The sequence below is a fragment of the Pongo abelii genome, chromosome 20 (assembly GCF_028885655.2).
Source record: "Pongo abelii isolate AG06213 chromosome 20, NHGRI_mPonAbe1-v2.0_pri, whole genome shotgun sequence".
In the NCBI taxonomy this organism is placed as follows: domain Eukaryota; kingdom Metazoa; phylum Chordata; class Mammalia; order Primates; family Hominidae; genus Pongo; species Pongo abelii.
Genome location: NC_072005.2, coordinates 64,324,451 through 64,431,981, shown reverse-complemented (window position 1 = coordinate 64,431,981; position 107,531 = coordinate 64,324,451). Strand labels below are relative to the sequence as shown.

Genomic DNA, 107,531 nt, shown 5'->3' with positions numbered 1-107,531 from the left:
CACCCGGCGTAGCTGTAATTAAAGGCGTGCGCCACCACGCCCGGCTAACTTTTGTATTTTAGTAGAGACGGGGTTTCACCATGTTGGCCACGATAGTCTCAAACTCCTGATCTCAGGTGATCCGCCCACTTCAGCCTCACCAAGTGCTGGGATTGCAGGCGTAAGCCACCACACCTGGCGACTTTATTTTCTTTCTTTTTTTTTTTTTTGAGAAAAAATATTTAGTCAATTTATTTATTATTTATTTATTTTTGGTTGTTGCACCTACTTTAATAACAACTTCAAAAAAGGAACAACATTCATCCGGTTCTAAATGTCTTTATGAACGCAAAGACTGGGGTCCCCTGCCAGCTTCCGAGGCAGCCCTGCACGTCCCGTAGGTGGCCGCACTTGGACCGCACCACTCCATTAGCTTAAAGCTACAACAGTCGTAAAGAGAAGGAAAGAACTGGGGAGCCAGCACGCGAAGCTTCCAATGCTTCCAGTCATACAAGCAAGCTGCAGGATCTCAGGGAGGTGCGTGGATCACCCCGTGGAAATTCTCCAGGGCGCATCGAAGCTTAGCATGTTTAGTGGAGACTTGGACAAAGCCCCGAGTCTGTGCGGGACATGTAGGAACCATGGCAGGCATCGGCTGCTTCATGAGGATCTGACATGGTTCCTGTTTAAAAAGTGCATTCTTCAGAAGGCAAACTACCCAACTCCGTTTTAAATATGAATACGATACAACTTATAATACATACACTTGTCAAAATTGTGTGCAAAGAACTGCCAAAGTGACTTTCTCAAATTAAAAAATTGTCCTAAGATGATTTTCTGTAAACCTACTTGGGCCTCGCAAAGATACTTTAAGTATCAGTATTATTATTGAGACGGAGTTTCACTCTTGTTGCCCAGGCTGGAGTGCAGTGGCACGATCTCGGCTTACCACAACCTCCACCTCCCGGGTTCAAGCAATTCTCCTGCCTCAGCCTCCGGAGTAGCTGGGATTACTGGCGTGGGCCGCCCAGCTTATTTTGTATTTTTAGTAGAGATGGGGTTTCTCCATTTTGGTCAGGCTGGTCTCGAACTCCTGATCTCGTGATCCACCCGCCTCAGCCTCCCAAAATGTTGGGATTACAGGCGTGAGCCACCGCGCCCGGCCTTGGATTAATTTTAGAAAAAGGGTGACTTAGGTCAAACACACATTTACAAAAGAACAATGATTCACCCAGGAGCTGACAAGTGCTGACTGATGTCAGTGAACCTTGTCTGCTGGCTGCTTTTTTATGAGCTTTAAAAAAAAAGTATTAAAATTTAAAATGCAAAATTTGACACCAAGTGTAAACATATTTGTGTCTGCAGACACTGGAGATACCAGGTGCCTCCCTGTATTTAGCAGCCTACACAAATGGTAAGGGGTGTGCTGCGGGATTTAGCATGCTGGAGTGGCTGGGGTGGGAAGAACCGCTAGAAGCCAAGTAGATACACTCCAGGAAAAAAACATCAGAACTGAAGTTACAAAAAATGGAATCCTAGCAGCACAGTGGCAGCTAGATTCTTTTTGCTTTTGTCTGTAGCTTGCATTAGCAGAGTGCAATATCCAATTACTATCCACTTTACTATTCTAATCGTGCAGAGATCCCAAAAGGTAAAAGACCCATATGCTTCCAGCCAGCAGCGGCTTTGCATGAGGACTGCCAGGCTCTCAGACCCCACATCCCTTGGCCTTCTTAGTGGGGAGAGCTCCCAGAATGCCGCTGGCCAAAAGCCTATTTTGCCCCTGGTCAGTCACGGAATAGCCCAGTTTAGCCTCATTGTTAATGAAGGGCATCAATCCCAGGCCGGTCTCCATGAGGAGGGGGCGCTCCACGACCAGCACGCGTGCGCTTGTCCTGGAAAAGGACTTTCCTTTTTGGTGTTTTTGACCTTGGATTCACAGAGCCTTGAAACTTTCCATCAGGCACAGAGTTGCTGTGTTCTCATCCGCAGCAGCCATAGCGTGTTGTATGAAATTGGCACAGGGTACGTTTATGGACCAGGGATTCCATCTGTTTAAGAAGCAAAGGCGACTTCGCTTGCCCCACTGAATTCGAATCCCAAAACCTTCTCGCTTGTTGAGCGATTTAGGGGGAAATCGGAATTCTCCGCAGGAGACGGCATGCCATCCGGGCCGCCTGCCAGCCCTGGAGTCAGATGAAGCCGTCTTTACCGCTGAGCGCTCCCTGCCCCGTGACCAGCTCCCGCCGCTGCTTCTCACTGTCCCAGAGGCTCCACGGCCGGCAGCCGCAGCCCCCGGGTCTCGCTGTCCTCCACGGCCGCACCACCGCGCCGACTCCTCCCCCGCCCCGGGTGCTGCGGGGCGGGAACACCAAGGATTCCCTGACCGGTGCGGCTCTGGGTCCCAGAAGCTGAGCGGCCAGAGGGCCTAGAGCCGCGCCCCCGCGCCCCAGCTCCTCGCCCGCCGCCGGCAGCGCCCTGGGGCTCTTGCCCGCCGAGTCCACTGAGCCCCGCAGCTGCGGCATCGCCGCGCCCGACCCCGACCCCAACGCCGACCCCGACCCCCGACCCCGACCCCCGACCCCTCACTTTCATCTGCCCAGGAATTTCTTTTCCTTCCCTCCCTCCCTCCCTCCCTCCCTCCCTCCCTCCCTTCTTTCCTTCCTTCCTTCCTTCCTCTTTTTCTTTTCTCTTCGTTTTCTTTTTTGACGGAGACTCTCTCTGTCGCCCAGGCTGGAGTGCAGTGGCACGATCTCGGCTCACTGCAACCTCCGCCTCCCGGGTTCAAGCCATTCTCCTGCCTCAGCCTCCTGAGTAGCTGGGACTACAGGTGACTTAAGCACGCCCGGCTAATTGTTTTTTGGTATTTTTAGTAGGGACGGGGTTTCACCATGTTGGTCAGGCTGGTTTCGAACTCTTGACGTCAGGTGATCCGCCCGTCTCGGCCTCCCACAGTGGTGGGATTACAGGCGTGAGCCACAGCGCCTGGGCTTCTCTAGTAATTTCAAAATCGTTTTATTAAAATTCAATAAAATTTAAACATATCTATAAAATTTAAAGCATGCAATGAAGAGGATTTGTTCAATAAAAATAAATTCAATTACCAATAGCTTTTTTTTTTTTTTGAGTCAGGTTGTCACTGTCACCCAGGCTGCAGTACAGTAGTGGGATCTGGGCTCACTGCAACCTTGGCCTCCCAGGCTCAAGAAATCCTCCTACCTCAGCCTCCCGAGTAGCTGAAAGTAGCTGGGATTACAGGCTCATGATACCACACCCAGCTAATTTTTTTTTTTTTTTTAGAGACATGGTTTTACCACGTTGTCCAGGCTGGCCTCGAACTCCTAGGCTCAAGTGATCCTCCCGCCTTGGCCTCCCAAAATGCTGGGATTACAGGCGTGAGCCACTCGCGCCCAGCCTATAGCATTTTCCTGACATAAAGGCCTACCATTATCTTAATGGTATAGAAAGGAAATGTGTGTGTATATGTACATAAATATAAATATTGGGACTTATTACCTAGTAATAAAATAGTATTAGTTGAAATATAGAAGTGATTTTTTTTTTTTTGCCTCAGGTCTTAGCTTTAAAAAACATGTGGGATTCAAAGTGAAGAATAACAATCCCGGGTGCAGTGGCTCACGCCTGTAATCCCAGCACTGTGGGAGGCCGAGGCGGGTGAATCACTTGAGTTCAGGGGCCTGTAATCCCAGCACTGTGGGAGGCCAAGGCAGGCAGATCACTTGAGTTCAGGGGCCTGTAATCCCAGCGCTGTGGAAGGCCGAGGCGGGCGGATCACTTGAGTTCAGGGGCCTATAATCCCAGCACTTCGGGAGGCTGAGGCGGGCGGATCACTTGAGTTCAGGAGTTGGAGACAGCCTGGGAAACATGATGAAATCCAGTCTCTACAAAAAGTACAAAAATTAGCTGGGAGTGGTGGTACGCCTGTAGTTCCAGCTATTGGGGTTGGGGGGTGGGGGGCAGAAAAGGGGCTGAGGCAGGAGGATCTCTTGAACCCAGGAGGTTGAGGCTGCAGTGAGCTGAGATCGTGCCACTGTACTCCAGCCTGGGTGACAAATGAGAGCCTGTTAAACAACAACAACAACAAAAAACCCAAAGTAAAGAATAATCTTAGGCAGGGTGTAGTGACTCACGCCTGTAATCTCAACACTTTGGGAAGCCAAGGCAGGTGGATCACTTGAGGTCAGTAGTTCAAGACCAGCATGGCCAACATGGTGAAATCCATCTCTATTAAAAATACAAAAATTAGCTGGGCGTGGTGGCTTAAGCCTGTAGTCCCAGTTACATGGGAGGCTGAGGCAGGAGAATCACTTGAACCAGGAGGAGGAGGCTGCAGAGCTGAGATTGTGCCACTGCATCCAGTCTGGGCTATAGAGTGAGACTCCCTCTCAAAAAACAAAAACAGACAAACAAAAAACCAAATCTCTCAGTGGTAAAAATATTTGTATATTTTTACAATCTTGGATAGGTAAGCCATTAATATGTAAACACTGAAAAAAGGCAATTTTTAATAAAATGAAATATTAATGAAAAATAATTGCAAATTAAAATAATCTAAATAAGATATTTAAATACATAGAATGTAAAAGAGAAAGTTATCAATCACTTTACTATTGTTAATAGCCAGATAAAGAAAAAAATGCAACATATAAAAAGATATAATCCTGAGGAAAAAATAAAAACATAAAATGTTTGGCTCACATTCAAATGAAATTGAGATGACTTATTTTAATTGTAGCTTATATTACTTTGCTCAAATTTTGTTATGGGTTAAATTCTTCTGGAAGAAATTTTATGTTTCTTTTATTTTCTATCATAAACCATAATTAAACATGATTTACAAATTTACAATTGGCAGTTCTTTTTTTCTTTTCCTTTTTTTTTTTTTGAGACAGAGTCTTGCTCTGTTGGCCAGGCTGGAGTGTAGTGGTGCAATCTCAGCTCACTGCAGCCTCTGCCTTCCAGGTTCAAGCGATTCTCCTGCCTCAGCCACCTGAGTAGCTGGGACTACAGGCGTGCACCACCACATCCAGCTAATTTTTTTATTTTTAGTAGAGACGGGTTTTATCATGTTGGCCAGGCTGGTCTTGAACTCCTGACCTCAGATTTTCTGCCCACCTCAGCCTCCCAAAGTGCTGGGATTACAGGCATGAGCCATCGCGCCCAGCATGGTAGTTCTTTAAAGTAAGCTAAAACACTTAAAGATGTCAAAATTCTGAGTACAGAATATTCACAGACTTGTATTTATACAGGTCTAGTTTTATCATTCACTTTTACCTCAATAGGATTTTTAAAGAATTTCTAATTTTTGTTTCTGGCACATTTTATTTAGGCTTTATAAAAATAAAAAGTTTTCCTTTTTGTGATTATAGTTTAGTAGTTTTTATTACAGTAAACCACTTATGCCATTGAATAAATAGAGCAAATGGCATTAATTTTGGGAGGAGAAAACTCCCTGTTGATAAATATATACATCAACCTGTGGAGACAGACATGTTGGAGTTGAAAGCATTGATTCTACCAGTAACAATCATGTATGATTTATGGTCACTGATTAGCATGTTACATGAAGGGAATATGGAGAAAGAATTTACTCAGCAGTAAGTCAAGCAGAGGTGAGTTAAGGGAGATCTTGCAAAATTTATGTAAATTAATGGAAATCTATCTGGAAGGATACTCACCACTTGTAGACAGTGTTCCTTCCTTAGGTTGAGGATGTGGAAGAAGGAGGGGGATAGTGTGTCCCAGTGAGTATTCACCATAGACACATCATACGTTTATTCCAAATATTCATTAAAATATTTTAATATAAAAATAAAATAAAATATTTTAATATTAAGAAAAGTTATGAAATTACTGGTAAAATAAAAATATAGGGGATCAATGAGTCAAAAGAGAAGGAGAATAACTGGAAAACTTTTGGAAGAGAAATCTTAAAATGAATTTAAGTAACAAAATGTAGGTCAATAGACATAGTGTGGGCATTAATAAAGTTTCTCTAAAGTCCAAACACTGTTGCTGTGGTTATCAATCACACCAATTCTTCAAAAACGTAGTAACTAGTAATGAAGGCTCAATTTTATCCTGATCTGAAGGATTCTGTGGAGACAGAAGAGGAATCTACACCGGGGGCCAGGGGAGGTAAAAATGCCCTTCACTCACAGCCTCTGGTCAACACTTTTGTTTGCTAAAAATCCACTTAAACTAGGCAAGGAAGGGAGGAGGGAGGCAGAATAATAGAGGAGACAGGAACAGAGAAGCAATTCAGAAACTTTGAGGATAGAGAAAAGTACTGTGAGTGTATGAGAATGAGACTGTCAAGACACTTTTAGAAATATAATTATCTGTTTGCAGGGTGACATACTTAGGGATTTTTAAGCTCCATGAATTTTTCATGGCTGAAACTCACAACCCTCCTCTACTCCCCCATATTTATCTGTAAGTAAAATTTGCATTATTATAAATGGGATAATTGAGACTCATTTAAACGTTAGAAAAATGTTCAGAGTCTTCTGCTGATGACAGAATGTGGAGACATTACAGATTCCAGTTTGCACAACCTGCTCTTTCACAGAAGAAATGCACATATCAGCATCTGTCTCACAGACACCAGGTATCTGCACAGTGCCAAGAGCTCACCATTGTCATCCAACTGTTCTTAACATGTCTGTAGCATCAAGCCTTTATCTGTGGCATATAGACAGGATGCAATGTGTGTCTAGTTTTCTCAGCAAATGACTTTTCTACTATATAAACTCTTTTGTGTTCCAAACCCAGAAATGTTTTACAGAGAATAATTAATACTGAATTTTCTGAGATAGTTTCCATCTAAGGACCTGAAACTTACTTGAAAAGCATGAATTACTCACTTGGCATCTGGTGTCAGAATGATGGATTGACAGCATCCGTACACATGTGGAAAGAACATCTGAACCTGAGATAAAGATTTGGAACTCCCTGATCTCACCTTTTTGCTGGGAAGTGGTTATCACTTCACCTGTAATTGCAGCGACCATCTGTAAGGAGAATGGAGGTTATTTGCGAAGAACATTTGAGTATTGTGTATATTACTGAAACTATTAATGGTGAATCATAAAGATATCTAATAGGAATGACAGAAGTAGCTGAGGAACACCCTATGTAGGAAAAAATGAAAAAGTAAAAATAAAATTGATCTGTAGGATAGGTAAGCAGAGGACAGCAAGATCTAAGGAGAAAGAGAATGAAGGTGAGAATATGGCTCTGCTGGATTCCTGGCCGCTTTGAAGGTTTTGGTAGCAGAATATAGAGCTGTGTGTGTGTTTTTTTAATCATCTCAGAACAAAGGTAACTTGAAGGTAGAGACAGTGAATGAATTAGACAGAATTTCTGGAGAGGTAAAAATGAATAAGAAATTGGTATGTCATATTTCTTCAGTGTTTCAAAAACTATTTATTGAGACCAGGTGCAGCGGCTCCCACTTGCAATACCAGCACTTTGGGAGGCAGAAGCAGGAGGATCCTTTGAGCCCAAGAGTTTGAGAGTTCGAGGCTGCTGTTAGCTGTGATCATGCCACTGAACTCCAGCCTGGACAACATAGCAAGGCTCTGCCCCTCAAAAAAAATTATTGCATATTTTTTGTGGGTCAGGTCCTTTTTTCATTATATGGGGTATAGCAACACACAAAATTAAAAAGAAAATTGCCTACGTGGAACTTAGACTTAGTTGATAGAAACATACAGTAAGCAGTAAGCAAAGCACCCATGTTATTAGGCTAATAGTGTATTAGAGTATGATGGGTCCTATGGAAAAGGGAAAAGAGCAGGATACAGCTGAGAAGTAAAGTTGGTAAGATGGGGTGAAACAGTAAATCAGGTGTTCATAGTAGGACTTACAGTGAAAATGACATTTAAGAAATATTTTAAGGGGGTGAGGAACTTAGCTTTGTTTCTTCTTTACAGATTATATATTTCTTGTCTCACCTGATTGCGTGAAATAGGACTTGCAGTATAATTGACTATATGTGCAGACAGTGACCATCCTCCTTTGGTTTCTGGTCTCAGGAAAATATTTTAATAATGGACCATGAGTTATTGTATTTACTCTAGGATTTTGCAGATGTTCTTTATAAGATTAAGGAAGAGTATTTTTGAGAGCAATTTGGGAATATATTACTTTTTTTTTTTTTTTTTTTTTGAGACACAGTCTCACTGTGTTGCTCAGGCTGGAGTGCAATGGCATGATATTGACACACTGCAACCTCTGTCTTCTGGGTTCAAGTGATTCTCCTGCCTCAACCTCCCAAGAAGCTGGGATTACAGGCACGTGCCACCATGCCTAGCTAATTTTTGCCTTTTTAGTAGGGACGGGGTTTTGCCATGTTGGCCAAGCTAGTCTTGAACTCCTGATCTCAGGTGATCTACCTGCCTCGGCCTCCCAAAGTGCTGGGATTACAGGCCTGAACCACTGCACCCGGCCAGAAGTATATTACTTCTTGAGCAGTGAATATTTTTGGTGTGTATTATTATTTTCCTTAAACAAATTTAGTGCAGTATAATACAAATAGGATGGTCCCCAATTTCCAGTGTATAATTTGACGAGTGCTGACAAATATAAACAGCATGTAACCACTACCACAATCATGATAGAGAAGGTTCTCATCACCCTACATACTCTTCTGCCCTTTGCAGTCAGCCCCTTCCACCCAGGCCCAGATCTGAGGATCATTCATTTGCATTTTGCCACTTGAGTTTTGCCATTTCTAGATTTTTATCTGAAAGAAATTTTACTGTATATAGACTTCTGAGTTTGGTTCCTTCACTTATGCTTTTGAGATTCAGATTAATGTTTTTTTCCCTTATGTCAGTAGTTCATTCCTTGACATTGATGAGGAATATTCTATTTATAAATGTAATACAATTACCCATTCAGATGTGCATAGACATTTGTTTTTGTTTTCCAGTCTTTAGCTTTGAAGAAAATTGTTGATAACACACAAAATCAGTTGGCTTTCTGTATCCATGGGTTCTGCATCTATAGGTTCAACCCACTGCAAATTAAATATTTGGAAGAAAAACTGCATCTGTACTGAACATGTACAGACCTTTTTTGGGTCATTACTCCCTAAGCAATACAACTATTGTGTAGCAGCTATTTAAACAGCATTTACACTATATTAGGTGACAATGTATAGCAACTATTTAAACAGCATTTGCATTGTATTAGGTATTATAAGTAATTTAAATTATAATTTAAATTATGTGGGAGGATATACACAGGTTATATGCAAATACCACATCATATTATATAAGAGACTAGAACATCTTCAGATTTTGGTATACTTGGGGGTCCTGGAATCAATCCCCCATGGATACTGAGGAATGATTATACAAGTATTTCTATGGACACGTTTCCATCTCTTGAGGTTATACTTAGGAATAAGATTAATTTATCAAATGATAAGTGGACAACTAACTTTAATATCGGCCACAGTGTTTTCCAAATTTATTTTACTATTTTGCATTTCCACCAGAAATGTATGAGAGCTCCAGTTTATTTCATATCTTCAACAGCTAGGTATGATCATTCTGTTAATGTTACTCATCAAAATGAGTATGTAGTGGTATCTCATTGTGGCTTTCATTTGTAGTTCCTTAAATAGTAATAATTCTGAACTTATTTTCATGCATTTATATACCATTAATATATCATCTTTAGTGAAAAATGTGTTCAAATATTTTGCCTTCTTTTTTTTTTGACATGGAGTCTAGCTCTGTTGCAGACAGACGGAGGGCAGACGGAGTTTCACTCTTGTTGTCCAGGCTGGAGTACAGTGGTGCGATCTCGGCTCACTGCAACCTCTGCCTCCCGGGTTCAAGCAATTCTCCTGCCTCAGCCTCCCGAGTAGCTGGGATTACAGGTGCCCGCCACCACTCCTGGACACTCCCGGATAATTTTTGTATTTTTACTAGAGACGAGGTTTCACCATGTTGGCCAGGCTGATGTTGAACTCCTGGCCTCAAGTGATCTGCCTGCCTCAGCCCCCCAAAGCGTTGGAATTACATCTATGATGTCCCACCTTCTTTTTTTTTTTTTTGTCTGAGACAGGATCTCACCCTGTTGCCCAGGCTGGAGTGCAGTGATTTGATCATAGCTCACTGAAGCTTCGCTCTCCCTGGAATCAGTGATCCTTCCATCTCAGCCTCCCAAGTAGCTGGGGCCACAGGCACACACCACCATGCCCAGCTTATTAGCTAATTTTTGTAGAAACAGTGTTTTGCCATGTTGCCCAGGCTGGTCTTGTACTTTTGCCTATTTTTAAATTGTGTTGTTTATCCTATTTGTAGGGATGTTTTACGCATTCTGAATACTCACCATTTATTAGATAGAGGTTTCACAAATATTTTTCCCAGGCTGTAGTTGGCCCTTTCCTTTTTTTTACAGGGGGTATATGGATGAAGTCAACTTGCCAGTCCTGTTTTGGCAAATGGCCTCATGCCTGATGAGTGGAGAAAGGAGGTAATTTAAGAGCCCCTTCGGGGAAGTCTGACCACAAACTGGGCAGACTGGTTAAACATTCAAGGTTGGTTGTCATGGTGGTGGAGTGTGTGTAAGTTTTTAAAAACTGGGGTATGTGGTAATAACCAGCATGGAAGTGGTTGTGGATGTGGGAGGGAACAGAGAGTTCTTGAGATTTGGGCAAGATGAGTTTGTTGTCAAGATAACATCAGCCTTCCCTTTGGGTAGCCCCAAAGGGACTATCCCATACCACCTCCTAACAGGCAGAATTAGTCGACCTAACTAGTGTTGACTAGGTTGCATAATAGGGGGCCAGTCTGTTTATGTTTAAAGGGTATTCCATCAACTCCTAAAATAGTGATGGAAGAACTGAGGAGAGGTCCAGAATATTCTGGTAGAACTGAGTATGTTGCCCCAGTATCCAATAGGAAAGACATGAGCTTACCAGAACTGACAGTGTTACCCTGGGTTCTAAGGTGGTGATGGTGGTGGAGGGTCCTGTCAGTCTTCAGTGGCCAGGCCAAGAATGATTGCCAGACTGGGATCTGGAATGTGGGATCTGTTTGAGTTAGAGGTGGTCAAGCAGGATGAAGCATCTTGCTGAGCACAGTCTGACTTCCAGTGTCCCTTGATACCACAGATGGGGCAGGGTTTTGAGGGCAGCCTGGGATTAGGGCAGGCTTTTGCCCAATGACCCTGTTGGCTGCACTTAAAACAGGCTCCTGCTGAGGGCTGTCCTGAGGTTGAGGATTTTTGTATGCATTGGGAACCCTGTTGTAAGGCATCTGCCAGCATCTGGTATTTAGCCTAGTCCCTTTTGAACTTTTGGGTTTTCAGTTCTTCCTCCCTATTGTTAAAGAGTTTGAAGGCCACTTTGATTAAGTCTCTCTGGAGATTTTGAGGGCCATCTTCCAGTCTTTGGAGTTTTTTTCTGAATATCAGGGGTTGACTGGGAAATGAAGTGTAAGTGGAGATAGATTCTGCCCTTGTTGGCCTCAGGGCTTAAGGTGGTGTATTTAATCATGGCTTCTGAAAGGCAAGAGAGAAAAAGAGCAGGATTTTCTTTCTTTCTTTCTTTTTTTTTCTTTGAGACGGAGTCTCGCTCTGTCACCCAGGCTGGATTGCAGTGGAGTGATCTCAGCTCACTGCAACCTCCACCTCCTGGGTTCAAGTGATTCTCCTGCCTCAGCCTCCTGAGTGACTGGGATTACAGAGGCGCACCACCATGCCTGGCTAATTTTTTAGTAGAGGCAGGGTTTCACCATGTTGATCAGGCTGGTTAAGAGCAGGATTTTCATCAAGGCCTTGAATAATTTTCTTTATCTTTTCATAGTTGACTACCTTAAGGGTGGCTTTATTCATGCCTGCCAGGAGGCATGTTATCTTATGATCTTGCCTTTACCTGTCTGGGGAAGTTGGCTGATAATCCCACTGGGATCAGTTCTGGGGACAACAAAGGCCCCAACTGGGTTATAAGCTGCATCTTGGTGGTGGAGAGCATCAGTGTGAGCCTGAGCAGCTGTCCAGACATGTTCCCTGTCCTCAGGGGTAAGAGAGGAGGAGAGGATGACATAAAGGTCATGCCAGATTAGGTCATAAGATTGAGTGATGTACAAAAATTTCTTACAGAAGGAGGCAGGGTCTGTGGAAAAAGAGCTGAGTCTCTTTTCAATTTGGAAGAGGTCAGCTAGGGAAAATGGAACATGGATTCAGACCATGCCTTCAGCCCCTGCCATCTCCCACAAGGGAAGGGCTCTGGAAGGGTTTTGGATGTGGGCATGGCCTTCAGTGGGAGGGTGTTAGGCACAGGACTGTGTATGCAGTGGAGAAAGAAGAGGGGATGGAGGATGATGGTAAGGGGATGGAGGAGCCAGAGGAGGAGATGGAGCCAAAGGAGAAGGAGATGGAGCCAAATGGTGGTGAGGAGGGGTTCAAGGGCAGGGGTTCATCCACTGGGTCAAAATCAGAGGAGGAAGGCTTGTCCGAAAGAGGAGGTGTTTTCGTGGGTCTTTCGTTGAAGAGGAGGATTTGAAAAGGTGAACAGGATTGACAGAGAAAGGACCACAAACAGAGATAAACAAAGGCCTGAATGTAGGGCACCTTGGACCATTTACCATTGCATTGGAGAAAATTTTTTAGATTATGTTGAATTTGGAAGTTCAATGTCCTGTTTTCTGGTCATCAACTATCATCGTCCAGTTTATATTGGGGCCAAGCCACATTACAAAGGAAAATAAGGCATTTGGTTTTAATGGAGTCCACCAAGCCCAGGGTTTTGAGGTTCTGGATGAGATATCTGAGAGGGGTGTCTTGAGGGGGTTTTTAGGAGCCCTACCCCATATTGGTGGCCAGGAGGGTGAGTGTGGGGTGGTGAGTTTCCTGATTCCAATCATGAGGAGGGATGGAGAAGAGCTGGGCATCCCTGAAGCTTTTCACAGTCCCTTGGGAGTTGGAGCAGTGAGCATTCTGAGGACATCCCCTGAGAAGGCAGGTCAGGGTTACCCAGTGGTGACTGGGTAGTTCTCTCACCTGGCAGTGGGCTTTTCTGGAAATATGAGAGGAATCCAGAGGGGGAAAGGGGAACTAACCCAGAAATCGGAGACTGGTGTTGGATACGATGTCCAGTAATTGGAGTGATCCTTGCTGGAGCCTCCAAGTGGAAGAAGGAGAGAAAAGGGAAAGTGGTAGGAAGACGGGGCTGGGAGTGAAGGATCTAATTAGGATCTGGGAATTCACCTGGGATGAGCTGCCGCTGCTCACTGCTTCCCAGGTTGCAAGAATGGATTCCTCCAAGTGAACCCAAGCCTCGTCCCAGGTTTCAGAACCGAGAGCAGGGAAGGGAGAAGGAACAGAATGGAGATGGCTCTATGGCAACACAGATTTATTGAACAAAGACCTGTAAAGGGGGACATCAGCTAGCGCTGGAGCCCACCCCTGCTTACAGATTGGGGTAATTATAGGTCTAGGCGGGAGAGGTCTGGGCTTGTTGCAGACTGGGGTGGGGCATTGTGGTTAGCTGCTGATAAGGGAGGGATTTCCTGCAGTCAGGTGGTTAGGCTTGGGACTTGTCTGGCAGGATGTTTCTCACAGCCAAAGACCTAGTGGAATTTTCCACTCTGTCCAGAGTTTATGAAATGGGAGGGGTTTACAAAATGGCACCGTTTGGGCTAACATTATCTTTATTTATTTATTTATTTATTTATTTATTTATTTATTGAGATGGAGTCTCACTCTGTCCCCCAGGCTGGAGTACAGTGGTGTGATCTCTGCTCACTGCAACCTCCACCTCCCAGGTTCAAGTGATTCTCCCATCTCAGCCTCACAGGTAGCTGGAATTACAGGTGCCACCATGCCTGGCTAATTTTTGTATTTTTAGTAGAGACAGGGTTTCACCATGTTGGCCAGGCTGGGCTTAAGTGATCCACTCGCCTCCGCCTCTCAAAGTAGTGGGATTACAGGTGTGAGCCCCTGAGGCTGGTGGAAACTCATGTTAAAACTTAATTTCTAATGCAATGATATTATGAGATTAAGAGGTGGGGCCTTTAGGAGGTGATTAGGTTGTTATGACAGCTCCTCCCTTAAGAGTATGTTTAAGGCCCTTATAAAAAAAGAGGCTTTGGCTGGGCATGGTGGCTCATGCTTGTAATCCCAGCACTTTGGGAGACCGAGGGGGGCAGATCACCTGAGGCCAGGAGTTCGAGACCAGTCTGGCCAACATGGCAAAACCTTGTCTCTACTAAAAGTATAAAAATTAACCAGGGGTGGTGGCAGGTGCCTGTAATCCCAGTTACTCAGAAGGCTGAGGCAGGAGAATCACTTGAACCCAGAAGGCAGAGGTTGCAGTGAGTCAAGATCACACCATTGCATTCAGCCTGGGCAACAAGAGCAAGACTCCATCTCAGAAAAAAGAAAAAAAAAAGAGGCTTCATCCTCATTAGTATAGTAGTGACTAAACTAACCCTCCTGAGTAGCTGGGATTACAGGCGCCCGCCACCACACCCAGCTAATTTTTGTATTTTTAGTAGAGAGGGGGTTTCACCATGTTGGTCAGGCTGGTCTCGAACTCCTGACCTCAGGTGATCCACCCACCTCAGCCTCCCAAAGTGCTGGGATTACAGGCGTGAACCACCACACCCGGCCGAAAATTACACATTCTGATGTGGAAATATACAGAACAATGAACTATACACACTGTGGAAATATACAGAACAGTTAAAAATTTTTAAGAATTTATTTTGAAATACAGATATGCAGGACGTTGCAAATGTAGTTGTGGGATCAGGAGCAAGAGTGAAGTTGGAGGTGCTCCACACTTTCAAACAACCAGATCTCATGAGAACTCACTATCGTGAGGACAGCACCAAAAGGGTGGTGCTAAACCATTCAAGGGAAACCACCCTCATGAGCCAATCACCTCCTGCCAGGCCCCACCTCCAACACTGGAGATTACATTTCAACATGAGGTTTGGGCAGGACAGATATCCAAACCATATCAATAGTGCAGAGTACCTTTCACCTACTGTTCCCAATAGTAACATCTTATATAACCTTACTACATTACCAAAACCAGGAATGCGACATTGGTTCAATCCTCAGACCTCTTTCAGAGCTCACCATTTTACACACTCGTTGTGTGTGTGTAGTTCTATGCTTTTTTTTTTTTTTTTTTTTTTTGAGACGCAGTCTTGCTCTGTCACCCAGGCTGGAGTGCCATGGGGCGATCTCGGCTCACTGCAACCTGCATATCCTGGGTTCAAGCAATTCTCCTGCCTCAGCCTCCTGAGTAGCTGGGACTACAAGTGCGTGCCATCATGCCTGGCTAATTTTCTTTGTTTGTTTTTGAGACAGAGTGTCGCTCTGTCACCCAGGCTGGAGTGCAGTGGCATCATCTTGGCTTACCGCAAGCTCCACCTCCCAGGTTCACGCCATTCTCCTGCCTCAGCCTCCTGAGTAGCTGGGACTACAGGCGCCCACCACCATGCCCGACTAATTTTTTGTATTTTTAGTAGAGACGGAGTTTCACCGTGTTAGCCAGGATGGTCTCGATCTCCTGACCTCGTGATCCGCCCGCCTCAGCCTCCCAAAGTACTGGGATTACAGGCGTGAGCCACTGCGCCCAGCCATGCCTGGCTAATTTTTGTATTTTTAGTAGAGACGGGATTTCACTGTGTTAACCAGGCTGGTCTCAAACTCCTGACTTCGTGATCTGCCAGCCTTGGCCTCCCAAAGTGCTGGGATTACAGGCGTGAGCCACCACTTCTGGCCAGTTCTATGCAATTTTATCACATGTGGAGATACATGTAATCACCATCACAATCAAAATACAGAACTTTTTTTGGCAGGATAAAAAAAGGTTATATTTGGCCCCAAAATGCACATAGTGCAAGTCAAATTAAGAGAAGTCTGAGATTAAGGACTCAATAACTTCAGAAGTGAGGGGTATTTTGGGAAATAAAACCAATAAGTTCTCAGGGGCTAAAGTCTTGGACTTAGTATTTGGTATGAATTATTGCCAGTGAACATTTTGGTCAGACATAATAGTGGGTCATCTGGAGTAACTGGAGTTGGCATTTTTAAGAGAAGTCCAGGAGAACAAGTTTAGGTTTGAGGTGTGACCAGCCAAATAGATTGATAGTGTGTGGAGAGTGCCATGGTAAGGCTTACAGTCAGCTGAATAAGCTGTGACATGGTGAGGCAGTTGAGGGGGAGCCTACGGCATACACACACACAGGTGTATAAAACTTTGCCAATGAGGGAGGGGGAGCCTGCATTCCTTAGTGGAGGATGCTGTTAGACAAATTCAGTTTTGGTCTTTGCTGGCCTGTTATTGACACGGTGTGGTTGTGGGTCTTGGAGCCGTGATTTCCGTTTCCTGAGTGAGATCATTATGGGCATTTGTAATTAAGTATCCTTTATAACCAAGAATATTTGGCAAAACTCCTGGCTTAGGCCACTCAACGTTAGCAGGGTGCCAGATGGCTCTGGCAGGAAGCCAAACGGCCATTCATTCATGAGGATCATAACTCACAATCCACCCTCAGTCTGTCTTTCTTTCCGGTCAGGATGGGGACTGAAAAGTGATAGCAGAAAGAGGAAGAACAGGAGGAATGCCTAGTTCAATCTGATCTTTGTAAGCTCTGTTATGTGAAGTGTCACTGCAGAGGGCAATGAAATCTAATGGAGATGTTTTCAGTGCATTTTGGTATGGAATAGAGCCGGGAATTTAGTATAATAAGGTCTAATGGCAGGAAAAAGACCCATCTATAAGACCATATGCTATTTCATAATTTCTATTAAGTTTTAAGTAAGACATTGTGGCATTCTATAAAACCAGCAGCCTGGGACTGATTGGAAAGTTGAAAGTTCTCTCGAATGCTTTGTCTAAAATGAGAGCTTTGTTCACCGCTGTTGTTGGGAACTCCAAAGGGAACAGGAGCGTTTTGTGGTACTGTATGGTAGCTTCAGCAGTGCTGTGTCTAGTGGGGTAGACAAGTAAGATGTCAGCGGTAGGCATGAACCACACTCAAAGCATAACAAGTGGCACTGGTAGACAGAGGCAGTGGCCTGGTAAAATCTACCTGCCACATGACTAAAAGTGGGATCCAGAATAGCACACCTCAGTTGTCTTGCCAATGACAGGTATTCCCACAGAGTGCACTGACCTGTCATCATGTTGGCCATGGTAGAGGGGTGGGGAGACACTTTGTGTTCAGCCCCAATGTTCAAGAGTAGAGATTCCTCTATGACTGTTGTTTCATGGGCCTAGTGGGCCAAAAATAAAGGAATGGGCCTGGAAGGTCATCCAATAAAGTTTTGGTCCTAGTTTTTGAAAATTGTTGTAATCTACCAGCTTGGGAATTAAGTTAGGCTTCAGCAGTCTGAGCCTTGGTGTGGACAGAGACATACATGATCTTAATTTATATCTTTGATCAATCTGAAAGGCAAGAAATTCCTAAAGTTGTTTACCGCAAGAATATGGTCTTGAATGAGAAATTGTTGCCATTGGTTGCACCAAAGGGCTAGAAGTGTAATTGGGGTAACTTGTTGGCCAGGGTATCCTCCAGCGCTAAAACGACTGCCTGCAGTTCCCATCCTTCAGCAGGGTGTCTTGTTTAGAAGAAAAGCAGCAGACCTCCAGAGAACTCCAGCTCATGTAGTGGTGGCATTACTGTCAATAAAGTATGTGATCTCCCTTTGTTGTTTACTTACTTGATTCCAGGGCTGCCAAAGGCCCAGGAGAGAGGAGACTTCCTTCACCATGGCATCTGGCAACAGACTGAGGACAGAGGCGGCCACCTCTTTTTCCAAGTGAGATACACCAGGGGGCCCAGGTTTGGCTCCATCCTGTATCAAGGCCTTGGTGATCATGCTGAGCTCGTAGGTGTTGCTTTCATGACCCAGGTAATAATGTGTAACTGGGTGCAGTGTGTCATGGTTCAGGTCCCGTGAGAGCTTCTGTTTCTAAGAGGTCCCAGTATGTAGCTGGCAGTTGTTGCTCTAATTGCATGTTACATGAGGACAAAACAGGCAGCTTTTTGCACCAGAAGCCTATGGGCAGCTTATGGCCAGATGTGTGGTCCAGAGTCTGAGAAGAGAGTCTAGTGGGTAGTCCACCAGAGCTTCTACCATGAAGGAATCTCCAGGAGGCACTAAAGGAAGTATCTGTTGTATGGTCATCTGAACTGACTCTAGGGCCTTCTGTTGTAAAGTTCTCCAAAAGTGGGCTGTTTTGTGGATGGGTGCATAAATAGGCCTGAGTGGTATTTGTAAATGGAGACTATGTTGCCTCCGGGAGAGAAAGAGACCCAATAGATGCTTGGCCAGCTTGGGATTGATTGGAGCTGACAAAGTTAGAAGTTGCCTTCTAACAGTATCAGAAATGGAGTAATGCTAAGCACACCAGATGATGTGCACCTCAGGTGATCCGCCCACCTCGGCCTCCCAAAGTGCTGGGATTACAGGTGTGAGCCTCTGCGCCCGGCCGAGAACTGTTGAAATCACCTTCGAAGGTGAATGTGTACGAGAGGCTGTTGGAATAGGTAATGAATGGAACATATATAACAGCAAAGTATTTGCCAGTGGAATAATGAATGGCTTTGTTCATGTCAACTATGTGAGGTACAGAGGATTTAATGGGTGAGACCAAAGTAGCAGTAATCTACAGTGAAATACCATTTAATTACATTCTCTTATTTTGTGTACTAAAACTTTTCTAGAATGTTCCTTCAGTTTTTACTTCATGCTTAAATTTTTCCTACAAATACATATAAATTTAACATACTTTTTGCTCTACCTGTGTAACACTAGAAGTAAACACTTATCTATGATTGAGGATCCTTCTGGAGACATCCTGATTTACTTGAAAACAAACAGTAGCATCTCTTCTGATTCTCCTCCACCTGATCTCCTGGTTGTTTGATTCCTCCCACCGTGCTCTTCCTGGCCAAATGTCTACGGACAGCTGTGTGATCAGTTAGTGAGATGTGCTCCTCATTATCTAGCCCTGGTTCTGTGGGAAGGAGGCAACAAGTAGCTATTTTCTTCCCCAAAACATTAGTGCTATTTGTACTTTCCGTTATTACAGAATGTACCAAATATATAACATGGACAACTAAAATGTGACTGAGAGTTCTTTATCAGTAAATCCTAATAAATCCCAAAGTATTTGCACTAGAAAACTTTATAAATTTTACAAAATCCCAAAGGATTCATAATGAAAATAGACTTTGATTCCAAAATAAATGTTGGCAAATTTCATCTCAATTGTTAACTTCCATTCTTTCTCCTATTTTGTCAAGGCATCTTCAGTTCATGAAGATGAATACAGCAAGAACTGCCTGTATTTCAAATATGTTGCCTGCTTTGTTTTTTGGATAATTGTATGTAACAGAATAACTTAACTGTTAACTGTTAACAGTATTACAGATTGTCTTTTCACTTGTTTTCAATGAAATTTTTTATTTTAAGGGTATAAGCATGTATCAAAATATCAGAATGTACATTAAAAAATATGTGCAGTTTGCATTGTCAATTACACCTGCTTTATATTTTTTAAAAAACAAATATTCAAAATTTGTCGCTTCCTAATCATTTTACTATGTTTTATTGTCTACATTCTAGAGGCTATTTGCAGGTAGTAAACTTGCAAATAAAATTACTTAGAAGTAAATTTAAATATGGATCACTATTGTGGAAATGGTATGTTTCTGATGGCTCTTCCCAACCCCAAATTCAGTGACATGATGACAGTTTGAAATTGGCCACAATGGGAAGTTTTACACCACTGGCATCACTATAAACCATAGCTTGATTTACTGTATTACTAAGTGTCTAGAATTAAGAATGTGATAGAGAATATGTGAATAACACAGATTAAATTTAAAAGTGTGTGGTGTATGTGGTAATCACACTGTGCATAGCATGAAAATAATTGTGGAACAAAAACTAGTTATTTGTTAATGAAAAGCAAAACAGACACAATTGCTAACAAACAGATAAAATACATGAACAGACATTTTATCAAAGAAGATATACAGTTGGCAGGCCGGGTGCAGTGGCTCACGCCTGTAATCCCAGCACTTTGGGAGGCCGAGGTGGGTGGATCACAAGGTCAGGAGATTGAGACCATCCTGGCTAACACGGTGAAGCCCCGTCTCTACTAAAAAAAAAAAAAAAAAAAAAAAAAAAAATTAGCCAGGCGTGGTGGCAGGCACCTGTAGTCCCAGCTACTCAGGAGGCTGAGGCAGGAGAATGGCGTGAACCCAGGAGGCAGAGTTTGCAGTGAGCTGAGATCATGCCACTGCACTCCAGCCTGGGCAACAGAGCAAGACTCTGTCTCAAAAAAAAAAAATGTAAAAAGAAGATACACATTTGGCAAATAAACATATGAAAAAATGTTCAACATCATGAATCCTTAGGGAAATGCAATTAAAACTACTGCACACTTATTAAAAGGGTACATTCTAAAAGACCATGCCAAGTATTGGCAAGGATGTGGAAAACCTGGAATTCTCATACATTCCCAGTAGGTAAGCAAGAGCAAACAGCCATTTTAGATCAATTTGGCCATTTCTTTTTTTTTTTTGAGATAGAGTCTCACTTTGTTGCCAGGCTGGAGTGCGGTGGCGCGATCTCAGCTCACTGCAACCTCTGCCTTCTGGGTTCAAGTGACTCCCTGCCTCAGCCCCCTAAGTAGCTGGGACTACAGGCATGTGCCACCACACCCAGGTAATTTTTGTATTTTTAATACAGATGGGGTTTCGCCATGCTGGCCAGGATGGTTTAGATCTGTTGACCTCATGATCTGCCTGCCTCGGCCTCCCAAAGTACTGGGAGTACAGGCGTGAGCCACCACACCCAGCCCATTTTTGGCCATTTCTTAATAAGTTAAACATTCACTTATCCTGTGTCTCAGGCATACACAAGAGAAGTGAAAAAAATGCACATATGAAGAATTGTACATTTGTAGCAGCTTTATTTGCAATAGCCAAAACTAGATATAACCTAAATGCTCATAAACAAATGGATAAAGAATAGTATATCCATAAAAAATATACCATTCAGCAATAAAAAGAATGAACGACACATATAAGCTCCATTGAAGAATCTCAAAATAATTATGCATCATGAATGAAACTGGAAAAAGAAGATTTTATTAATAAAATCATATAATATTATAGAAAATACAAACAAACCTATTATAAATGAAGGTATAAATCAATGGTTGCCTTCAGGGCCAGAGAGGGGAGGGAGAGCTTAGAAAAAGGCCTGAGGTAAATCAGAGGTGACGGATATGTTCATTGTAATAATTATAATGATGGTATAATGTGTTTTTGACTAGGTTTGGTAACCCTACATTAACTCTCTTTCCTGATGACCTTGGAGGGGCACCTTGCCTCAGTGGGCAGCAAATATTGGTAATCAATGAAACTGATTTGAATTCATTTAAACACAGGATGATGGTAGGTTACAAAGTCACATACCTGGAAGGACATCCCCCGCCCCTTTTTTCTATGCTTGTTTTCCTGGCCTATGCAGCAATGTCCTTGAGGTGCACATCCCAGAAAGGCTACTGGAATACACAAAATCTTTAGGTTGTTTTATTATTTTTTGACAGTCACCTCAGCTACAAAAAATACACATGCCTGGAAATTCTAAGAATGTCTGTACACACTGATCCTGCACAATTACTAGAACATATTACAAGGAGCACATTCCATCTAGTTTGCTGCAGTCTCCTTCACTCCCTAGTAACCCAGTGTTTCCACACCAATTATGGTTCCCCCATCATTTTACAGTGACAGTAGCCTACTAAATTGTATTGGGGCACTTGGTTCCTTGGCAGGACCTGGGGTAGACTGCCTCAACCGTGCTGGGCGGTATGTAATAACCCCCGAGGATAACAAAATTCATCTTGTTCCCAGAAGCAACGGAGTTTGTCACAATTTCCCACTTCCTCGGGTTGTCCTTTGAGCCCACAAAAAATCCTGGCATCCAGTCCACAAATTAAGACCATAAAATCCTGCAGTAATTCCTAGAAGGCCTTGGGCAATAATTCAAATTCGGATTAGGCCAAAACTGGAAAGACAGTTGTATTTTTCCATTATACTGTTGTCTCTGAGGCATACAAATAATATGACACCTCCCTCTCCCTCCAAAGGTATTTACTCTGTAAAGCTGGCAGGGCCCAATTCTGTTTTTGAACCACCTCAAAGAGTGAATCAAACGCCAAAATAAAGGTAGCTTAAATAATAATGGCTTTATTATTGTAAAAAACAAAGCAATGTGAGGCAAGCAGTTCCCAAGTTGGTGACTTAGAGGCTGGAAAAAATCCATGGAGGTGTCACATGAAACCAACATGTCTTGAAAAAGATAGTCCTTCTTGGCAAGCTGCCAACAACACTCATATTGGGTTCTCTGGCACAAAGCTGGGTCAAGTCCATGCCCTAATTTGTCAGAGAGGAAGACTCAAGACTATTCATGATTTCTTCGAGCAAATGGGGAGAAACAGAGGTCTGCTTCCTTGAGCAGGTTCAGGAGGTAAATGATGCACACTGTGTGGACCTCACAGGTGGTAGACATGCTATGGCTTCTGCCTCAGAAACTGTCAGTGACATAAATGGCAAGGGCCATAAATGGCAGGTGAGAAAGTCTAACCCTTTCTAAATGGCACATTAGAAAGTGTAACACACACCTGGAACTTAAGGGGAATCCGCCCATTGTATATCCTTAGATGTTGGAGCTTCCAAATCAGGTACTTGTCTCTCTCACAGGTGTACTCCTTCAGTATAATTACACTAAAAGGAAATTGCATATTCTCAGTACAGCTAAGGCTTTTCTCCAATGTGAACTCTCTGGTGTTGAATGAGGACAGATTTGCAGCCAAAGGATTTCCCACACTGATGGCACTGATAAGGCCTTTTTCCAGTGTGAACTCTCCAGTGTTGAATGAGGCTAGAACTTTGGCTAAAGGATTTCCCACACTCACTGCACTCATAAGGCCTTTCTCCGGTGTGAACTCTCAGGTGTTTAATGAGGTTAGATTTACAGCTAAAGGATTTGCTACATTCACTGCACTCAACAGGCCTTTCTCCAGTGTGAACTCTCTGGTGGTTCTTAAGGTTGGAGCTATGGCTAAAGGATTTCCCACATTCCCCACACACATAAGGCCTTTCCCCTGTGTGGACTTTCCGATGTGAACTGAAGCTGGAGCTTTGCTTAAATGATTTCCCACATTTACTGCACTCATAGGGTCTTTCTCCAGTGTGAAGTCTCCGGTGGTGAATGAGGCTGGAGCTTCGGCTAAAGGATTTTCCACATTCATTGCACTCATGAGGTCTTTCTCCAGTGTGAACTCTCTGGTGGTAAATCAGGCTGAAGTTTTGGCTAAAAGATTTCCCACATTCGCTGCATTCATAAGGCCTTTCTCCAGTGTGAACTCTGCGATGCTGCATGAGGTTGGACCTTTGGCTAAAAGATTTCCCACATTCCCCACATTCATAAGGCCTTTCTCCAGTGTGAACTTTCCTATGGCTATTGAGGCTGTATATCTGACTAAAGGATTTCCCACATTCAGGGCACTCATAAGGCCTTTCTCCAGTATGAACTCTCTGATGTATAATGAAACTGGAGTAGTAGGTAAAGAATTTTCCACATTCATTGCATTCATAAGGCCTTTCTTCACTGTGGACTTTCTGGTGCTGAATGAGGTTACATCTTCGCGTACATGCTTTCCCACATTTACTGCACTCAAAGAGCCCTTCTCTAGTGAGGATTCTCTGGTCCTGAACAATTGTGTCTGTGTGGCTAAAGGCTTTACTGCATTTTCCCCAGTTGTGATGACTTTTTCCACTGTCAAAGGCCACCGCACACTTGTTACTGTTATTTGGCTTCTCCCCTGTTTGAGCGGCCTCTTGATGGAGAAACCTCATGTTGGCCAGGAAGTCTTTCCTGATCTCCCTGCAGGTAAAGGGTTTCTCCGACACATGGACTATGCAGCTCTGTGTAAATGAGGCTGTGTCCACATAACTTCTGAAAGGTGCCTCTTTAATGTGCTGCCTCTGGTGCTGTTGAAGATTTGCACTGATGTAGAATTGTTTTCCACATGTGTGTAGTTTCTGCCCACAGTTTGTTCCTTGGTGTTCAGCCAAGTGCAAAATATCTCTCAAGACCAGGCCACATATTTCACAGGAGTCAGCATTCTGGGAAGATGAACCTTCTTTGGAAGTCCTGAACTGTGGCACTCTTTCTACAGAAATTCTCTGTTCAGAAGGTGTTTCCTCATGTTCCACTCCACGCCAACAACCTAAAGTAAAGAGGTCATGGTAAAGTACTTGTTACCTTTATTAGGAGGAGGCAATGCAATTGCAAATGCACATCAGTTACAGCGAAGAACCAGTATATGAGCCTGTTTTTAGGAAAAGTGAGTTGGGGGTCAGGTTGAGGAAGCAGCTGTTGTGCATTACTGGTCCCTAAGGTTACGGAATAGAGTAGGCCCTCCCAGGTACAGTCCACAAGGCTAAGGTATGGCCCAGGACTAAGAGGCATGTTCTACAATTAATTCCTCTGATAATAGCTTTTAGCAGGATCATATCTGCTGCTGACAAGTGATGCTGTGAAGTGTATGCCCAGGCCCAGGAAAATCTCACTGGAACAGTAACTGGTGTTCAGGGACTATTAAGGGAGATATGCACACTTCAGGACAAAATAATATTAAAGAACGCTACAGAGGGAACAGTGAAAAAAACAGGTAGGATAAGGAGTCCAGAGAGGTGAGGATTAGCGTTAGCTAGAAGTCAAAATAAAAATGACAAGTAGTAGAAATAACAAGTTTGTAAACTGTTAAGAATGAAGAGGGGAAGGTCAAAGTGAAGTGTCTCTGGCAATGGCATCAAGACAAGTCAAATAGGACAGGTTCCTGGTGCAATTTAAACACAGACCTGATGACATGCCTTTTCCCAAGTGCCATTCATGTAGGCCAGGCCCTCTCTGATCCCAACTTGCTGAGGCTGGAGTCATGAACATCCTGTGAAGAACAGAGGGCACTTCCCCTAGCCCTAGTTGAGCAACTACATGAGACCAGGATGATGTAAGTCCTAAGGGAAAGACAGGACATGTGAGCAACTAACACTGGCCCAGAACAACAGGGCACAAAAAAGAACAAGGAAAGTTAAAGAAGTTAAGTTTGTATAAATTCAAGTTACAGTGTTGTAACTTTAGGATGTTAAATGTAATCCCCATGGTAACTATTTTAAAAAAAGAGCTACATAAAGTATACGAAGAACTGGGCGTGGTGGCTCACACCTGTAATCTTAGCACTTTGGGAGGCTGAGGTGAGTGGATCAACTGAGGCCAGGAGTTTGGGACCAGCATGGCCAACATGGTGAAACCCTGTCTCTACTAAAAATACAAAAATTATCTGGGTGTGGTGGTGTGCGTTTGTAATCCTAGGAGGGATTACTCAGGAGGCTGAGGCAGGAGAATCGCTTGAATATGGGAGGCAGAGGTCGCAGTGAGCCGAGATTGCCCCACTGCACTCCAGCCTGGGCGACAGAGCGAGACTCCATTAAAAAAAAAAAAAAAAAAAAAAGTACACAAAGGAAATGACAAGGAATTAAGAAGTTTCACTAAAAAAAAAAAAAAAAAAAAGTGAGCCAAACACAAAAGAAGCAGTAATGCAGGAAATTAGGATCAAAAAAGCTATAAGGCTATAAGACACGGGGAAAACAAAGAGCAAAATGATAGAAGTCAGCCCTTCCTTATCAGTGATTACCTTAAACGTAAATGCCTTAAACGCTTCCAACTTTTAGCTTAAACTCTGCCAAAAGACAAAGATTGGCAGAATGGGTTAAAATAAAAACAACCCATGATCCAACTTTATGATGTCTACAAGAGATTCGCTTTAGATCCAAAGATATAAATGAGGTGAAAGTGACAGCCTACAAAAAGATATTCCATGCAAATAGCAGGCAAAAAAGAGTAAGAATGGCTACATTAATATCATACAATAGAGATTTTAAATCAAAAAGGGTAACAAGAGATATAAAAGAATATTATATACTGATAAAAGGTTCAGTAGAGCAAGAAGATATAACATTTATAAACACTTATGCACCTAATAATAGACCATCAAAACACATGAGGCAAAAATGGACAGAATTGAAGGGAGAAATGGATAGTTCTACAATAACAGTTAGAGACATCAATATCTGACTCTCAGCAGTGGATAGAACAATCAGAGAGAAGTGAGAAAACAGAGGACCTAAACAACCAACTAGCTCTAACAAATATATAAAGAGCATTCTACCCAACAACAACAGAATATACATTCCCCTCATGTGCACATAGAACATTCTCCAGGACAGACCATAAATTAAGCCTCATTTGATTTAGACACACGTCATACAAAAGTATCTTCTCCAACCACAGTGGGATGAGGTTGGGAACTCTTAATAGAAGGAAACTAAACAATTTACAAATCTGTAGAAATTAATACAATATTGAACAACCAATGGGGCCATGAAGAAATCAGAAGGGAAACAAATTGGAGATGCAGTAAAAGCAGTACTAAACGGGAAATTTATAGCTATAAACATTAAAAAGAAGAAAGATCTCAACTCAACAATCTATTTTTACAACTTAAGGGATTATAAAAAGAGGAACAAACTAAAACCAAAGCTGGCAGGAAAAAAACAATAAACACTAAAGCCTAGATAAATAAAATAGAGAAGAGAAAAACAATATAAAAAAAATCAACAAAACCAAAAGGTGTTTCTTTGAAAAGGTTATCAAAATTGACAAACCTGGCCGGGTGCAGTGGCTCATGCCTGTAATTCCAGCACTTTGGGAAGCTGAGGCGGGTGGATCACCTGAGGTCAGGAGTTCAAGACCAGCCTGGCCAACATGGTGAAACCCTGTCTCTATTAAAAATACAAAAATTAGCCAGGTGTGGTGACACGTGCCTGTAACCCCAGCTACTCGGAAGGCCAAGGCAAGAGAATTGCTTGAATCCAGGAAGTGGAGGTTGCAGTGAGCCAAGATCACACCACTGCACTCTAGCCTGGGTGTCAGAGCAATACTCTGTCTCAAAAAAAAAAAAAAAAGACAAACCTTAAAGAAAAGCCCTTGACTTGATGGCTTCACAGATGATTTCTATCAACCATTTAACTAAGAACTAATACTTATCCTTTTCAAATTCTCTCAAAAAACTGTAGCATATACACATCTAAACTCATTCTGTATGGCCAGCATTACCCTGATTCCAAATGACACAAAGATTGTCTAAGAAAATAAAACTACAGACCAATATCCTTGATGATTATTAATGCAAAAACCATCAACCAAACATTAGCAAACTGAATTCAACAGCATATTAAAAGGATTATGCACTACGACCAGATAGAATTTATTCCTGGAATGCAAGTTTTGTTCAACAAACAAAAACTGATCAAAGTGGTGGCTTGCACCTGTAATCCCAGCTACTTGGGAGGCAGGAGGATTCTTGAGGCCAGGAGCTTAAGACCAGCCTGTGTAATATAGCAAGACCTCATCTCTAAAAAAATTAAAACGATCATCTCAGCTGATGCACTGAAAGCATCAGACAATATGCAACACTTTTTCGTGGGGAAAACACTCAGGAAACCAGGAATACAGGGAAATTACCTAAACATAATAAAATCCATATGCAAGAAAAAAAAAAAAAACCCACAGCTAAAATTATACTCAACAATGAAAGACTGAAAGATTTTCCTCTAAGATTAAGGACAAGATAAGGATGCCTACTTTTAGCAATTCTGTTCAACATAGCAATTAGGCAAGAAAAAGAAAGAAAAGGGACCAAAATGGGAAAGGAGGAGTAAAATTATCCCTGCTCACAGATGATATACATGGAATACCATAAAGATTCCACTGAAAAACTGTTACAACTAATAAGGAAATTCAGCAAATAAAAGAATATAAATACAACACGCAAAAATCAGTTACGTTTCTATACACTAATGGTAAACAATTTGAAAAGTAAACAATTCCACTTATATCAAAAAGAATAAAACATTAAAGATTAACTTAACTAAATAAGTAAAAGCCTTGTACACTAGAAACTACAAAATATTGCTAAAATGAATTAAATAAAACATTAATAAAAGAAAATAGATCACATGCCTGCTCATAGACTAGAGGGCTCAATATTGTTAAGATGTCTATACTAGCCAAAGTAATCTATAGAAAGTGCGATACCTATCAAAATCCAAATGACGTTATTTTGCAGAAATAAAAAAATCTATCCAAAATTCATCTGAAATATCGAGAGACACAGAATAGCTAAAACAATCTTGAAAAGGATGAAAGTTGGAAGACTCACAGTTCGTAATTTCAAAACTTACTGCAAGGCTATAGAAATTAAAACAGTGTGGTATTCCCATAAAGAAAGACATATAGATCAATGGACTAGAAGAGACCCCAGAAATAAACCCTCAAATATCTGGCCAAATGATTTTTGACTAGGAGAAAGAAGACAGATTTTTCAACACATGATGCTAGGAAAACTGGATATCTACACGTGAAAGAATGAAGTTGGTCCCTTACCTGACACCACATATAAAAATTAATTCAAAACAGATCAAAGATCTGAATGTAAGCACTAAAACTATAAAAGTCTTAAAACAAGGAAAAAGCTTCACGACATGGGACTTGTTAATGATTCCTTGGATATGATATAAAAAGCATAGACAATAAAAGTAAAACTGAATTCATCAAAATGAGAAACTTGTACATCAAAGGATCCTATCAACACACTAAAAGTGTAACCCACAAAATAAGAGAAAACATTTGCAAGTCACATATCTGATAAGGGAATATCTAGAACACACAGATAACTCTTAAAGCTCAATAAAAAATTATATTTAATACTTCTAATTATAATTAATAAAACCTAATTTAAAAATAGACAAAGGACTTGAATAAGCAATATCATTTGAAGATATACAAATAGCCAATCAGCACATGAATCGATGCTCAATATCAGTAATCTGCAAATCACAACCACAATGAGATATCACCTCACACCAATTTGGATGACTTATCAAAAAAATCAGAAAATAACAAGTGATGGTGAGGGTGTGAAGAAACTGGAACCTTTGTCAGCTGCTTGTGGGAATGTAAAACGGTGCAGCTGCTATGAAAAACAATTTTAGTGGTTCCTTAAAAATTAAAAATAATTACCTTATGATCCAGAAATTCTACTTTTGGGCCAATACCCAAAAGAATTGAAAGCAAGGACACAAATACGTATCTGTACACCCATGTTCACGTAATATTCACAACAGCCAGAAGGTGAAAACAACCTGTGTCCACTGATGAAGGAATGGATAAACAAACTGTAATACATACAAAAGAATATTATTCAGCCTTAAAAAGAAGCAATTCTGATATATATTACAACATGGATGAACCTTGAAAATATTATGCTAAGTGAAGTAAGCCAGATAGAAAAGAACAAATATTTTGTGATCCCACTCATATGAAGTACTTACAGTAGACAAATTCATACAGACCAAAAGTAAAATGGTGGTTGCCAGGGGATGGGAAGAGTTATTATTTAATAAGTACAAAGTTTCAGTTTTATAAGATGAAAAAGTACTATAGAAGGACGGCGGTGATGGTTGCACAACAATGTGAATGTACTAAATGCTGCTGAACTATATACTTGAAAATGATTAAAATGGTAAATTTTGTTATATATATTTTACAACTAAAAACAAAGAAAAACACCTTGAAGGAGATTTCTATAAGAACAGTCTGTGTAGTGTCTCTGTGGCGCAATTCGTTAGAGCGTTCTGCTGTTAATGGAAAGGTTGGTGGTTGAAGAACAGTCTGTGTAAATAGTGACAATGTCAGTGACTACATTTCATGTTACAGTCAAGCACAAATAAATGTTAGGTACATGAAGGGAGGGAAAACTGGGTGCCATAGATCTAGAAAGTCACCAGACAGGGAAAAGGCAAGTCAGGTGGGATCTATTAGGCTTACTGTAAGACTACTGATCCCAAATCCTTACCCAAGATGCTTTTGGGCTGGGACGATAAGGGAAGTAGGCTTGCACTCAGTCCACAACATCTACCCAGGGAACTGGGGAAGGAGGCAGTGCCTATGGTCCAGATATGAGGAAAGAGCTGCTCCTGAGGAAAAGGAGAAACAGAGAGCCTAGTCCAGGGCACAAGGGTGAGTATGAGGGCCTTACCCAGGGAGGATGTAAGTGCAAAGTTCTCCAGCATCACATTGAAGTACAGGTGTTTCTGAGTCTCATCAAGGAGATCCCATTCCTCCCAGGAGAAGTACACGGCCACATCTTCAAAGGTCACACTTCCCTAGCATAATAGGGATTGATGAAACCATGAACAGTCTCACTTTGGAAGACTCAAAATCCATGTCCCCATACATTCTCCTCCCAAGATCCCCAAGTCAGAAGAGACACCAGACCTTGGTGTCATTGATCCCTGCTGTCTCTTCACATTCCCATTAGTCACTGTGTTCATTCTGTTTTCCACTCTGTATCCTGTCAACACTTGGATTAGATAAATCTCCCTCCTCTGATCCCAAACTCCAACTTCCTCACAACAGATGCCAAACTTCAAAGAAATAAAGGAAACCTGCAGTTCCCTGAACCAGCTCAGCCTCACCTCCAAGGAGTTCCAAAAGCTGGTACCTACCTGTTCCTATCAAATTTTCACCCCTCTTTCCATTGGCTGCTCCAAATGGAAACGTTGGCCTGGACTCAGGATCCTGAGCTCAGGGATTCTCCCGGGTTCCCAAACCAAAGGCTGAGAGAATGGTAGGTGAGTCCCATGACACCACAAATCTAAACAAAATATCTGTCTGGGGAGGGAGGAGGGACATTCCAGACCAGTGAGGGGCTGAGATACCTCCACTTACCTGTGTAAGTCTGAAAAGCACCTCTGTAGCTATGGGAACCTGTGGAAAGACGCAGGCCTCAGAGGAATGTGATCATGGCAGTGCTCCATGGGCACAGGCCTTCTCTGTACCCTTGCCCCGGCCCAGAGCCACGTAACTTTGGGTCGACTGTCTAACCTGTGCGCCTCGGTCCTTAGTGCTGCCTCTCACCAGTTGTGTGGCCTTGGAAAAATATTCAGCCTCCCTCTGCCTCAACGTCCTCATTCATCTCTAAAGTCTTTTCTTCCACTGAACAGCCTGCAGAGGATTTTTCAAATTCTAACTCAGATGGTGTCTCTCGTTTGCGAAAGCTCTCTATGGCTCCCACGGCCCTAAGAATAAAGGTAGATCTCTCTCAAACTTTGTTCCCTGCAGTAACAATGTGGAGCCCAGGTTCCTGAATGCCCCCTTCTCGGTCGCCCGTCCAAGCTCTGCACGCGCCGGTCCTGTCCCTTGTACCCCTGCCCACCACATCGGATGTCAGAAATAGGGGCCCCACCCACGAGCCTCAGTGTCCCCGACCCTGTGCTACAGAGACGTGAGCTGGTGCCCCTCACTGGGGACTTAAGAATCTCGGCCGGGGGAGGCCCGGAGATAGCAGCGCTCACCGAAGCCGGGTCCCTCAGTACGGTCGCCATCCGAGTCTGTGGGCGGAGCTGGACCGGGAGCTGCGGGAGACCCGGGGAGAACCCGAGCACCGCTATCCCCAGGCCGGCCTCGCGGGCGGCTCTGCCCCCGACCCTCAGACCTGATTCTCGCGGCTTCACGGTCCGTCACTTCGATCCGGATGCAGCACACCAAAGCGGCTGACGGATAGAACAGACCGCAGGGCAGCCAAAATGACCGCTGCGAAGACGCCAGATGTCCCGCCCTGAGGGGGCGGGGTACACCCACACGGAAATGCCCCTGTCTTGAATTTTCATTGGATCAAAGTACTGCCGCTCGACGCAAGGCTTTCTGGGTAATGTAGTCTCCCCAAGGCTGCGACGGAGGGCGCCTTGTGTGCAGACAGCTGGGAGCGCTAGGAAGCTGCGTCTGCCGCACTCCAGGGCGACTGAGTGGCTTCGGTGTTTGAGGTCTTAAGTAGGTTGACACTTGAACAACACAGGTTTGAGCTGTGCGGGTCCATTTACACGTAGGTGTTTTTTTTTTTTTTCCAATAAACGTTACTTTGAGTGTGCTCCTTTTCTTACCTCTTCCAGCTCCCCGACCTCTTGCCCCAGAGAGAGCAAGACCAGCCCCTCTTCATTCTCTTGCCCAGCATGAAGAACACAAGGATGAAGACCTTTATGATGATCCACTTCCATTTAATGATTAGTAAATGTATTTTCCCTTCCGTATTCTTTTATTTTCCTTTTTTCAATTGGGTGGAATATCAACGAGCCTCTTATACTTTTCCTGATACCCTTTCTCTAGTCTGTTTTAGTATAAGTATAGTTCTTATACGAAAATATATATAATGCATATATCATACAAAATGCATATATCATATATGTTATGCATATATCATGCATATATCATACAAAATGTGTTAATCAACTGGGAGTTTATGTAATTCATAAGGCTTCTGGGCAACTTCATAAGGCTTCCGGGCAACAGTTGGCTATTAGTAGTAAAGGTCTAGGGGAGTCAAAAGTAATACAAGCATTTTCAATTCCGCGGGGGTCGGTATCCCTGACCCCTGCGTCGTTTAAGGGTCAGCTGTATATCAGTCTCTAGTGTAGAGGTTCACTTCAGTATTTAGACATCATTTCAGATTCCATGCAGCCCACCTCAGCAGATCTCCACTGGTAGCGGGAAGCGAAAAAACGTTATCTTATTGCTCTTCAAATGCATGCAGCCTGAAGTGTTAAAGTCACTTTTCGTAGGTTTTGTCAGGGACAAAAGACACCAGACAGGGCTATGATGGGAAGATAGAGGAGGGATAGTGGGCAGCCCTGAAGCCAACAGACAAGGAAAGTTCCCTGCTTCTGGTGCCCCCAGAAAACGCTCTCCTGCCTGCAAAGTCAGTTTTGTTCATAAAACATGAAGCTTTAATACATAAATGTTCATTTTCCTTGTATAATCAAAACATTTAATTTTTTTTTTGAGACAGGGTCTCACTCTGTTGTCCAGGCTGGAGTACAGTGGAACAATCATAGCTCATTACAGCCTCCACCTCCTGGGCTCAAGTGATCCTCCCACCTCAGCCTCTTGAGTAGCTGGGACTACAAGCACACCACCACACCTGGCTAGTTAAAAAAAAAAAATTATTGTAGGAATGGGGTCTCCCTATAGGGCCCAGGCTAGTCTCAAACTCCTAGGGCCATGCAATCTTCTTGCCTCAGCCTCCCAAACTGCTGAGATTACAAGCATGAGTCACCATGCCCAGCCAAAAGTTTTTAATGCATAAAATATCAAATTATTATCATTATTTTAAACAGGGCCTCACTCCGTCGCCCAGAAAGTTTATATGATTTTAAGGTACATATATGCACATTGTTAAATGTACACATATACATTTTATATATATTAGATAGATCAAATTTTACATTTCACAATAAAAATGATCCTTTAGGACAAATTAATACCAGTAAAATAAAATAAAATTAAAAGTTGCAAAATGATTTTATCAAATATATAATGTATTTGTTTACACATTTACTACAAAAATTTATAAGTGGAATGACTACTATTGTACATCTGGTTAGATCTCACAATGGGCTTGTCATTGTTTTTAGGAAAAAGGTTAGAGTTCTTGGCTGGGCCTATATTACAGAACCAACCATTACATATTGCTTCACCTCCTACCATATATCTCCTCTACATCCCACACATGCTGGATTTCCTCAGATCCCTGAAAGCTGTGTGTGCATTCACATGCAGGGATCTTTCCAGGTTGCCTTTTTCCTACCTGAGACTGCTGAATCCTATTATGCTTTGAAAATTCATACTTTCAGGTAATCAACTGAAAAACTAGTGAAAAATGACATAACTGGCTGGGCACAGTGGCTCACACCTGTAATCCCAGCACTTTGGGAGGCCGAGGTGGGTGAATCACCTAAGGTCAGGAGTTCAAGACCAGCCTGGCCAACATGGGGAAACCCGGTCTCCACTAAAAATTCCAAAATTAGTCGGGCGTGGTGGTGGCACCTGTAATCCCAGTTACTCGGGAGGCTGAGGCAGGAGAATCAGAATCACTTGAACCTGGGAAGTGAAGGTTGCAGTGAGTCGAGATCCCACCACTGCACTCCAGCCTGGGTAACAGAGCGAGACTCTGTCTCCAAAAAAAAAAGGACACAACTCTTTATGTCCAAATTCAATGTTTCCATCCATTGCACGTACTCAAAACTTCCCAGTACTCCTCATGAGGTAATGAAGCATAGGTTAAGTAAGTTTTGTATAATTGTGTAAATTTTTCAGGGCTGGGTTTGGTGGCTTATGCCTGTAATCCCAGCACTTTGGAAGGCTGAGGCAGGTGGATCACAAGGTCAAGAGATCAAGACCATCCTGGCAAACATGGTGAAACTCTGTCTCTACTAAAAAATACAAAAATTACCTGGGCGTGGTGGCGCACGCCTGTAGTCCCAGCTTGGGAGGCTGAGGCAGGAGAATCGCTTGAATCCAGGAGGTGGAGGTTGCAGTGAGCTGAGATCATGCCACGACACTCCAGCCTAGTGACAGTGCGAGACTCCGTTTCAAAAAGAAAAAAGAAAAAAAAGAAACATCTTGATTAAAAAACGAAATGGGCAAAGACTTTAGGTTTAGACACCTCACCAGAGAAGATACACAGATGGCAAATAAGTGTATGAAAAGATAATCCCCATCATATGTCATCAGGGAAGTGAAAATTAAAACAGCACTGAGATACCACTACACATCTATTAGAATGAACAACCTCTGTAACACTGACAACTGCAAATGGTTGAGAAAATGTACAGCAACAGGAGCTCTCATTGCTGATGGGAATGCAAAGTTGTACAGCCACTTTGAAATGGAGTTTGGTGGTTTCTTACAAAACTAAACACATTTTTACCATACAATGCGGTAACCATATTTTTCAGAATTTATCCATATGAGTGGAAAATTTATGTCCACACAAAAACCTGTACATGTATGTGTATAGCAGTTTTATCCAAAATTGGCATACCTTGGAAGCAACAAAAATGTCCTTCAGTAAGTGAATGGATTAGAAACTGTAGTATATTGCCGGGCGCGGTGGCTCACGCCTGTAATCCCAGCACTTTGGGAGACCGAGGTGGGCGGATCATGAGGTCAGGAGATCGAGACCATCCTGGCTAACATGGTGAAACCCCATCTCTACTAAAAATACAAAAAAAAAAAATTAGCCGGGCATGGTGATGGGCACCTGTAGTCCCAGCTATTCGAGAGGCTGAGGTAGGAGAGTGGCGTGAACCCGGGAGGTGGAGGTTGCAGTGAGCCGAGATCATGTCACTGCACTCCAGCCTGGGCGACAGAGCAAGACTCCGTCTCAAAAAAAAAAAAAAAAAAAGAAAGAAAGAAACAAAAGAAACTGTAGTATATCTAGACAATGGAACACTACTCAATGCTGAAGGTAAATGAATCTTCAAGACGTGAAAAAACATGGAGGTACCTTGTATGCATACCACTAAATGAAAGAGGCCAATCTGAAAAGGCAATATGCTGTATGATTCCAATTAATGACATTTGAGAAAAGGTAAAAGTATGAAAGAGTAAAAAGATCAGTGGTTGCTGGGGGTTTAGAAGGGTAGGAGGGATGAATTTGTGGAGCACAGAGGATTAGTAACTATTTTATATGACACTCTAATAGTGGACATGTGTCATTGTACCTTTGTCCAAACACATAGAATGTGCAACACTAAGAGTGAACCCTAATGTAAAGTAGGGACTTTGGATGATAATGATGTGTCAGTGTAGGTTTATAATTGTTACAAATGTGCCACTCCGGTTGGGGTGGGGGGGTGCTATGCATATGTAGGTACAGGGAGTATATGGAATATCTCTTTACCTTCCCCTTAATTTTACTGCAAACCTAAAAGTGCTCTTAAAAACCTAGTAATAAAAAAGATTGTGTCAGCACCATAAGGCAGGGTGGGAAAAAAAGATAAATTTCAAAAAAAAAAAATTGTGGCTGCCTCAGAGCCATATTCTGCATCCTCTTGAAAGATAGTTGGGGATCAAAATTTTCCCCATAGGTGAAGTCACAAGTGACATACCTTGTAAACCTTTTTATGGGGAGGAATAAGTATCCAAAGAACAAGTATTTCACAAGACAGCACTCCATGACCTGGCAATGTGATCAAGGGCAAGGAAGAATATGTTTGAGAAGACAGTTGACAAGGAGGTCTGAGATAATGGCATGTGAATGGATACATGGGTAATTGTGCACATTGGGGAGATTTTTGATGGTATAAAAACCATCACCAGTCACTCTTGAATTGCGCTTTGACCACATGATTTGTTTCACTTCCAGGCAAGCTCCTGCTTTTTGGACACTGTACTGGCTATTTCTTTTCCATAGCACATTTTCCCTGTGTTTACAAATCACTCTCTCTGCTCTGCTTTAAATATATGCTCAAATATTATCTCCACTATAAGGACAACCCTGACTATAGAAATTTACTATAGAAATTCTACCTACTTCACGTTTATTACTTGGTGCTGGTATTCTGATATTTTCCATAGAATCTGTCTCTTTATAACTTAGTGTATATTTTCCAATATTTTCTTTATTATTTCCAGACCACATCTCTTAATTTGAATAAAGCCTACTTGAGAATACGTTTCTTTGTAGGTTGTTCACTGCTGTAAATACAAATCTAGATGAGCCTCTGAACCAGATAAGATGTTGAGTAATGCTTTCCCTCAACTGTTTCACCTTTGTACTCTCACTCTCTTTTTACTATTTCTTTCCTTCCAAGTTTGTTATTCCTCACCATTCATATGAATGAAAAAATGTCACACTCTGTAGAAATAAGAATTTTGGCTGGGCGCGGTGGCTCACGACTGTAATCCCAGAACGTTGGGAGGCCGAGGCGGGCGGATCACCTGAGGTCAGGAGTCAAAACCAGCCTGGCCAACATGGCAAAACCCCGTTGCTACTAAAAATACAAAAATTAGCCGGGCGCGGTGGTGGGCGCCTGTAATCCCAGCTACTTGGGAGGCTGAGGCAGAAGAATTGTTTGAACCTGGGAGGCGGAGGTTGCAGTGAGCAGAGATCGCGCCATTGCACTCCAGCCTGGGCGACAGAGCAAGACATCTCAAAAAAAAAAAAAAAGAATTTTATAGGAGCCAAGATTCCAGCATAGCCAAGGGTTCAACTTACATGTCTCATGTCTTAGAACTGTTTCCTCTATTTACCTTTATTTGTTCCCATTTCACAGATATTTTTCTCTTTTAGGTATGATGTCATTCTAAATGGATAACTCCAGTAATTAATGTTAATAACTCTCCACAATTTTCTAACTTCAAAAATATTTTTCAGAGATTATCTCCAATCCTCTTGGAGACACTGTCACTGCAATGACAGGTGGAAGAATAAAATGACCATCATTTCCCAGCAAGGAGATGAGGTCATGGAATCCCAAACCTTATTCTCAGAGTTCAGATGCCCATGCCAAAAACTGATGCTACTTTCCTAGTAGCAAATACCAGTTTGGTAAGTAACCACTATTTCTACATAAATGTCATATTCTTCAAAAAGTAGACTATATCTTGGAGAATCCAGTAAGAAATGTTATATAAAAAATTGTAATTTTGAGGTTTAGAATACAAATACTCAGAAGGAACATACTATGAGGGACTCAGAAGCATAGACCACCTCATGCATTTGCTTTAGTGCCCCTAGAATCTCTATTCCATATTTTCTCTTATAACCTGTCTGGATTAGCCTCCATTTCATCCCTGACCAAATACTCTGAACTTCACACAATCACTCAAAGAGTTTATTTGCCTGTGAAGTGAAGAGCAATAAGACAATTTGTTTTACTCACAACTACTGAGTGGACATTTGGCATCTCTGTAGCAATTAATTGGAAATAAATATTTTTGCTTTTTTTAAAACCATGATTTCAAAATAGAATCTGTAGGGGTATTTCACTAAAGATTCTCAGACACCTGCAAGACCAAACATTCTTTCTAATTTAGTGTAAGAAAAATATTTGTAAAAAGTTGTAAGTTACAAATAGATAATCCTGAATATAAGGACTCTGAAGCAGATTTGAAAGCATGGTTTTGTTTTTTGTTTTTTTTGACGGAGTTTTGCTCTTGTCACCCAGGCTGGAGTAGGCGTAATCTCTGCTCACTGCAACCTCTGCCTCCCGGATTCAAGCAATTCTCCTGCCTAATGTTAGTATTTTTAGTAGAGATGGGGTTTCACCATGTTGGCCAGGCTGGTCTGGAACTCCTGTCTTCAGATGATCTGCCTGCCTCGGCCTTCCGAAGGGCTGGGATTATAGGTGTGAGCCACTGCACCCGGCTGAAAGCATCTTTTATAAGTATATAGTAATGTAATTATCAGTATTTTGCTATGTCCTATGTTGAAGTAGCTCAGGTAATTCTGAATCAGTATAAGTATTTAGTGTGTCATCTAGACGTCATAAGATGGCTTATTCTGGCAAAATTTATTCTGGTCACATACACTGTCTGATGAATATCTAGTTTCCTAAAGACTGTAATTTTCTTTTTTTTTTTTGAGGTGGAGTCTTGCTCTGTCACCCAGGCTGGAGTGCAGTGGTGTGATCTCGGCTCACCGCAAGCTCCGCCTCCCGGGTTCATGCCATTCTCCTGCCTCAGCCTCCCAAGTAGCTGGGACTACAGGCGCCTGCCACCACACCCGGCTAATTTTTTGTATTTTCAGTAGAGACGGGGTGTCACTGTGGTAGCCAGGATGGTCTCCATCTCCTGACCTCGTGATCCACCCGCCTCAGCCTCCCAAAGTGCTGAGATTACAGTTGTCAGCCACCGCGCCTGGCCTAAATAACGTAATGTTAAGTTAAATCTGAACTGTGCTCCCATAGTACCTCTGTACCAGAAAACCTTGAGCCTTTTTGAAAACTTGAAGTTTGTAAGAGGCTTAGTGTTAAGCGTAATCTTAGGATTTGCAGACTCCTAGTCTTTTTCCCCAATTAATACAATCTTTGTTAATCTCACAAGTTAATTTGGCATGCTTGTATATGGCTTAAATTTATTTTATACATTTCGATATTAAGTAATTTCATTTCTTTCATTAGTCTCTTATTGTGCTTCATCAACCTAATTGTTGTTCTAATAGTATTTTTTCAATTTTTACAGTGCTATATAATTCACTATTGTTTTAAACAAATCTATGCATATGTGGCATATTATCCTCTCTGAATCGCTTACTCTGTAATTTAGACTGAGATCACTATTGTTAATTTTCCCAGGAACAATTTTATTCATTTTCAAATATACTAGGAACTCCATTGCTAATCTCTGTTTGTCGTAATTGCTCAATTGTCTTCCACAGCTCTTTAAACCAATCCCAAAAGGCCGGGCACAGTGGCTCATACCTGTAATCCTGGCACTTAGGGAGGTCGAGGCAGCCAGATCACCTGAGGTCAGAAGTTCAAGACCAGCCTGACCAACATGGAGAAACCCCGTCTCCACTAAAAATACAAAATTAGCCGGGCGTGGTGGCACATGCCTGTAATCCCAGCTACTCGGGAGGCTGAGGCAGAAGAATCACTTGAACCCGGGAGGCAGAGGTTGCAGTGACCTGAGATAGTGCCATGGCACTCCAGCCTGGGCAACAAGAGTGAAACTCCATCTCAAAAACAAAATCCCATTTAGGATTATGAAATTCAAAATGATCAAGGCTATTAACATGTTATCCCACACACCAGAACTGTTGTCGAGTTTTCAGTTCACCAATAGGTATTTCCCCTCCAAAATTTGATGCCTTTTACTATTTTTATTATTTTTTTTTGAGACAGTCTTGCTTTATTGCCCAGGCTAGAGTGCAGTGGCGCAATCCTGGCTCACTGCCACCTCTGTCTCCTGGGTTCAAGCGATTCTCCTGCCTTAGCCTCCTGAGCAGCTGGGACTACAGGTGTGTGCCTCCACACTGAGCTAAATAAAGTCTCCAATCTCATCTAAATTGTCTAAGTCCAGTATGGATGAGGCTCTAGATATAATCCCATCTTGGGGCACAATTCTTCTCTGTGTTGCTGGGGGGTTCAGGGGGGTCTCTGGACATTGTTGGTGAGACCCCAGCCCCAGCCAGCATCCAGGTTCTTAACACCATTGAAAGAATTCAGTGACAAGTCACAATGAAGCAAAGGCAAGCAGCTTTTATTGTGAAGCAAAAGTACACACGAGAGAAGTGTGGGAGTGCCCCTGAGAGCAAGTCATGCAAAACAAAGTTTGGGTTTCTAATTGTATGGGTGTTCCTTTAATAGGGGTAATCATTAGGTATTCTGGGAAAGGAGGGGATTTCAGGGACCCCTGATTACCATCCCTCCTCCCTTATTTGGGTTTGCCTGGAAGAGTCATGGACATGTCACCCTGACTGGGGTTCTGGCAGTTTTCTCTTTTGTTTTGGGTTTTCTGTTATCCCATGGTTTCTTTGCCTAGTTCCCGTTTTAGCTGTTGTTTGGGTTTTTCTTTTTTTTCAGCTGCACCAAAACCAGGGTGTTGAGATTTTCCATCCTCCTGTGACCACCCAGTGCTATTCCTGTCTCATTTGGATCCGTAAAACTAGAAAACTAGTTATCTGCTCTCAAACAAAAGGGTGGGAAAAACCTAGGATAATAGTTATATGTATATGCATTGTTTCAAAAGGGGAGGAAGTGGAAGGGGGAAAACAAAAAAATGGAACCACCAATCCCAAGAAAATCTGAAATCTAGTTTGGCAAATGCCACTGGGAGTCAAGACATAGGAATATCATATGGTTCAGGACTCTGCCCACTAGACTCTCTTCTGCTCTGAGTCATCCTTCCTTTCTCATGAAAGGTAGCAAGGGCTTGCACCTGTTTCCGCAGCCAGTCTCATGTATAGAATATTACACCCTTTAACTTCACACTTTACATGCCTACACCCTTTAACTTCATACTTTCAAGTTCCCTTTAGACCCAAGGTGAGCATTTCCACTGGTATAAAATTTTCAAGAATTTTGTGAGTCTCCTGTACGTCACTGAAATTCACATTAGAAAAGAGGCTTATGCAGATTATTCCTCCTAGGGAATCCCCTATCTATATTTTTGGCTTTTACTGAGATGAGTGATAAATAGTTTAAACTTCTTACAAATTGTTTGTATTGAGGGGATCTACAAGTCACATTTAATCTCTTCAAAGAGCTTTTTGTGTGACAGTGTTCTAACGTATGTTTTGATCCCGGTAACAGCAAACATCCTTGGCTATCTCTCTAAAACATGCTTTCCTGACAATGAATCTCTTAATTTCAATGGTTTTTTTTTTTTTTCCCCAATTAAGATGGGCTGAGAATTTCCCAAATCATCAAATCTTAGGTCTTTTCTGTTTCGCAGTTCTTCCCTGTATGTATCTCTTTTCCAATATATTTTACTATAATTAGTAAGATACATGGCCACACCTTCAAAACCTCTGCTTAAAAATGTTCTCAGCTAAGTGTCCATATAAAGACTCATGCATCAATATTTGCAGCAGCTTTTTAATATTTAAAAATGGGGGTGGAGTACAGACATCAATTAAGATAAATGGATAAACTGTGGTATATCCATACAGAATATGACTCAGTAATTTTAAAATGGGCTGTTCATACATACCATGGACAAATTTCAAATTATGTTGCATGAAAGACAGCAGATAAAATTAACACTTTATAGACAGACTTACATAAAATTCTAGAAAAGACAAATTTACCTACAGTGAAAACTACTCAATTGTTGTCTAGGGATTTTGGCGGAAGGCGAGCACTGAAAGGTTAAGGGCCTGAGGTTAACTTTGGGGGTGACAGATATGTCCAATACCACTGATAGGGTGATAGTTTCAAGTGTGTGTGTGTGTGTGTATGTATCAAGACTTACTCGTACACTTTAAATATGTGCAATATATTGCATGTTGATTACACCTCAGTGAACCTATAAAAAGTTATCCCATTTAAAAATCTGGGTCTCCCACTTCTATTGGAAACTGGACAACTGGACATCACTAAGAGTGACTCTACCTCACTACGGTGACTCATCACTCGAAATATCTTGGGAAGACAATCTCTTCCTCAGTAGTAAGAAAAACTGGCAAACAACGAGGACCATTGCCAACAGAGTCACCAGAAACTCCAGCTGGTCACAAAAGCTACTTCCTTGGACCACCACACCTCTTTACTCCCAGGGTTACTGCCTGTGCAGCAAAGACATTAGGTAAAGAGCCCAGGGAGGTAGAGGAATCTAGGAAAACTACATTCGTTGCTGCACCAGTGACCTTGACCTAACAGTAACATGGCCCTGGAGATCCTGAGATTTCTGGATACCCTGATCCCATTCAGCCTTATGTCTGGACTGTCTGTGGATGTGTTTTTACAATGGGCACTTCCCCTCTAGTTTGCCACAATCTCCCCAATCCCAATCACTCACACCCAATATTTATCCATTTTGTTTCCCTACTGGATGCTTTAGATCTTACCAACAGTGGCCTGTGAAACAGATTCAGGCCTTCAGGGAATGTGGCCACTCAGCAGGTCCTGAGGAACAGCTTTCCCTCAACAGTGTTGGGGAACATGGGACACATGCTGCAAACAAGACACCCAATCCATGCTGTTTCAAAACACTGCAGGCTGTCACAGCAGCAGCACCCTCCTCAAGATGAAATATGGGCTCTCAAATAACTCTAAAATCCAGACAAATCAGGTTTACACAAGATCTGAATTCTTACTTAACAAGCTTTGTCAGCTATGGAAGTTAACATCAAAACTGGACTAAGAACTGTTCTCCCTCAACCCACTGTCCCATTTGAGGCAAAGTTGAAGGCACCGCACAAAGGCTGTCTTCAGTTTGGCAGAGCCTGTTTTCAATCCACTTCAGACAGTAAGAAGAACCCCCAAGATTAAAGGTGGCTTAAACTGTAAAGCCTTTATTATCACAAACCAGAGCAACATGAGGCAAGTACTTTCCCAGGCCAGGTGACTTGGAGGCTGGAAAAACTCGATTACAAGTATGTGAGACCAATATCCAGGAAGAAAGTAAACCTTTTGTATAAGCCACAAGCAGATACAGCTCAGACCCTCTTGGCTAAAAATGGGTCATATCTATACCGGTCATACAGAAGGGAATGAGGACCCCCAATGAACTCAGACATTTCATGATTTTCTCCAGGGACTAGAGAATATAAAACCCTGCCTTCCCCAATGCTGGGGTATCTTAGCTGGTAGAGTTAAGATGGTTTTGGCCACAGGGATTGACAGTGACATAACTCTGGCAAAAAACCTGAGCAAGTCAGAAAGTGCAACATATCCCTAGAAGGTTCCTACGTACCTGGCACCATAAGGTATCTCCTTTGTGTCAATGTTCAGATAAATGAAATTCAACATCTGATTGATGAGTCCTGTTGTATTCAAAGCACTCCTAAAGCCTGCCTGCAGTGTGAACTTTCTGGTGCCGATTGAGGTGGGAGCTTAAGCTGTAGGCCTTTCCACATTCACTGCACTCATATGGCCTTTCTCCAGTGTGAACTCTTTGGTGTCGAACAAGGTGGGAGGTTCTGATAAAGTCTTTCCCACATTTACTGCACACAAAAGGCCTTTCACCAGTGTGAACCCTCTGGTGTGCAATAAAGTCAGAACTTCGACTAAAGAATTTCCCGCATTCAATGCACTCAAACGGCTTTGACTCAGTGTGAATTCGCTGATGTTTAATGAGGGTGTATTTGTGGCCAAAGGATTTCCCACAATCACTGCAATCATAAGGATTTTCTCCAGTGTGAATACTCTCATGCTGAACAAGTGTAGATTTGTGTCTGAAGACTTTCCCACAATCACTGCACTTATAAGGCCTTGCTCCATTGTGAACTCTCTGGTGTACAATTAGATTGGAGTGATGGCTAAAATATTTCCCACATTCATTGCACTTATAAGGCATTTCTCCAGTGTGGATTCTCTTGTGCTGAGTAAGGTTGTCTTTTCGACTGAAGGTTTTTCCACATTCGCTGCATTCATACGGCCTTTCTCCAGTATGGATTCTCTGATGCTGGACAAGTGTAGCTTTGCGGCTGAAGGCTTTCCCACATTCGCTGCACTCATAAGGCTTCTCTCCACTATGAATTCTCTGGTGCTGGACAAGTGTGTCTTTGCGGCTGAAAGCTTTCCCACATTCACTGCACTTGTAATGCATTTGTTCAACATGAAATGCACCCCCACTCTCAGTGCTCCTGTGTGTCTTCCTCTTACTGCAGATGGCCTTTTGTTGGCAGCCATCCAAAGTAGCCTGGAAGTTTTTCTGCTCCTCCTTACATGTAAAGGGCTTCTCTGACGGGTGAGGTTCTTTGCTAACTGTGCAGTTCTTCACAATTGAGGCCTCACTTTTATCCCTTCTTAAGGGTTGCTCTATACTGTAACACTTCTGGTACTGACGAAGGTTTGCACTGAACCAGAATTGTCTCCCACATGCCCCACATGTGTGAAGTTTCAGTCCATGGTGTGTACCCTGGTGTTCATCCAGGTGCAAAATATCTTTCAAGATGGGGCCACATATGTCACAAGGGAGAGCCGTCTGTGCGGGTGAACCTGCCTTGGAAGTATTAACATGTGACACTGCTATAGAATTGCTCTGTTCAGAAGATGACTCTTCATCCTTCACTCCATGCCAACAACCTGAAGGCAGAAAAATACTACTGATGTACATGCTGACTTTGGTGCGTGGGGCAACTCCATCACAAATATGTGTCTGCTGTACCCAGGACTGAGTACCTAAGTTTCCTGGTGGAACAGAGCTAGGATCAGGTTGAAAAAAGGGCTGCTGTACAGTACTGGAATCTAAGAGTCACAGAATGGAGATGGCCTCACAAGAAACGAAGACACAAGGATGGGGTGTAGTACAAGGTCTCCAACTTAATCCTCTGCAATGACTTTTAGCAGGACCTTGACTGATTGTGGGTGACAGATGAGTGCTATGCAGAAATGTGTGTCCAGGCCCAGGAAAATGTGATTAAAAATAAGTAATGTGTTCAGGGACTATTTAAGGATATGCACACATCTTATGACACAATAGTGTAAGTGCAGTCCAATATTGGAAAGCATTGCAGAGAGAGCTATTGCTCTACTAGGGCCCCTCTGGTAGAGAATGGGAGAAGACAGCCCTGGGTCAGAAGTCAGATTAGAAATGACAAGAGTGTACAGAATGGGGATAAAAAGGTAGAAATAAGTTAGGGCCTCTGGCCTTGGCACTTGTGATGGGCACAACATAGGTTTCTGGAACTACAGGAACCCAGCCCTGAGGTTATGGTGTCCCTCAGCTCCCACTCACCAGGGCCTGTCCAAGCCCCTCCTGCTGTGACTAGAGTCATGCCCTCTCAGGCAGCCAGAGTTCTCTCTCTTGTTACAATTCAGCAACCACAGAGGATCTGGAAGATACAAAGCATAGGGGAAAGGTGAAACAGGCTGAGAGCACTAGCCAGAGTAGCCCACCCATGCAAAACTGCAAGAAAACAAATACTACAAAATGAACCTCAGAAAACTGTCCTGCAGGAACAGTGCAGTGGGCCCACAAGTGGTGACCATGATGACTGAAATTGAGGACACAGGCAGACTCAAGGAAATTACAATTAGAGGAAGCAGGTGGAGCCTGGAGTCCAGAGGTGTCATGAGTGTGGACAGTCACCTGGCCAGGGAGAGGCCAAGCAGGATTCACTGGGTCACCTTAGGACCCCTGACCTCCAAACCTTTCCTGGCAAGGCTTCAGGGCAGCAGGAGTACAGGAACACAGGGAAGAGAGGAGGCAATGCATCTAGCTGAGCCTAGGCACCCAGGGTACCTATGTGAGGGAATCAGAGAAGACAGCAGTACCCATGTTCTAGCTATGGAAAGGAAAGAGCAACCCTTAGGGTAAAAAAGAAGAGTAGGACCCAGCCCAGAAAAATGGGATACTGGGGCCTTACCCAGAGAGACTATAAATGCAAAGCACAGAAGCCATTATTTCATAATAGAAGAGTCTCTGAGCCTCATCCAGCAGCTCCCATTCCTCCTAAGAGAATTAAACAAATAAACCTTGAAGGTCACATAGCCCTGTGTGAGGTGGACAACTGAGCTTAAGGACAGCCTCTCTCTCCAGGACTCCTTGTCACATCTAACTCAAATGAGATAACAGGCCCTGGTGTGATTGGTGCCTGTTCTTGACTCATATTCCATTAATCATTTTGTCCAGCTCAGAACAGGCAAGTGGACAGATAAAACACCATGGGCCTGGTATGTAGGACCCAACCCTTCTCCTATCAGCCAGCTCCCTGGGGATCAACAGATTATTCCTCATACACAAACCTGAGCTCAGCATTCTTTCAGAAATCCTCGGTACCAAAGCTCTGGGCTCATGAATTCACACTGCATCTCCATGTGCACATCACCCTTTTGGCCATACCTCCTTTACATCTATGGACACCCACAACATAGGTACCTCCATGGCTTCCCCACATGCAAATCTGCATACAGCATCCAGAGAAGGCTTGGATAATGCATCCAGGATTACATGTGGTCCTGACCAATGGCCACACTGCCATGGGTTGCCCTGAATCCACCTATTAAATCCTCCCCTCCTGGCTCTATTTCACGGGTCAATTCAGCAATCCAGAACCATGTGCAGATCTCAGATAAACTCAGCCCTTTTCTGCTTTGCTGTTGTACTACTGAGGTCAGTCACAGGCTTCTTCTCCACATTTAACTCATTCAAAACCCACACTCACTGGGCACCTACCCCAAGCACAGGGATTCTGCCTACTGACCCAATCTGTCCCTGGGCTAATTCACTAGCTTGACTGAAACTCCACAGGTCCCACCAAAGGTCACCATGGAAGCCTGAGGAGTACATAAAGAGCTGAATAAGCACTGGCTCTGGCCTCACTTCTATTACTATACCTCACTTCTATTACTACAGTAATTCACCTCACATCCACTCTCTCCCTGGAACACTTTGCCACCTGCCTGACCCTATTATTCCCCTTCCTCCCAAGGACATTTCCCTCCCTCTTCTAGACTCTAAGATGGCCCCTACCTCTACCCTGCTGTGCCTGCCCTTACAGTGTGCTGATGGCACTGTCACCATGACCTAAAGATTCTCTCTCTAAATTGGAAGTAAAGCTCCATCCTGATCCACATGCTGGCTGCCACCCTGTGGATAGCTCCAACCTGAATCCCTTCTCTGAACTTCAGATCTCTGTGTCCAGCTGTCTACTTGACACCTCCACTCAAGTGTCTTTGGAACATGGTAGATTCCACATAGCCAAACTGCACTCCTGGTATTACCTCTGAAAGGTACTCCTATCACCAACTTTGTCACTTCAGTTGATGGCATCTTTATATCTTCTCAGACTAAAAAATCCAGGGTCATCCTTCACCCCTCCCCTTTTCTTTCTCATCTTCCACATCAGAAAATCTGGTTGGTCCCACTTCAAGAAAAATGATTCAGAATCCATCCACATCTCCCACCTCTACAGCCACCACTCTGGTCCACCCTGAACTGTTGCATTAAGCTCCTCAGTGGTATTCCTTCCTTCATCCTCACTCTCACAGTCTTTTCTTTACTGTACAGAGAAAGTTGGTTAAGACCAAAGTCAAATTACTCCCTCCTAGCTCCAAACCTACAGTGGCTCCCAATTCTCTCAGCATACAAACCCAGATCCTCAGGCTGCCATTTCTGGGCTGAATCCTGTCCCTGCTGTCTGATCCCACCAGACATAATGGAGGCCTGAGGTTCCCCGAACACTCCTAGTTTAGCCTCAAGTTAAGTATTTGCACTTGCTGGTTCCTGTGCCTGAGATAATGTTCCACGCTTTATCCCATTGCTTGCCAGAAATGGAAACCCTTCCACATAATTCCAAAACAGAATTTACAACACAGAGCTTTGAGTGACTGCAGGACCTCCAAAAACGGTAGGCAGAAGGGACACTGAAAAGTCCCAGAACACTATCATTCTCCACACTGAGTTGCTGAGATAATGGGGGTGTGTTGGGCTAAGTGAGGGCCTGAGACAGTCTACTCTCATCTAGGTAGGAATCATAAGTTTCTGCCACCATGGCAACCTCACAAGAAGAGGGAAGCTGGGAGTGGCAGGTTCCCACAGTGGAATCTCATGGACTGAACTGTTTCCCTAAGTCCTGCCTACCCTGCCCTTTGACAGGAATGATTTTGGGTTACCTCTCTAACTTCAGATACTCAGATCTCAGTGCTGGCTCCCACCAGCTGTGTGAACATAAACAAAGACCAGCGTCTGAGTGTACTCATCTTAAAAGTGGGGATAACAATGGCACCCACCTCATAGGGCTACTGTTTGTATCAGGCTTGTCTGTACATCTCAAGTGCCTTTGAAACAGCTACTACTATCCATGCAAATGAACTGATGAGTTTTTGAAAAATTAGGTTTGTTTTGCCTGCTTTAAAGCTTTTAAGAAAATTTGGTAAGATTTTTCCATTGTAATAAAATACTTCAAGGCAAATTAATATTTTGACCAATCATTAAGTGCTAGTATAAATTTCCCTTACTTTGTACATACATTTTTTAGTTCCTTACTTCTGCATACTTGCAAGTTGTACACTAGCCCTTGCACTAAACCAGCCTACCTGATACATATTCCTCTGAAGGGGAGCTGCAGTGATCCTTCATTAGAGATGTTCATCAATTCTGCTTACCTGAGGGTTTGGGTAACTGAGGCACCAATGCACTGGTTGGGGATGGGACTGCTCCACAGGCAGTGCCCATGAAGTCATGCTGAGCCTGTAGGGTGGCAAATCTGCTGCATCCCTCACCTTGGTCTCCAGTGCAGGCCAGGCTACTTATGCTCTACAGTCCTCTCCTCTTGCTGACACTATACGATATAATAAAATTCCTCTTCAAAGGTTTAGCCTGTTAACTTCCTTGTTCTTTGTTCTCAAACCTAACTTTCTTGTTCTCCATGCCTCCTTGCCCCTAGTTACTGTAAACAACCTTCCTGTAAGCACTAATCAATAATTCACATCTGTTCCCTTACTCACTTTGCACCCATCCCCCCCGCCAAAACCACACGTCCTACACAACTCACATGTCCCACCACTGTAACTCACCTTCCCCTTTCCTCTTCCTTATTTGGGAAAATATTCACAAATATCCAATTGGGTCAGTTTAGATTAACCGGTCCGACCCCAGCCCATGGGGGAGTGACACAGAGGAAGGTAGGGACTATGGGTTAGAGATAAAAACCTCTTTCCTCATTTGTTCAGTGTGCTCTTGGGATCGTGATTAACACAGGCAGCACACTTGCACAGAAGTAAATTGCCTTGCTGAGAAAACTTTTGCCTGAGTGCTGGTTTCACTTTACAGCACCAAGCATTTACTTCCAACAACACCATCTAGAATGCTTTCACATGCCAGGACCCCTCCTTTCTGGAAGGAATCTTAAGTGTCCACCCCTTCATCCCTGGCCTTCCACCCTAAACCCACCTCTCACTTCAGAGGCCACATAAAATAACTTCCTTAAAATTCCACCCTCTAAATCTGATCTACTACAGGCTTTGACCTTATGCCTCACCCATTGAAGTCTCTAGCACAACTCCCTCTCCAGAACTCCAGACCTGCATGTTCAGCTACCCATGTGAACCTCCAATGCAGAACACCTTAGATTCACCAAGTCCAAAACCCAATTGCTGATCCCCCTGAAAGGTGCTCCCTGCTGTGACTTACCAATTTCCATTCTTTCACATGTTCAGGAAGGAAAACAGGCCAAAAAAACCCTGGATAGCCCTTTGCTCCCTACATTCACTCACGACCACATCTGATGCAGCAGGAAACCCCGTTGGTTCCATCTTTAAAAATCTATCCAGAATCTCATGACTTCCCCATCCAACCCCTCCTGCCACTGCTCTGGCCCAGCCACCACCGCAACACTTCTGGAGTTTGTTGCAGGGACCTCCTCAAAGGTCTCCTTGCCTCCATCCTCATCGTTTCTACCTCACTGTAGTCGGTTTCCTCCTCAGCAAACGTTGGAATACTTTAAAAATCCTTTATCAGATCCCTTCCCTCCACCATTCAAAACCCGCCATGGCTCCTATCGTCCTCGCAATGAAGGTGCAACTTCTCCCAGCGACACTGCAGGCCTGACTAGGTTCACACACGCTCCCGACTGCTACGGGCTCAGTCCAGCTCCAAGCCTATGCTCAGGATGCCCCTCTGCCAGTCACACTCGCCCCCCACCCACCAGCGCCCCGCTGCCTTGGACACTAGGGCCTGCGCTGCAGGGACTCAGACAGGCGCTCCTCATTCGGAACTTCAGGATTCGGGGCGGGCCAAAGTCTGGGGAAGGCAGCACCCACCTGCGCCAGGCCCATCACCGCGGCCGCCGCCATCACAGTTCGTAGACCGCACGGAGCCTCGAGGGGGTCCCAGGTCGCGGGACCCTGGCACTGCGATCGTCCGTCCCCGGGGGCGGAGGCGGGGTCTTCGCTGGCGAGCCGCTCTGCAGAGCGAACAGCGACTCCTCCCGCACCCTCCCGCTTCCCGCACCCTCCCGCTTCCCTCACCTCGGAACCGCCTAGCAACCCCGAGCTTTTGCTCTGATGGTTCCACCTAAGAGCCAACAAGATGTCCACCGCGAGGAAGATGCCGGAAGTGCCGCCCAGAGAGCTTCCGTCCGCAGGGAAACGCCCCTAAGAGTGCCACCGCCCCGCGGCGCACAGGTTTCCGGGCAATGTAGTTCTCATGTGCCCTTGGCCGTGGCGACGGCTAACTCCCCTGCACGCTGGGCAAAGGCCAAATGGTACTGCGAGGGGCGCTGAGAAATTATGCCCTGAGACTCTGAGGTCAGGGCGTGGCTTCGCTCCTTTTAAAAGACCCTCAACCAGGTCCTGTGTAGTGAAGTCTGCAGGGATCCCCGAAATATTGGGATATATTCTTACAAATGTTCCCTGAAGCCACACCACCAAATGGACACACAACATCCAATGTCACTGAGTCCACTCATAGTTCACTCAAATTTCCTTCATTTAAAAAATATGTGTACTGTAGAGGGAAGCTTTGAGTCAGTTTTGTGAGCCTCAGTTGGGTCAGGGTTAACAGAGAATTGCCCCCAGGCAGGGCCATGGAGTGGAAGAATGGTCTCCAGACAGTGGCTATGGAGGGATGCTGGAGCTCCCTGAGGCAAGTGGACTAATATAGAGCTCTTCCTCTGGTTTCCTCAGAAAAAAAAATACCTGAGAGAACCATGAGGAGGAAGACAGGTGAGAGAAGGTGGTCAAGGAAGGCACCTTTCCTGCCTGTATGGTCACTAATGTCCAACCAAAGGAGAAATATTCTTTTATCCAAGTGAGAGTTCCTAGCCCAAAAGTTGAGATATATCTATTTCCTTTTGGTAATGTTTCTTATCTGAAAAGAAGAACCATTATAAATGCTTTTGTATGCCAAGACAGGGGCTGAAAATGTGGTGTCTGAACCCAGAAATAAAGATATGGAAAATTGGGATCACATTTCTTGGCTGGGAGGTGATTCTCATTTCACCTGCAATTACACTGACAGTGTCTGAATTGAGAATTGAGATTTATTTATGGTTTAAAAAAAGAAAGAAGGGGAAATGTATGGGGAAAGAAAGACAAAAACATTTGTGAATTGTTTAAATTACTCAAAAGTTTTTTTTGTTTTTTTTTTGAGACGGAGTCTCGCTCAGTTGCCCAGGCTGGAGTGCAGTGGTGCGATCACAGCTCACTGCAGGCTCCACCCCTGGGGTTCACACCATTCTCCTGCCTCAGCCTCCGGAGTAGCTGGGATTACAGGCACCTGCCACCATGCCCGGCTAACTTTTTGTATTTTTAGTAGAGATGGGGTTTCACCGTGTTAACCAGGATGGTCTCGATCTCCTGACCTCGTGATCTGCCCACCTCAGCCTCCCAAAGTGCTGGGATTACAGGCGAGCCCCCACGCCTGGCCAAATTACTCAAAGTTAATAATTCTGTAGTTATTCACAGATACATGAAGAAATGGACCTGGAGAAACATATCTGTGATAAGTGCAAACGGTTAAGATGACAGCAAAATTTGAGCAGGAGACATTGAATTCTGAGAAGTGAGCAAATGAAGCTGAGCACATAGCTGTGTTAGAACTATGACTACAAGTAGGGTTTAGTCTCCAAAATGTAATTTTATTTATTTATTTAATTTTGGAGACAGGATCTCGCTGTGTTGCACAGGCTGGAGTGTAGTGGCATGATTATAGCTTGCTGCAGCCTCAAACTCTTGGGCTCAAGGGATCCTCCCACCTCAACCTCCCAAAAAGTTGGGATTACAGATGTGAGCCACCATGCAAAGCCTCTTTTCATCCTTGAAAACACTCATTAATACCTGGAAGGAGAAGTAAAGAAAACATTTAGAAAGTGCTATTAGAATGTTAAGGCGAACAGGGATGCTGTAGTATTATGCTTATTCATAGTTCTAACAAATGTTCAAGGAACACCTACTGTACTTCCGACACTATCTTAACTGCATGGGACATTTACAAAACAAGAGACAGACCCCAGTAGCTTACGCTGTACTCAAGAAAGAGGAGGAAACATGAAAAAAAAAATGCTAAATTATCTGGAATGTTAGAATGTGGCAGACATAATGGAGAAAAGGTGAAGGCATTGAGAAGTGCCGGAATGATATGTAATATTACATAGCCAAGAGAGGCCAATTTGTGGATGGGTCTTTATTGGAAAAGGACATGGAGAGCTCAATGCCAGTGAAATATAAGTTTAATGTTACTCAGAATTTCCCTAGAAATGAGAAGTACACTGTGCCATGCAGGGCCACAGGAGGAACAGGTTTCAGTCTAAAGGAAGAAGCAAGAGCTAGGGGAAAGCCTAGACCAGATCAGAGCAAACAGCTGAGTACTGGCTAGTCTGAATAATTCTGGTTGGCTTCGATTTACAGAGGTGGTCTCTAGTTGCCTCATACCCTGACCCTGGTGTTAGAGTAGGCAGATATGAGTAGGGCAGAAGAGAGGGACCCCAGGAATGCCAGGCAATTTTGGAGTCAAGGACAGGCAATCATAAATCTTTTCCTCTGAGATAATAAACAGAGCAAGAGAGGGACCCCCGAGATGTCCAGCTCTCATTGGGTGAAGTACAGGAAAGCATAAAACTATCCCTCTGAGAAGATAAGTGGCCATGATTGGTACCAGGAGGGAAAAGAGTTTTCCAACAGATAGAAAACAACTGGAGCCAGTGAACCGCAACCCCTGATAAGGTTTCAAGCATGCACAAAATTGGGCAAGACGGCAAAATTTGACTGGTATTTGACCTTCCTCTGGGGGTGCATGACTCGTAAGGGAAAAAACACCCCAAATGAGTATATATGTATGACTTCAGTAAACAAACTGCATGCGGCCCCTCCCAAGTACTGGCAGACCACTGTGCATGCAGTAGTCAAGCAACAGCCTACCCAAGGAAGGAGAATAGAGAGCCTAGGAAATGAGCAAATGTATAAAGTCTCAAGCCAAGGATCAAGTGGGGCACTGGACCTCTCAAGTAATCCACTTGGCCCTCTTCCAAGTGTACTTTGATTCCTTTCACTCCCACTCTAAAAGTGTTGGGGAACATGGGACACATGCTGGAAACAAGACACCCAATCCATGCTGTTTCAAAACACTGCAGGCTGTCAAGTTGTCCAGTTTCCAATAGAAGTGGGAGGCCCATATTTTTAAATGGAATAACTTTTTATAGGTTCATTGAGGTGTAATCAACATGCAATGTACTGCACATATTAAAACAGTAAGTATATACACACACACACACACACACACGTACATTTTTGAAATCATCACCCTATCAATGGTGTTGGACACATCTGTCACCTCCAAAGTTAACCTCAGGCCCTTACCTAAGGGGAAGTTTTATAAATAAAACCACAAAAAAATACACATTTTATGATGTCTAAAATAAAATTCCAGAAAATTCAAGTCAATCAATTGTAAAGGAATGTTAAAAGTTGCCTGCATATTCTGGAATGTATTATAAAAGAGCAAAAGTAAAATATGCAGGTGAGATATGCTCATTCTTATGATTACAACAATGCTTCCATGTGTTTACATTTATGTCAGAACTTATCAAGTTGTACACTTTAAATATATATAATTTATTCCACATCAATTACAACTTGATAATTTTTTTAAATGGATGCAATTAACAATCTCGGTCATTGACACTTCAAAAAGTCTGGTTTACTAAGTCTCTATTGACTCTACCATCTAGCTCCCCAGGCCACGTAGAGGCAGACCTGCTTCAGTGGCAGGAAATACAGGTGAGCAATGAAGGCCATTTCCATCAGCGTTAAGAGGATTGCTACTGGATCACAAAAGCCGCACCAAGGACGACTGAATCTCTCTTGACTTCATCCTTTTTTTTTTTTTTTGTCTGTGCAGCAATGGCCTTGAAGTAAACAGGCCAGAGAGGCTACAGGAATCCACAAAACCCTTGTTGTCTCTAATAACTTGAGCTACAAGACACACATTTCTAGAGATTTCTGCACACAGTGATCTTGCAGTCATAGTCACTGGAACATGTGGATAAATTTTTTTTTTTTTTTTTTGAGACAGTTTCGCTGTTGTTGCCCAGGCTGAAGTGCAATGGCGCGATCTCGGCTCACCTCTCAGGTTCAAGAGATTCTCCTGCCTCAGTCTCCTGAGTAGCTGGGATTACTGGTGCCTGCCACCACACCCAGCTAATTTTTGTACTTTTAGTAGAGACAGGGTTTCGCCATATTGACCAGGCTGGTCTCGAACTCCTGACCTCAGGTTATCCACCCGCCTCAGCCTCCTAAAGTGCTGGGATTACAGGCATGAGCCACAGCGCCTGGCCTTTTTTTTTTTTTTGGAAACAGAGTCTCACTCCATCACCTGGGCTGGAGTGCAGTGGTGTGGTCTCAGCTCACTGCAACCTCCATCTCTGGGTTCAAGCTATTCTCGGTGTGTCAGCCTTCAGAGCAGCTGGGATTATAGACGTGCACTGCTGCACCTGGTTAATTTTTGTATTTTCAGTAGAGATGGGGTTTCACCATGTTGGCCAGTCTGGTCTCTGACTCCTGACCTCAAGTGATCTGCACGCCATGGCCTCGGAAAGTGTAGGGATTACATACATGAGCCACTGTGACTGGCCTGAATGGATTTTTTTTTTTTTTTTTTTGAGACAGAGTCTCGCTCTGTCGCCTGAGCTGGAGTGCAGTGGTGTGATCTCGGCTCACTGCAACCTCTGCCTCCCAAGTTCAAGCAATTCTCTGCCTCAGCCCTCCAGGGTTTCACCATCTTGGCCAGGCTGTTCTTGAACTCCTGACCTTGTGATCCACCCACCTTGGCCTCCCAAAGTGCTAGGATTAAAGGTGTGAGCCACTGCGCCTGGCCGGATGAAACTTTATATGAGGAACAGTCCATCTAATTTGCTGCAGTCTCCTCCATTCCCTATTATTCAACCCAGCGTTTCTTTACCAATTATGTTTCGCTCCAGCCCCATGGTTTTACAGCTAGGGACACTAGCTCACTGAATTCTGTGTTTCAAGGGACACACCTCCTTCATAGGACCTCATTAAGGGATTCTAAACATTGCAGGGCATTATGTGATATCCTCACTCAACAAGAAAAACTTAAGTGTTGTCTCCAGAAACAACGGAAGTTGTCACAACTGCCCCCTCTGCAGAATGACCTCTGAGCCCACATGCAGGCAAAAATCAGAGCCAGAAAGCCCTGCAGTGTCTCCTAGAAGGCCTTGGTAACAATGCAAAATAGGCCCAAAATGGAGCAAAAGCTATATTCTGTCAGCATAGTGTCCCCTCTGAGGCAAACAAAATTTGAATCTCCACAAATGTTATACACTCTTTTAAGCTGACAGAGTCCTATTATGTTTCCAAACTACTCCACAGTTAATACAACTTACAAGATTAAAGGTACTTAAACAAAAGGCCTTTATCATTGCACAAGCCAGTTAACAGGCAGTTCCTGGTACGTGGTGGAAGCTAAAAAATGCTTCATCACAAGCATCGCCTGAGATCAACAATGTCCTCAAAAAAGGCAATCCTCTGGAAGCTGCCAACAGAACTCAGATCAGGTCCTGGGGCCAACACTGGGGTAGTTACATGCACTATGTAGCCACAGGAGGAAATGAGAAACCCCCCTAAGAGCTTAGACTACTCACGCTTTCCTCCAACTAATGGAAGAAGTCTGCCTCCCTGAGCATGTTGGGGTGGTGACTGATGCACACTCTGTGGGTCTCCCAGCGGGTAGAGATGAAAAGGCTTCAGCCGCAGAAACTGGCAGTGACATGAATCTGGCAAGGTCCCTGGGCAGGTTTAGAGAGTACAACATAGCTACACATGCTTCCCACATACCTCAAATTTATGGGAAATCCATGGATGTTTGGATACGTGAGTCACATCAGAGAAGGCTCTTCTCAAAGGCTAGCCTCCAGTGCCGTCATACCAAGTTAAAACAAACAAACAAACAAAAACACATTCACAGCATATATAAGGCCTTTCTTCTTTCGGAAATCTTGTGTTAAATGTGACAAAACAAGCCGGACATGGTGGCTCACGCCTGTAATCCCAGCACTTTGGTAGGCTGAAGCAGGTGGATTACCTGAGGTCAGGAGTTCAACACCAGCCCGACCAATGTGGTGAAACCTTGTTTCTATTAAAAATACAAAAATTAGCTGGGCATGGTGGTGGGTGCCTGTAATCTCAGGTACTCAGGAGGCTGTGGCAGGAGAATCACTTGATCCCAGGAGGCAGAGGTTGCAGTGAGCTGAGATTGCATCATTGCACTCCAGCCTGGGTGACAAGAGCAAAATTCCATCTCAAAAAAAAAAAAAAAAAGGTGACAAAATAATTTCCCACATTCACTGCACATGAACTCTTCTGTGTCTTAAGAGGCCAGAACTTTGACTAAAAGATTTCCCACATTCACTGCATTCATAAGGCCTTTCTCCAGTGTGAACTGTCTTGTGTTGAATGAGGTGATTTTTGCGGGTAAAAGATTTCCCACATTCGCTGCACTCATAAGGCCTTTCTCCAGTGTGAACTCTCCTATGCTGAAGGAGGGCAGAGCTTTGGCTATAGGATTTCCCACATTCATCGCACTCATAAGGCCTTTCATTAGTGTGAACAGTCTGGTGTCGAATGAGGTGGGTTTTTCGGATAAAAGATTTCCCACATACACTGCACTCATAAGGCCTTTCTCCAGTGTGAACTGTCTGGTGTCGAATGAGGTCAGTTTTGCAACTAAATGATTTTTCACATTCACTGCACTCATAAGGCTTTGTTTTAGTGTGAGCTCTTCTGTGTCGAAAGAGGCCAGAGCTTTGGCTAAAAACTTTCCCACATTCACTGCACTCATAAGGCCTTTCTCCAGTGTGAACTCTTTGGTGTTGAATGAGGACAGATTTCTGGCCAAATGATTTCCCACATTCACTGCACACATAAGGCCTTTCTCCAGTGTGAAATCTTTGGTGGTGAATGAGGTAGATATTGCAACTAAATGCTTTCCCACATTCACTACACTCATAAGGCCTTGCTCCAGTGTGAACTCTCCAGTGTCGAAAGAGGTTAGTGCTATGGCTAAAGGATTTTCCACATTCACTGCACTCATAAGGCCTTGTGCTAGTGTGGGCACTCCTGTGACGATAGAGGTTAGTGCTGTGGCTAAAAGATTTCCCACATTCACTGCACTCATAAGGCCTTTCTCCAGTGTGAACTCGTTGATGTTGAATGAGGATGGATATCTGGCGGAAGGATTTGCCACATTCGCTGCAGTCATAAGGCCTTTCTCCAGTGTGAACTCTTTGGTGTTGAGTTAGGTGAGTTTTGCGACTAAATGATTTCCCACATTCACTACATTCATGAGTCCTTGTTCTATTGTGTGCTTTCCTGTGTCGAAGAAAGCCAGAACTTTGACTAAAGGATTTCCCACATTCACTGCACTTGTAAGGCCTTTCTCCAGAGTCAGCTCTTTGGTGTTGAATGAATACAGATTTCTCTCTAAAACATTTCCTGGGTTCAGTGTATTTGAGAGGCTTTCGTCCAGTGGGAACTCTCAAGTGTCTAATCCTGCTGTGTGGTCTCTCAATGCTGGGAGTCACCTGATGCTGGAGAAGTCCTGAGGTGGCTGAAAAGTCCCTCCCAACTTCCCCAAACGTGAAGGGTTTTCCTGACACATGGAACCTGCAGTTCATCATAAATGAGGCCTGGTCCCCATCCACTTTAAATAGCTTCTCTCCATTATCAAGCTTCTGGAGCTGGTGAAGGTTTGAACTCATCCAGAAATCTCTTGATGCCCCACCCAAGTACAATTTCTGTCCACAGGGTGAGGCTTGGAGCTCAATCATTTGTAAACTGTCTCTCAGGACTGGGGTACAAATCTCACAGGGGTGACTCTTATCAGTGGATGTATCTGCCTTTGGAGTCCTGCCCTGTGACAGTTCTTCCACAGAAATGCTGTCTGCAGAAGGTGCCCCCTCATCTTCTGCTCCACATCAGCAACCTGAAAGAAGAGAAATGCTGAGAAAATGTAGGTTTACTATGGTGTGAGAAGTTACATCAAAAATGTGTGTCAAAGAATGAGTCTAAGAAAATGTTTTTAGGATATGAGAGCTGGTGAAAATTTGGGGAAAAAAGCCTCTACAAGTCACAGAACAAGGGAGGCCTTATGAGATGAAAGATGCAAAGATGGGGCACAACTCAGAGAGAATATGTAGGGTCTCTGACTCACTATTCTGCCAAAAGCTTTTATCAGGACCTCCTCCCTTGATGAGAAGAGAGGATTTTGGTACACTGCACAGAAGATTATTGGTGTCCAGGCCCAGTAGAAACCCATGGGAACTGAATACTAGGTGTGGAAGGACTATTTAAAAACATGTGCACATCTGATAACATATTACATGTGGGTCAGTGTTAGAGAACACTCTAGAAGTTGCACTGGAAAGGAACAAGTGACACATGGAGGCCAGAACTTGGGAGCAGCTAAGGGCTGGAAGTCATGGATGAAATAAAAATCAGAACATGTGTAGAAAAGAAAAAAAAGATAGAAATGATATATGTCCTATGGAATTGGCACCCAATCACTGAGAACTCAAGACAGGTTTATGGTGTGATTAGAAACAACCCTAGTGTCTTGCCCTCCCTTAGTTGTCACTCATTAGGGCCAGGCCTCCTCTGAGACTATCTTGCTGTTTGCACCCTGTAAAGCAACCGGACCCATCCCCGAATCCCAGTTGTGCAACTATACTGGACCTATAAGATGCAAGCCCTAAAGGGAAGACCAGAGAGGTGCACAGCCAGCACTGGCACAGAGCAACTCAGCACATGACAAACTACAGCAGTGAAAAATAATGTTACAAGAAAATCTTTCAGGTGGATCTTTATGAAAAGCCTGTGGACCAATTAAGTAGTTACCATGATGATGCCTGCAATTCCTGAAACAGGCAACTTGAGATTTTAGTTAGAAGCAAAAGGCAGAACATGGAACAAAGAGCATCCTACAAGTGGACAAAGCCATCCTGTCATGGAGAAGGCAAGGACAAATCCTTTAGGTTGAAAGAAAGATCCTGTCTCTCAGACCCTTCACTGCATGCCTAGAGGCAAAAGGTGTTAGAACAGTCTGAAAGTGCCTTGCTTGGTGATGTCCCTCAGAATACATAAGCCAAGAAAGTGGGAAGGTCCGTAGAGCTCAGGGTCTAACTGAAGAAAGGACAGAGCTGTCTCAGGGACAGGGGAAAAGGAGAGACCCACAAAGGACACTGGGAGGAACAGGAGGGCCTTACCTAGGGATGCCATAACTGCAAAGTTCTCCAGCATCACATCGCGGTACAGGAGCCTCTGCATCTCATCAAGGAGCTCCCACTCCTCCTGGGAGAAGTAAATGGCCACATCCTCAAAGGCTACAAAACCCTGCTATGATGGGGACAGTTCATTCCATGATCAGCATCTTTCCTAGGACCCCAAGTTGATTCCCCCAAACATCCATCCCTGGCTCACCCTCCTCCCCATCTCCCCACCTCAGCGAATACAACAGGCCCTGATGCCACTGATGCCCACTCTCTCCTCATGGTCTCATTGGTCACTGTGTTCTCCCACAGCAACAACAGGCAGGTGGACAGATAGAAACCACATTCTTGTGTCTATAAATTCTCCTGGAATCCCTCAGACCATGGCTCCCAAACACAACTGAAGGTCTGGGTTCACATTTCACCCTCATGTCCTCAATGTCCAGACTCATGAAACAAAAGCTCACACTCCGTCTTCATATGTGCATCACTCTTTCCACCACACCTCTCTCACCCAACTCACTCCCTCAGCCACCTCCACCCTGATCCCACAACACAGGCATCTCTCCTGCCTTCCTGTATGTTACTCAGCACAAGACATCTAGAAAAGTGCTCGCAAATTCAAACAAGTTCCAGGACTACCCAGACCTATGATGGTCCCTACTGCCACAGGCAGCCCCATATCCTGGTCTGAAGCCCTCCCTACCTGAGTCTATTCCTTTCATCAACCTCAGCCACCCAGAACCACATACATATCTCAGATACACATGGCCCTTTCCAACTTGTACTGCACTAAACAGTAACTGCCTTCCTGTCTTGCTACCCTTCATTCAAAACCTTGCCTAGTGGCCCTCCACCCAAGGTTAAGTGATGCTCCCAGATGACTACTTCTGCCCCTAAACTGATCCACCAGCCTGCATGAAACTCCCTAGGCATAGAAGGCAGGCATAAGATCCTGGTGAGGCCATACAGCAGTAAAGCATTAGGTCTGGCTTCAGCCTCATCTTGTCTGAAATCCCACTAGGTCTCTAATATGGTTTAGCTGTGTCTCCATCCAAATCTCATCTTGAATTGTAACTCCCACAATTCCCATGTGTCATGGGAGGGATCCAGTAGGAGGTAACTGAATCATGGGGGTGGGTCTTTCTTGTGCTGTTCTCGCAATGGTGAATAAGTCTCATGAGAACTGATGTTTTTAAGGCCGGTTGCAGTGGCTCACGCCTCTAATCCCAGCACTTTGGGAGGCCAAGGTGGGCGGATCACTTGATCAGGAGTTTGAGACCAGCCTGGCCAATGTGGTGAAACCCTGTCTCTACTAAAAATACGAAAATTAGCTGGGTGTGGTGGTGGATGCCTGTAATCCCAGCTACTTGGGAGGCTGAGACAGGAGAATCCCTTGAGTCCAGGAGGTGGAGGCTGTAGGGAGCTGAGCTCTTACCACTGCCCTCCAGCCTGGGGAACAGAGCAAGACTCCATCTCAAAAAAAGAAGAACTGATGGTTTTAAAAAGAGGAGTTCCCCTGCACAAACTCTCTTTTTGCCTGCTGCCATCCATGTAAGATGTGACTTGCTCCTCCTTGCCTTCCACCATGATTGTGAGGCCTCCCCAGCCATGCGGAACTGCAAGTCCATTAACCCTCTTTTTCTTCCCAGTCTCAGGTATGTCTTTATCAGCAGCATGAAAACGGACTAATGCAGCCTCCACACCCATCTTATATTCACTCATCCTTCATAACCCTTGGCCACCTGCCTGGTATCCTCTCTCTGTATTATTCCTAGGGCCACTTCCCTCTATAACCTGTATTTGTGATTTCCACAACATCCATCCAGATACCCAAGTATGGTACCCTCTTGTGGCTCCCACCCTTCCCCTTCCTGGCCTGCTATTATCATCATGACCAGGAATCCCACTACTAAATGGGATCTATGATGTTATGGGCTCAATGTTTCTGCCCCACGCCCACCCACAAAATGCTTATGTTGAAGCACTAACACAATGAAGCCTAATATAATGTGCTAGTATTTGGAGATGGAATCTTTGGGTGGTAATTAGATTTAGATCAGGTCAAAAGAGTGGGGCCCTCATGATGGAATTAATGCTTTTGTAAGAATAGAAAGAAAGAGATTCCTTGCTTTCTTTACATACTCTCTCCCAGGAAAGGCCATGTGAGGACAAAGCAAGAGGGCAGTCACTGCAAGTCAAGAAGCAGCCCATCACAAATAAGTGCATCTAGAGGCACCCTGATGTAGAATTTCCTAGCCTGCAGAACTGTGAGAAACAAATTTTTGTTGTTTAAGCCACCAATACAGGCTATTTCATTATCAACCCAAGGTAAGACACTGATATAGCCTGTATATTTGTCCCCTTCAAATCTCACCTGGAAATGTGATCCCCAATGTTGGAAGTGGGGCCTAGTGGGAGGTTATCTGGGTCATGGAGGTGGATCCCTCATGAATGGCTTAGTATCCTTCCCACAGTAATAAGTTCACATGAGACCTGGTTGCTAAAAAGAGACTGGTGCCTCCCTCCTGTCTTGCTGGCTTCCTTTTTGCCTTCTGCAATGATTGGAAGCTTCCTGAGGCCCTCACCAGAAGTGGAGACTAGCACTAAGCTTCCTGTACAGCCTGCAGAACTATAAGCTGTAATAAACCTTGTTTCTTTATAAACTACCCAGCCTTAGGTATTTCTTTATAGTAATGCAAATGGCCTAACAGACATAGGGCTCCATCCTAGTTCGATACTATCCTCCACTCTTTGTAGAAGTCTCTATCCTGCACCCTTCCTCAGAGTCCAAGACCTGTGTGTCCACCTAGCCACTTGATATAGCTACTTACTTATTCTCTAAAACATCTCATATTTTTAATACGGACAAAACACATTCCTGATGTCCTGAGTGAAAAACAATCCTACTATCTACTTGGCTCTCCCAGTAGATGGAGCTTCTATGCTTCCAGCTACTAAACTCGAAAAGCCTTGAGTCATCCCTTTTTATCTCTCAGTCCCAATACCAGAAAATCAGAGCCGACCTACAACCCAAAATTCAACCATTTCTGCCACACTGTGGCCACTACTCTGGCCCACATCATCTACACTCACCTGGACTATTGCAGTAGTCTCCTCTTTCCTCTTTGGTATTGCTACCAACTCCCTTAAACCCACAGTCTGTTGTCTGTGCTCAGCCACAGGAGCCTCATGAGGCCTGGGGAAGATCACCTCCCTCTTCTGCTCCAAATCTTCATTGCTGCCATCATCTCCAGAACAAAGACATCTGAGACAGCCATTTAGTTTCTAACTCCTGTACCTCTGCTCTCTGTTCCCACGAGAAGGAAATGAGACTTGAGGTTCTCTTAACCAGCTCAGCCTCACCTCCAAGCAGCTCCAAACACCTGTACTTATCTCTGCGACAAACTTCCACATTCATCCTATTATTTGCCAGCAACAGGCACCACTTCATATAATACCCACCCTGGACATATTTTTGTTCAGAGTCCCTAGGCTCAAAGCCTGGAAAAGCGGTAAGTAAAGAATCCCAGGTTACCATAGTCCCAATCCTAGAGATCCCATTGCTGGAATCACTGAGCTTCTGGATTCCCTCCACTTACCCTTGTAGGGTCTTCAAGTGCTTCTTACAGACCTATAAGTACTAGTGGCAATCTGTGGGAGGAAACATGTTCTGAGAGGCAGGTGACCAAAGTGTGGCTCCATGGACTTCCGGTTGCAATGTGCAACACCAGAGCCAGGTGTCCTGGGATGACTGCTTTATATCTGAGTGTCAGTCCTTGGTGCTGACTTTTACCAGCTTTGTGACCTCGTAAAAAGACTAGGTCCCTCCATGCCTGCTATCATCACTGCCCTTCCAGCACGTTCCTCTGAACAGCTTTTGTTAAACTTTTAGAAGCGTGACTGGGGCCATGCCCCTCTTCTCTCCTACGCCCTGTGGCCCTCAGTGTGCTGGTGAAACTCAGTGGGGCCAATGCAGCGCGGCGCTGCCCTACCCTCTGCTCCCTGCACGCGTGAGGCCGGCCTGGGTCTCCCCAGCCTCCCGGCTCAGGCGCAGCTCCAAGCCGTTGCCCGCGCAGCCCCCGACCGTGTCGCTCTCCCGCTCCCTGCCACACTACCAGAAACGAGACCCAGCACCAGCGCCTCACTGTGCTGGACAGTGCGGTCCGGGCTGCAGAAAACCCTTCACGCGCCCCTCAGTTTCGGGTGGGGAGGGCGGAGGAGGCCGGGAGGACGCAGCGCTCACCTGGGTCGGGGCCCTCAGTGCCGCCGCCATCGGACTCTGGGCGGAGCGGGCCGGGAGCGGTGGACGATCCGGGCGGAGACACGAGCAAAGCTGTCACCCCCGCCGGCGACCGTCAGGCCCCGGCTGTGCAGCTGAGAAAACGACTCTCCTCGCGCCTTCTCGCTGTCAGCACCTAGGTCCAGGTCCGGCACCCGCGGTTGGAACTGACACAAGCCAAAGTGCCCGCCACAGGGAGGACGCCGGAAGTCCCGCCCCGACAAGTTGGGCAGAGCGGAAATGTCCCTCCCCTGGGCCTCAGTGGCTCCACGCCAAGCGCCTGGCGCACGGGCCTCTGGGTAATGTAGTTCCACTGCTTCCTGCGCTGGCAGAGGTCGCCCTTCTCCTGGACCTCAGGGAGGAATGGCCCCATGCTATGGAGGAAAGTGGAGGGGAAGCCTGAGAGGTGGTGTCTCCAGCCTCCTTGGACCAGGGAGAAGTTCGCTGCTTTTTTAAGGTACCACACAGAGATTTTTGGAGGGTATTGTGTACAACTAGTCACCTAGGTAATCAGAGTTATTCAGATACAAAATGCCTCTACCCTTGGCGAGAGCCTAGTAAACATTACCTTCTTTCTCCACACATTTATGTAAAGTAGAACGTTAGAGTCAACTTTGTGAGTTTCATTATGCTCAGTAAGGAATAAGGGAAATAGAGTTTACAAAGAGCCATGACAGGAATGATAAAACATCCGTTAGATCGCACCGAAGCTGGAGGACGAAAGAGGAATTCTGTCTCACAGAAAATGCCTCTCCTGCCTGTGTAATCGGTGAGTTTGTGTCTAGCCCTATAAGGAACAGTGTTGTATTCATATAATATTTCTTCCTCCATATTCTTAGATATGCTTCTGTTAGGATTGTAGCAACTTTCTAAACAGAAGAGCCACTTAGCATATGCCATTTTAAAGTAGAACAGTGTCTGTAGTGTTCAGAGTCAGAGCAGTTGTGCAAAGGGGACACCAGAATACCAGAATAAAGGTTTGGGACACCTAGCTTTCATCTCTTTGATGGGAAATTTTGATCACCGATACTGTTACTGCAGGGACAGTGCTTGCATGGGGAGTTGAGATCATCTTAGAAAAACAGTTGTGAAATGAAAATTACTGAAAGCTATTGTATTAGTCAGAATTCTCCAGAGAAACACAGAACCAATAGGATACATAGATTTACAAGAGGGGATTTATTATGGGACTTGGCTCATCCAGTTATGGAGGCTAAGAAGTCCCAGGATATGCCTTTTGCAACCTGGGAAAACACGAAGGTGGGTGGTATCATTCAGTCTGCATCTGAAGGCCTGAAAACCGAGGGAGCCTGTGGTGAAATTCCCAGTTGGAGGCTGAAGGCCTGAGAACTGGGTGAGGGTCATTCTTGTATGTTCCAGAATCCAAAGGCCCAAGATCCAAGAACTTTAATGTTGGAAAACAGAAGAAGGTGGATGCTCCAAGGCAAGAAGAGAGTAACTTGCTCTTTCTCTGCCTTTTTGTTCTGTCTTGGCTCTCAAAGCATTGGATGTTAGCCCCTAACACTGATGAGGCCAGATCTCCTTTACATTGTCTACAGACTCAAATGCTAATATCTTCCATAAACATTCTCACAGACATATGCTGTACTAAGGTTTTCCCAACTATTTGGGTAGCCCTTAATGCAGGCAAGTTGACACAAAACATTATACATCACAACAATTAATAATCTTGTGGCTAGGCCAAGTGCGGTGGCTCATGCCTGTAATCCCAGCACTTTAGGAGGCCAAGGCAGGCACATCATGAGGTCAAGAGATCAAGAACAGCTTGGCCAACATGGTGAAGCCCTGTCTCTACTAAAAATACAAAAATTAGTCGGGTGTGGTGGCGTGCGCGTATAGTCCCAGCTACTTGGGAGGCTGAGGCAGGAGAATCGCCTGAACCCAGGAGGTGGCGGTTGCAGTGAGCCGAGATCACACTACTGCAGTCCAGCCTGGTGACAGAGTAAGACTCCATCTCAGAAGAGAAAAAAAAAAAAAGAATATTGAACATAATTAATTGAACTGAACATAGACTTACTTTGCTTTTTTTAGTGCACTCATATATAAATCTATAAGTACATTTGGCTTGACTCTGGAAATGTTTACCCTGAAGACACATAGAGCAGATAGCTCTTCAGTTGCTGAATTTAAGTCCTGTCTGAAAAGGAAAGGGAGAGGGTCTGGCTCCAGCATGATTTCATATAGAAAAGTAAGTGGGGAGCCCTTCTGAGTGACTCCACAAAGGACTCATTTTGCCTGCATATTTGAGTGTCTAATGGTAATTTTTTTTTTTTTTTGAGGAAGAGTCTTGCTCTGTTGCCCAGGCTGGAGTGCAGTGGCAGGATCATAGATTACTGCAGCCTCAAACTCTTGGGCTTCAGCGACATTTCTGTGTCAGCTTCCTGAGTATATGGGATTGCAGGCACTCACTACTGTGCCCAGCTAATTTTTAAAATATATATATATATATATATATATATATATATTTTTACAGACAGGGTTCTTGCTATGTTGCCCAGGCTGGTTTAAAACTCCTGGTCTCAAGTGATCCTCCCACCTCAGCGTCCCAAGTAGTTGGGGCTACAGGTACACACAGCTCTTATGGCAATTTCTTAGACCAATAGTCAAAATAGGGAAATAAGCTTGGAAAGTGCCAGAAAATCTGTATATCTACTTGTTTTTGTTGTTTAAGTAGATAAATTAACAAGGCTGCTCATGGAAATAACTGGCTTTCCAAATTCAATTTGTTAAAATTAATCTCCCTTGAGTTATACAAATACATACACAGCACAAACATTGCAAAATACATATTTTAAACTAATTTACAAATTAGTTAATTTTAATTTTTTTAGAGACAGGGTCTCACTCTCTCATCCAGGCTGGAGTGCAGTGGCACAATCAGAGCTCACTGTAGCTTTGAATTCCTGGGTTCAAGCAATCCTCCTGCCTCAGCCTCCAGAGTAGCTGGTAACAAGCATGCACCTGCACCACTATGCCCCGATAATTTTTTGATTTTTTATACGCACTGGGTCACGCAATGTTGCTCAGGCTGGTAAAGTTTTAATAGATTATTTTTTAGAGCAGCTTTGGTTCATAGGAAAATTGAGCAAAAAATTACAGAGCTTCCACATATCCGTTGCCCCACGCATGTACAGCCACTCCACTATAAACATTCCCCACTAGAATAGTATATTTGTTACAATTGATAGTATGTTGGCATATCATTATCATCCCAAATCCATAGTTTACATTAGGATTTACTCTAGCTGGACGTTATATGGGTTTTGACAAAGGTATAGTGACTTGTATACACACCATGGTAGTATCAGAGTAGTTTCATTACCCTAAAAGTCCTCCGTGCTCCACCTGTTCATCCCTTCCTCCCTTCCCCCAAACCCCTGGCAACCACTCATTTTTCACTGTCTCCATAGTTTTGCTTTTTCTGGAATGTCATATAGTTCAAATCACAGTATGTAGTCCTTTTAGTTTGGATCCTGTAATAGTCTGTTTTCACGCTGCTGATGAAGACATACCCGAGACTGGGCAATTTACAAAGGTAAGAGGTTTAATGGAGAACTCACAGTTCCACGTGGCTGGGGAAGCCTCACAATTATTGCAGAAGGCAAGGAGGAGCAAGTCACATCCTAGGTGGATGGCAGCAGGCAAAGAGAATAAGCTTGTGCAGGTAAACTCCCGATTTTAAAGCCATCAGATCTCATGAGACTAATTTACTGTCATGAGAACAGCGTGGGAAAAACCCACCCCTATAATTCAATCACCTCCCACTGGGTTCCTCCCATGACATGGGGGACTTATAATTCAAGATGAGATTTGAGTGGGGACACAGCCAAACCATATCAGATCCTTTCACTTAGAAATATGTATTTAAGGTTCTTCCATATCTTTTATTATTTATTTTAATGTAGATAAATACACCATTTTCTAGATGTACCACACTTATCTATTCACTTACTGAAGGACATTTTGGCTGCTACCAAATTTTACCAATTATGAACAAAGGTGCTATAAATATTCATGTACAAGATTTTGTGTGGACATAAATGTTTAACTCATTTGAGTAAAACCAAGAAGCTGTATTACTGTATCTATGGTAATTGTTTTGGCATTGTTTCACATTTTGAATCAGTTGAGAAACCTTCTCAGGTATCTTAGAGGAAGCAAAAACAAAGTGCTTCTTCCTTTTTTCCTTTTTCAATGATCTCTAAGCCTCCAGATGTCTGTGAATGTCACCCTTTGAATAGACATACACATACACACAACACAGTCACACTGCATAAGTGTGTTACTATTGCACACCTATCTGCAGGACCAGAGTTCAGTTACCCATTTCCTTAATATCTAGTGCACAGGAATATGGAGAAAGGGTCAGCATGTTAAATGACATCAGAGAGACACAAAACAAAAACATGCCCCATTCCAGAATGTGGCAAATTCTGGACAAATGTCTCATTAACTTCAAGAATAATAATAAAAAGTGGTAGCTGTGTATTATTATAGACTCACCAGACAAAACTACTAATAGCCATATAGATTCATTTTGGATCTGATTGCAATGAATTTGTCTTAATCAATTTTGGAGACAATTCAAGGCGACTGAGCACCGATGATATATTTTATGATGCCTTAAATAATGATTGATAAAGTTATAGGAATTATGAAAGAGCTCTTATGCTTGGAAATGCATTCTGAAGAGATGCAGCATTGAATGACAAGATGTGGGAATGGTAAGTAAAATAAATATGTGTGAAAAGAGTTGAAACAAGAATGGCAACTAAATGATAAGTAATAATGGAAGATTTAGGAAGGTTTCATAGTGCTTCTGAACACAGTCCTTTCCATTTGTGTATATACTTGAAAATATCCATTAAAAGAGGAAAAATATGTTTTTCTACCCATTACTTGTTAAGAGGGATGGACTAAAAAGGGCAGGTGGAAACTTATGGTTTCAGGGGTTTAAGTATATATTAAAATAGAAATTATATACTTTAAATATGCAGAATTTAAGACAACTAGATTTCACTTAAGCCACTTTTAAAAACACAAGTAATAAATACCCAAAGTTGTCACTTCTTAATCATTTTACTGTTTTACTCTTATATATACATTGTTCTATAGTGAGCAGGTGTATGAAAATCTATCCCAAAGGCCAACGAAACTGAAAGGCCAAAGAAGGAGAAACAGGCCAAATTGTTTTCAGAAACATTTCATAGGGACTCATGAACAGAAGTGATGTCTTGTGCAGCTGTGAGACAATGGATCCCTATATCTGCCCTCCAGAAGGCAGTTTCCTTTACATCCTTTATAGGACCCTTTTTGTAGTGGTCAACAAGGCTGGAGTATTTTGTTTTGTTTTGTTTTGTTTTTTTGTTTTTTTGAGACGGAGTCTTGCTCTGTTGCCAGGCTGGAGTGCAATGGCGTGATCTCGGCTCACTGCAACCTCCACCTCCTGGGTTCAAGTGATTCTCCTGCCTCAGCCTCCCAAGTAGCTGGGATTACAGGCACCCGTGGGCCACCACAACCGGCTAATTTTTCTATTTTTAGTAGAGATGGGGTTTCACTATGTTAGCCAGGATGGTCTGCATCTCCTGACCTCGTGATCTGCCCACCTTGGCCTCCCAAATGTTGGGATTACAGGCATGAGCCAACACGCCCGGCCTGGAGTTTTTAGGGTAAAACATGTGCAGCTGTTCACGTCTTCAGACTTTCTTGCCAAGACTCGTGACCATTATGGGAGAGAAGCATTTTGATGATACCTATGCTACTGCTTCAGAACATAGGTGACCATGACAGCTTCACTTCAAGATGGCATCAGTCTTGCCACACCACAGGCTGTATGGTTCCTACATACATGTTCTTGAGGTTATCTGTGGCTACTGTATTGGCAAGGTGAAAGTAGAATACAATGGTGTGATGCTACCCACTTCTTCTCAATTCATGTTCAATGACATTATTTTGACAACTTGTAATTGGCCATGGTGGGAGTATTTTACCAGGGAAATTGGCAAATATTAAAAACAAGGGCTTATTTGTTTCATTGAATGGTTAGACCTAAGAAAGTGAGGGAGAATTTGGCAATGAAGGTAGTGTTTCAGGTATATAGTGTCTGTAGTTGTTACACTGTGAATAGATCAAAAAATTGAGAAAATATTTTCCCAGTATTTGAAAACAATTTTATCATTTAGCAAAGAAGTGCATTGCATTACTGAAGAATGAGTAAAGTTTCAACATAAGTCTTTGTTATACATGTCTATTTATTAATGAAAAAGAAAATATCACCAACATCCATTTAAAAATAAGCAAAAGACATTAATAAACATTCTTCCAAAGAGGATATACAGGTGGCAACTAGATACAAGATGTTCAAATGTTCAATACCATAAAATACCAGAAAAATGCAATAAAATCACAGACAGATGCTATTATACAGCTATTAAAACAACTAGAATTAAAACGACTAACCATACCAAGTATGGCGAGAATGTAGAGAAACAAGAAGGTTCACATACTGTTGATGAGAATGTAAATGGTAGCGTTAGGTTATAGTCTGGCCGTGTCTTTAAAAGTGAAGCATTCATGTACACTGTACTACTGACACAGGAGAAATAAAGCATTTCTGCATATTAAGAGTTATATGCCTATGTTCATAGTAGCATTATTTGCAACAGCCCAAAACTGGAAAGCATCCAACTGTTTATCCAAATTGTGACATATCCACAGACTATTTCTCAGCAATGCAAATGAACTATTCACATAAGCAATATTGATAAATCTTAAAAATAATTGTGCATCGGCTGGTGTGGTGGCTTACGCCTGTAATCCCAGCACTTCAGGAGGCTAAGGTGGGCAGATCACGAGGTCAAGAGATCAAGACCATCCTGGCAAACATGGTAAAACCACATCTCTACTAAAAACACAGAAATTAGTTGGGGCACCTGGAAAATCGGGCCACTCCCACCCGAATACTGTGCTTTTCCGACGGGCTTAGGAAACAAAAAAAAATGGCACACCAGGAGATTATGTCCCACACCTGGCTCAGAGGGTCCTACACCCACAGAGTCTTATTGATTGCTAGCACAGCAGTCTGAGATCAAACTGCAAGGTGGCAGCGAGGCTGGGGGAGGGGCACCCACCATTGCCCAGGCTCGCTTAGGTAAACAAAGCAGGTGGGAAGCTCCAACTGGGTGGAGCCCACCACAGCTCAAGGAGGCCTGCCTGCCTCTGTAGGCTCCACCTCTGGGGGCAGGGCACAGACAAACAAAAAGACAGCAGTAACCTCTGCAGACTTAAATGTCCCGTCTGACAGCTTTGAGGAGAGCAGTGGTTCTCCCAGCATGCAGCTGGAGATCTGAGAACAGGCAGACTGCCTCCTCAAGTGGGTCTCTGACCCCTGACCCCTGAGCAGTCTAACTGGGAGGCACCCCCCAGTAGGGGTAGACTGACACCTCACATGGCCGGGTACTCCTCTGAGACAAAACTTCCAGAGGAACGATCAGACAGCAGCATTCGCGGATCACAAAAATCCGCAGTTCTGCAGACACCGCTGCTGATACCCAGGCAAACAGGGTCTGGAGTGGACCTCTAGCAAACTCCAAAAGACCTGCAGCTGAGGGTCCTGTCTGTTAGAAGGAAAACTAACAAACAGAAAGGACATCCACACCAAAAACCCATCTGTACATCACCATCATCAAAGACCAAAAGTAGATAAACCACAAAGATGGGGAAAAAACAGAGCAGAAAAACTGGAAACTCTAAAAAGCAGAGCACCTCTCCTCCTCCAAAGGAATGCAGTTCCTCACCAGCAATGGAACAAAGCTGGATGGAGAATGACTTTGACGAGTTGAGAGAAGAAGGCTTCAGACGATCAAACTACTCCGAGCTACAGGAGGAAATTCAAACCAAAGGCAAAGAAGTTGAAAACTTTGAAAAAAATTTAGATGAATGTGTAACTAGAATAACCAATACAGATAAGTGCTTAAAGGAGCTGATGGAGCTGAAAGCCAAGGCTCGAGAACTACATGAAGAATGCAGAAGCCTCAGGAGCCGATGCGATCAAGTGGAAGAAAGGGTATCAGTGTTGGAAGATGAAATGAATGAAATGAAGCGAGAAGGGAAGTTTAGACAAAAAAGAATAAAAAGAAACAAACAAAGCCTCCAAGAAATATGGGACTATGTGAAAAGACCAAATCTGCGTCTGATTGGTGTACCTGAAAGTGACGGGGAGAATGGAACCAAGTTGGAAAACACTCTGCAGGATATTATCCAGGAGAACGTCCCCAATCTAGCAAGGCAGGCCAACATTCAGATTCAGGAAATACAGAGAATGCCAAAAAGATACTGCTCAAGAAGAGCAACTCTAAGACACATAATTGTCAGATTCACCAAAGTTGAAATGAAGGAAAAAATGTTAAGGGCAGCCAGAGAGAAAGGTTGGGTTACCCACAAAGGGAAGCCCATCAGACTAACAGCGGATCTCTCAGCAGAAACTCTACAAGCCAGAAGAGAGTGGGGGCCAATATTTAACATTCTTAAAGAAAAGAATTTTCAACCCAGAATTTCATATCCAGCCAAACTAAGCTTCATAAGTGAAGGAGAAATAAAATACTTTACAGACAAGCAAATGCTGAGAGATTTTGTCACCACCAGGCCTGCCCTAAAAGAGCTCCTGAAGGAAGCGCTAAACATGGAAAGGAACAACCGGTACCAGCCGCTGCAAAATCATGCCAAAATGTAAAGACTATCGAGACTAGGAAGAAACTGCATCAACTAACGAGCAAAATAACCAGCTAACATCATAATGACAGGATCAAATTCACACATAACAATATTAACTTTAAATGTAAATGGATGAAATGCTCCAATTAAAAGACACAGACTGGCAAATTGGATAAGAGTCAAGACCCATCAGTGTGCTGTATTCAGGAAACCCATCTCACGTGCAGAGACACACATAGGCTCAAAATAAAAGGATGGAGGAAGATCTACCAAGCAAATGGAAAACAAAGAAAGGCAGGGGTTGCAATCCTAGTCTCTGATAAAACAAACTTTAAACCAACAAAGATCAAAAGAGACAAAGAAGGCCATTACATAATGGTAAAGGGATCAATTCAACAAGAAGAGCTAACTATCCTAAATATATATGCACCCAGTAGAGGAGCACGCAGATTCATAAAGCAAGTCCTGAGTGACCTACAAAGAGACTTAGACTCCCACACAATAATAATGGGAGACTTTAACACCCCACTGTCAACATTAGACAGATCAACAAGACAGAAAGTTAACAAGGATACCCAGGAATTGAACTCAGCTCTGCACCAAGCGGACCTAATAGACATCTACAGAACTCTCTGCCCCAAATCAACAGAATATACATTTTTTTCAGCACCACACCACACCTATTCCAAAATTGACCACGTAGTTGGAAGGAAAGCTCTCCTCAGCAAATGTAAAAGAACAGAAATTATAACAAACTGTCTCTCAGACCACAGTGCAATCAAACTAGAACTCAGGATTAAGAAACTCACTCAAAACCACTCAACTACATGGAAACTGAACAACCTGCTCCTGAATGACTACTGGGTACATAACAAAATGAAGGCAGAAATAAAGATGTTCTTTGAAACCAATGAGAAAAAAGACACAACATACCAGAATCTCTGGGACACATTCAAAGCAGTGTGTAGAGGGAAATTTATAGCACTAAATGCCCACAAGAGAAAGCAGAAAAGATCCAAAATTGACACCCTAACATCACAATTAAAAGAACTAGAAAAACAAGAGCAAATACATTCAAAAGCTAGCAGAAGGCAAGAAATAACTAAAATCAGAGCAGAACTGAAGGAAACAGAGACAAAAAAAACCCTTCAAAAAATTAATGAATCCATGAGCTGGTTTTTTGAAAGGATCAAAATTGATAGACCGCTAGCCAGACTAATAAAGAAAAAAAGAGAGAAGAATCAAATAGACACAATAAAATATGATAAAGGGGATATCACCACCGATCCCACAGAAATACAAACTACCATCAGAGAATACTACAAACACCTCTACGCAAATAAACTAGAAAATCTAGAAGAAATGGATAAATTCCTTGACACATACACTCTCCTAAGACTAAACCAGGAAGAAGTTGAATCTCTGAATAGACCAATAACAGGATCTGAAATTGTGGCAATAATCAATAGCTTACCAACCAAAAAGAGTCCAGGACCAGATGGATTCACAGCTGAATTCTACCAGAGGTACAAGGAGGAACTGGTACCATTCCTTCTGAAACTATTCCAATCAATAGAAAAAGAGGGAATCCTCCCTAACTCATTTTATGAGGCCAGCAGCATCCTGATACCAAAGCCAGGCAGAGACACAACCAAAAAGGAGAATTTTAGACCAATATCCTTGATGAACATTGATGCAAAAATCCTCAATAAAATACTGGCAAACCAAATCCAGCAGCACATCTAAAAGCTTATCCACCATGATCAAGTGGGCTTCATCCCTGGGATGCAAGGCTGGTTCAACATATGAAAATCAATAAATGTAATCCAGCATATAAACAGAACCAAAGAGAAAAACCACATGATTATCTCAATAGATGCAGAAAAGGCCTTTGACAGAATTCAACAACACTTCATGCTAAAAACTCTCAATAAATTAGGTACTGATGGGAACGTATCTCAAAATAATAAGAGCTATCTATGACAAACCCACAGCCAATATCATACTGAATGGGCAAAAACTGGAAGCATTCCCTTTGAAAACTGGCACAAGACAGGGATGACCTCTTTCACCACTCCTATTCAACATAGTGTTGGAAGTTCTGGCCAGGGCAATCAGGCAGGAGAAGGAAATAAAGGGTATTCAATTAGGAAAAGAGAAAGTCAAATTGTCCCTGTTTGCAGATGACATGATTGTATATCTAGAAAACCCCATGGTCTCAGCCCAAAATCTCCTTAAGCTGATAAGCAACTTCAGCAAAGTCTCAGGGTACAAAATCAATGTACAAAAATCACAAGCATTCTTATACACCAATAACAGACAAACAGAGAGCCAAATCATGAGTGAACTCCCATTCACAATTGGTTCAAAGAGAATAAAATACTTAGGAATCCAACTTACAAGGGACGTGAAGGACCTCTTCAAGGAGAACTACAAACCACTGCTCAGGGAAATAAAAGAGGATACAAACAAATGGAAGAACATTCCATGCTCATGGGTAGGAAGAATCAATATCGTGAAAATGGCCATACTGCCCAAGGTAATTTATAGATTCAATGCCATCCCCATCAAGCTACCAATGACTTTCTTCACAGAATTGGAAAAAACTATTTTAAAGTTCATATGGAACCAAAAAAGAGCCCGCATCACCAAGTCAATCCTAAGCCAAAAGAACAAAGCTGTAGGCATCACGCTACCTGACTTCAAACTATACTACAAGGCTACAGTAACCAAAACAGCATGGTACTGGTACCAAACAGAGATATAGATCAATGGAACAGAACAGAGCCCTCAGAAATAATGCCACATATCTACAACTATCTGATCTTTGACAAACCTGAGAAAAATAAGCAATGGGGAAAGGATTCCCTATTTAATAAATGGTGCTGGGAAAACTGGCTAGCCATACGTAGAAAGCTGAATCTGGATCCCTTCCTTACACCTTAAACAGAAATTAATTCAAGATGGATTAAAGACTTAAACGTTAGACCTAAAACCATAAAAACTCTAGAAGAAAACCTAGGCATTACCATTCAGGACATAGGCATGGGCAAGGACTTCATGTCTAAAACACCAAAAGCAATGGCAACAAAAGCCAAAATTGACAAATGGGATCTAATTAAACTCAAGAGCTTCTGCACAGCAAAAGAAACTACCATCAGAGTGAACAGGCAACCTACAAAATGGGAGAAAATTTTTGCAACCTACTCATCTGACAAAGGGCTAATATCCAGAATCTACAATGAACTCCAACAAATTTACAAGAAAAAAACAAACAACCCCATCAAAAAGTGGGCAAAGGATATGAACAGACATTTCTCAAAAGAAGACATTTATGCATCCAAAAGACACATGAAAAAATGCTCATCATCACTGGCCATCAGAGAAATGCAAATCAAAACCACAATGAGATACCATCTCACACCAGTTAGAATGGCAATCATTAAAAAGTCAGGAAACAACAGGTGCTGGAGAGGATGTGGAGAAATAGGAACACTTTTACACTGTTGGTGGGACTGTAAACTAGTTCAACCATTGTGGAAGTCAGTGTGGCAATTCCTCAGGGATCTAGAACTAGAAATACCATTTGACCCAGCCATCCCATTACTGGGTATACACCCAAAGGACTATAAATCATGCTGCTATAAAGACACATGCACACATATGTTTATTGCCGCACTATTCACAATAGTAAAGACTTGGAACCAACCCAAATGTCCAACAAGGATAGACTGGATTAAGAAAATGTGGCATATATACACTATGGAATACTATGTAGCCATAAAACATGATGAGTTCATGTCCTTTGTAGGGACATGGATGAAATTGGAAATCATCATTCTCAGTAAACTATCGCAAGGACAAAAAACCAAACACCACATGTTCTCACTCATAGATGGGAATTGAACAATGAGAACACATGGACACAGGAAGGGGAACATAACACTCTGGGGACCGTTGTGGGGTTGGGGGAGGGGGGAGGGATAGCATTAGGAGATATACCTAATGCTAAATGATGAGTTAATGGGTGCAGCACACCAGCATGGCACATGTATACATATGTAACTAACCTGCACATTGTGCACATGTACCCTAAAACTTAAAGTATAATAATAATAATAAAAATAAAAATGTAAATATCAAAAAAAAAAATTAGTTGGGCATGGTAGTGCGTGCCTGTAGTCCTAGCTTCTCAGGACGCTGAGGCAGAAGAATCGCTGGAACCCAGGAGGAGGAGGTTGGAGTGAGCCAAGATTGCGCCACTGCACTCCAGCCTGGTGACAGAGTGAGACTCCATCTCAAAAAAAAAATTGTGCATCATCAGGAAAAATGGAGTAAGTATTTTATGATTCAATTCACATAAAATCCTAGAAAACACAAACTATTCTCCTGTAGGGAAAGTAAATGACGGGACTCCTGAAGGCCTGGAAAGTGTACGCAGAGATTGTAAAACAGCAAGAGGTAAATCATGAATATGTTCATGATCATGATTATGATGGTTTCACAGGCTTGTATGACAAACTCTTCAAATTATACACCATAAATGGATGTAAACTATGGCATGTCAATTACACATGAAGAAAGTGTGTAAAACATGTTTCAAAATAAAGTATCTGATCACCCACCTTTCAGAAACCAGAATGCCTAGCAATCTCATGCTGACTGCACTCTCTCTTCAGGCCTGGGGAAGGGCAACCATGCATCCCTCCATGCAGGAAATGTTGGCAAGCAATGAAGGCTGTGGCAATTTGAGACAACAGCAACACTGGTGGAAATCACAAGAGCTATCAATACATCCCTGGCCTATAGGACTTCTATTATCTTTATCCTCCTTTTTCTGCCTCTACAGCAATGCACTTGAGGTGAACAACCTAGAAAACCAACAAGAATTTTTTTTTAAAAACCCTTTATTTTTGCTGACAATAACCTCAGCTATTGGACATACACAGATTTCTAGGTCCTATGACTGCTCAAAGCCACAGTCACGGGACGATTTGTAAATGTACTTTTACAAGAGGCACATTCCAACTAGTTTGCTACAGAACACATAGTACAGAAATACCCAGGTATTTCTGTACCAATTACAGTTCACATGTGACTCCCATTGTCTTCTGCGTGACATCAGCCTACGGAATGTTTGATATCAGGGCGTGTCTCCTTATAGAACCCCATGAAAAGCTTCTCAGCAGCACTGGACATCATATAACATCCTCTGGAAACAATGGAATAAAATCGTCCTATTCCCGGAGGCACACATGCTTGTCATAACAGCTGGCCTCTCCTCAGGATGACCTCTAGTCTCACAGAAAGAATAGGGATCCAGGCCACAAATTAGAATGACCAAAACCTTGCATTTTTTCCTAGGAGATTTTAGGTAGCAAAGCAAGTATGACCAAAACCAGAATTAGAATTACTCTGTCATCTTACTTTTCCTGCAGAGGCCCACAAAAGCCATCCATTCCTTCATATAGAGTTGAAGTCTGTTTCCCAGCCACCCCACACAGTAAACAAAACCCCAAGACTACAGGTAGATTCAAATATAAGGCTTTTATTAGTGCACAAACTGGAGCAATGTGAGGCAGCCATTCACCACATGGTGACTTGGAGGCTGGAAGAATGACCAAGTGTCATGTGAGACCAAGAATTTACATGAAGGGAATCCTTGCACATGTGTCCAGCAGAACCAAGGCTGGGCCCTCCTGACCAAAACTGGGTCACATGTATGCTGTGATCAGTCAGAAAAAAGAATGAATTTTCTCTAATGGCTTAGATTGCTCAAGATTTCCTCCAAAGACAAGAGAACACACAGATGTCTGCCTTGTCTTAGCACATAGGGGTGACCATTGCCCACTGTGCAAGGTGGTAGAGGGTAGACGGTTTCTACCAGAGAAACAAGGAAGAATGAGGTTCAATTTCAGGCAGATGGCTCCCTCACAAAGGCTCTCTACTGCTACAATACTACAGGGACAGCACATTCCCTGTAGGTCTAAGGCTCTACTTAAGTGTGGACTTTCAGGAGCTAAATGATGATAGATCTTGAGTTGAAGGCGCTTCCACATTTGCTGCATTCATGATGCCTCTATGTGTTATGACATTTTTGGTGATGTATGAGGCTGGAGCATTGGCTAAAGGAATTCCCACATTTGTCGCACTCATAAGGCCTTTCTCCAGTGTGAACCACTTGGTGTTGAATGAGACCAGACTTTTGGCTAAAGGACTTTCCACACTGGCCACACTCATAAGGCCTTGCTCCAGTATGAATTCTCCGGTGTTGAATAAGGATGGAGCTTTGACTAAAGGATTTCCCACAGTCACCACACTTATAAGGCCTTTCTCCAGTGTGAACTCTCTGGTGTTTAATGAGGGTAGCTTTTTGACTAAAGGATTTCCCACATTGGCCACACTCATAAGGCTTTGCTCCAGTGTGAATTCTTCGGTGTTGATTAAGAATGGCACTTTGACTAAAGGAATTCCCACATTCACTACACTTATAAGGCCTTTCTCCAGTGTGAACTCTTTGGTGTTTAACAAGGGTGGCTTTTTGGCTAAAGGATTTCCCACACTGGCTACACTCATAAGGCCTTGCTCCAGTGTGTATTTTCTGGTGGTCAACAAGGCTGGAGTTTTGTCTAAATAATTTTCCACATTCGCTGCACTCATAAGGCCTTTCTCCGGTGTGGATTCTCCGATGGTCATTCAGGTGGGAGGTTTGGCTAAAGAATTTTCCACATTCATTGCACTCCCAAGGCCTTTCTCCAGTATGGACTCTCTGGTGCTGAACAAGTGAGTACTTGCCACGGAAGGCTTTCCCACATTTGCTACACTCATAAAGCTTTTTTCCAGTGTAGACTCTTGGATGGTAAACAGGAGTGTGTTTGTGCCTGGAAGCCTTCCCACATTCACCTGACTTGTAATGACTTTTTTGACTGCGAATGTCCTCTCCACATTCAGTAATTGTGCTGGGTTTCTTGCCTCCAGGAAAGACCAGGGACTTCAGAAGCCCCAACATGGCTGGGAGGTCCTTTCCAACCTCCCATTTGCGAAAGGGCTTCAATGACATACGGAATAGGCAGCACTCCATATATGAGGCTCTGTCCATGTCCCTCTTCAAGGATTTCTTTGCACTGTGATGCTTCTGGTGCTGGTGATGGTTTGTACATTCTCCAACCAAGTATGGTTTCCGCCCAGGGAGATCAGCTAGATGCAAAATATCTTTCAGGACTGGGACACACATTTCACAGGATTGAGTCTTCTGTGTGGATGAACCTGCCTTTGACTGTGACACTCCTACAGAAACATTCTGGTCAGAAGGTGTCTCTTCATCCTCTGTTCCATGGCCACAACCTGAAAGCAGAGAACTGCTGATGAAATATACATTGACTATGCTGAGAGCAAGAAGCCCCATTACACACATACCAAACAAATGATTCACCAGGTTTGTTTTGAGGATAATGGAGCTGGGGGCAAGTTGAGGAAGGGGTTGCTTTGCAATACTGGATGTCTAAAGATCACAGAATGAGGGAGGCCTCACCAAATAAAGGACACAAGGATGGGATGAAGGATAGGGAATGGCATTTTCTTCAAACCATTCCTCTACCAACAGCCTCAAAAGTTATCCTTGAGTAGCCTTCCAATTCCTAAAACTCACCACATAGTCTTCAGGAGGACCTTGTCTGCTGGTGACACCTGCATGCTGTGCAGAAGGTTGACTGTGCCCAAGCCCAGGAAAATACAACTGAAACTGAGTAGCAAGTGATATGATCACATATCTTCATGTGATCTTATATACATACTTCATGAGACATTATGTGTGTGTCAATGTTGGAAAACACTGCAGAGGGAGCAGTGCAGAGAAGCAGATGACGCATGAAGATCAGAAAGGTGGAGGCAGCCAGGTGCTAGAAGTCATAGATAAAAATAATAAGACAGAAAAGTGTCAAGTACTGGGAAGAAAATATAGAAATGAGGTTTGGCTAGTGGCATGTGCACCCAAACAGTGGTGAAAACAGGACAGGCTCCTTATGTGATCTGAAAACAGCCCGGATATCATGCCCCCAACCAGTTGCCACTCAACAAGCCCAGGCCTTCTCTGAGACCATGTTCACCCTATAAAGCAACCAGGTTTCTCTGCACACCCTCAGTTGTCTAGCTATGTGGGACCTTCATGAAGCCAAGTCCTACCAGAAAGACAGAACATGTGAGTGATCAGCACTGATGCAGAACGACTCAGCACACAACAGCCCATGGGCAAGAAAGTTAATATTAAACAAACAAACAAACTAGAAGGAGTAAGAAGAGCCCATTGTCCCCATAAGTATAGACAATGACAGTGACTACAATCATGACACAGGTAGCCACAAGAAAATGTCAGCTAGCAGATGGGGGTGCAGGGAACTTGGGACACAAGGTGTCATGGATCTGAACACAGACACCCAGCCAAGAAGACAGCAAGCAACAGAGATCTATTTGGCTGACTGAAGAATACCTGCTGCCCAGTGGCAGGTGTTCCCGGACCACTGGGCAGCAGGTGTTCCCAGACCACTGGGCAGCAGGTGTTAGGGCTGCTCAGGCAGTGCACAGTGCTGGATCCCATAGCACATATCCCAAGAAAGTGGGGAAGTCAGCAAAAGACCATAGACAGACCAGGACACTGGAGTTGGTATTAGGGCCTTACCCAGTGAGGCTACAAGGGCAAAGTTCTCCAGCATCACTTCAAGGTACAGGAGTCTCTGAGCCTCATCAAGAAGTCCCCACTCGTCCTGTGAGAAGTAAATGGCGATGTCCTCAAAGGTCACACAGCCCTGTCATGATGGGGACAGGTCACTCCACAATCAATGCCTCCACAAGTTCATCCACCCACACAATCATCCCCACCTTAAGGAAATACAGGCCCTGGAGAAACAGATGCCTACTCTCTCTTCATGGTCCCAATGATCACTGTATCCTTCTATAGCACCAACCAGGAGGTGGGCAGGATGCACCACATCTAAACTTTGGGCCCAGTATGTAGGGGTGTATCCCTTCTTGTCAGGCAGTTCCCCAAGAGTCTTTCAGATAGTGCCTCCTAGACACAATCAAATGTGGGTTCACCTTTGACCCTTAAGTCCTCAATGCCAGGGCCTGGGTCCTTCAGTTCACACTCCCTCTCCATGTGCACATCATTCTTTGAACCATACTCACTCAGTCTCACTCCCACGGCCACCTCCACCCCTCTGCCTGCCAAATTGAGACAGCATCCAGTGCTACACAGACCTCTGATGGTTCCTACTGTCATAGACAGCCCCCATCCTGCTCTGAAGGGCTATCTTCCTGACTCTGTTCCTTGCTTCAACCTCAGCCACCAAGAATCACCTGATGTCAGACACCAATGGCCGTCCTCCACTTGTGCTGCACTTGATGTCCCCTCTTCAATCAACAACCTTCCTCTCACCTCTTAACCCTCATTCAAAATCAGTGGCCTCAGTGGCACAGACTCTCAGTGGCTCTCTACCTCCAACCTAATGACTCATACAGATGAACACTTGTACTCCTAAACTTATTCAACTGCTTGACTGACACCCTCCCCAGACTCACCAAGGGTCACAACAAATTCCTGGTGAGTTTTTACCATGGTGAATAAGCACTAGTCCTAGTGTTTTAGTCAGTTTGGGCTGCTAGCATAATACCACAAACTGGGTGGCTTATCAACAACAGAAATTTATTTCTCACAGATCTGCAGGCAAGAAGCCTGAGATCAGAGTGCCAGCATGGTCAGGTTCTGGTAGGGGCTCTTTCCAGGTTGCAGACTGCTGACTTTTTGTATCCTCACTTGTTGGAAAGAGCACTAGGTAGTAGCTCTCTGGCCTCTTTGTTTAAGAGCACTCACTAATCCCATTCATTAGGGCTCCACCCTCATGACCTAATTATCTCCCAAAGGCCCGACCTCCAAATACCATCACACTGGAATTCGGGTTTAAGCATACGAATTTTGCAGGGACAGAGTCCACTGTACCTGGCTTCAGTGTCATCTTCTACCAATTATTTCTTTATCTCCATGTCTGTCTTATGTCCCTAATGCCTTGGAAGCCTTGACCACTTATCAGACGATATGATTTGGCTGTGTCCCCACCCAAATCTCATCTTGAATTGTAGTTCCCACAATTCCCATGTCATGGGAGGGACCTGGTGGGAGGTAATCGAATCATGCGAGCAGGCCTTTCCCATGCTGTTCTCATGATAGTAAATAAGTCTCACAAGATTTGATGGTTTTATAAGGGGGGAGTTCCCCTGAACAAGTTCTCTCTTGTCTGCTGCCATGCAAGACATGCCTATCACCCTCCACCATGATTATGAGGCCTCCCCAGCCACATGGGATTGTGAGTCCATTAAACCTCTTTTTCCTTACACATTATCTAGTCTCAAACATCTTTATCAGCAGCGTGAAAATGGACTAATACAGTAAATCAGTATGAGTAAAGTGGGGCTCTGCTGTAAAGATAACTGAAAATGTGGAAGCAATTTTGGAACTGGGGAACAGGCAGAAGTTGGAACAGTTTGGAGGGCTCAGAAGAAGACAGGAAAATATGGGAAAGTCTGGAACTTCCTAGAGACTTGCTGTCTTTATCAGCAGTGTGAAAATGGACTAATACACCAGATCATCCTCTTTCCTACAATCTTCCCATGACCACTTTTCTCTCACAACTGTTTGTGATGCTCACCACCTCTACCACGTGTCCAAGCACGAGACACAGTCATAGCCCCAACCTTTCCTTTTCTGTTTTTTTGTTTTGTTTTGTTTTTGAGATGGAGTCTCACTCTGTCACCCAAGCTGGAGTGCAGTGGCATGATCTTGGCTTACTGCAACCTCCGCCTCCTGGGCTCAAGCAATTCTCCTGCCTCAGCCTCCCTAGTAGCTGGGATTACAGGTGCCTGCCACCACACCTGGCTAATTTTTGTATTTTTAGTAGAGACGGAGTTTCACCATGTTGGCCAAGCTGGTCTAGAACTCCTGACCTCAGGTGATCTGCCTGCCTCAGCCTCCCAAAGTGCTAGGATTACAGGTATGAGCCACCACACCCAGCCCTTTCCTGCATTATAAATAGCATTATCTTCATGACCAGGATTACCCACTCCTAATTGTGACCCATAGCTACTCTGGGCCAAACACTGGCCACCACCTTTTGGATTTCTCCATCTTATACCACTTCCAGAATTCTAGATGTACATGGACAGCTACTCACTTGATGTCTCCATATATCATTCTTTGGAATATCTCAGACTATGATAATAGCTAAAGACAAATCTCCTGTTATCCTTAATGAAAATTAATTGGCTGGGCATGGTGGCTCATGCCTGTAATCCCAGCACTTTGGCAGGCCAAGACAGGTGCATCACTTGAGGTCAGGAGTTTGAGACCAGCCTGGCCAACATGGTGAAACCCTGTCTCTACTAAAAATACAAAAAAAAAAAAAAAAAAAAAATTCGCCAGGCACGGTAGCATGTGCCTGTAGTCCCAACTACTTAGGAGGTTGAGGCAGGATCGCTTGAACCCGGGAGGTGGAGGTTGCAATGAGCCGAGATCGAGCCACTGCACTCCAGCCTGAGTGACAGAGTGAGACTCTGTCTAAAAATGGACAAATAAATAAATAAAATAAAAATAAAATCAATCCTATTACATGCTATTTGATGGAGCTTCCATCCTTCCAGATGCTAAACTCAAAATGCCTGGAGTAATGCTTGACCAGTATCTCTTACGCTCAAAATCTGAAAATGCAAGCAGGCCTAATTAAAAATCTGACCCAGAATCCAGCCACTTCTTCTACCTTCACAGCCACTACACTGGTGAAGCCACTATCAAAACTCGCCTTGGCCACCGCAGTAGCCTCCTCCCTGGTCTTTCTATCGCCTCCATCACACCCACAGAGTATTCTCTATGCTGCATTAACAGTGAACCTGATGAGACCAGTGTCAGATAACCTCCCTTCTCTTCTGTAAACCTCCCATTGTTCTCATCACCTCCAGAAAAAACACCCAATTTCTCAGAGCCATTCCAGGCCTGAGTCCTGCCCTGCTGCTCTGAGTTCCCATGAGAAAGAAAGGAGAGTTGTGTTTCCCTGAACCAGCTCAGCTTCACTGCCAACCTTACACATTATTGTACGTAGGCAGGGCAACCTTTCACACCTCATTCCATTGTCTGCCAGCAATAAGAACTTCTACAAATAACCACCAGTCTAGAATCAGGATGTCAAGCTTGGGGTTTGTAAAGAGTCCTTAGGTCAAAGAATTGGATGGTGGCAAAAAGATCCATGAAAAAACCCCAGGATGGGGCCAGGACCAGTGAGGGCCTGGGACACCCTCCACTCACCTTTGTGAGGTCCATATGTGTTTCTGGAGACACAGTAACCTGTGGAAAGCCAAAGATCATGAAAGGCAGGTGACCATACAGGGCTCTACCAATTCAGGCTTCCCTGGATTCCTGTCCAGGCCAGAGCCAGGTGGACTGAGGATGCCTGCATTATTTCTGAGCCTCAGCGTTCCAGTCCTCAGTGCTAACTCTTAGCAACTGTGGGACCTTGCACAAGAACTCAACCTCCCTGTGCCTCTGTGTTATTCCATTCTATTCTAGTCTAACTCCATGAGGTTTTTGGAAAACTTCGAAAGACCTAACTCAGAACATATGCCGCTTCTGTACACAACCCTCCACGGCTCCTAGCATCCTAAGAATTGAGGGAAAACTCCTCACCTTGGCACTCCAGGTATGAACCTTCTTCACTGTATCTCCAAGAGTTTAGAAACGCTGGTCCCTTTGCCTGTCACCCTCTTCCGTGCCTCATCACCCAAGTTCTGGAAATAGGGACCCCACCCACGAGCCCCCACTGTACTGGACATGAGGATCTCGACCGTAGCGACCCAAGAAGGCACTAATTTGGGGATGAAGGAGGGTGAGGCCCAGTAGAGGCAGCGCTCACCTGAGTCGGGGCCCTCAGCGCGGCCGCAGCCATCGGAGTCTGTGGGCAGAGCGGGGCCGGGACCCGACAGCTACAGGCGCGGGGACCTAGGCAAAGCCGTCAACCCCGCCGCCGCCGACCCTTAGATCCCCCACTGTTCAGCGGGAGGACCCCTCCCCTCGCGCCTTCCGACTCTCGCCAAACAAAGCGCTCCCAAAGCTCTGACGGTCTGGATGCACCCAAGCGCTGCAAAAATGACCGCCACTGAAGTGATACCGGAAGTCCCTCCCCGACCCGTTGGTCCCAAAGCGGAAACGACCCTTTTCTCAGCGCGGATTGGCTCAGCATCCCTGCGGCTGGAGCCAAAACCTTCTGGGTACTGTAGTCCCCGCTGGTCCCCAGGGCTCAGGGAAGGATGCTGCCGCCCAGCGTCACATCAAACAAAAGCCAAGCGGCCGCGCTAGGGGCGCAGGGAAATGGCGTCGCCACAGTGCAGGAGAGGGCTGGGCCTTTTCGCTCCTTAAACGGGCTGCTGGTAGATTTCTGTGGTCCCGTCGCGGCTGAGCGCCCGCGTGATTAGAGGCATTGATTCAGGCTCAGGAAGCTGAGGCCGGATCCACACCGACGCGTATTCCACACATATTCGACGCTGCTGTGGGAGCGAAGGAGCCTCGTCCCCCTCCCCTGCGGGGTCAAGGCGTTCGAGGCCGTGCCGGGGCCAAGGCTGTTCTGTGAAAGTCAGGAGCGACGTAGGTGTCGCGCTGTGGGCAGGTGTTCCAGGAGGCCACGTGGGGGCCGCGCCCCCGGCTGCTCCTCCTCTGACCTGAGCCCTTTGACTGTCCCCAGATGCGGGAGGCGGGGCCGAGACGTCCCTTGGGAAGGGGTCCTGGGCAGCTCCACCCCGGGGGACGTCTCCTCCAGGGAGGCCGGGCGAGCTGGGAAGGCCCCAGAGCCGCCGAGGAAAGCGCCTCTGCTTCCCTGAGTCCCCTCCTGGGTCTGGGAGCCACTCCTGCGTTTTCTGACGCCCTCTCCACCGTCTCTCGGCTGAGAACTGGGTCCAGATGAGCCTTGGACCCCGTTGAAGACGTCTCCTACCTCATCTCCCACACCTGCTGAGACCATCTCCAACCGCCCTCAGGGCAGTAGGGAGGTAGGCGGGTTCCTAGGGCACCCCACGCAGTGGCGTACAGTGGTAGGAACGAGGCCTCTGGAGCCCAAGAATGGGATTTAGTCCCCGAGGGGATGTCTCTGCCTTACAGCTGCTGGTATGGGCGTCTGGGGGCACCCTGAGACTCGGCCTATAGGGATACTCATAATGGCCTCCATGAAGGTGCAGGTTTAACCACTGGACCAGTCTCATTTGGCCATCCTCTGTTGGTAACATAATGTCCAGCTATTTTGCAGGCACAGAGCTAAAGAGTTGCAAGTTACACAGCTAGAGAATGTGCAGAAAAGAAAATGTCAGGCCCAGTGCGGTGGCTCACACCTGTAATCCAAGCACATTGGGAGGCTGAGGTGGAAGGATCACTTGGGCAACATAGCCAGGCCCCGTCTCTACAAAAACTAAAAAATTACCCGGGTATGGTGGTGCACCTGTAATCCTAGCTACTCAGGATGCTGAGGTGGGAGGATCGCTTGAGCCCAGGAGATCACGGTTACAGTGAGTTATGATTATGCCACTGCACTCCAGCCTGGGCAACGGAGCCAGACCCTGTCTCAATAAATAAATAAATAAATAAATAAGAGAAAAGAAAGAAAACATTGACCCAACACTCGGAGCTGAAGTCTCACCTACCAGACTCTACCCTGTCACCACAGGAAACCAAAATATTGGGCTATGGCCGGAACCCAAGTGCTGAAACATTTCCGAAAGCAAGAGGTCTGTTGTCTCTGAATGTTGGGTGATAACACCCCTGTCCCCGCCTTGCTATCAATAGATTTGTTTGAAGTCCTTCCAGTCAAAATCCACCCTTCCAGTGCTTACCAACCTGTCCTTCCTAATCTTTAAAAGCTGCCCCAAACCCCATATTGGGGAGACAGATTTGAGCTGGACTCCTGTCTTCTTGTTTGTCCACTTGCAATAAAGGTTTGCTTTTCTCAAAAACCTGGTGCCATGGCATTGGCTTCTGTGTGCATCGGACAGCAACCCTTTTCCTTATTAACACTGGCACCCTCTAGGTGCCACGGTTCTGCACCTCACTACCCTCTGGTCCCAGAGGCCAGCAGCCCCCACAATGGCCACCTAACACCTGCCCTCACCCTCACTGTCCTCTCAGAGTTGCCACATCAGATCAAACATGGCTCCCCAAACTTCAAGCATGTGTGTCCATCTAGGCATAGAACTAGCGGAATTGCCTGGATAAGTTGGGGAGGAGGGATAGCCTAGCTTGGAAAACCTGCTCTGTGTGGCATGCCCAGGGGACAAATGACCCACCTACTCCTGAGGCCCAGTCCTTCAGGGAGAAGCCCAGCCAGAGATGAGGGAGGCTGCCAGTGGTCACAAAGCAGTAATAAGTTCCATCTATGGCTAAACTTATGTGAGACCAACAGTCAATAAATACCTAAAGAGAAAGCTGAAAAAACATTGAAGATAGAGTGCAAGAAAGTGTGAAGCCCTTAGGATGTGGATGAGTTGTTTTGTGTTTTCTTTCTGTGTTTGTCTATTTGGCACAGCTATTCAAGTATAGCTTGGCAGTGTCATTCATATAGTCCACTAACTTCTATTACTGTTCACCCAGTTAATCCCAAGGGATTCCGCAGGTACCAAATGGTGTGGAGGAGTGTTGACCTCAAGGACCATGACATCTAGCAATGGACTGAAGATAGCGGAGGCCAGCTCCATCTGCAGTTAGAACATTCCAGAGGGCCCAGGTTTAGCTCCATCCTGTCTTTGTTTTTTTGATTTCTTATCTTTAATCTTTAGGGGTACATAGTAGGTGTATATATTTATAAGTTACATGGCGTAGTTTGATACAGGCACACAGTGTGTAATAATCACATTGGAATAAATGGTATCCATCACCTCAAGCATTTATCATTTCTTTGTGTTATAAGCATTCCAGTTATACTCTTAGTTATGTTTAATTCTTTTTTTTTTTTTTTTTTTTGAGATGGAGTCTTGCTCTGTTGCCCAGGCTGGAGTGCAGTGGCACGATCTCAGCTCTCTGCAAGCTCCGCCTCCCGGGTTAACGCCATTCTCCTGCCTCAGCCTCCTTAGTAGCTGGGACTACAGGTGCCCGCCACCACGCCTGGCTAATTTTTTGTGTTTTTAGTAGAGATGGGGTTTCACCATGTTAGCCAAGATAGTCTTGATCTCCTGACCTTGTGATCTGCCCGCTTCGGCCTCCCAAAGTGCTGGGATTACAGGCGTGAGCCACCGTGCCCGGTGAGTTATGTTTAATTCTACAATAGATTATTGTTGACTGTAGTCACCTTGTTGTGCTATCAATTACTATGTCTTATTCCTTCTATCTGACTATATTTTTGCACCCATTAAATATCCCCACTTTCCCTTCCATTCCTGCTACCCTTCTTAGCCTGTAGTAGCCATCCTTCTAAGCTCAATCTCCAGGAGTTCAATTGTTTAAATTTTTAGCTCCCACAAATAAGTGAGAACTTGTGAAGTTTGTCTTTCTGTGCCTGGCTTATTTTACTTAACATAATTTCCTCCAATTTCACCCATCTTCTTGCAGATGATGGGATCTCATTCTTTTTTTATGGCTAAATACTACTCTATTGTGTATATGCACCACATTTTCTTTATCCATTTATCTATGGACAGTTAGGTAGCTTCCAAATCTTGGCTGTTGTGAATAGTGATGCAATAAACATGAGAGTACAGATCTCTATTAGATATACTGATTTCTTTTCTGGGTGGTGTAAACTGTATCATATGGTAATTCTATTTTTACTTTTCTGGGGAACCTCCAAACTGTTCTCCATAGTGGCTTTACTAATTTACACTCCCACCAACAGCGTATGAAGGTTCCCTTTCCTCTCTGTCCTGGCCAGCATTCATTATTGCCTGTCTTTTGCATAAAAGTCATTTTAACTAGAGTGAGATGATATCTCATTGTAGTTTTGATTTGCATTTTTCTGGTGATCAATGATGTTAAGCACGTTTTCATCTACCTGCTTGCCATTTATCTGTCTTTTAAAATTTGTAGTTTTATGAGTACATAGTGTGTATGTATATTTATGGGATACACGAGATATTGTGATACAGGCATACAATGTGTAATAATCATATCAGGGTACACAAGCATTTATCATTTCTTTGTGTTACAAACATTTTAGTTATAATACTCTTTTCGTTATTTTTAATGTACAATAAATTACTGTTGACTGTAGTCTCCCTGCTGCACTATCAAATACTAGATCTTATCCATTCTACCCTGTCTTAAGGAGGCCTTGGTAGCCATGCTGAGGTTATGGGGTGCTGCTTCCAAAACCAAAAGTATTATGGGCAGCTGGTATGAAGGATCATAGCCTTATGGTCTGTGAGATCCTGTATGTTTAAGAAAGCCCAGCCTTATTGCCAGTAATTAGTTTTAATGGTGTATAGCATGAGGCTGAAAGAGACAGTTTCCTGCATCAGAAGCTTTTACTCAACAAATGGCCATTGTGTGTGGTTCAGAGATTCCAAGAGGCATGAGAAGTGTAAACCAAAAATAAAATTCCCAGCCCCCCAACCATCTGAATGCAACCTTTCTCTTGGCCAAGGGCATTCCAAAGTTAGTCTGAAAAACTAGTTCAGGACGTGATGGGAAGTGAGGGTCAGACTTGCCCTCCTTCCCTTGGAATTCAGGCACAACTGACCAGCATTAACATTAAAACAGAGATTTTAAGACTTTTTGTAGGAATAAGACAGTGAATTCCAGCCTGATTGTAGTATAGCATCACATGACAGATAGCAGGCCCTGAAAGGAATTGAAGTATTTTACTCTAAACTTTATTTATTTGACATATTTTGAAGAGGCCCTGCAAAGGTGTGTCTTGTGGAGTCTGCATTCTGCAGAGAATCCCCTTTCCTCTCCAGGGCTTTTTTATTTTCATGATCCAGGAAAGAATTAACAAAGAGTCTGGCACCTTTCAAAGTCTGATAAGAAACATTTACAGTCTATTCCCTCTGAAGCCTGCTATGTGAAAACTTCATCTGCTTAATAAGAACGTTGGTCTCTACAACCTCTTATCTTAACCCAGACACTCCCTTCAATGGGTTCCAGGTCTTTAGATAAACTCTTTCGATCAACTGCGAATCAGAAAATCTTTGTGTCTGCCTATGACCTAGAAGCCCTCCTCCACTCCCCACTTCTCATGGTTGTACAAGCTCTACAAGAAGCATGGTGCCAGCATCTTCTTCTGGTGAGGGCCTCAAGCTGCTTCCACTCAGGCTGGCTTGCTACATGGTAAGAGCAGGAGCAACAGAGAGAGATGGGGGAGGTGCCAGGCTCTTTAAACAACAAAATCTCATGTGAACTCATAGAATGAGGACCTACTAATTACTGCAAGGATAGCACCAAGCCATTCATGAGGTATCCACTCTCCTGACCCAAACACAAACTAGGCCCACCTTTAACATTGAAGATCACATTTTGACATGAGATTTGGAGGGGACAAAACATCCAAACTATATCATTTTGCCCATGGCTCCCAAAATCTCATGTCCTTCCCGCATTGCAAAATACAATCATCCCAATAGTTCTCAAAAGTCTTAACTCACTCCTGCACCATTCAAAAGTCCATGGTCTTATCTGAGACTCCAGCCACATTCCTTCCACCTATTAACCTGTAAAATTAAAAAACCATTTACTTCCAAGATACAATAGTTGCACAGGCAGTGGGTAAATATTCCCATTCCAAAAAGGAGAAATCAGCCAAAAAGAAAGGGACAATAGGCCCCACACAAGTCTGAAACCCAGCAGGGCAGAAATTTAACCTTAAAGCTCCAAAATAATCTTTGACTCTATGTCCTGCATCGATGGCACACTGGTGCAGGTGAGGTGGTGTCGTTGTCTGGGGTAAATACCTGAGGTTTGTTGTCTCATGCCAAGGAAATAAAGGATGCAGAAACACAAGGAGTGAGGTTAACAGCGGAGGTTTAATAGGCAAAAGAAAGAGAGAGAGCCCCCTCTCTCCTGCAGAGAGAGGGGTCCCAAGTGGGTTTTTCAGTCTGCAGCAAAATGCAAGGGGTTTTACAGATGAGCTTGAGGAGGTGGTGTCTGATTCACACAGGGCACAAAAGATTGTTTGGATCAGGCATGCAATTTGGATAGGGCACAAAAAACCAGTTAGGGCTATGTATGTCATTTGCATAGGCTGTGAAAAGCTGGCCGTCCCCACCCTAATCTTTTATTACGCTGATGGGTTCTCTGATTTGCCAACACCATGTTACCTGTTTCTTTACTGTACATGTGGTGACAAAGAAAAGGGAAGATGGAACCTCCACGTTGAACATACCTGGCCCTCAGGTAGCCCTTTTCTATTGGTACAGCTGCCGGCATTCACCTGTGCAAGTATCCAGCTTGCTTATCTATGTCTGTAGCTTGATTTTTCAGGCCATTCTTTTTAAGAAAAGAAATGATTTGGGGGTTGCTTTTTACTAAAAGAGAAATTCTGCTGAGGACTCTTTTACCCTCACTATCTGCCTAAATAACTTCTTTTTATCTTCTGTGTCATATGTCCCCCTCAGGAGTGGAAACCCTAACTGCTGTTAGGGGGAGTTGGGCAACAGCTGTTTCTGGCTACTTCCTGGTGAAGAGTGGCATTGTGTCAGGGACAGCAGCAAGGGCTTCTCCTGGGGTCGATCTAAGGGTCCTCAGAAAAATGGCATGTCCACACATGGTTCCATCTGCAACACCATTTGGAGTTTAATAGCTTCTAGGTGAGAGGAAATAATTCGAGTTATAGCATTGAGTATGCAAGGTCCAAATATTAGTATAAAACGCTTAAGCAAGAGGGACTTAATAAAGGAGCTAACCAATTCCATAGAGAAGACTGGAGTTCATTAAAGACAGATTGTAGCCAGACAGGGTTGGGGCCCACATTTTCTCTTAACCTGTCAATGATTTTAATTTGATCTTTGTGGGGTTTTTTTGTTTTTGTTTTTGTTTTGTTTGTTTGTTTTTTGTTTTTTGTTTTTTTGAGATGGAGTCACGCTCTGTCACCCAGGCTGGAGTGCAGTGGCATGATCTCGGCTCACTGCAACCTCCGCCTCCCAGGTTCAAGCAGTTCTCTGCCTCAGCCTGCTGAGTAGCTGGGATTACAGGCACCTGCCCTCACACCTGGCTAATTTTTGTATTTTTAGTAGAAATGGGGTTTCACTATCTTTGCCAGGCTGGTCTTGAACTCCTGACCTCGTGATCCACCCGCCTCGGCCCCCCAAAGTGCTGGAATTACAGGTGTGAGCCACCAAACCTGGCCTAATTTGATCTTTAAGCACCTATAGGTTCTCTTCTACTTGACTAGAGGTGTTGACCCAGAAGCAGCATGTTTCATTTAAAAGTACACAGGTACCTCCTACTTCAGCCATAAGGACATCTAAGGCCCATCTATTTTGTGCCACTCCAGAAGCTAAAGAGTCTATGGATTGTTGCTTTGCTTATGCTTCTATGCCTCCCAGGAGGTGTTGCCTTCCACCCTCACTGCATCATAATGGAAACATTAAGTACTGATCTTTCTTTCAAGGAGAGGAATTCCAACAATCTAGAATAGGCTTCTGGCTATAGAATCCCCCATCCATGATTTTTCTAAGATGGGATTGTCATGTGCATATGCTCCCCAGTCTTCTCTTTGGTTAAATCTGCATATGAGGGCATGGAAATGATAGATCTCTTTGTTCGGCCTAATCAAGATAGTGCACACTCTAAAAAGGAGCCTAGGTTAGGGATGTCTCCAGATGATGCTGCCATGTCAGTGGAATTTAAAAATAATAGGTCAGAGACCACAGCTACTATAGTGTAGGTTCCTTTCCAGTGCCTAAGGAGGATTAAGTGTAGCCAGGAGCCACAAAAGAAATATAGCTTTGTCCCTTAAAGGGACAGTTCTAAGTTGTGGCTTGTGAGAGACACAGGCAGATTTTTCTCATATCTTAGAAGCTTTCCCTCTTTATATATAATAGAAGCATCTTTGGGATAGGGATATCCACACTCAGGATAGTCATTCACAATGCCATTTGGAATTTTACATGCTGAATAGAAGGGTCCACCTGACAAATGGAGTTTTCAAAGATCAGGGACATGATATGTCCTCGCCAATATCTTGGATAATCCTATGGCAGGGGCTGTTGGTCCAGATGTCCTCTGTTCACCCACAGATCTGCAGGCCACCACTATTAGCAAGCCATATACAGGGGTCAGGAATTCCATGAGGGGGCATGTTTAGGAAGGCCCATGTGTTATTTTTTATATCATAGTACCATATGTCAAGGTGGCTACCTACAGCCTGCCATTCCCATCGAGACTTCCAACCAGGAGGAGAGGCAAGATTCTGAAAGCACTCCCATGGGGCTTCTAATTTTCTTAGATTGTCCCTGCAGCATTTTCTTTTCCAAATTTCTGAGCTTTCAGCAATTATGAGTGTGGTGTTACAATATTTGGGATCTCCCAGGTATGGTCCACTTCCCCTGCTTCTGAAACAGAGGGAAGCATTTGCTATTACCTAGTCAACTTTTCCTAATCTGAGGGTGTGAAGCTTATCTTTGGGGGGTAGTATTTGCTGGCACCAGGGGGGAGGTGGTTTTCTGGGAGGAGTTAGTTATTCCATGGAAAGTGCTCCCATACCATGTCCCATTTAGGCCTGATAAGTCTTTAAGGGTTAAAGGTAAAGCTAACAAAGGGAATCCTAAGATGGTAAGTTCTGGGTCATTGAGAAGTTCATTAGTGTTATTGAACTGAGCAGAGTGTTCAGGGCAGACCCAGAAATTAGTCTTGTTGTACAAATGTGCCATGGGTGATATCGTAGGAGCTAAAGGGTGTGAAATATTACTAAATCCAATAAAAAGTCCTAGCAGACTCAGTGATAGTAAAACTTTCATGTTTACTTTTTGCTTGGTAACTATTATCCATGTTATAAGGATAATAATTAAGCAAAGTACTAGAGTGATTTAGATTCTTTGATATTCCACTCTGGGGGTGCTACAGTATATAGTCCTACTGCAAACAGTTGAGTGAGTATAACAATTCCTGCAAGGCTGGTGTAGTAGATAATTTCCATCTAAAATTTTACTTACCAAGATATAGAATTTTCTTTTGGAGGTCTATGAAGTTACAAATGTAATCCCATGGATAAACAAAATCTCCCTCCAAATATGCATCAAAAAGAAGTTCTAGGCTGGGTGCAGTGGCTCACGCCTATAATCTCAGCACTCTGGGAGGCCGAGGTGGGTGGATCATGAGGTCAGGAGATCGAGACCATCCTGGCTAACATAGTGAAATCCCATCTCTACTAAAAATACAAAAAATTAGCTGGGCGTGGTGGCTGGTGCCTGTAGTCCCAGCTACTCGGGAGGCTGAGGCAGGAGAATGGCATGAACCCAGGAGGCAGAGTCTGCAGTGAGCTGAGTTCATGCCACTGCACTCCAGCCTGGGCGACAGAGCGAGACTCCGTCTCAAAAAAAAAAAAAAAAAAATTCTAATATCTGATGGCAAATCTCAAGAGGAAAAGTAGAAATGACCGAAAGTATCTGGTAAGGTGGCGGTGGGACTGAATAGGATGAGTAGCCCTCACTCATATACTTATCTTTTATGATTTTCAGCCTAAGATCTCCTATTTCTTCACATTGATATCCAGAATGTTCCTCTGGGCTATCAGGGGTTGCTCTCTGAGCTTTCCAGGCTTGACTAGAGTGTAATGTATCCAGGAGTCAATACCTGTAACTTTTACCACTGAGGGGGTTGAAAGGAGAATGGTATAAGGGCCTTCCCAGCTTGGTCTTAGGGAAGGAGAGAGAGAAGGGAGAGCTTTCACCAATACAAAATCTCCTGGATTAAATAAAGTTGGTCCTATTTCTTAGAGCTGGGCTTCTGCTAGTTGTGTTAATTCCTGTTGAAAGTGACCAGAGAGGTTACATGTTTAATCAATTCAGAAGTCTCCTGGTCTAATAGGAAGTCATTGGTAAGGAAAGGCCATCCATACACCATTTCAAAAGGGCTCAGACCTAACTTTGAAGGGATATTTCTTACCCGCAGTAAAGCCATGGGAAGAGTGACCCAAGGAAGGTGAGTTCTTAGGACAGTTTTCTGAGGTGTCTTTTGATAATATTGCTTATCTGTCCAGGTGCAGTGGCTCATGCCTGTAATCCCAGCACTTTGGGAGGCCAAGGTGGGCAGATCACCTGAGATCAGGAGTTCAACACCAGCCTGGCCAACATAGTGAAACCCTGTCTCTACTAAAAATATAAAAATTGGCCGGGCATGGTGGCATGCAACTGTAATCCCAGCTACTTGGGAAGCTGAGGCAGGAGAATTGCTTGAACCTGGAAGATGGAGGTTGCAGTGAGCTGAAATTGCAGCACTGCACTCCAGCCTGGGTGACAGACCAAGACTCCATCTCAAATAATAATAATAATAATAATAACATACTATCATTTATCTTCTCTATTTTTCCAGAGGACTGGAGTCTCCAGTATTAATAGAGATGATACTGTATGCCTAGTGCCTTTGAGATCCCCTATGTGACAGCTGCCTTAAACAAGGGTCTGTTGTCACTTTGGCAGTAGACACTTAGGTAGACAAAAGCAGGGAGTTATTTCATTAACTAACACTTTTTTTTTTTTTGAGAGTCTCGAGTCTCGCTCTGTCACCCAGGCTGGATTGCAGCGGCATGATCTCGGCTCACTGCAACCTCCACCTCCGTGGTTTAAGCAATTCCTCTGGCTCAGCCTCACAAACAGCTGGGTTTACAGGTGCACACCACCACACCTCGCTAATTTTTTTGTATTTTTAGTAGAGACAGGGTTTTATCATGTTGGCCAGACTGGTCTCAAACTCCTGACCTCAGGTGATCCACCCACCTTGGGCCTCCCAAAGTGCTGGGATTACAGGTGTGAGCCACCGTGCCTGGCCTAACACTTTTATTACCTCAGAGGCCTTTTCTGTACAGCATGGAAATGCATCTACCCAGTTAGTGAAAGTATCCATACCAGGAGGTATTGGATGCCCTTTGTCTTTGGCATGTGGGTGAAGTCTATATGCCAGTCCTTTCCTGGATAACTTCCCATCCTTTGGGTTTGAGGACGAAGGAGCTGCCTGTTGAGGGAATTATTTTTAAGACAGGATTCACAAGCATTAACAACCTATTTCACTGTTTTTAATAAGTTATCTCCTGAAGACAATCTCTGGGCACACTGATGAGTGTTGTCCTTTCCCAAGTGAAAAGCATGGTGGAGGATCTTAAGAACTTTCCATTGGCTGGAGGCTGGCAAGTGGAGCTTGCCTCTGACTGTAGCCATCCTGAGGGCTGGAAAGTGTATCCTCAAGAGATGGCCCATTCTATCTCTGCAGGGGAGTACTGAGGCTAAATTTTTCTTATGGAGCCTTCCCAGATTAGAGGGGCTTCAAATGTGTTGATACCCTGAGGTTTTCCTGCTGCAGACTTGGCTGCCTGATTAGCTAACTTGTTTTCTTTGGCTATTTCATCTGTTCCCTTCTGATGTCCCTTACAATGCATCACTGCTACCTCTTATGCAAGGAAAACTCAGGATTATAATCTATCAATTTCCTGGTGTATTTTATAGGGAATCCATTAGCAGTAACAAAGTGTCTTTCCTTTCAGATGGCAGTGGGAGCATGAAGGACTAAGAAAGCATACTTGAAGTCAAGGTAAATGTCAGCCATCTTTCCCTTGTTTAATTCACATGCTCTTGTAAGAGCTATCAGTTCACCTAGTTGGGCACTTGTGCCTGGAGAGAGGGGAGCACATTCAATAACATCATTCAAAGTGACTACAGCATATCCCACCTTACAGACTCCTTGCTCTACAAAGGAACTTCCATCCCTGAAATGGGTCCTGTCTGGATTGTCTAGGACAGTTTCCCTGAGATCCTCCCTGGCTGTCCATACCACAACTTTCTCATAGTCATGTTCAGGTTCCCCAGTTTCCTTGGGGAGGAAAGTGGCTGGGTTTAGGTGAGAACAAGTTTTTCAATTGAATTGTAGACCCTTCTAACAGTAGAGTTTGATATTTAAGGAGCCAGCTGTCTGTTAGTCAAAGGCTCCTCTTAGAAGACAGCAATCCTGCTACATTATATGGAGTATAAACAGTTAAGCCATTTTCCAGGGTTAATTTCGTGGCCTCTGGTACCAGTAGAGCCATGACAGCAATGGCTCAGAGGCATGCTGGCCATCTTTTAGGCACCAAATCAAGTTTCTTATTCAGGTAGCCCACTGGCTGTTGAGCTGGTCCTCAGGCTTGAGTTAAAACTCCCAGGGCCATTATCTTCCTTTCTGATACATAAAGATTCAAGACTCTTCCTATGGGAAGGCTGAGAGCTGGAGTCTTAAGTAAGACTTGTTTTAGCTGGCTAAAGGCCTTCTGATCTTCAGGTTCCCAGGTCAGGCAATGAGTTTTAGCTGCTTGCGTTTCTTTTATGAGGTGACATAAAGAATGAGCTATCTTACCATATGCAGGTATCCATAGTCAGCAAAATCCTGTAATGCCAGCAAATCTTCTTAGTTGCTTGAGGGTTTGGGATGTGAGGGAAAGCAGAAACAGCTTAATTCTTTCTTCCCCTAATGCTCTAGTTGCTTCAGACAACGCTAAACCCAGATACTTCACTGAGGTTTGCCAAAGTTGGGCTTTCAATTTTGAAATTTATATCCTCTGTCAGCTAAGAAATTAAGAAGAGCTGTCCAGGCATGGTGGCTCACACCTGTAATCCCAGCACTTTGGGAGGCTGAGGCAGATGGATCACGAGGTCAGGAGTTAAAGATCAGCCTGGACAAGATGGTGAAACCCTGTCTCTATTAAAAACTACAAAAATTATCCAGGTGTGGTGGCAGGCACCTGTAATCCCAGCTACTCAGGAGGATGAGGCAGGAGAATCACTTGAGCCTGGGTGGCAGAGGTTGCAGTGAGCTGAGATAGTGCCACTACACTCCAGCCTGGGTGACAGAGTGAGACACTATCTCAAAAAAAAAAAGAAAAGAAAAGAAAAGAAGAGCTTCAGTGCCCTCCTGAGAAGCTTCCTCAGTTGGGGCACAGAGCAATATGTCATCTACATATTGCAAGACCCTTTCCTGGGGATGGGAAAACTTGGAGAGGTCCTTTGACAGCGCCCACCCAAACAAGTGAGGACTATCTCAAAATCCCTGAGGCAGCACCATCCATGTTAACTGGGTGGTCTGGCCAGAGGGATCTTTGCCAGAAGGCAAACAGTTATTGAGAGTCAGGATTTAACTATATATAGAAAAAGGCATCCTTTGTATCTAGGACTATGAACCATTTAGTTCCCTCAGGTACTTGGGTTAGCAGGGTATAGGGATTAGGGGCCACTAGATGGATTGGGACTATGGCCTCATTAATAAGGCAGAGGTCCTGAAATAATCTCCATTCCCCATTGGATTTTTGCACTCCTAATATTGGAGTGTTGCAGGGACTGTTATAGGGTTTGAGGAGGCCATGCATTTTACATGCATATGTCATTATTAATAATGGTTTCTAGCCCTTTCCTTGCCTTAGGCTTTAGGGTATATTGTCTCTAGTTAGGAAAAGAAGTGAGATCCTTAAGATGGATCCAGACTAGCCTGGCAGTTTTAGCTCCACCTATTCTTCCTTCAGTTGCCCACACATTTGGATTAATATTAGCTTTCAACACTGGGAGACAAAGAGATTTTCCTGGGGCTATATGGATGCTGGCTCTCATGCAGAATAAAATCTCTACCTAATAAAGGAGTGGGATATTCAGGCATGATTAAGAATGCATGTGTAAATAATATGTTCCCCCCCAACTACAGCTAAGGGGTTGAGAAAAATATCAGGTTAGAACATTTACTGAAATGCCCATCATGGTCATGCTACAGGAAGAGGGCCTTGATTAGAGAGGAGAAGAGAGAGGCTGGATCCAGTGTCTAGAAAGAGGTCCACCATCCTTCCTTCAATTTCTAGAATCACCTGGGACTCCTGGAGTAATGGCTGCTTGAACCACTGGAGCCAGGGGTCTGAGCCCCAGGACCCATCAGTCCTGTTTGAGCATCTGTGAGACTGGTTCTTAACCTGGTGACCTCCATCTCTGGGTACAGTCTGTTCCCCAGTGGTCCCCACCACAGGCTGGACAGGGTTGAGGTGGCTTCCTCTTGCTGCCTGGGCACTCCTTCTTAAAGTGCCCTGACTTGCCACCCTGGTAGCAACTGGCAGATGCACCCCAAAGTCCTGGACTTTGCAAGCCTGCAAAGCATCAACTGGAGCCTCCATCCTTCTCTTGAATTTCATCACTTTCTCTTGGGCCTCCTCCTTGTCCCTATATATAAGACCAAGGTGGCCATCCTCAGGAGGTTTTCCAAGGTGCTATCTCATCCTGTAGCCTGCTTTTGCAGTTTCCTTCTAATATCAGGAGCTGCCTGTGTAATAAACTTGTCCTTTAGGATTAGCTGTCCCTCGATTGAATCAAAGGATAAGGATGGGTGTTTTCTTAGTGCCTCTCTCAGACTTTCCAGAAAAGCTGTGGGATTCTCATGTGGCTTTTGGTCTATCGTGTACAGTTTAGGGTAATTAAGAGGTTTGGCCCTAGCTCTTCATAGGTCCTCCAATATGCCCATTAAAACGTGTTTCCTTTTTCATGTATCTGTGGATGGTGGGGTTCCAATCAGTGTTGTCAGTGGGTTTCCAATCAGGGTTGTCAAGAGTTACTGCCTCTCTTCATATTGGGAATGATGGTTCCCCTATTTCTTCACCTTCCCTATTTTATCTTTTCCTTTTTAGCCTACTATAGGAGACATACTGCTTGTCTCCAACCTTCCCTACTGCCTGCAGAGCTACCTGTTTTTCAGCTTCGGTTAGGGTTTGGTTTAGGAGCAGCATAACATCCCTCCATGAGAGGTCAAACACCTGAGTTAAATTTTGGAAAGCTTCTATATACCTATCAGGGTCATCAGAAAATCAGCCTAAGTCTCCCTTTATTTGCTTAATGTCCTGCAATGAGAAGGGAACTTGAACTCTGGTGGCATCACCTCCATTGGGCATTTCCTATAGGGGTAAGAGTGAAGTTGGGAGAGTGGAGAGTTTTGGAGATGGTGGTGCTGGAGGAGCTAATGGCATGGTTGAAGGGGGACCCACATACAGGGCACAAGAATGGCTGGGACACCCAACAGCTGCCTCAGATGGTTCCCTTGGAAGTTGCTTCTCTAGTTTCAGGGAATCATTCCCTTTGGGCCTGCCTGATATGACTGCTAAAAGAGCTGAGTTGATTGTGCAGTGCTTGCAAAAGTGTGTGTTGTCTCACAGGGCAAAGAAAGCCTGTGTATAGGGGACCACAGGCAATTTGCCCTCCTGTCTACAGAAAAGATCTAATTGTTGGATAGTATTAAAATCAAGGCTTCCCTCTGCAGGCCAGGCTGGTTCAAAATGGTAAGAAGGTCATGCCCTGTGCAAAAGAAAATGAGCTGCTTTTTTTTCAAAGTCTCAGGGTTAAAGGTGTCCCAGTGCTTCAAAATGCACTCCAGAGGAGTGCAGGCCAAAGATAGTCTGTTACCCATCGAGAAAGAAAAATGAGAAAAAAGAGTCCCTTTAGTCTTTTTCTTTTCCTTTGGAATGGCCCAGGGTGGAGGGGAAGACAGTGGGGACGTCCCGCCAACTGTTCTCCCTCCTTGGTTCCCTGAGCCCCGGCATCCATTAAAGGTGCTGCACATGGATGCAGGCATGACCATCAGCCATGGAACCAGAGGAACTAAGTGATTTGGATTAGTCACGCTCACCCATGCGACTCTAGTCCTACGCTGGTGGTTTCTCTTTGACTTCCTAGACTTGTGTGATCCGTGTGGCTCCCCAATAGATAAATCTTGGGAAAGACTATGAAACAGTTGCACTGGGCAAGGCCCCTTAATGGAGGGAGTGTACAGGCTTGAGCTCTATATTCTGCTATTATGGCCTGGATTAAAGTATTCTTAGGCAGTGGCTCTGGTTAATTTCTGGACATAAAATCCCCTTACAATTTAAGTACCATTTTAATTGGAGGCAGAATAGGTACCTTAAAAGGATGTAGGGTTCAAATGGTGGTTTTCCTGCTGATGGGACAGTATCGAGACTAAAGTTTGGTTTCAGAGGACCTTTTTCTCCCCATTGTTGAAGGCAGAGTTTTCCCATTCACAGAAGGTACATAAAGCCTGGTTTCTAGTAGAAAAAAAGAAGGAGAATTGGGAAGTCAGAGTGTTTTGGCAAAGGGCCAACAAGATGCCTCATGGAGAAGATTTTTATTCCACTAGGCGGTGCTGTTGACCTTGAAATACCATGTGCTGCCCAAAGGGTAAAGGGAGAAGACACTAAGCGGGGGATGGGGAGATGTCCCTCTGTTCCTAAAAAATCATAAAAATGGCAATCCTTTCAGCTATATTCCCAGTTACTATGTCATTTCCTGATCTTGCCTAATGAGACTACTTCCCTGAACTGTAAAAATTCCCACAGCATTGCATACACAGAGTGGATAGGAGACATGGTGGTCACGGACAGGAAAGGAGAAAAATTGCCATAGGAAAAACTTGGAGATCCTCTTGCCAATAGCCATCAGGCTTTCAAAGGCTGGGGTTAGTACAGAAGCCTTTGGGTAACACCAGGGTGTGGCCCTGGCCAGGAACACTCAGTTGCCACTGGACCTCTTCCAGCCCCATGTGATGACTAGGCTATCTGTGAAAGCCAGCATTCCCAGCAAACTGAGGGCACTGGGGGATTCACTAAGTTCTCCCCAGAAAGCCTGTCCCCCAAGTCTTGTAAGGCTGGCAGCTATGCTAACCATTTTTAAATGGCTGATGGGGCCTGAGTCTTTGGCTTGATTTTAAAATGGAGGGCGGAAGGTCCCAAAATGAAATAAAATAGTTGGGATCTGCTCCTATACTTAGCCTTCTGATGAATCTACCTTGGATCCCAGTGAGGCTCCCAAAATGAAGCAGTGTCATTGCCTAGGGTAAATACTCAAGGTTTGTTGTCTCACATCAAGGAAATCAAGGACATAGATACATGAAGAGTGAGGTTCAGCACAGAGGTTTAGGCCAGATGTGGTTGCTCATGTCTGTAATCCTAGCACTTTGGGAGGCTGAGGCAGGTGGATCACCTGAGGTCAGGAGTTCAAGACCAGCCTGGCCAACATGGTGAAACCCTGTCTCTACTAAAAATACAAAAATAAGCTGGGTGCGGTGGTGGACGCCTGTAATCCCAGCTACTCGGGAGGCTGAGGCAGGAGAATTGTTTGAACCTGGGAGGCAGAGGCTGCAATGAGCAGAGGTTGCAGTGAGCAGAGGTCACGTCACTGCACTCCAGCCTGGGTGACAGAGTGAGGGTCCGTCTCAAAAAAAAAACAAAAAAAAAAAAAAAAGAGGAGAGTTTTAATAGGCAAAAGAAAGAGAAAAGCTCTCTCCTGCAGAGAGAGGGGTCCTGAGCATGTTTTCTGATCTGCAGCAACATGCAAGGGATTTTATAGATGAGCTTCAGGAATTGATGTCTGATTCACATAGGGTGCAAAAGATTGGTTGGACCAGGTGTGCCATTTGCATAGGGCATAAGAAACCTGTTAGGGCTAGGTGCACCACTTGCATACAGTGAAAAAAGCTGGCCATCTCCACCCTAATATTTTATTATGCAGATTACTTATCTGCCTGGCTGGCAACATGTTGCCTCTTTCTTTATTGTACACGTGGTGACAAAGAAAAGGGAAGATGGAACCTCCATGTTGAACATACCTGGCCCTCAGGTGGCCCTTTTCTATTGGTACAGCTGCTGGCATTCACCCGTGCAAGCTTCCAGCTTGCTTATCTATGTCTGTAGCTCGATTTTTCACGCCACTCTATCTTAGAAAAGAAATGATTTGGGTGCTGCTTTTTGTTAAAAGGGAAATTCTGCTGAGGTCTCCTTTACCTTCACTATCTGCCTGAATAATTTCTTTCTATCTCCTGTATCACAAGCGGTGGGCTCCCAAGGCCTTGGGATGCTCTGCCCCTGTGGCTTTTTAGAAAACAGCCCCTGTGGTTGCTGTCACAGGATGGAGTTGAGTGCCTGTGACTTTTCCAGGCCCATTGTGCAAGCTGCAAGCTGCCAATCGCACCACCATTCTCAGGTCTGGAGGGTGGTGTCCTACACTTGTGACTGGTGTCTGCAGTGGGGGAGTCTGAAGGACTGAGCTCCCAAACTGTGGGAATGCACTGAGGGGGAAGCACTTGCTGGACTAGTATTGCTACCAACAATCTGGACCAGCTTAGTGGCTGAACCTAATGTTCCTTTCAAAGATGAAAAAGTTTGAGTATTAATGGAAAAAAAGAGAAACAGTAGCTGAGGGTTAAAAAAACAAATAAATGAATTATAAATTGAGGGAAATCCTATATTACACTAACAACTCTTTTAAAAGAGTCTCAGACCAAGAGATGACATTATCCCTTAGCTTAATTACACAAAATGCCTGAAAGGATGAAGCTATATATTTGCCAAGACCACTTCTGCTTTTGGAACCTGACAAGACTGAAAGGAATTTTGCAAACCTGAGTGGCCTCAGCCTGCAAGACATTTATGCAATATAATGGATTGGACTAATTATAAAAGCTTGTATTTATTTGTTTTACTGTAAGGGATCCATAGTTCAAAAACAGAGGGTGGCCTGTGGTGTTATATATTGCTTTTCTTTTCTTTCTTTTCTTTTTTTTTTTTTGAGACGGCGTCTTGCTGTGTCGCCCAGGCTGGAGTGCAGTGGTGCAATCTCGGCTCACTGCAAGCTCCACCTCCTGGGTTCATGCCATTCTCCTGCCTCAGCCTCCCAAGTAGCTGGGACTACGGGAGCCTGCCACCACGCCCGGCTAATTTTTTTGTATTTTTAGTAGAGATGAGGTTTCACCGGATTAGCCAGGATGGTCTCAATCTCCTGACCTCGTGATCAGCCCACCTTGGCCTCCCAAAGTGCTGGGATTACAGGCTTGAGCCACCGCACCCGGCCTATATTGCTTTTCTTACACAGTTCCTGTTTAATACCTCCTATAGCAATTGTTACAGTCTTTTGTTAAAACATTGAGTTCGTTAGACCTCAGGGGCTGGATTCAGGAAAAAGAATGTCTGTCCTTCCCTCCTTTCACCTGCCCAAAGGCAGGACTCTAATCTTTGCTCACCTTTCCGATTGTGGTCCCAGAGGGAGACCTACCCAATACAATGGTGGAAGGAATGCTAACATCATGAAGCTTCCGTAACAATCCAAGAGGACAGGGTCTGGGGAGCTTCCTGATGGCTGAACATGTGGAGGTTCCTGGAGGGTGGTGCACCTGGGAGGGCATGGACGCTCAGTGCCCTGTTAGGATTCAATCAGGCTGGTGGGAAAAATATTAGAGATAGTTACAGAGACAGATACAAATCTTCTTAGAAGGGTGAGAAGTTTGCATTAGCTTCGGTAATAGATAGGGTTGAAGGCAACCTGATCTTGACCTTTAGTTAAACAAATTAAAGTAGTAATAAAGGAAAGCAGAGTAGTTTACCTAGCTAGCTTGTTTACTCACATGATCTTAAAACTAACCTTTGATGTACCGCAGGTGCTTAAGTGCTTTTTACTCGGGAAGTCCACAATGTCAATTACCCTCTAATGGTGTTGACTCAAGCTTTTGTTAATTAATCTTACTGAATAAATGCGAGTCTGACTAGCTGATCAGGGCTGAGTTGCAACTGTTTACAGGACTCAGCAGAGAGCCTGTACATGGCTCAGACCCTCAGCTGGACTGGCAGAGCAGAATATCTGTGTTTCAGTGTACTTTATTCATCCATTGCCAGTTCCAGGGTCTGCAAGGGACAGACTCCCCACAGCTGGTGCCCCCTCGAGAGGAGCACTGCCGCAGCCCCATTCCCGAATACCTCACCCCACACATCTCTTCATCTGTATCCTTTGCAATATCCTTTATAATAAACTGGTAAACATAAGTGTTTCCCTTAGTTCTCTGACCCATTCCAGCAAATTAATTGAACCCAAAGAGGGGACTGTGGGGGCCCCAACTTGAAGCTGGATGGGTCAAAAGGTCTGGAGGTTCAGACTTGCAACTGGTGTCTGAAGGTGGGAGGCAGTCTTGGGGAGACCTCCCCAATGTCTGAAGGTGGGAGGCAGTCTTGGGGGGAGACCCCCCCAACCTGTGGGATCTGACACTATCAACAGGTAGAAAGTGTCAGAATTGAATTGGAGGATAGTGAGCTGGTTTCCATTGCTTGATGTGTAGGGAAAACCCTGCACATATGGTCACAGAAGTCATCTTCTGTGTCTATGATTGTTGTGGTGGTATGAAAGCAGAGACAAAATACAGTTAGAGAGAGTTTACCCTGAAACACTGTATCTGTAATGTTTCCAGATGATTAAACTTTTTGGATATCTTGCAGGGAAACCAGTTTGGATATTTTCCCCCACCCAAATCTCATGTTGAGTTGTAATCCCCCATGCTGGAGGTGGGGCCTGGTGGGAGATGTTTGGATCATAGGGGTGGATCCTTCATGGCTTGGTGCTTTCTTTGTGATAGTGACCTATTGTGAGATCTGGTTATTTAAAAGTCTGCAGCACCCACCCCCACTCTCTCTTTCTCACCTGCTTTTGCCATGTGAAGTGCCTGCTCCTGTTCCACTTTCCACTATGATTGAAAGCTCTGTGAGGCTTCACCAGAAGCCAAGCAAATGCCCGCAGCATGCTTTCTGTAAAGCTTGCAGAACCATGAGCCAATTAAACCTCTTTTCTTTATAAATTACACAGTCTCAGGTATTTCTTCATAGCAATGCAAGAATGGCCTAACAGAAAATTGGTACGGAGGAGTGGAGCATTGCTATAAAGACACGTGAAAATGTGGAAGCAACTTTGGAACTGGGTAATGTGCAGAGGTTGAATGAGTTTGGAGGGTTCAAAAGAAGACAGGAAGTTGAGGGAAAGTTCATAACTTTTTAGACACTGGTTAAATGGTTGTGACCAGAATTCTGATAGTGATATGGACAGGAAGTTCAGAATGATGCCGTCTCAGATGGAAATGAGAAATGTATTGGGAACTGGAGCAAAGGTCAGATGTGTTATGGCTTAGCAAAGAAGCTGGCTGCATTGTGCCTATGCCCTAAAGATCTGTGGAAGTCTGAACTTTAGAGTAATGACCAAGGATAGCTGGTGGAAGAAATTTCTAAGCAGCAAAGCTTTCAAGATGTGGCCTGGCTACTCCTAAAAGCCTGTACTAGATGCTAGAGCAAAAAAATTACCAAAAGATAGAATTTATATTTAAAAGGGAAGCAAAGAAAAAAATTAGAACATTTGCAGCCTTGACATGTGGCAGAGGAAGAAAAAGCTTTTTTTGGGAAAGGAATTCAAGCAGGCTGTGGAGCAACCACTTGCTAGAGACATTTTTATAACTAAAAGAGAGACAACTTCTGCACCCATAAGCACACATACTTAAGGCCCACTTAAATTAGAAAAATACTTGTTAGGTTTAGTACTGGAGGTTATTGGGCATGGTATGATAATTTCTTTCTTTCTTTTTTTTTTTTTTAAAAAAGAGACAGGGTCTTGCCTTGTTACCCAGGCCAGAGTGCAGTGGTGTGATCA

The 107,531-nt window shown here is 44.0% G+C and overlaps 4 protein-coding genes across 30 annotated transcripts; all 4 read right to left on the bottom strand.

Moving 5' to 3' along the window:
* Positions 1–22,227: 22,227 nt before the first annotated feature.
* ZNF211 (zinc finger protein 211) lies at positions 22,228–36,950 on the bottom strand. Of its 23 annotated transcripts, none has more exons than XM_063719776.1 (5): positions 34,478–35,149; positions 30,922–30,960; positions 30,047–30,167; positions 24,933–25,088; positions 22,228–24,298 (listed from the first exon to the last, which is right to left on the bottom strand). In XM_063719776.1, the coding sequence occupies exons 1-5, from the start codon at positions 34,574–34,576 to the stop codon at positions 22,821–22,823; spliced, it is 1,893 nt and encodes a 630-aa protein (XP_063575846.1). In that variant the 5' UTR covers positions 34,577–35,149; the 3' UTR covers positions 22,228–22,820. The 23 variants fall into 23 exon arrangements, with proteins under 23 accessions (XP_063575846.1, XP_063575841.1, XP_063575845.1 ...); XM_063719771.1 differs by having other exon boundaries at positions 30,047–30,356; positions 34,478–34,635; XM_063719775.1 differs by lacking the exon at positions 30,047–30,167 and adding an exon at positions 30,230–30,356 and having other exon boundaries at positions 34,478–34,629.
* Positions 36,951–40,219: 3,269 nt separating this feature from the next.
* Positions 40,220–59,957, bottom strand: ZNF134 (zinc finger protein 134). Of its 3 annotated transcripts, none has more exons than XM_063719783.1 (4): positions 59,858–59,957; positions 50,403–52,418; positions 45,376–45,472; positions 40,220–44,723 (listed from the first exon to the last, which is right to left on the bottom strand). In XM_063719783.1, the coding sequence occupies exons 3-4, from the start codon at positions 45,413–45,415 to the stop codon at positions 43,480–43,482; spliced, it is 1,284 nt and encodes a 427-aa protein (XP_063575853.1). In that variant the 5' UTR covers positions 45,416–45,472; positions 50,403–52,418; positions 59,858–59,957; the 3' UTR covers positions 40,220–43,479. The 3 variants fall into 3 exon arrangements, with proteins under 3 accessions (XP_063575853.1, XP_024092766.3, XP_063575854.1); XM_024236998.3 differs by lacking the exon at positions 59,858–59,957 and adding an exon at positions 56,240–56,633; XM_063719784.1 differs by lacking the exons at positions 50,403–52,418; positions 59,858–59,957 and adding an exon at positions 56,240–56,633.
* On the bottom strand, positions 54,439–64,210 carry ZNF530 (zinc finger protein 530). The gene is given in 3 exon segments (XM_024236997.3): positions 54,439–58,578; positions 59,858–59,987; positions 64,107–64,210. Coding segments are annotated over 3 exon segments (1,800 nt in total). The 5' UTR covers positions 64,137–64,210; the 3' UTR covers positions 54,439–56,938.
* Positions 64,211–78,403: 14,193 nt separating this feature from the next.
* ZIK1 (zinc finger protein interacting with K protein 1) lies at positions 78,404–86,616 on the bottom strand. 3 transcript variants are annotated; one of them, XM_024238237.2, is made up of 4 exons: positions 85,823–86,616; positions 85,219–85,257; positions 81,550–81,676; positions 78,404–80,219 (listed from the first exon to the last, which is right to left on the bottom strand). In XM_024238237.2, the coding sequence occupies exons 1-4, from the start codon at positions 85,853–85,855 to the stop codon at positions 78,955–78,957; spliced, it is 1,464 nt and encodes a 487-aa protein (XP_024094005.1). In that variant the 5' UTR covers positions 85,856–86,616; the 3' UTR covers positions 78,404–78,954. The 3 variants fall into 3 exon arrangements, with proteins under 3 accessions (XP_024094005.1, XP_024094006.1, XP_054397212.1); XM_024238238.3 differs by having other exon boundaries at positions 85,597–86,075; XM_054541237.2 differs by lacking the exon at positions 85,219–85,257 and having other exon boundaries at positions 85,823–86,086.
* Between the last annotated feature and the right edge of the window lie 20,915 nt (positions 86,617–107,531).

What these genes read in the sequence shown, in the direction of transcription:
- ZNF134 (XM_063719783.1), bottom strand. Translation starts at nt 45,415, where the DNA reads ATGACTCTAGTCACAGCAGGAGGGGCTTGGACAGGCCCTG. An exon ending in AGGGGCTTGGACAGGCCCTG is followed by an intron (nt 44,724 to 45,375) that starts GTGAGTGGGAGC and finishes TTCTGCCTTCAG; the next exon opens with GTTGTTGGCATGGAGTGAAG.
- ZIK1 (XM_024238237.2), bottom strand. Translation starts at nt 85,855, where the DNA reads ATGGCTGCGGCCGCGCTGAGGGCCCCGACTCAG. An exon ending in CACATATGGACCTCACAAAG is followed by an intron (nt 81,677 to 85,218) that starts GTGAGTGGAGGG and finishes CCATCATGACAG; the next exon opens with GGCTGTGTGACCTTTGAGGA. An exon ending in TGCCCTTGTAGCCTCACTGG is followed by an intron (nt 80,220 to 81,549) that starts GTAAGGCCCTAA and finishes CTCTGCTTTCAG; the next exon opens with GTTGTGGCCATGGAACAGAG.
- ZNF211 (XM_063719771.1), bottom strand. Translation starts at nt 34,576, where the DNA reads ATGATCTCAGCTCACTGCAACCTCCACCTCCTGGATTCAAGCGATTCT. An exon ending in GCGTGCGCCACCACGCCCAG is followed by an intron (nt 30,961 to 34,477) that starts GTAATTTTTGTA and finishes GTCTTTCCACAG; the next exon opens with GTTCCCATAGCTACAGAGGT. An exon ending in CCAGCCCAAAAGCATCTTGG is followed by an intron (nt 25,089 to 30,046) that starts GTAAGGATTTGG and finishes TCTTTCCCTTAG; the next exon opens with GACTTACATCATCCTGGTCT.